The sequence below is a fragment of the Rhinatrema bivittatum genome, chromosome 3 (genome assembly GCF_901001135.1).
Source record: "Rhinatrema bivittatum chromosome 3, aRhiBiv1.1, whole genome shotgun sequence".
Taxonomy (NCBI): domain Eukaryota; kingdom Metazoa; phylum Chordata; class Amphibia; order Gymnophiona; family Rhinatrematidae; genus Rhinatrema; species Rhinatrema bivittatum.
In genome coordinates this window covers 17,103,120-17,247,298 of record NC_042617.1, presented here as the reverse complement: position 1 = coordinate 17,247,298, position 144,179 = coordinate 17,103,120, and the positions used below count along the sequence as shown (strand labels likewise).

Here is a 144,179-nt window from a genome sequence, read left to right as displayed (position 1 = left end):
CAATTACAAGTCTGCTTAGTGGGTAATGATGGACTGGAATAGTGTCAATCTGGCTTCCGGCCAAAATTCAGTACAAGAAATAGGGCTGAGAGCAATGTCTCCCTAGGTAAGGAGAAAGAACCACTTTTACTGGATTTAACAGGTGCCTTTGACACTGTAGACCTTTATGAGTGTGTATGGGGGGGGGGGGGGGGCTTGTGCTGCTGAAGGCTTGGTTCTGGTGTAGTCTGATTTATTTTTGTTTGTCCATTCTCAGAGCACGGTGTTTAACGGAGAGGTATTGTCTCCGTCGAAATTATCCTGTACGATGCCACTGGCTTCAGTCCCCTCCTAACCCATTCTATTTAATTTGTGTTTCAGAGCATGGGGGGGTGGGGTCCCTGATGAGGCCGGAAAGGACTACATATCGAAATGCAGATGACACACAGCTGTATGTGGAGCTGGGCCCTTCAAGAGAAGAAGAAGCCCCAGGGATATTAAATAGCTGCCTTCCAAAAACTACAGGAGGGATGCAAAGTGATAAACGAGCCCCAGTCCAACCAAAATGGAGCTTCTTTGGGTGAGAAGACATCTACAGTGAGCAGACAGCCCACTTCTGACCTTAGAGGGGCAGGGTTTACAAATCAGCCATCAGGTGCAAGATTTAGGAGTGGATTCAGAGCTCAAAATAGGATCCCATAAGCCTGAGGGGAGGGCAAAATAGGATCCCATAAGCCTGAGGGGAGGGCAAAAACCTGTTTTTTCCAATTAGGTCAATTAAACAGTTATGGTCATTCTTAGAGAAAAAGAGCTTAGCAACTCGTATCCACTTATTAGTTAAGAATAGATTGGATTATTGTAGTTCTTGTAAATAGGGTTAGCTAAAGGAGAGTTACAGAAATTAGTGAGATTTCACAATGTATCAGTCGGCTATTAGATTTACGACTTTGAGACCACATTTCCCCTGTCTTGAATGCCCTTCATCAACTCCCAGTGCAATACCGCTGTCAGTTATTTATTTATTTAGTGCTTTTTTTATACCGACTTTCATGATACAGATCATATCATATCGGTTTACAAGGAACAAGGGGGAAATAACATTAACATGAAACATGAAGATAGCGAAAGTTACAATAAAACAGGGATACTTGAACTGGGAAGAAGAGGAGCCAGTGGCGGAGGAAACTCGGAACTAAACAATATTAATACAACAATATTTACAATAGCGGTAATGGGGTGCGTTGTGACTGAAGCTGGGGAGGTCCCAGATTAAGGGAAGGCTTGTTGAAATAGCCAAGTCTTGAGTTTTTTTCTGAAAAAAAAACTTGTAAGCATTAAGGCACAGCAATAGGGGCCCTTGGTATGCGATATATGAACAGAACTGGACATTGTTGCTGTTACAGAGACATAGTTCACTGAGTCTCATGATTGGGATACGGCCATCCCAGGCTATAACTTGTCAAGGAAGGTCAGAGAGGACAGAAAAGGGGGAGGAGAAGCTCTCTATGTCAAAAACCATATCCAAGCAACTGAATTGCAAGGGATATGGGGTAAAGAAGAAGAAACCTAAAAAATCCTAAAAAGAGAAGATGGTGCTTCCATTTTTACTGGTGTGATCTACAGGCCTCCAACCCAAATGGATGAACTGGAGAGACACCTGCTCAAGGACATCCAAAAGGTGGGAAAGAAGGGAGAAGTGGTGCTCGTTGGAGATTTTAATCTGCCGGATGTGAATTGGAGCATCCCTTCTGCGAAATCTACAAAAAGTAGAGAGATAGTGGATGCCCTTCAAGGGGCTCTGCTCAAACAAATGGTAATGAAACTAATGGCGATAATGTCTCTGATGTTTGGGTAGGGGCTCACCTGAGCACCAGTGATCATCATACGGTATGGTTTGATATCGCGAATAGGATACAGAGAAGTCACACAAAGATCAGAGTTTTGAATTTCACAAATATTGACTTTGTCAAAATGGGGATGTATCTGGAGGATGAACTGGAAGACTGGGAGAAAATGGGTGAGGTGGAACAACAGTGGGCCAAATGAAAAGGAGTTATTACAAAGGCTTGGGAGTTATTACAAAGGCTTGGGAGAAGCTTGGGAGTGAGTGACAAGGTGGTGACCTGGATTGCAAATTGGTTGACGGACAGAAGACAATGTGTGACGGTAAACGGAACCTTCTCTGAAGAGAGAGCGGTTTTAAGTGGTGTACCGCAAGGATCGGTGTTGGGACCGGTCCTGTTCAATATCTTTGTGAGCGACATTGCGGACGGGATAGAAGGTAAGGTTTGTCTTTTTGCGGATGACACTAAGATCTGCAACAGAGTGGACACGCCGGAAGGAGTGGAGAGAATGAGACGGGATCTAAGGAAACTGGAAGAGTGGTCGAAGATATGGCAGCTGAGATTCAATGCCAAGAAGTGCAAAGTCATGCATATGGGGAGCGGAAATCCAAATGAACTGTATTCGATGGGGGGGGAAAGGCTGACGTGCACGGAGCAGGAGAGGGACCTTGGGGTGATAGTGTCTAATGATATGAAGTCTGCGAAACAATGCGACAAGGCGATAGCAAAAGCCAGAAGAATGCTGGGCTGCATAGAGAGAGGAATATCGAGTAAGAAAAGGGAAGTGATTATTCCCTTGTACAGGTCCTTGGTGAGGCCTCACCTGGAGTACTGTGTTCAGTTCTGGAGACCGTATCTACAAAAAGACAAAGACAAGATGGAAGCGGTACAGAGAAGGGCGACCAGGAAGGTGGAGGATCTTCATCGCATGACGTACGAGGAGAGATTGAAGAATCTAAATATGTACACCCTGGAGGAAAGGAGGAGCAGAGGTGATATGATACAGACTTTCAGATACTTGAAAGGTTTTAATGATCCAAAGGCAACGACAAACCTTTACCATAAGAAAAAAATCAGCAGAACCAGGGGTCACGATTTGAAGCTCCAGGGAGGAAGATTCAGAACCAATGTCAGGAAGTATTTCTTCACGGAGAGGGTGGTGGATGCCTGGAATGCCCTTCTGGAGGAAGTGGTGAAGACCAGAACTGTGAAGGACTTCAAAGGGGCGTGGGATAAACACTGTGGATCCATAAAGTCAAGAGGCCGCCAATGAAGAGTGGGTGACTCGCCAGAATGATGGCTACTGCCTGGAGACAATACCCTTATTCAATAAACATACACATGGTTACTGTGACTCCAACATCACTCTAAGCTTCAACAGCAAGAGGAAATGTGGAAAAAAGGATTTGCACTCACAAAGACGGGAGTAGCTGGCTTGTTACGGCGGTTACTACCCCAAACCAAATATCCAAATTACTACCTCCACCTTCCTCTATTCCTGATGCCTTTCAACTAGCTTGATCACTCCATTCTTATACTTCACTTCAATGCATATCCAGCATAGTTCTCTGCTTCAACAGCAGGGGAAAAGAAAAACTGTTACTTCACACATCCAGCAGAGCTCTCTGCTTAAACGGCAGGGGAGAAGAAAAAAAGGATTCACACTCACAAAGCGGGGAGTAGCTGGCTTGTTACGGCGGTTACTACCCCAAACCAAATGTGCCTGATACTTCACCTTCAATGCATATCCAGCATAGCTCTCTGCTTCAACGGCAGGGGAGAAGAAAAAAACTGATACCTCACGCATATCCAGCATAGCTCCCTGCTTCAACGGCAGGGGAGAAGATAAACAACCAATAAGGGCTGTATAACATAATCTGGGTAAAAACAAATAAGCATGGGTGTAGCTTGCTTATTGCGGCGGTTACTACCCCTACTACCTCTAACTACTCAAGCTAGATATTTCACTTGGATGCAGCTCCATCACCGCTCTCTACATTAATGGTGGGGGTGGAAGGGAATTAGAACCAAGAGCTAAGAGAAACAGGTAAGTATGAGAGAAGAAATGAGGGAAGCTTGCTGGGCAGACTGGATGGGCCATTTGGTCTTCTTCTGCCGTCATTTCTATGTTTCTATATGTTTCTATGTTTCTATATGTGAGGAAAGTAAAGAAGAGTAAGAGGAAAAAGAAACCAATCTGGATCTATAAGGAGGTGGCTGAAAAAAATTAAGGCAAAAAGAACAGCGTTCAAGAAGTATAAAGGATCCCAAAAAAAGGAACACAAGGAAGAATATCTGTTACAAATGAGGGAGATGAAGAAAGAAATCAGGAAAGCAAAAGATCAAGCGGAAGAAAGAATTTCCAAAGAGGTAAAGAGAGTAGACAAAACATTTTTCAGGTATATCAGACAAAGAAGGGAGGCCCAAAGTGGTATAGTGAAATTGAAAGGTGATGAGGAGCACTGTGTGGAGAGAGATGAAGAAATGTCGGATCGAGGCGTCTTATTTCCCTGCTCTTACTTCTCCCGGAAATTTTTTCCTGCCGAGAAGAATTATGGAATCGGCGATAAGGAGTTGTTGGCCATCAAGATGGCTTTCGAGGAATGGAGATAATGGTTGGAAGGGGCACAACACACCATTACTGTATACACTGACCATAAGAACTTAGAATAGCTCAACAGAGCCCAACGCCTCAACCCTCGCCAAGCCCGCTGGTCATTGTTCTTTTCGCGATTTGACTTTATACTACGATATCATCCGGCGGTCAAGAATAGCCGCGAGGACGCACTTTCCAGATCTTACGAGACAGAGGACACTCAAGAGACTCTTAACTATATTATAGACCCTGCCAAGCTGATGCTCGCTTCTACCGAGACCGTACCCCCCGGGAAGACTGTGGTACCACTCTGACTTCACCCCAAAGTGCTTTCCTGGGCGCATGACTCTCTCTCTGCAGGCCACCCTGGGAGAGCATATACCTTGGAGCTGCTATCTCGCTACTATTGGTGGCCGCAGATGAAGGGGGATGTGCGGGCCTACGTGACTTCATGCCCAAAATGTGCCCAGCAAAAACCATTACCTGGTTGACCCTGGGGCCTCCTCCAGCCCCTTCCGCCTCCTCAAGAACCCTGGACCCACATATCCATGGACTTCGTAGAAGATCTCCCTCTATCTGACGGAAATCATGTAATATGGGTTGTAGTCGATCGGTTCTCTAAAATGGTACACTTCGTGCCTTTGCCTAAGTTGCCATCTGCTTCTGAATTGGCTGAGGTATTCTCTCTACATATTTTTCGCCTCCATGGACTTCCTCTTCATATAACCTCTGATAGAGGCCCTCAATTCACGGCCAAATATTGGAACGTGCTTTGCAAGAAATTTGGCATACAATTAGATTTTACCATGGCATTTCACCCGCAAGGGAATGGTCAGGCGGAACGCGTCAATAGAGGGCTGAAAATGTTTTTACGTCTCTTTGTGAACCATCGCCAAGATGATTGGGCTTCCCTACTACCCTGGGCCGAGTTTTCACACAACTCCCATATACACTCGGCCACTGGATAATCTCCGTTTCAGATCATCTTTGGTAAACAACCACGGCCTCCACTACCTCTACCCCTTACTGTTGCTTCTCCAGCAGCCCAACTGTCGGCACAGCAGCTCCATGAACTCTGGGAGGTCACCAATGCTCGCCTTCGCCAGGCGGCCGAGACCGCGAAACGGATGTCTGACAAGCATCGTCGTCCCGCTCCGCAATTCAATGCGGGAGACCGGGTTTGGCTCTCCACCCGTCATTTACGCCTCCGGATCCCCTCCATGAGACTTGCTCCCAGGTACATCGGACCGTTCCTCGTCAGTAAATGGCTGGGTCCTGTAACTTATCGTCTGCGTCTTCCTACCAGTCTTCGGATCCACAATTCCTTTCACGTCTCATTGCTTAAACCTCTAATTTCTTTTTCGTTCTATGATACTCCACGTCAATCTCCTACCATCGAGTCTGATGAAGATCCCATCTATCAAGTATGGGAGATGCTGGATATTCGCCGTAATCATAGACGATGGGAGTATTTGATCGCTTAGGAGGGTTTTGGTCCAGAAGAAAACTCCTGGGAACCTGCGGCAAATATATTGGATAAATCGTTACTTCACCACTTTCATCTTCTACATCCCGACAAGCCGGGCCCGGCCTGGAGGAGGCGTAAGGGGGGGGGGGGTACTGTTGTGAGGCCCGGCCACGCTCACTCGCGGCCAAACCTCCCTACCCTCCTTCTCTCAGGCCGATCGTGATCCCCCTCGCGGCGGTCAGCAGCGCACGGGCCACAGCGCGACGGCAGTGGGACGTTGGGGAGCAGCGTCTGAGAAGCCGCGGCTGGCTCCGCCTCTTAAAGGGGCCGCGACGCTGAATCGAGGCCGGCCCCGGAAGATGACGTCATCGGCAAGGGAGATTTAAACTCCCTCAGTGAGGAGCAGGATGCCTTCGCAACAGGTTCCTGTGGTTTGGCTGTGTTCTGTGCTTCTCTGTGTTTCCTGGTTTGACTTCGGATTGCCTTGGACTTCGCTGCTTGCCGCCTGCCCCGACCCCTGCTTGGAATTTGGACTGTGCTCGATTGCTGCCTGCTGACCTTTGCCTGGTATCTGGACTGTGTTGCTTGCCGCCTGCCCTGACCGTTGCCTGGAATCTGGACTTTGTTGCTTGCCGCCTGCCTCGACCTTTGCCTGGAATCTGGACTGTGTCGCTTGCCGCCTGCCTCGACCTTTGCCTGGAATCTGGACTGTGTCGCTTGCCGCCTGCCTCGACCTTTGCCTGGAATCTGGACTGTGTCGCTTGCCACCTGCCTCGACCTGTGCCTGGAATCTGGACTGTGTCGCTTGCCGCCTGCCTCGACCCTTGATTGGAACGTGGACTGCGTACCAGTCGCCTCTCTGAGGACACCGTGTCAAGGCTGTTTGCGGAACTTCCACCTTCCGGAGACGAGTTCGCCTGAGTACTGCAGGTCCACTAGCATAACACCTGTATATATGTGTGTGAGAGAGGTTAAAGTCTGTTCACCCTCCTCCAATCTACAACAATCTCAGGAGGACTGGAAATCTGAAGTTCTCAGGTATGGAGAGCAGGAGTTTTGTTTTTTTATCCTTGTTAGGTTTAATTATTGGATGTTCTGTAACTGCTGTTTTGAAATATTTTATTAGTGTATAGTAATATTTTAAACATTTTTATACGTGCTTTTAATTGGCTGAATTTATCAGTGGATTTGACATTCTTTTTATTGGTATGTTTAATGTTTTATAATTCTTGTGTTTGCATTGCTTACAGAGTTTGGCTTCTTGTGATTTCCAGTTCAATTTTTGTCTGCATGTTTCAATTTATATTTTATGATCTCTTTATTCGGTATTTGGTGAGATTCTGTTTGTGTTCTGCTTGTGTGACTGAGGCTTTAGGTATTTTCCTAGCATGTAGTTTCTGTGCAGGGATTTACAACAATCTGGCTTTAATCTGTTTTCCTAATAGGAGGTGTATTGGTGTTTAGGGCCTGATGTAATATTTGCAGTATGGCTTTTTCATAGGTTGCGTGCTGGCAGTTATGATATGGAAGGATTACTATATTGGAATTGTAGTGCAGTTTATTCCTGGCCTTCTGTGGGCAGAGTCCACACCCAGTGCTCCTTACCATAGGCCTAATACCTTATGGGATTCAGTAACCGCCTTGATTACTATGAGAAAGGTCATTTATTAAGTCTATTAAACTATTATTATTGAAAGTGTGGTTTTTGCAGTGTATGCCTATATAATATATAAGTTGTTGTAAGTGATATTTCTACTTCAGAAGATTGTGCTTTGAATGTCTGTTTTCCATATGCAATCTGCATAGGTTGGGGAAGTTAATAAATGTTAAAACAGAAAAGAATGCATAAGGTTTAATTGTGTGGTGAGAGAAGGGGGAATGAAAGGCTGTAAGGTTTCTCTAGGGTATCTAATCCCTTGTACCAGCCCAGAGAGAGAGAGTGCGTCACACACACAGACTCCCACCATTCACCAACCTCTCACACCCCCGGGGGCAGATCCTGGAGAAGGGCAGGAGGCAGGCAATAGGGAATGGACGAGTCCTATTTCTAGATCCAGGAGGTGAGGCGGCCAAAGGCCTCCCCGCCCCATTAAACATTTCTCTGGCGCCCCCTAGTGCGGACCCCGAAGACTGAGAACAAAACAATAACAGGCCCAAAACCCTGAGTGGTTAGAGCAGTGAGCTACAAACAAGGGAAGCCAAGGTTCAGATCCTACTGCCACACCTTGTGACCTTGGGCAAGTTAATTCTCCCTCCATAGCCTTCCCCCTGCACCGGGCCATGGGGATAAGTGTGTGCCATTTCATCCTTCGCCTCAGGCAGCAGATTGCCTTGAGCTGCCTCTGATTGCAGCAGATTAATTCTTCCCGCCCACGAAATTGGCAAATCCCCCCCAATCCTTGTAACTTCCTCTTGATTTTTGCAATTCACCCACTATAATTTTTGGAAAACAAACAGCAGGCTTCTCGGAGGAAGTGAACCCCCAAATAAGTGAAGCCTTCCACCCCCACCCTGAACTCAGACAGGCAGCCAAGAATGGGTAATCCTCTATCGAGGGGGAAACTTTCAGATTTACTGAAGTTAATTTGTAACCTGAGAGAACCTCACATCTAGCAATGCCGGCCTTGAGATGGAGGAGTAGACACGTATACCAAGACATCATCTGCGTACAGTGAAATATTCCCTCCTGACCCCCGCAGTTGTAGAACTGCGGCAGCCAGATGCTCAGTAGCTAAATCGAAAAGGAAAGGGTGACGGTGGACAACCCTGACGCGAACCCCGCGCTATGGCGACAAATAGGGACAGGGAACCATTTAATAACAATTGGGCTCTGGGCTTCTTGTACATCGCCCGAACCTACCCTATAAACTTCTCAGGTATACAAGCCTGCGCCAGGACGTGAAAAAGAAAAGACCAAGCTAGCCTGTCAAAAGCCTTCTTGGCACAGAGAGAGCTCACCAGCGGGGGCTCACCCCCTACCCCTGCTAGCCAGGTGCAAGACACTGAAAAGCCTTCGAGTATTTGCCGTCGAGACCCTCCCCTTCACAAAACCAGTTTGATTCCTTTGAATGAGTTTTGGCAGCACCGACTCAAGTCTTTGTTGAAGTACCTTCGCCAATATTTTAATATCCATTCTCAGCAAGGAGATGGGTTGATATGAACCACAGTCATGGGGATCTCCTCCCTTCTTGTATATTAGAGGTAAGAACATAAAAAATTGCCATGCTGGGTCAGACCAAGGGTCCATCAAGCCCAGCATCCTGTTTCCAACAGAGGCCAAACCAGGCCACAAGAACCTGGCAATTACCCAAACACCAAGAAGAACCCATGCTACTGATGCAATTAATAGCAGTGACTATTCCCTAAGTAAACTTAATTAATAGCCGTTAATGGACTTCTCCTCCAAGAACTTATCCAAACCTTTTTTAAACCCAGCTACACTAACCACATCCTCTGGCAACAAATTCCAGAGCTTTATTGTGCGTTGAGTGAAAAAGAATTTTCTCCGATTAGTCTTAAATGTGCTACTTGCTAACTTCATGGAATGCCCCCTAGTCCTTCTATTATTTGAAAGTGTAAATAACCGAGTCACATCTACTCGTTCAAGACCTCTCATGATCTTAAAGACCTCTATCATATCCCCCCTCAGCCGTCTCTTCTCCAAGCTGAACATCCCTAACCTCTTCAGCCTTTCCTCATAGGGGAACTGTTCCATCCCCTTTATCATTTTGGTTGCCCTTCTCTGAACCTTCTCCATTGCAAATATATCTTTTTTGAGATGCGGCGACCAGAATTGTACACAGTATTCAAGGTAAGGTCTCACCATGGAGCGATATAGAGGCATTATGACATTTTCCGTTTTATTAACCATTCCCTTCCTAATAATTCCTAACATTCTGTTTGCTTTTTTGACTGCTGCAGCACACTGAGCTGACGATTTTAAAGTATTATAATATCCACTATGATGCCTAGATCTTTTTCCTGGGTGGTAGCTCCTAATATGGAACCTAACATTGTGTAACTACAGCAAGGGTTATTTTTCCCTATATGCAACATCTTGCACTTGTCCACATTAAATTTCATCTGCCATTTCGATGCCCAATCTTCCAGTCTTGCAAGGTCCTCCTGTAATGTATCACAGTCCGCTTGTGATTTAACTACTCTGAATAATTTTGTATCATCTGCAAATTTGATAACCTCACTCGTCGTATTCCTTTCCAGATCATTTATATATATATTGAAAAGCACTGGTCCAAGTACAGATCCCTGAGGCACTCCACTGTTTACCCTTTTCTACTGAGAAAATTAACCATTTAATCCTACTCTGTTTCCTGTCTTTTAACCAGTTTGTAATCCACGAAAGGACATCGCCTCCTATCCCATGACTTTTTAGTTTTCGTAGAAGCCTCTCATGCGGGACTTTGTCAAACGCCTTCTGAAAATCCAAATACACTACATCTACCGGTTCACCTTTATCCACATGTTTATTAACCCCTTCAAAAAAATGAAGCAGATTTGTTAGGCAAGACTTCCCTTGGGTAAATCCATGTTGACTGTGTTCCATTAAACCATGTCTTTCTATATGCTCTACGATTTTGATCTTGAGAATAGTTTTCACTATTTTTCCTGGCACTGAAGTCAGGCTCACTGGTCTATAGTTTCTTGGATTGCCCCTGGAGCCTTTTTTAAATATTGGGGTTACATTGGCCACTCTCCAGTCTTCAGGTACAATGGATGATTTTAATGATAGGTTACAAATTTTAACTAATACATTAGAAATTTAATTTTTTAGTTCCTTCAGTACCCTAGGATGCATACCAACCGGTCCAGGTGATTTGCTACTCTTTAGTTTGTGAGTCTGGCCTACTACATCTTCCAGGTTCACAGTGATTTCGTTCAGTTCGTCTGACTCATCACCCCTGAAAATCATCTTCGGAACTGGTATCTCCCCAACATCCTCATTAGTAAACACGGAAGCAAAGAATTCATTTAGTCTTTCTGCAATAGCCTTATCTTCCCTAAGAGCTCCTTTAACCCCTCAGTCATCTAATGGTCCAACCGACTCCCTCACAGGTTTCTTGCTTCGGATATATTTTAAAAAGTTTTTATTATGAGTTTTTGCCTCTGTGGCCAACTTCATTTCAAATTCTCTCTTCGCCTGCCTTATCAATGTTTTACACTTAACTTGACAATGCTTATGTTTTATCCTATTTTCTTCAGCTGGATCCTTCTTCCAATTTTTGAAGGATGGTTTTTTTTGGCTAAAATAGCTTCTTTCACCTCACCTTTTAACCATGATGGTAATCGTTTTTACCTTCTTTCACCTTTCTTAATGTGTGGAATACATATGGACTGCGCCTATAGGATTGTATTTTTAAACAATGTCCAAGCCTGTTGAACACTTAACTTTTGCAGCTGCACCTTTCAGTTTTTTTCTAACTATTTTTCTCATTTTATCAAAGTTTCCCTTTTGAAAGTTTAGTATTAGAGCTGCAGATTTACTTATTGTCCCCCTTCCAGTTATTAGTTTAAATTTGATCATGTTATGATCATTGTTGCCAAGTAGCCCCACCACCGTTACCTCTTTCACCAAATCCTGCATTCCACTAAGAATTAAATCTAAAATAACTCCCTCTCTTGTTGGTTCCAGAACCAATTGCTCCATGAAGCAGTCATATATTACATCCAGGAATATGTCTCTAGCAAGTCCTGATGTTACATTTACCCAGTCAATATTGGGGTAATTGAAATCTCCCATTATTATTGCACTGCCAAATTGGTTTGCTTCCCTGATTTCTCTTAGCATTTCTTCATCTGACTGATCATTTTGTCCAGGTGGACGGTAGTATACTCCTATCACTATACTCTCACCCAACACACATGGGATTTCTACCCATATAGATTCTACTGAGCATTTAGTCTCTTGTATGATCTTTATCCTGTTGGACTTTATACCCTCCTGGACATAAAGTGCCACACCCCCACCAAGTTGATCCTCCCTATCATTGCGATATAATTTGTACCCTGATAAAGCACTGTTCCATTGGTTATCCTCCTTCCACCAAGTTTCTGTGATGCCAATTATGTCAATCTCATCATTTGCTGCTATACACTCTTACTCTCCCATCTTACTTCTTAGACTTCTGGCATTTTTTTTTTATATTAACAACCTTCTTTTCAGTTGATGTGGATAATTTGGAATTCTTTAGCTTCAGTGCTTTTAATGGAACCTCTCTGTTGGGATGCCCTAACTCTCCTGTTTCATTAGTATCCTTCAAGAATTCATTTCTCCGAACCATGCACTGCTGAGTGACTGTCGGCTTTCCCCCTTGTTCTAGTTTAAAAACTGTTCTATCTCCTTTTTGAAAGTTAGTGCCAGCAGCCTGGTTCCACTCTGGTTAAGGTGGAGCCCATCCTTTCGGAAAAGTCTCCCCTTTCCCCAAAAGTTTTCCCCAATTCCTTACAAAGCTGAATCCCTCTTCCCTGCACCATCGTCTCATCCACACATTGAAACTCTGGAGCTCTGCCTGCCTCTGGGGACCTGCACGTGGAACAGGAAGCATTTCAAAGAATGCCACCCTGGAGGTTCTGGAGGCAGCTTCCTACCTAAAATCCTAAATTTGGCTTCTAGAACCTCTCTCCCACATTTTCCTATGTTGTTGGTTCCCACATGTGCCACGACAGCCGGCTCCTCCCCAGCACTGTCTATAATCCTATCTAGGTGACATGTGAGGTCTGCCACCTTCGCACCAGGCAGGCAAGTTACCAGGCGGTCCTCACGTCCACCAGCCACCCTGCTATCTACATTTCTAATAATCGAATCACCAATAATGATGGCCGGCCTAACCCTTCCCTCCTGGGCAGTAGCCCTGGGAGACTTGTCATCAGTGCGAGAGGACAATATATCACCTGGAGAGTAGGTCCTTGCTACAGGATCACTTCCTGCTACACCAGGGTGATGTTCTCCTACTGGGAGACCTTTCTGATCCAAGGCAGCATTGGGGCTGCTAGACTGGATTTGGGACTTGGCTACTATGTCCCTGAAGGTCTCATCAATGTACCTCTCTGTCTCCCTCAGCTCCTCCAAGTCTGGTACTCTAGCCTCCAGAGATCGGACTTGTTCCCTGAGAGCCAGGAGCTCTTTCCACCGAGTGTACACATACAATCTCTCACCAGCGGGTAAAAAATCATACATGTGACACTCAGTGCAAAAGACTGGAAAACCCCTCTCTTGCTGCTGGACTGCTGCCTTCATCTTAGTTTTATTGAGTTCCTAGTTAAGTTTAGGATACTAAGGGAGTTGGAATGAAAGTACTTTAAATTTACAGGTGAATTTACTAATTAATCAGCTAGTGTCCTACAAGATATCATAGAGTCAGCCATATCCCCCAGAGCTATATCAATCTCCCAAGCCTTTTGAAAAAGTGAGAGCAAGAAAGGGCAACATCAGGCAAGAATTGCTTGTAGAATTCCACATGGAACCCATCCGGGCCAGGGCACTTCCCACTTGACAAAGCTGTAACTGCAACCTGCACCTCTGTCAAAGTAATAGGGGCCCCCAGACTGTGTATCTGCTCTTCCTGCAAGTGAGGCAAATTCAAACTGCCTAAAAAAGTTTTAAGATGCTCTGTATTAGAGGACCTTGGGTCAGCATAGAGATTGGAAAAATACTGATGGGATAGCCACTCTAATTCTGAAGGATCAACAGCAATTTCCCCCAGTCATTTGCATATGGCTGTAACATGTGATCTACTCCCCCCCCCCCCTCCTCTTCTTAACTGCTCTAGCAAGCAGAGTCCCCAGCCTGTCTCCATGCTCATAGAATTTAAGCCTGGATTACTTCAAGGAACACCCAATTCTCTCAATCTCCAAGGCTTTAAGTTCCCTCCTGTCAGCCTCCAGCAGCTTGTAGATAGGATCAGAACATTCTTGTTTATGCCTCCCCACCAACTGCCTGATTTTATCCATCAAAGCCTCTGTTTTCTGCCTACGCACTTTCTGCAAGTAACTCGCCTAGCTAATAATTCTACCTCTCAGGAATACTTTGAAGACCCGGATCGTAGTCCTCCACTGGGCTGAATTAAACAAACTCAGTCACAGCTTGGGTGGTTAAGTCTGGGAAATGCCTGTCACTCAAGAGAGCAACATTAAGCCTCCATACAGAAGCATGAGGGTTAGGGATGGCCAAGCTGATAGTAATTTGGACTGGGCGGTGATCAGATAATGTGCAAGCCAAAATAGCACTACTAGGTATAGTAGACCTGGGGGATAGAATCAAAGATGAAGGGAGAAAGGATCAGAGCCGCAGTTTGGGGAAGGAGACAGGTGTCCCTACCATGCTCCAGTCCTGCTCCCATAAGAACATAAGAAATTGCCAGGCTGGCTCAGACAAAGGATCCATCAAACCCAGCATCCTGTTTCCAAAAGAGACCAATCCAGATCCCGAGTACCTGGCAGGATCCCAAACAGTAGATACATTCCATGGTATTAACACCCAGTAGTGGCTTTTCCTAAGTCTTTCTAATTAATAACAGTTTATGGACTTCTCTAAGAACTTGTTCACACCATTTTTAAACTCAGCATGCTGACTGCCTTTACTACTTCCTCCAGCAGTGAATTCCAGAGCTTAATTGTGCATTGAGTACAAAAAAAATAATTCTCTTTGTTTTAAATGTGCTACTTACTAACTTCATGGAATGGCCCCCAATTTTGTATTTTTTGAAAAAGTAAATAACCGAGTCACATCTACTCGTTCAAGACCTCTCATGATCTTAAAAACCTCTATCATATCCCCCCTCAGCCGTCTCTTCTCCAAGCTGAACAGCCCTAACCTCTTTAGTCTTTCCTCATAGAGGAGCTGTTCCATCCCCTTTATCATTTTTTGTTGCCCTTCTCTGTATCTTTTTCACTTCAACTATATCTTTTTTTTTTTAAATACTGTGACCAGAATTTCACACACTATTCCAGGTGCAGTCTCACCATGGAGCCATACAGAGGTATTATGATATTCTCTGTTTTATTCTCCCTTCCCTTCCTAATAATTCCTAACATTCTGTTTGCTTTTTTGACTGCCGCAGCACACTGGGCAGAGGATTTCCATGTGTTATCTATGGCGATACCTAGATCCTTTTCCTGGGTGGTGAATCCTAATATGGAACCTAACATCGTGTAACTACTGTTTGGATTTTTTTTTTTTTTGCACTTGTCCACATTAAATTTCATCTGCCACTTGGATGCCCAATCTTCCAGTCTTGCAAGGTCCTGCTGCAATCTCTCACAATCCGCTTGTGAATTAAGCACTTGGAATGATTGTGTGGCATTGTTTTGTGTATGTGGGGAATGTTTTCGGCAGCTCTTTATTTTGATTAGTGGTGGAAATAGAACAGTATTCTGGGTGTTTATTTGGCATGCATCTCAGGAAGAAAGGGCAGAGGACGCTGTATCAGTCAGATGACGCAGTAACCAGAAGGAAGGGACACTGAAGTCATGTGTGTGGGTTTTTCAATCCTAGGGATAAAGCAATGCAGGTTCACAAATACACTAAATTATTCTGAGCCTATGGGCAAACATTTGTAGAAGAGATTTTGGTGCTACCAGGGCTCTTTGCTTGAAGGGTTGCATCCTCTAATGAGCCTATTGGACAAATCCAGGCCTGGACTGCTGCCTGACCAACTAGGCCCACGGGACTCCTCCTAGAAAAGGAAGGGGCCTCTACACTGTTCCCAGAACGATCCCTTCTCGCCACCTACCAAAGGGGACTCCAGGACTAAATCCGCTTGCCCTATCTAAAAGGCATCACCTCTCAGGTCGGCATCTTCACGAGCACAGCAGGTTTTTCTTTTCTGTGCCTCCAACGCTCGGTCGACAAGAGCTCGAGGTTCCCCCGATTCTAGCTGTGAAGGGTTCTGTTTCCAGCACGTGCTCCACCTCCAGATGTCAGCAGCTGCTTCCCTGATCACTCTCTAGTCCTTTCTGTAGATTGCGTCCAGACTTGGGAGCTCTTCCAGGGGTTTACATCGGTGGCGTAGCCAGAACTGATTTTTGGGTGAGCACAAGGTTAACATGGGTGGGCTGTAGGCATGCAGGTCTGAGACCTCCTAGTTGTATTCTTATTGATAAATAATGCCACATACTGCACCCTACAATGGCTTTCTAAGTAGTTTGCAGCAGCCATTATGCATCAAGCATGAAACTTTAAAATGTTTTACCTTAATGATTTCGAGCACTTACCAGCATTAAAAATTCCTTATTCATCAGAATTTATTTTATATTTATTGCAGTTTATAAATGTACAAGTATATCATGTAAAAAGCAAAGAAAACAAACAAATCCAATCAATCATGTAATAAAAGACAAATTAATGTATTCTTTCATGAATCCTCTTTGCAGAAAGCCAGAAATCATCATAACTACAATCAAATAGCATTAATCATCAGAACAGGTGCAGAGCAGAGCTAGGACAATTCACATTACAACCAACAAGAAAATAAATATTCAAATTCTGGTGTCACCTCAGCAAAAAATATCCTTTCACTGCTAAACATTTTGTGAAGTAACACAAACTCCTGCAAAGAAAGAGGCATCTAGCACCTTGCCATATAATAGCAACCTTATGAAAAAGCAGCAATGCAAATACTACACCAGGCCCTAGAACATTAATACATCACCCACTGCAATAACAGAACAAGCTGGAATACTACAGAGAAACTACATGCGAGCAGAATTCAGTCACACACACACAGACAAAACAGAGACTGACCTTTACCTTTACGTGCGTTGAAAGAGCAGGCATCCAAAACGGACACATTTTTTTTTAATGCGTCCGTATTACAGCCTGATAGAAATAAGAGACTACAAATTAGAAACAGAAACATGCAGACAAAACCAAAATAGAAAGCCTGAGAAACTAGATTCTGAACAGTGGAATACTGAAGAAAGAGCAAAATACAAAAATAAAAGAAATGCACATTCCCAATCTCAATATATATATATTTTTTACCTTTGCTGTCTGATCTTTTTATTTTTCCAATCAGTTGGTCCTAGTCTCTTTTTCCCATTTTTCCCTTCTCGCTCATTTCCTAATTCCTTTTCAGTGTCTCTCTCCTACTGTCTTCTTCCCTTCCTCCCTCATACACATACACACACACACACACACTTGCTTTCTTTCATAGAGTCTCACACACACACACACACACGCTTTCTCTCAGACTCTCACACACACAAGCTCTCACTCTTATATGCTCTCTCCACCCCACAAGCTCATATTCTCTTTCTCCCCCCAGGCTCCCATTCTTATGCACACACACACAGACACACACCCAGGCACCCATTCTCACCCACATACACACATTCAAGCTCCCATTCTCACCCACGCACATGCAGGGCCTTTTTTGTAGGCACAGCCAAAGTCCTACTTCTGCTACCACAGGGATGGGATCCCGCGATGGCCTGTCTGGCCCCTTCCTGTCCACTTTGACTCTTTAATGTCCCAATCTCTCAATGAATAGATCTTTATTAACTTTAAAAAAAAAATGGTTCAGGTCCCTATTGAGCGTATGTTCTTAAACTAGGATACCTGATGGCCTCCTGCTATCTTCGGGCCGGACGGCCCACTGATCTTCCTGCTTGTGAGGGGGCGGGGAGGGAGCAGAAGCTGTGCACGGGCGTGCATGCACACATATTCATACCCGGAAGAGGGTGTGAGCATGCGCCAGCACTCTCTCCGTCTTCAGCCGCCGGCTGGTTAGGCTCCGCCAGTAGTCTGCCACCTCCCCGGGTGTGCCATGCACACCCTCTGGGCCTAGCCTTGCAGCTCCGGCCCTCCTCTTTGCCATTGCAGGGAAGGGATCCCTTGGTGGCTTTACAGCCCCAGCGTTCCTCTTTGCCAAGGCGAGGATGGGATCCCACAACGGCCTTGCAGCTCCGGAGCTCCTCTTTTCCCGTCGCGGGGATGGGATCCCGCAACTGCATTGCTCCAACAGGCCTCTGGTTTATATCTGCATCTTTAATTCTTACGTAACCCTCTCTCAGATCTCTGCTGAAGTTCTCCAGGCGAAAAGCCGTAGTTACAGGGAGGAGGGGAAACATAGCATCAGACAGAAATCTCCTCACTTTCATCAGGGCTCTGCTGAACAGGAGAACAAATCCAGTCTGTTTCCTGGGTGCTTGCTACTTCTGCGTATGCAATGATTAGAGCTCTGGGTAACAATACAAAATTTAAGTGATGAGGTTTTACTGAGGCTTTCCGATAATAAAAAGTAAATTTACATTAGTATGAATGTGCAGAAATTAATACAACTATTTTCTCAACATATAAGGGTAGATTTTAAAAAATTGCTCGATCGCGTACTTTTGTTTGCGCACCAGGCGCAAACAAAAGTACGCTGGATTTTATAAGATACGCACGTATCTTATAAAATCCGGGGTCGGCGCGTGCAAGGGGGTGCACATTTGTGCAACCTGCGCGCACTGAGCCCAGCGCGCGCTGCCTGTTCCCTCCGTGGCTGCTCCGATTTCGGAGCGGCCTCAGAGGGAACTTTCCTTCGCCCTCCCCCCACCTTCCCCTCCCTTCCCCTACCTAACCCACCCCCCCCGGCCCTATCTAAAACCCCCCCCCTTACCTTTATTCCACGATTTACGCCTGCGAAAAGCAGACGTAAATCTGCGCGCGTCGGCCGGCTGCCCTGTCCATGTTCAGGTCCCGGGGGCTGGTCCGGAGGCCGCAGCCACGCCCCCGGAACGCCCCTGGGCCGAAACCCACACCCGCGTCACCGCCCCCAAAACGCCGCGTCACGCCCCCGAAACGCTGCACCCTTCAGCCACGCCCCCGACACGTCCCCTCCCGACCCTTTTAAAAAACCCCGGGACTTACGCACGTCCCGGGGCTCTGCGCGCGCCGGCGGCCTATGCAAAATAGGCCGCCGGCGCGCGCAGGGGATTTAAAATCCACCCCATAATGTAGAGCACTCTGCTAGCATTGGATTAAGCTTGCAGTCTTATAGTGGTGCTGAGCTTAGTTCCCGGGCTGTGCAGGTGAATACCAGTTCAATGTGGTTTGGTATTTGTGCATCACTCTTTGGAAATGCAGTCCCACCCTCTCCACTTTTGTTGTAAGAGTCCACAGGTTTTTGCAAATGCAGTCCTATTCTCTGCACCTGGAAAATTCAAACAGTGGTTGCTTGCTTCTCCGCAGGATACCCCTTTTCTTCAAGCAAATAATAAGATTAAGGCGTTTTCATTCCTTCTGCCTGTCTGCTAGTTTAACTCTGCAAGTTAAATTATTGTACATTGCAGTGCAACACATTAAGGCATGTCCACCCATATTTTCTTACAAAAGACTTGACATAAAAGTTTCAAACTACGGTTTAACAACAGAGTCATGTTACTGTAACCGTCTCTTTTTAGTCAGTAAGGAGGTCCAGACAACTGATCCGTAAAGATAGACTTTTATTGCCAGCAAGATGCAGCTAAGACAAAGGCTCAGTACAACTGCATGCCACGCCCCCTTAGGAGCAAACTTTTATGCACTTTACAACTCTTATCTTTCACACATGCGTTCTGGTTTTTGCTGAACAAACATTTCACAAATTGCTGAACAAGCATTAGCTAGCGTGGTCCTCTAGTAGGTGTAGCTTAAGATCAGACTATTGTTTCGTCATTTAATTGACGTGTTAGACATTTTACATTGTCATTCGTATTAATACAATACAAAGTATTATTCCAAAATGGAGTTACGTTATGTTACGCTAAAAATTAGTATGTCACTGCGTCACTACGCATTACGTATCATTTGCGTTGCAAATATTAGTATGTTCAAGATGGCTGTGCGTTTCACTGCTGGCATGATTAGTCGGAAGATGTTCAGTTGCTCTTTCGTACTTCAGGGGGGGGTCCCGAAATTGAACCTCTTCATTCCCCCCTTTGATACTTCAACTTTGAAGAGAAGGCAGAAGTATCACTTTATATCTGAAGAGGAACTGAAACGACAATGAGAGTTAATACCAGTGACATTGAATGTGAGCCCTAATATGTTGTTAGGTCGTTGGTTTCTTCACGGGTTTGAGACGGGTGGACCATATTGGTGTCACCCCCCTTTGTAGCCCGACTTACCCCAACAACACGTTGGCTCCATTATGGCAATGCTTAGTGGTTAGAGTTTTTCAGACTTATAAGTTAGTAGTTAAGTACTCTTTATCAGAATCAGTATCTGAATCATTGGTAGTGTCGTAGTCAGAAGAATCAGATGAAGGAAATGTGGAGACAGACACATACTTATTAATCATCATGACGTGAGCAGCTGCTCGCCGATCAGCAATATGTTCAATCATGGATCGGAGATGCCTAAAAATAAGAGGGAGACAAATAGGAAACAGAATGCATGTAAAAACAAGAAGTATCAGAGGAAAGAGGAGTTCTTTAAGGCCAGGAATGGAAGTGAGCCAGTTGGGCAAAGACCCTGTCCAGTCAAGGATTCCAGTCCACGTCTGCACTGGTACATGGGCCAGGCGAATCATTCGATCAGTGATCTCCTCAATGATTTTACTCTTGTCATCTACCTGTAAACAACAGTTAGAAAGATTAAATTTGCCACATACACCACCTTCCTGGGCTAGGAGGTAGTCTAAAGCCAATCGGTTTTGGTAGACAGCTGTTAGAATTTTAGTGTTTTGCTTGGCTAAGATGTTGAGAGCCAAGGCAGAATCATTTGTCAGGAGTTCCAGTACTGCTTGGAGTCTTATAATTCGATTGAGCATATAGATAGGTGTTCTATATCCATAAGAACCATCCTCAGCCCAGGTGGCCGGACCATAGTATTGTACAATTCGTTCAGGAGGCCACTCTTGATCTTTCCAATCTCCTATGGATACTTTAGGAGTGCTGCGACGTTTGTTGGGTCTCATGGGACTGTATACTGGAACTCCTAAGGTTTCTCCAGCAGTAATGGGAAGTAGGAAGAAGCTTGGCCGAATTGTAGCCAAGAAGCAAGTTCCATACCAGTTTGTTGGTAACTGTTCATAAGCTCTTCGTCCACATACATAATAATAACCATCTGGAGCATTGAAAACGGTAGTAGCAACACCTGCAGCTGTCCATGTCTTGTTCAAAGTCGAGTCAGTCCAGATGGGAGTTGGCATGGTAGAATTTTCAGTCTGCCACCATGTCTGGGTGGTAAGGTTGGCAGTAAGAACTCCTGTGCATGGAGAATTTCCAACAGGCACGGTATAGATGCGTGAATGTTGTCGAGAGATACATAGTCTGCCAATAACATCAGTCTGTAGTGCCCACTCATATGGATGAGATTTACGGTTATAGGTTACAGTGGTATTCAAGGTGTTAAGATCGGATTGGAAGGTTTCCTTGGCTTCCCATGGCCATTGCTCTCCTGTATCTGTTCCTCCACATACAAAACAGTTCTTGACTTCGAGAGAGAGAGCTATGTTTTCCGCCAAATTGACAAACAGGTTTTTTACTTGTTGAGAAATTGTATGTTTCTTTAATCCCTCAGTGGCATGAGATATTTCATCGAAGAAGGATTGATAACCCACCACAGTAGTCTGGTGAATAATTGGACGAGGTTTGTCTTTTCGCTGAGTGATGGTAATGTAGGTCATGGGGTCTTTTCCAGTTCCGTCGATACCAAATCCCCAAGTATCTTGCCAAGGGATTCCTTCGCTTCTTAGAGGCCATTGTATCGATACTGTATTACCATTTACTGCAGTTAATCGTCCTATCCCGTGGCAGCCATGGTAACCTCCACCGGTGTAATCACAAACTAGAGCCCATCCTGACAATGTCAGGTCCCCTCCGCATGGCAGCCATCTGGATGGATTAGCTACCCGGTTGTATGGGCAGAGGTATTTGTGATTGTAGACATAGGAATTTCTCCAGGCTTGAGACCCACAGTGAAGTGCATTTGGGTGTTTATCAATGGCTTCGCAGGCATCGAACGTTATTGTGACAATCGTTTCACTTCCCATAAGAACCTTAGTGGAGTTGATGTAGTACAAGATGCCTTTTCCTTCTGGGACAATACTTGATGTGTAGCTCTTTGGTAGACCTACAGTGAGGGTGATGTTGTAGTACTTAGGAGTGGTTGGGGTATGACATATGACTTTGCCAGTTTCTAAACATCGATGGAAGGACTGATAGCCTTGAGTAGTATTCAGGGCGCAAGCAGGTAGTGTGGCACAGGAAGTTGGTGGTTGAGATTGGTGGATGATTGTTGAGACAACTTGAAATCCAGTTTGAGTGGTAGTACGAATTAGCTTGATACATTCAGTGCAATTCTTGCTCAAGGACAGGAAAACAGAGGTAGTCGGGTTACAGAAGAATATTAAGTGAATGCAGAAGATGGATGCAACGTAGATCTTGGAAGTCGTAATCTGTGACATTGCTTTATGACGTAGATGGTTGCATTCATAAGTAATGGATTCTGAAAGGAAGGAAAGAAATGGACACATTAATATTCAGTTGTAGTTACTGATACTTTTTTACTCAGGACTAGCACTGGGCCTGCCGCGGGTGAATCTTAATTTGTGGTCTCCAATCCTGGAAACCTGCCAGTTGGCTGAAGCTGGTTTGAGACGTGTCCAATGAATCCATGAAGAACATCCAAAAACTTTGACAGCTGTTGGAGTAGTTAGCAATACAGTGTACGGCCCTTTCCATCGGGGCTGGAGGGAATCAGACTCATCCCAGTCTTTTATCCACACCGAATTTCCTATCTGGTATGGATGAATCGGGTTTAGCAGGACCAATGGTTCAGTGTCACAGGTGTATTTTTGAATCGCAATAACTGTGTTATATAGTCCTTTGAGTTGGTTACTGAGAGACATTTCCCCTTGTATTTGCAGCGATTCAGGAAAAGATGGAAGAGGTGGAGGCCTTGCGTACATCATTTCATACGGAGTTAACCCCGACTTCCGTGGGGTACATCGGACGTGTAGTAGAGCTAATGGCAGGATGTCTGGCCATTTAGTCTTTGTTTCCTGACACAATTTAGCGAGCTGATTTTTTAGTGTCCTGTTAGCTCGTTCAACTGCTCCACTACTTTGAGGTCTCCAGGCGCAGTGCAGGTGCCATTGGATGCCCAGAATTTGACTTAGACGTCGCGTGACTTCACTGGTGAAGGCTGGTCCATTATCTGAATTTATCTGTCGAGGTAATCCGTATCGTGGTAAAATTTTGTGGAGAAGCAATGTTACTACTTCCTTGGCAGTCTCAGTTCGAGTGGGTATGGCTTCGATCCATCCGGTATAAGTACAGACAGCTACCAGCATTGCTTTGTATCTTTTTGAAGCAGTCATGTGGGTGAAGTCGATTTGGCAAACTTGAAACGGAGTTGTTCCTCGCAATATATGTCCAGGGGCTGGACCAGGTCCATTTCTGGGATTGTTCCTTGCACAGGTAACACATTGATTAACAGCATATTTAGTTAGTTGAAAGAGTCTATTAATGTAGTAAGTTTTTGCCAACAGTGTTGCTAATGCATCTCGGCCGAGATGGGTTTTATTATGGGCTTCCCTGACAACAGTCCATGCCAGGGCGTCGGGTATCCATACCCTATCTTCTTGTACAATCCACCACCCATCCTGCTGATGAAATTGTTCGGTTTGTGCCCAATCATTTTCTTCCGCTGAATAAATGGGGGTTTCATTCGTGAACTGTAGAAGTGGGCAAGTGGGAGTTGATGTATGTGGTGATTGCACACGTGCTGCTTCTTTCGCAGTCTTATCTGCCCATTGGTTTCCTTTGGCGATGGGATCAGTTCTCCCTGTATGGGCTTTACAATGCATGACAGCTACCTTCTTTGGTGCCCATACAGAGTCTAGCAATTGATGTATCTCCGATGCATTAGCTATTTGTTTCCCTTCCGCAGTTAGGAATCCTCGTTCCTTGTATAAAGCTCCATGCACTTGGATTGTAAGGAAAGCGTATTTTGAATCAGTATAAATATTTACAGTTTCTCCTTCTGCCAACTGCAGAGCCCTTGTGAGCGCAATTAGTTCAGCTTTTTGCGCTGATGTCCCTGGGGGCAGGGGTTCAGCTTCAACAATGTCGTCTTCGGAGACTACAGCATACCCAGCGACCCTGACTCCATTTATAACCTGGCTGCTTCCATCAGTGAATAAAGTCCATGCTCCTTGCCAGGGTTGGTCGCGTAAGTCGGGTCGGCTGGAATGTACTGTTGCCATAATTTCCCCACATTCATGAGAAACTGGAGTGGGGGTTGGGAGTAGAGTTGCAGGATTCAAGTTTTTACTGTCCTGTATTTGAATCTCTGGAGTTTCACATAATAACGCTTGGTACTTTACAAGACGTGAATTTGTCATCCATTTTGGCCCATGGGTCTCTAGCAGTCCTTGGATAGTATGAGGAGTTGTTACTTGTAAAATCTGTCCAAATGTTAGCTTAACTGCTTCGGGTATCAGTAGACATGCAGCAGCAATGCTTCGGAGGCATCCCGGCCATCCTTTTGACACATTGTCCATTCCTTTTGACAGATATGCAACAGGTCGTTCCCATGAGCCTAAGGTTTGAGTCAATACCCCTATGGCCATGCCTTTTTTCTCGTCGACGAATAGATGGAATGGTTTCATCACATCTGGCAACCCCAAGGCAGGTGGTTCAATTAAGGCTTCTTTTAGTTGTCGTAAGCTTGCCAGTTCGTTTCCTTCCCATTGGAAGGGTTGAGATTCTGCCTCTTTACCCCGCAGCTTGTCGTACAGGGGTTGAGCAATAACTGCATAGTTAGCAATCCACAGCCTACAGTATCCTGCAGCTCCCAGGAACGCCCGGAGCTCTTTCTTACAAGTGGGTACAGGTTGATCTCTTATAGAACTGGTGCGAGAAATCCCCAGACATCGGGTTCCTCCACGTATTTGGAAGCCTAAATACTCTACTTCCAATTCACAGATTTGCGCTTTCTTTTTACTTGCACGATACCCTTTTGAGTACAACGTCTTTAGCAGCTGAAGAGTGGATACCGCACATTCGAGGTACGTCTCTCGAAACAACAGAAGGTCATCCACGTATTGTATGACTGGCCCATACTTTACTTGATACATCTTTAAATCGTTTGCCAGTTGCTCACCGAACAGCGTAGGTGAGTGCCTATACCCTTGAGGCAACCTAGTCCATGTGTACTGCTGCTTTACTCCAGTATCTGCATTTTCCCATGTGAAAGCAAAAATCTTTTGACATTCCTCCGCCACCGGGACGGAGAAGAAGGCATCTTTGAGATCAATGACACTGTACCACTTTGATGCAGGAGAGACTTGAGCCAGGATTGAGTACGGATTTGGCACGAGGGCTACTAGATCTGCTACTTGACTATTCACTTTTCTTAAGTCTTGTACTGGTCGATAGTCATTTGATCCAGGCTTCTTTACTGGCAACAGAGGGGTGTTCCAAGCAGATCGGATTCGCCGGAGAATGCCCAAATCATACAATCTTTGCAGGTGTATCTGAATTCCTTGTCTGGCCATATAAGGAATGGGGTATTGAGATTGATTTATCACCTGTGCATTCTGTTTCATCTCGATCCAAATAGGGGTAGCGTTGATGGCTATTCCTCCTGGATTTTGTTCAGCCCATACTTTAGGTATACTGTCCATTAGCTGTCTGCGCTTTTCGTTGAGGACGGTGTTTTCTCCATATCGGTGCGTAGTGGTATGTTTGACTATGGGGAGATGTAATCTCCATTCTTCTTGGAGTGGACAGATGAGAGAGACTGGGTTATCAGCGAAGGATGCTCTTATTTCTCCTGTCGATTCGAATTGTAAGTTGGCTCTTAACTTACAAAGAAGGTCTCTCCCTATGAGGGGAACTGGGCATCCCGGGACGTAGAGAAACTGATGAGATACTAATTGTCCTCCCACCCAGACTTGTCGTTTCTGAAGAAAGGGAGCGATAAGTGGCTTTCCAGAGGCCCCTACAATAGAAATGTTTTTCGAAGTGGGTGTGGTAATAGCGGTAGTCATGACTGATCTTTGTGCCCCGGTATCTAACAATCCCTTAAATGTCTCAGTTCCTACTTTAATTTCTACTAAGGGATCGAATGGAAGAATTCCCTTCTCTAGTCATGCTTCACTGCTGTCTTCGCTAGAGGTTTCTCCGACAGTCATCTGCCATTCAGCTTCCTTTGGTTTGGACGGAGTATATCCTTCCTGCTTCATTTGCAGGGACTCTGGGCATTCAGACTTCCAGTGTCCTTCTTGTCTACAGAATGCACATTGATTGGCTCCCAACGGCACCCTTCCCCCCCTAAACGATCCTCCTCTGCTAGCTCGTCCTCTGGGCGGTCCCCTCGAGGGTGACCTGCCCCTTCCTCTCGGCCCAGGATATCCCTGATAGTGCCTAGCCGAGTTTCCGAAATTCGTTTCTTCCAGCGCTGCAGCTAACAAACTAACACTTTCTCTTAACTTTCTACTTTCTTTCTTTTCTTTCTTGTCTCCGTCCGGCTCTCGGTTTACATAAACTCTGTCAGCCATGGCTTTTAAGTGGCTAATAGTCATTCCCTCAAATCCTTCTGATTTCTGTAGCTTCCGGCGGATATCGGGACAGGATTGTCCGACAAAGCTCATTACTATGACGGACTGACTTTTGGGGTCCTCTGGGTCGAACGGACTGTATTGCCGATATGCATCCATCAATCTCTCCAAAAAGATTCCAGGAGTTTCGTCTTTTCCTTGCACCACGTCGCGGATCTTTCCCATATTCATGACTTTCTGCTTTCCTTTCTTTAAAGCTCCGAGAAAGGCGACTTGGTATGCAGCAATGCTGGCTCGCCCTGCAGCCGTCTGGAAATCCCAGTTGGGATCGGCGACAGGGGCATGCTCTCTCACTACTTCATCTGGATTACCGTCTGACCCGGCTCCCAGCCGAGCTGCTTCTTCCATGTTTAATTGTATTTGTCGGCGTTCTTCGGTGGTAAAAAGGATGGAGGCGAGGTGCCGAATGTCAGCCCAGTTGGGGTTATGGGCTGCAAAAATTCCTCGTAAAAAATCTAGCATCTGATCTGGATTATCAGCGTAAGAGGGGCCGAGCTGTTTCCAGTTAAAAAGATCGCTGGAAGTGAAAGGTATGTAAGTAAACAACTTTATAGTTTGCGTAGTATTATACTCGTTTTCTTCAGTAGGGACCACGGGAACTACGGTGGTTGTTTCTCTAATTGGTAGTTGTAAACTTGCGGCTTGGGTTTTACTGCGAGTGCCGCCGGATACGGACGACTCGCCGCCGTCCTCAAACTTTTGCCGCCGCCGCTTCCGCTTCAAGCCGTACTTCGGGAATCGGCATTATTTCATGATCAACTTGGGCAGCGGCGGGAGCTGGGGGATCTGGTGGCGCATTATACGATTGAGGGCAGCTAGGGGCATAGGGTGGCGGCAGAAGATCTTCTGCGTCAGGCAGTACTGCAGGCGGCAGGGGTTTTAACTTTTTTTCTTGAGTCCGTGTGTTCCCTTGCACTACAAACATGGCCGCCGCAGATGACGCATGGTCCTTTATTCCTAAGATGGCCGCCCTTCCCTTTCTTTTTCCGGTTTGAGGACTTCCGGTCACCCATTTTGTTTACTTGCGCCACCATTACGAGGGCGGCTCCCTCCACTAACTTCTTTGCCCACTTCGGAGGATTCTCGATAACTGCAATCCAAGCAGTTATGTATGGCTTATCCTCAGGGCAACCCGGATTTTCTTCTTTCTCAACTATTTTCAAGACCCTTGTGGCCGTTTGGAAATTGAAAGTTCCTTCCGGAGGCCAATTTACACACAAACCGGGCCACCTATGGGTGCATCGCTGAACCATTCCGGGCTTAGTACATTTACGTTTATCGAACACTTCACTATAGTGTTCTGTCATAACTTTTAGTGGAGTTGAATAGCCCCCTCCCATTAGGATAGAATTCACAGACAAAGGAGGGAAGGGAAGACGGATAGGTAAGGGGTCCGTACCCGTCAGACACAAAAGGGTCACAATCGCCTCGACTAGGACGCGGTCAGCCCGGCCTAGAACTGCGAGGCCATTCACTCTCTTTCACACAACAAGAAACCTATTCCCACTATCGTACGCGTTACTTCTTTTTCCTCTTTTTATGCGCGTGGTTTTCGGAATGCAATTCCTACCAAACCACCGCTTGGGGTGTGATCAAAGCCCCCTCGGTCCCCTCACGGATGGACCGGTTATTTGCTACTCTTTTAGCTATTCTTCTTTTTTTTCCATCATTCCCATAATACTCGCCTGCAGGATTCTTCCGATCGTCACGAAAGCCTTCTTTCCAGATCACCAGCCCAGAGGTCTCAGAAGAATTTCTGTGGAACGGTCCCCTCAGAAACCCGATCGCTGAACTCAGCGGTGGCCACTCACCAGGTGCGTCTGGGGGATCGCTCCGCCACCAAACTACCGGACCAACTGGGGGGCTAAAATAGCGTCCCCGGCACCTCCTGGCTGGCTCGCCAAATGTAACCGTCTCTTTTTAGTCAGTAAGGAGGTCCAGACAACTGATCCGTAAAGATAGACTTTTATTGCCAGCAAGATGCAGCTAAGACAAAGGCTCAGTACAACTGCATGCCACGCCCCCTTAGGAGCAAACTTTTATGCACTTTACAACTCTTATCTTTCACACATGCGTTCTGGTTTTTGCTGAACAAACATTTCACAAATTGCTGAACAAGCATTAGCTAGCGTGGTCCTCTAGTAGGTGTAGCTTAAGATCAGACTATTGTTTCGTCATTTAATTGACGTGTTAGACATTTTACATTGTCATTCGTATTAATACAATACAAAGTATTATTCCAAAATGGAGTTACGTTATGTTACGCTAAAAATTAGTATGTCACTGCGTCACTACGCATTACGTATCATTTGCGTTGCAAATATTAGTATGTTCAAGATGGCTGTGCGTTTCACTGCTGGCATGATTAGTCGGAAGATGTTCAGTTGCTCTTTCGTACTTCAGGGGGGGTCCCGAAATTGAACCTCTTCATTACTGCAATGAAAAGAAACTCTTCCAGTGAAAGCAGGTCACAATAAATGCATTTATCTCGCTGGAGCTCTTAATCTAAAGTACAATCTGTAGATACACTGCTCACCTTTTGTTTCCAACCAATAATAAGATTAAGGCCCTTCCAGGGTATTTCCGTCACCGCTTGCTGAGCTCTGGGAACGCCTCCCATCCCAGGCCCTTTGCTTGTCTGCTGTGCGCCTCACACCCAGGCTGACAGAAGACCCCCAGTGGGGTCCCCAATTTTATGAGGGCCTCAGCCTGGGAATTCACCGTCAGGGTCGCGCTTCGCTTCACCCCGTTTTTGGGCTTCATCTCCCTTTGTGCCGCTGAGATTCTAAGGCCCCCCCCCCCCCCCGATGACCATGACCTGTCCTAACAGAAAGGTCACTGGGGTCCCGTCCCCTCCTCAGTCCTTCTTGTAACCAACGCATCTGGCTCAAGCGCCTCTCTCTTCTCTAACCCAGATCAGAATTCCTCCGGGCGGGTTTGCCTGCCTTCTCCCTTCCTGCTTTCAGCAAAGCCTGGCTCGGGGCCCTCTTCCAGGAGAATCCTTCCTTCTTCCCTGGGAGCTGGTTATCAGCGCAGGCTCAGCCCGGGGCCTTGCCGCTCATCCCCAGCCTTCCCGCCTTGGCCCCACGCTCTCTCCGGAAGTTTCCCCGGAGTCTCTTTTCCAGCTTCGTGGGGTACGGGCCTGTAAGCTCACTCATCCCCACACTGAACATGTCTGCCTGTGCAGACAGGATAATTATTTGCCTGTAATTACTGTAGCATTTTTCTGGATTCGCACAACCCCGTCCTTCTCACCTTTCAGGCTTTGCCTGTGCCCCCCGGAGGAACCAATGGCGGAAGCTTCGGAAGGCCCTGGGCGCGCCGCCCCACGGAAATATCCCAACCCCATGGGCACGCAATGACTTTTATTGCCGCGTTCTCTCTATTCCAAAGTTCCCTTCCCCGAGACCCTCCCCCCACACACGTGGATTACCTTGGGAGGAGGGGGGTGTGCGGGGCCCCGAGACGAATCAGCAGTGTCGTGGCTCCGCCCCCAACCTGACCGCAAATTATAGTGCTGGGGTTGGGGGAGGGCAGGAGTGATCACCTCTTTTCACCCCTGCCCCTCATCATGAAAGTAAAGGGGGTGATGGGACAGAATTCGGGCCCTGGTCAGAGGCCCGTTACGCCAATGCAGCCCACCGGCATGCGTCTTGCAGTGAAGCCAGGGACCCTAGCACGGAGGCCTCTTCTCCCAGACAACAGACTCGGCCTGCCGGGGTTTTTGCCGTGAGGCGGGCTCGCTTCTCACACTGCCGCTCCACGTTCCCTAAGACAGCAGCTCTGGTGCTGTGACTGCCAGCATTTCCCCGTTATCTCCCTCTCATTAAGTCACTCACGCTCCTTTTTTCTTTTTCAGTTGTGTTTTATACCTGTGAAAATTAATGTTTAATGTTTCTGAAAACCCCATCTGCTTAGTCGTCCACTGCCAAAAATCTGAGCAAATCAGTGATGCTGCGGTGCTGATCTTCAACAGACTCCCATGCAGGTGTCACACACTGATATATGTAAAGCATGTATACAGCACGGACAGCTGAAAAGCAGATCTTCATCAGAGCCCCATGGAGGCATCATACTGATACATGTAAAGCATGAATACAGCACGGATAGCTGAAGAGCAGATCTTCATCAGAGCTCCATGCAGGTGTCACACTGAACACATAAAGCATGAATACAGCACGGACAGCTGAACCATGAACTCAGGAAGCAAGGGGCATGGTCATAATAAACGAGTCCATGCTTTCATTAGAAAAGCAATATCCCAAAAAATATACTGGGCCCTTTATTTTCAGTTTAAAGTGATATTTACCAAAAATAGCCAGGTTGTACAAAGCCTGCTATTCCAAACCTGCTGCTTTCATCCTCATTTTGCAGCCCTCGCCACACAGAATTTTGTTTTGCTCCTCAGAGTTCATGATTGGCCTGGGATTCCCCCCGAGTCATTCATGTCCACCCCCTCCTCAGAATGATGCCGGGTCCTCCTTCCTCTGCCCCTGCTTCATCCAGCCAGCCACCAAAATAAACTCTGATATTCACCCAGAAAAATGAGGCCTTGTGTTATTTTGAGTGTCTCCCAGCTTTGTTCTAAGGTCTAGGGGGAGGGGGGATTATTAAAACAGACAATGAGCCAAAGAAAGCTACCTAAAGCTACCTAAAAGGTTAACAGACAGGTCCGTTGGTATTTGGAGGAGTTTGCAGTGGCTGCCTGTCCTGGCACGACTTCGCTGGGGATCAAACTGCCCCGTGGGTTGGCGTCTCTCCTGCCGGAGTGAGCAGGCCCTAACGCCAGTACAGGAAGGTGCCCACCCTCCACCTGCCGTTACAGCAGAGAATCCCGGGCTGAGAGACGTGACTGCCAATGTACCAGGAAGCCATCGAGTTAACAGTTCCCCGTGCAAGCTCACGTGGCAGCAACGAGCGTGGACGCACGCACGCACGGGACTCCCGCGAGCTGGCAGACAAAGGCATCATCTCTGCCCAACTACTCTTGCTGGCTGTCTCCTGCCAGACGGATTTGATGAGCGTGGTCGGGAAACGCAGTTTGTGAAGTGACAAAACTGCTGGTGTAGAGACAGCGGCTATTTCAGCTCAATCCCCTAATGTTGGAATTTGCGAATCTAAGTGGAGTGGTGGTGATCCCATGCCTGTTGCGCAGGAGGTGGACCCTTGGGCCGAGGTGGGGTTGAAGCTACCTGTAGGAGAGGTCCTATGGGTCCCCCCCGTCGGCAGGCGGAGTGGGCTGACTAACGAGGCCGGCTGGAACTTCTCCAATACCAGCACTCGTTCCCCGCGGGCTGGGCCGGCTGGAGTTAGGGGGGCCTCAGTACGTCGTCGTCGAGAAGATGGAGAGGTCAGCCCGGAGACAGCAAGTGTAGAACTGAAGAGTCTGTACTGGACGAGGCGGAGTCCTGGAGACCCGGGCGCCAACAGGAACAAAAGTCAGGCAGGGGGCGCCCAAGCAAGAGCAGGCCGGAGCCTGAAAGGCCAAGTCCAGGACTAAGACTATGGAGGCGTCGTAGAGCAGGCTGAAGTCAGGGCAGGCGGCAATCAAGGAGCAGTGGCAAGGCAAAGCTGAAGTCAAGTCCAGGAGAGAATCAATGGCATGGTCAGACAAAGTAGAGGTCAGGACTAGGAGAAGATCAGTAGCGTGGTCAGACAAAGCAGAGGTCAGGACTAGGAAAAGATCAGTAGCGTGGTCAGACAAAGCAGAGGTCAGGACTAGGAGAAGATCAGTAGCGTGGTCAGACAAAGCAGAGGTCAGGACTAGGAGAAGATCAGTAGCATGGTCAGACAAAGCAGAGGTCAGGACTAGGAGAAGATCAGTAGCATGGTCAGACAAAGCAGAAGTCTGGACTAGGAGAAGATCAGTAGCATGGTCAGACAAAGCAGAGGTCAGGACTAGGAGAAGATCAGTAGCGTGGTCAGACAAAGCAGAGGTCAGGACTAGGAGAAGATCAGTAGCGTGGTCAGACAAAGCAGAGGTCAGGACTAGGAGAAGATCAGTAGCGTGGTCAGACAAAGCAGAGGTCAGGACTAGGAGAAGATCAGTAGCATGGTCGGACGAAGCAGAGGTCTGGACTAGGAGATGATCAGTAGCATGGTCAGACAAAGCAGAGGTCAGGACTAGGAGAAGATCAGTAGCGTGGTCAGACAAAGCAGAGGTCAGGACTAGGAGAAGATCAGTAGCGTGGTCAGACAAAGCAGAGGTCAGGACTAGGAGAAGATCAGTAGCGTGGTCAGACAAAGCAGAGGTCAGGACTAGGAGAAGATCAGTAGCGTGGTCAGACAAAGCAGAAGTCTGGACTAGGAGATGATCAGTAGCGTGGTCAGACAAAGCAGAGGTCAGGACTAGGAAAAGATCAGTAGCATGGTCGGACGAAGCAGAGGTCTGGACTAGGAGATGATCAGTAGCATGGTCAGACAAAGCAGAGGTCAGGACTAGGAAAAGATCAGTAGCATGGTCAGACAAAGCAGAGGTCAGGACTAGGAAAAGATCAGTAGCATGGTCAGACAAAGCAGAGGTCAGGACTAGGAAAAGATCAGTAGCGTGGTCAGACAAAGCAGAGGTCAGGACTAGGAAAAGATCAGTAGCGTGGTCAGACAAAGCAGAGGTCAGGACTAGGAAAAGATCAGTAGCGTGGTCAGACAAAGCAGAGGTCAGGACTAGGAAAAGATCAGTAGCGTGGTCAGACAAAGCAGAGGTCAGGACTAGGAAAAGATCAGTAGCGTGGTCAGACAAAGCAGAAGTCTGGACTAGGAGATGATCAGTAGCGTGGTCAGACAAAGCAGAGGTCAGGACTAGGAAAAGATCAGTAGCGTGGTCAGACAAAGCAAAAGTCTGGACTAGGAGATGATCAGTAGCATGGTCAGACAAAGCAGAGGTCAGGACTAGGAGATGATCAGTAGCGTGGTCAGACAAAGCAGAGGTCAGGACTAGGAGATGATCAGTAGCATGGTCAGACAAAGCAGAGGTCAGGACTAGGAGATGATCAGTAGCGTGGTCAGACAAAGCAGAGGTCAGGACTAGGAGATGATCAGTAGCGTGGTCAGACAAAGCAGAGGTCAGGACTAGGAGATGATCAGTAGCGTGGTCAGACAAAGCAGAGGTCAGGACTAGGAGATGATCAGTAGCGTGGTCAGACAAAGCAGAGGTCAGGACTAGGAGATGATCAGTAGCGTGGTCAGACAAAGCAGAGGTCAGGACTAGGAGATGATCAGTAGCGTGGTCAGACAAAGCAGAGGTCAGGACTAGGAGATGATCAGTAGCGTGGTCAGACAAAGCAGGGGTCAGGACTAGGAGATCAGTAGCATGGTCAGACAAAGCAGAAGTCTGGACTAGGAGATGATCAGTAGCGTGGTCAGACAAAGCAGAGGTCAGGACTAGGAGATGATCAGTAGCATGGTCAGACAAAGCAGAGGTCAGGACTAGGAGATGATCAGTAGCGTGGTCAGACAAAGCAGAGGTCAGGACTAGGAGATGATCAGTAGCGTGGTCAGACAAAGCAGAGGTCAGGACTAGGAGATGATCAGTAGCGTGGTCAGACAAAGCAGAGGTCAGGACTAGGAGATGATCAGTAGCGTGGTCAGACAAAGCAGAGGTCAGGACTAGGAAAAGATCAGTAGCGTGGTCAGACAAAGCAGAAGTCTGGACTAGGAGATGATCAGTAGCATGGTCAGACAAAGCAGAGGTCAGGACTAGGAAAAGATCAGTAACTTGGTCAGGCAAAGCAGAGGTTGGGTCCATGAGAAGATGAGTAGCGTAGTCAGACAAAGCAGTGCTCGGGTCCAGGAGATCAGTCCATAGGGATAAGCTGGAAACCACGAAGCTCAGGAATGGAGAAGATGAAACCAGGAACAGGAATTCGAAGGGAACAGGAACCAGGAACACGAGGGAATCACCAGGAGCCAATGAAGTACACGAGCAGAGTGGAGACCTGTTGCAAAGGCGACCAACAGGAGCTGAGCCCAGCCTCATACACCGGAGCTTCATTGATGTCATCATCTGGGGCCACGGCCAACTTCCTGCCAGGGGCCCTTAAGGAACTGAGATGCGTGCGCCTAGGGAGGGGCGCGGCGTGGGACGGCGGCGTCTCTCCGCAGGCCGCGCGGAGAGGCCTGCGCGGAACACAGGAGTCCGTCGTAGAAACAGGAGCGCCGGGGTCGGCCCGAGGACGGAGACGATGGCCCACAGCCACGAGGGACGTGGAGCCAGACGCTGGAGCAGGCAGCAGAGGGTAAGAGGGCCTGGCCGCGCCCGACACACGCAACAATGCCAGTTCTTTCACAGTGCGTGGATTTTGAAACTCCAGGAACGCAGGTACGGGGCCAGCCTGTAAGCTCTCTGCCAAAGCCAGGCAATCGGTGAGGCAATATTCAAATCCACCTCTGTTACAGTAAAACTGGTGTAACTCCCTGGAAAGGTTCACTCCTGCATTGTCGCTGAGAGGCGTTTTGGCCGGCTGACACCAGGAAACGGTGGTATTCTTGGCCACAGCCGGCATACGGAAGGGACTGTTTCTCACTATGTGCAGATTTGGCATTTTTAACACAGTAAAAGAAATAACAGCAGTCTGCCTGCCCAGCTTGGCTTCCTATTCTTGTTTGGCTATAAGCAGCCCCTGGAATTGGCTATTTTGGCCCAGGTCTCCATGATAAGGTCCTTGTTTCACCCGTCTCCCTGACCAAAGCACAAACAAGCTTCCCCAGCACAAAAGCATTAGCGGGCGTACCACCCTAGGGGTGGCTGCATTTACTCATTGCAAAGTGCTAGGAGCCCTGTGTCACGCCATCCGGAGACCCCACTGTTTCCAGCTTTTATACCGGACATGCTGGTATGGCAGGAAGCGTCTTTATAAATCCCAGGCGACCGGGGGCAGCTTTAAGGCAATGTAATCTGTAAACCATGGCCTGCTGCAGCGTAGACTGAATAAGAGAGAGGCCTTTTGCTCTTTGCATAAAGGTTGTCGCCTCACCCCAGTCCACCAGAGTGATCCAGTCCTGGCTTTGCCCCAAATGGCATGCAGGGGTGTGCAGGTTTGTTCTGGATAAGGGAACATCAGAACTGCAGGTCCCTGTGACGTGAACCCTCAGCTCACCAGAAAGTCACCAGCACAGGCCGGCGCGAGCCCGGTAAATGAGGAGATCTACTTAGCGTTTGCGTACACGCCAGGTACTGGTAATCTGGATTGGCCACGGTTGGACACAGGATGCTGGCCTTGCTGGACCCTTGCTCTGACCCAGCATGGCAACTTTCTATATTCTTACCTGAATGGCTGCCGATAAAACAAGAAAGCAAACGGGTGCCCTCGGCACCGGGCTCTCTCTCCTCTCACTGCTGTGCGCCTGCTGTCCAGATGCTAAAAGCTGCAAACCCTGCCAGCAGCGGACACGTTGCCTGCACCTTCCAACTGGTGCAAACCTCTGTTCTTTGTGCTCAGGAGCAGCGCGTCCCCCCAAAACTCAAGACGAGGAGCCGACGACATCTGCCAGAGCGTTCCAGGCTGATCCCGGGGAAGCAGGGTGCTTGGGTCTCTTCCCCCCCACCCCCTGCACAGGAGGCGTCGGCTGAAGCAGGCCTTGGGAAGACGGGCTTCCTGCAGACCTCCCGGCAGGGGCCGGGGGAGAGCCACGGCTGATCTTGTTCACGGCGAGGTCGCGGCGCGTGCCGGGCCGAGGGGACGTTCAACCTTCTGCTCACCCCGACACTTCTGCGCCAGCATTCCCTAGAACAGGGGAGAAGGAGACCCCCGACAATAAAAAAAAAACCACACAAGTGATGTTACACGCTGACCTCCAAATTTCCAGTTCCTGGATGCTTTAGCACAAAGGGGAGGCTAAAAGCCGAGCACAGGATAAGGAACCGTCAAGGAGGAATGATGGCAGCAAAATGCCAAGAGTAAGGCCCAGGGCAAACAAACCAGGACAATAAAATCCTTTAATGGAATCAAATCAAGCGTACACACAAAAAAATGAGCAAAAGAGCTGTAAGGTTCCAACGTGTGCAGGCTTCGGCGAGCTGCGTCTGCGTCAGGGGATGCTGCCGGAGACTACAGCAAGTCTCTGCCCTTCCAGGTTTATGGGGGAAAGGAAGCCAGACCCCGCCGTCTCTTACATCGCGTCGCGGATTCACAAAGTTCTTAATGACAAGGGGGCAATGACCCTTCCCCCCATGCCGATCCACGCACAGCGCCCTCCCCAGCGGAAGGAACCACCAGCGCCGCAAAACGCCAAGATGCTGGACGGTACCGAGAGGATGCCCGTACTCCGGGGGAGCGATGCCAGCATTGAATGGAATGATTCAGAAGAAGCTGCAGCGCTCAAAAACAGAGTCCCAGACGCAGTCAGCAATGCCGCGGGCTGCCAAGGCCTGTACAGTGTGAACTATGTGAGTACGCGGCACACGTGTGTGATTTTGGGCAGAAGCTCTACACCTGTTCATTTTGTTTGCGCTTTTTTCTGCACCTTAAAGGGCACCAGCCCGCAGCTGTCGAAAGGGCGCAGCTGAGTGAACAGAGAAGCCACACTCTCCCAGGGAGGGACGGCTCTCGACATCTCCAGCTCTGCAAGGTAATATTACTATGCATTCCCTCCCTGTCTCCGGCAGTCTCCTGAACACCCAAGTGCACATTTGGCTGCGGTCTCCTGCAATCTGCAGAAGTCTCTTACGAGTCCATCCGAGGCATCAGAGTCCCCAGCGGATTGGGAGAAAATGTCATCATAACCCAGAAAGCCTTTGGAGAGTAAGATGGATCACCGCAAGGAGAGGAGCGGGGTATATTATTTATCCTGACCCATGCTTTGTGTTAGGCCTGCTAGAAGCACAATTATTAGACTTATGCTGCATTTTTTTCACTTCTGCAACTTCCATCTGCTTAGGGCTTTCAGCTCAATCAGCTCTGGCCCCAGCTGGGGCTACGGAGCCGTGCGGCTTCACCTGCAGCTGCCCACTCTCTGGCTTACTCCTGCCAGGCCAGTTCAGCCTTCTGGCCCAGAGGCACCTCGGAAGAATATTAAGAGAACAGAGAAAATAAGGCATCCCAGTAGGGAGGTTGCAAATTACCCGATGATCAGGTTGTTAATACAAACAAGAAACGTACTTTGAAAATGTCTGGATACAAATGCTAGAGGTCTGGGAGAGTGAGAGTGCATAGCACTGGATGAAGAGGGAGACAGAATTGGCATCTCAGAGACCCGGTGGAAGGAGGATAACCAGTGGGACACTGTGATACCAGGGTACAAATTATATGGCAATGATAGGATGGATGCAGAGGCTCAGCGAGAGCCTCCAGCACCTCAGGCGTTTGTGTTGCCTCCCCCATGCGTTCCGCCCCTGGGCAAGAAAGTGACCCTAATGCAAAGCCCAGAAAAGAAATGAACTGACAGACTAATGTGAGCTGCCTAGCAGGCAAAAGACAGGCTGCCCAGAGAGGTTTCTTTCTCCCTTCCCTCTGTGGTACTGCAAGCAAACAAAAACAGCCTCTGATAAAGAAGGAGACCGAGAGCCAAGGACTGTGAGCTAACATTTCTAAATTCCTCCAAAATGTCCAATTTTTCCACTTCTGACCATCGGGAGAGAAACAAGGAAGGTTTGTCCTGTTCTCCTGACCTGCACACATCACTGCAGCCTCATTACAGCCCATGGCTTGTTCCCTCACCCAATACAGAATTACTGACTACAAATTAGAAAGAGAAACATGGAGACAAAAGCTGAACTGCAAAGCCCTGCATGGATATAGCACCCGACAACAAACAATTGCACTTTCCTGTAAAAACGGAGAAATATTCAAAGCACATTTCCCAAAAATTACCCAGAGAAAATCAAATTCTACCCTCGTCCTAACACTGAGAAACAGAAGCAATAGCAGTCTCGCTCACCTACCCTCCCAGTCCCCAGCAGTCTCACTCACCTACCCTCCCAGTCCCCAGCAGTCTCACACACCCTCCCAGTCCCCAGCAGTCTCAGTCACCCTTCCCAGTCCCCAGCAGTCTCACTCACCCTCCCAGTCCCCAGCAGTCTCACTCACCTACCCTCCCAGTCCCCAGCAATCTCATTCACCTACCCTCCCAGTCCCCAGCAGTCTCACTCACCCTCCCAGTCCCAGCAGTCTCACTCACCTACCCTCCCAGTCCCCAGCAGTCTCACTCACCCTCCCAGTCCCCAGCAATCTCATTCACCTACCCTCCCAGTCCCCAGCAATCTCATTCACCTACCCTCCCAGTCCCCAGCAGTCTCACTCACCCTCCCAGTCCCTAGCAATCTCATTTATCTACCCTCCCAGTCCCCAGCAGTCTCACACACCCTCCCAGTCCCCAGCAGTCTCACTCACCCTTCCAGTCCCTAGCAATCTCATTTATCTACCCTCCCAGTCCCCAGGAGTCTCACTCACTCACCCTCCCAGTCCCCAGCAGCCTCACTCACCCTCCCAGTCCCCAGCAGTCTCACTCACTCACCCCCCAGGCCCCAGCAGTCTCACTCACTCACCCCCCAGGCCCCAGCAATCTCACTCACCTACCCTCCCAGTCCCCAGAAGTCTCACTCACCTACTCTACCAACCCCAGCAGTCTCAATCACCTACTCTCCCAGACCCCAGCAGTCTCATTCACCTACCCTCCCAGACCCTAGCAGTCTCATTCACACTCCCAGTCCCTAGCAATCTCATTTATCTACCCTCCCAGTCCCCAGCAGTCTCAGTCACCCTCCCAGTCCCCAGCAGTCTCACACACCTACCCTCCCAGTCCCCAGAAGTCTCACTTACCTACCCCTCCCAGTCCCCAGCAGTCTCACTCACCTCCCAGTCCCAAGCAGTCTCACACACCTACCCTCCCAGTCCCCAGCAGTCTCACTCACCTCCCAGTCCCAAGCAGTCTCACACACCTACCCTCCCAGTCCCCAGCAGTCTCACTCACTTACCCTCCCAGTCCCCAGCAGTCTCACTCACTCACCCTCCCAGTCCCCAGCAGTCTCACTCACCTACCCTCCCAGTCCCCAGTCTCACACACCTACCCTCCCAGTCCCCAGCAATCTCACTCACCCTCCCAGTCCCCAGCAATCTCATTCACCTACCCTCCCCAGTCCCTAGCAGTCTCACTCACCTACTCTCCCAGTCCCCAGCAGTCTCATTCACCTACCCCGCCCAGTCCCCAGTCTCACACACCTACCCTCCCAGTCCTCAGCAGTCTCACTCACCCTCCCAGTCCCCGGCAGTCTCACACTCCTACCCTCCCAGTCCCCAGCAATCTCACTCACCCTCCCAGTCCCCAGCAATCTCATTCACCTACCCTCCCCAGTCCCCAGCAATCTCACTCACCTACTCTCCCAGTCCCCAGCAGTCTCATTCACCTACCCGCCCAGTCCCCAGTCTCACACACCTACCCTCCCAGTCCTCAGCAGTCTCACTCACCCTCCCAGTCCCCGGCAGTCTCACACTCCTACCCTCCCAGTCCCCAGCAGTCTCACTCAGCCTCCCATTTCCCAGCAGTCTCACTCACCCTCCCAGTCCCCAGCAGTCTCACTCACCCTCCCAGTCCCCAACAATCTCATTCACCTACCCTCCCAGTCCCCAGCAGTCTCATTCACCTACCCGCCCAGTCCCCAGTCTCACACACCTACGCTCCCAATCCCCAGCAGTCTCACTCACCTACCCTCCCAGTCCCCAGCAGTCTCACACACCTACCCTCCCAGTCCCAAGCAGTTTCACTCGCCTACCCTCCCAGTCCCCAGTCTCACACACCTACCCTCCCAGTCCCCAGCAGTCTCACTCACCCTCCCAGTCCCCAGCAATCTCTCTCACCTACCCTCCCCAGTCCCCAGCAGTCTCACTCACTCACCCTCCCAGACCCCAGCAATCTCATTCACCCTCCCAGTCCCCAGCAATCTCATTCACCTACCCTCCCCAGTCCCCAGCAGTCTCACTCACTCACCCTCCCAGACCCCAGCAGTCTCACTCACCTACCCTCCCAGTCCCCAGCAGTCTCATTCACCTACCCGCCCAGTCCCCAGTCTCACACACCTACCCTCCCAGTCCTCAGCACTCACTCAGCCTCCCAGTCCCCAGCAGTCTCACTCACCTACCCTCCCAGTTCCCAGCAGTCTCACTCACCCTCCCAGTCCCCAGCAGTCTCACTCACCTACCCTCCCAGTCCCCAGCAGTCTCACTCACTCACCCTCCCAGTCCCCAGCAGTCTCACTCACCCTCCCAGTCCCCAGCAGCCTCACTCACCCTCCCAGGCCCCAGCAATCTCATTCACCTACCCTCCCAGTCCCCAGCAGTCTCACTCACTCACCCTCCATGTCCCCAGGAGACTCACTCACTCACCTTCCCAGTCCCCAGCAGTCTCACTCACCTACTCTCCCAGACCCCAGCAGTCTCATTCACCTGCCCTCCCAGACCCTAGCAGTCTCATTCACCTACCCTCCCAGTCCCCAGTCTCACTCCCTACCCTCTCAGACCCCAGCAGTCTCACTCACCTACCCTCCCAGTCCCCAGCAGCCTCACTCACTCACCCAGTCCCTAGCAGCCTCACTCACCCCCCAGGCCCCAGCAATCTCGCTCACCTATCCTCCCAGACCCCAGCAGTCTCACTCACCTACCCTCCCAGTCCCCAGTCTCACTCCCTACCCTCTCAGACCCCAGCAGTCTCACTCCCCTACCCTCCCCGTCCCCAGCAATCTCACTCACCCTCCCAGTACCCAGCAGTCTCACTCACTCACCCAGTCCCCAGCAGCCTCACTCACCAACCCTCCCAGTCCCCAGCAGTCTCACTCACTCACCCAGTCCCCAGCAGCCTCACTCACCCCCCAGGCCCCAGCAATCTCACTCACCTACCCTCCCAGTCCCCAGTTTCACTCCCTACCCCTCTCAGACCCCAGCAGTCTCACTCACCTACTCTCCCAGTCCCCAGCAATCTCACTCACCCTCCCAGTATCCAGCAGTCTCACTCACTCACCCTCCCAGTCTCCAGCAGTCTCACTCATCTACCCTCCAGTCCTCAGCAGTCGCACTCACCTACCCTCCCAGTCCCAAGCAATCTCAATCAACCTCCTAGTTCCCAGTAGTCTAGCTCCTTCTCCCCTCCCAATCTACAGCAGTCTCGTTCCCCCTCCCCTCCCAGTCCCCAGCAGTCTCGTTCCCTCTCCCCTCCATTCCACAGCAGTCTCGTTCCCTCTCCCCTCCCAATCTCCAGCAGTCTCGCTCCCTCTCCCCTCCCAATCCCCAACAGTCTCGCTCCCTCTCCCAATCCCCAGCAGTCTCACCCTCCTAGTCCCCAGCAGTCTCACTCACCCTCCCAGTCCCCAGCAGTCTCACTCATCTACCCTCCAGTCCTCAGCAGTCTCACTCACCTACCCTCCCAGACCCCAGGAGTCTCACCCTCCTAGTCCCCAGCAGTCTCACTCACCCTCCTAGTCCCCAGCAGTCTCACTCCTGCCCCTCTGAATCTCCAGCAGTCTCGTTCCCTCTCCCTTCCCAGTCCCCAGCAGTCTCGTTCCATTCCCTCTCCCAATCCCCAGCAGTCTCGCTGACCTACCCTCCCAGACCCCAGCACTCTCACTCACCCTTCCAGTCCCCAGCAGTCTCACTCACCTACCCTCCCAGTTCCCAGCAGTCTCACTCACATACCCTCCCAGTCCCAAGCAGTCTCAATCAACCTCCTAGTCCCCAGCAGTCTCACTCCCTCTCCCCTCCCAATCTCCAGCAGTGTCGTTCCCTCTCCCCTCCCAGTCCCCAGCAGTCCTGTTCCCTCTCCCCTCCCAATCCCCAGCAGTCTCAATCAACCTCCTAGTCCCCAGCAGTCTCGCTCCCTCTCCCCTCCCAATCTCCAGCAGTGTCGTTCCCTCTCCCCTCCCAGTCCCCAGCAGTCCTATTCCCTCTCCCCTCCCAATCCCCAGCAGTCTTGCTCTCTCCCCTCCCAATCCCCAGCAGTCTCACACCCACTCCCCTCCCACTCCCCAGCAGTCTCATTCAACCTCCTAGTCCCCAGCAGTCTCACTCACCCTACTAGTCCCCAGCAGTCTCGCTCCCTCCCTTCCGAATCCCCAGTCTTGCTCCCTCTCCCCTCCCAATCCCTAGAAGTCTCGTTCCCTCTCCCCTCCCGGTCCCCAGTCTCGCTCCCTCTCCCTTCCCAGTCCCACCCCAGCTGTCTCGTTCCCGCTCTCTTCCCATTCCCCAGCAGTCTCGTTCCCTCTCCTCTCCCCAGCAGTCTCGCATCCTCTCCCCTCCCAGTCCCCAGCAATCTCGTTCCCTCTCCCCTCCCAGTCCTACCCCAGCAGTCTCGTTCCCGCTCTCTTTCCAGTTCCACCCCAGCAGTTTCACTCCCTCTCCCCTCCCAGTCCTCAGCAGTCTTGCATCCTCTCCCCTCCCAGTCCCCAGCAGTCTCGCTCCCTCTCCCCTCCCAGTCCCCAGCAGTCTTGCTCCCTCTCCCCTCCCAGTCCCCAGCAGTCTCGCTCCCTCTCCCCTCCCAGTCCCCAGCAGAGAGACGATGCACGCCACCACTGGAGGCCAGGCCAGCGGGGCCAAAGAATGAAGAGACGCTGCACGCTGCTGCCGGTGGCTGAAGAGTGGAGAGACCTGTGCACCGGAGGCCAGGCTGGCGGGGCCGAAGATCAGAGAGACCCTGCGCACCGCGGGAGGCGGCTGGAGAGATGTTGCACGACGCCGGAGGCCAGGCTTATTGGGCCAAACAATGAGAAGAGGCTCCATGTCAGCTCTGTGTGTGTGTGTGTGTTTGTGTGTGTGCGTTAGAATGGATGCCTGGGTGCATGAGTGGCAGCTTTGTGTGTGTGTGTGTGTGTGTGTGTTAGAATGGGTGCATGAGTGGCGGCTTTTGTGTGTGTGTGTGTTAGAATGGGTGCATGAGTGGCAGCTGTGTGTGTGTGTGTGTGTGTGTGTGTTAGAATGGGTGCCTGGGTGCATGATTGGCAGCTTTGTGTGTGTGTGTGTGTGTGTGTGTGTGTGTGTGTTAGAATGGGTGCCTGGGTGCATGAGTGGCAGCTTTGTGTGTGTGTGTGTTAGAATGGGTGGCTGTGTGCATGAGTGGCAGCTTTGTGTGTGTGTGTGCTAGAATGGGTGCCTGGGTGCATGAGTGGCAACTTTGTGTGTGTGTGTTAGAATGGGTGCCTGGGTGCATGAGTGGCGGCTTTGTGTGTGTGGTAGAATGGGTGCCTAGGTGTGTGAGTGGCAACTTTGTGTGTGTGTGTGTGTGGGGTAGAATGGGTGCCTGGGTGCGTGAGTGGCAGCTTTGTGTATGTGTTAGAATGGGTGCCTGGGTGCATGAGTGAGAGCTTGTGTGTGTGGTACAATGGGTGCATGAGTGGCAGTGTGTGTGTGGTTGTAAGTGACAGAGCATGTGTGTGATTGAGAGAGACTGGTCAGGGAGGTGACGGGTGTGTGTGTGTGTGTGTGTGTGTGTGAGAGAGAGAGAGAGAGAGAGAGACTGGTCATGGAGGTGACTGGTGTGTGTGTGTGTGGGATAGAGACAGGGACTGGTCAGGGAGGTGACTGGTCTGTGTGAGACAGAGACTGGTTGTGACTGGTTGTGGGCGCTAAGGAAGAGGACTGTGAGGACAGAGCTTCAGCAGCCACTTCTGCTTCTGGTGAGTGCTATTGGCCTGGAAGGGAAAGGAGTAGGAGAGTTGCTGGAGAGGGTAAGTTTATTTTTCTTGATTGACTGCCATTTTAATTATTGGGTATTATGTGATGTGTCTGCTGTTTTGAAATATTTTATTGATATTTGGACAATTTTTAATAATTTTTATGAGTTTTTAATTGTTGGATGTTATTCTGTTCATCAGTTGTTTTGTAACATTTATTAGTATAGTTTTACAATTATTTCTGTGTGGAGCTCTATAGCAGCTTGGCTAGTTCTGTTTTCCCAATAGGAGGTGTATTAGTGTTTAGGGCCTGGTTAAATATTTGTAGTGGTAAATTACTGTCTTTTCATAAGGAGGGGTATTGTGCTTGCCAGTAAAGAGAGTTTGTTTTGTTTTTACTGAGATGTCATCAGATCCAGAATATCTTTTTTTTGTATGGTGAGCTGTACGGGTAATGCCCTAGATCTCCTCTGCACCCATTTTTCGGGGGGCGAGGGGGTTCCTGAGGATGCAGAATGTATATTTACATTTTTGCCCTGTGACGGTCACATGGTCAGTGTGTCATGCATGTGAGAACCATCTGTCAAGTGTGTCCCGGCCAAAAAAAGGTTGAGAACCACTAGACTAGATAAATCTCACATCAGGTCATGCTAAAGGAGGTAAAATTTCTAGATGAACCGAATGACTGCTTCATGGAGCAGCTGGTATAATAACCTACAAAGAGGGAGCTATTTTAGACCTAATCTTTAGTGGAACACATGATTTGGTGCAAGAGCAAATGATAATAGGGCCATTTGGCAATAGTGATCATAACATGATCATATCTGACTTGATAAACTGGAAGGAGGACATTAAGGAAATCTGCAATAGCACTTAACTTTCAAAAGGGAGACTATGATAAAATGAGGAAAATGCTTAGGAAAACACTAAAAGGAGCAATTGCAAAGGTTAAGAATTTACATCAGGACACTGTTTAAAAATACCATCTTGGAAGCCCAGACTAGATGTATTCCACGTATTAAAAAAGGTAAAAAGAAGGCCAAACAACTATGGCATGGTTAGAAGATGAGGTGAGAGGGGCTATTCTTGCCAAAATAACAACTTTTGAAAAATGGAAAAGGGATCCATATGAAAAAAATAGGAAAAAGTATAAGCACTGGAAAGTTAGATGCAAAGCACTGATAAGGAAGGCAAAGACAGAATTTGAAAATAAGCTTGCTATGGAAGCCAAAATTCATTAATTAAAACTTTTTAAGGTACATTTAAAGCAAAAGGCCTAAGAGGGCATCAGTTGGACCATTAAACAATCAAAGGGCTAAAAGAGGACAAGATCATAGTGAAGATAATAAATGAATTCTTTGCTTCGGTCTTCACTGAGGAAAATGTAAAGAAAATACCTCTGCCAGAAGTGATATTTAAAGATGATGATTCAGAGGAACTGAAACAAATTTCAGTGAATCTGGTGAGATATTTATTTATTTATTTATTTATTTATTTATTTAACATCTCTTTTATACTGATATCCGTTCGCACATCGCATCGGTTCACAATAAACAAAAACTTTTGGGCAGGGCCCTTACATGTAACAGATACTACATGTAACATGTAACAGATACTAGGGAAAATTGCAAACTAAAGAATAGCAAATCACTTGGCCCAGATTGTAAACATCCCAGAGTGCTGAAAGAACAGAAAAATGAAACTGTAGACCTACTGTTGGTAATCTGTAAACTATCATTAAAATCAGCCACAGTACCTGAAGAATGGGGATGGCCAATGTAATGCCGGTTTTTAAAAAGGGTTCCACGGATGAAATTTTGTTATCTTCATTGATATTTATATACCGTGTCATACCGTAGGCTAAAGCAGTTCACATAATCAAACATACATAATAGAAAATATAATGAAACATACTTAATAAACCGCATAATACTACAGAAAGGAAGGCAGCTGAGGAAAATGAAGGGGGGGATTTGGTAGGTCTCCTTCCTCATTTCTTTTTATAAGTATCTACGTCCTAAGAAGGATGGCTAAGAAGCATCATATAAACAAATGATACCTCACAGGTATTACCGTGCCTCCTTTCAGACATATCCTGATCTGCAGCAAGGAACTGGTTCAGTCTCATATCGCTTGGGAAATAGATGGCAGAGCTGAGAGAGGATATGGTGAAGCTTAGAAGCATCTGCCGTAACGAGGACTTCTTGAGGTACCTAAGATAGAAAACTCCAGTAAAAGGGAAGGAGAAACTGAATAACAAGATAACAGATGGGAAACTATAGACTGGCGAGCCTGACGTTAGGGCTGGGGAAAATGGTTAAAACTATTCTAAAGATCTAAATTACTGAACATCTAGATAAACATAGTTTAATGGGACAAAGCTAACATAGATTTAGCCAAGGGACGTCTTGCCTCACCATCTGCTACATTTTTTGAAGGTGTGAATAAACATGTAGATAAGAGTGAGCCAGTAGATAGAGTGTATCTGGATTTCCAGAAAGCATGTGACAAAGTCCCTCATGAGAGACTCTCAAGGAAATTAAAATGTTATGGGTGCCTTTGGCCATCGGGGCCAAATATAGCCTCTCCTAAATTAAATTATGAATTTGAACAAAACATCTCACACCAGGCAACTGCACAAACATAAAACTAAGTTTAATGCATATTTTATACCAATTTAATCTACATAAAATACTGGTCAAAGAATTTTCCATACTTACTCGGAAGGCGTTATACACCATCAGAGCTTAATAGAAAACGCAACCCGAACAATAACAACTTCCCTCATTCAAAGATGCCGCGTCTGCGCATAACCCTTAACACGAATCAGTTTATATCCAATGAATGTGGCTTAATCAAACAATGACGTACAACCACCAAAGGGGTTTATTCAAATCAGATCACTGTGCTTCCTGTCCACTTAATGTGATCCTAGAAAATGTTTCTCCATCACAAATATGCAGTCCATTCAATGTCTTGATTCAATCTGAGTTTTTGTTTTTTTATTTCAGATAATGATATTATGATTGCTTGCCTTTCAGGCCCCTGAGGAAGGAACACTTCTGAAACACGAGCCGTGTTGGGCAGGAAAACATCATGTTATAAGTTGAGACAAGTGTCTTTGGCTTTTGTTGTTCTACATCTAGACTGATATATTCTTTACCATTGATTACAAAAGTTTATATGAGACCCGTGATTATAAAATTTAAATGGGCGTTTGATCACTCGAGGTGGTTTTTTAAATGTATTGTGAATCAAAAAAAGTATCCATTTCATTTATGAGGTCTCTGTAAGAACTAATAGATGAAGTTTCCTATGTATATGGCTTTCCATATTTTTTTTTTAATCAAACCTACCTGGCAAAAATGATATCTGTCCTGTGGAAGGAATTTGTAATGTGTCCGTCTCATAAACATACGGACAAATACTACATGAACCACATCGATGTTGTCCCAAACTTCCTCGTATCGACTTAGTCATCGGGAGGGTGGTGGAAATTAACATAATCATGTGAGCGATTCCTTTTAAAAGCAAAAGACCGGTGGCTCTTGAAAAGGTTTCTCATCCTGCACATGCATTCCCCTTGACATCTTCTCTTTAGAAACAGGGAGGTTGAGATGGCAGCTGGAGAGGGGCGGACAATAGGGGTAGTGTACAACCAGGCAAAGGCAGGCCAGAGCCACGGCCTGCTCACAAAAGGGTAGGGGGAGAGGGAAATCTTTTGTGAGGCAGCGGCACATAAAGTCAGGAGAGAGAGAGAGAGAGAGGATTCTGGATTAACTTAATAACATATTTATATTCCGCAATGTACTGGCACCAGCCTGAATCAAGCCGATCACAGCAGTGGCATAAAATAAGCTAATGGGCTTCAGTCTTCATTTCCCTGAAATCCCTGGCTGTAACGCTAATTATACCTTTACTTCAAAGAATATCATGTCTAAACTCTGCCTCTGTTCGATTCACTCTTTTAAGCTTTAGATCTCATTTCGGTTTCACAGGAGCAAGGCCCAGGGATTTCATCATCTTGGATTTTTTTTTTTTTTAACCGAGGCAACGTCTTCAATCCTTTCTTCCTCTCCTTCCCTAATCCTGCTTCCCCAGGCATTTCCCTGATACCAAAGGGTGAAAATCCACCCGCTAGTGCTAATAAAAAAACAAATCTTCCTTTTCCCCCCCCCCCCCCCCGAGAGTGAGAGAGATGGAACTTTGCCAGAACAGAACAGAGTGGCGGAGCCAGATCCTCCTCTGGTGTGGTTTCTGGGCAGGAACACAACCCAAATTGCATTTTTTTTAACCACTGGGCTTGGCGGTCACCACAAGGACATCGGAACTCCATTTCTTTCTGGTCTACGTTTCAATCCCAGGCAATGAGAGAAGTGCATTAAAAGCTGGCTGTGTCCCACCTGACCTTCCTGACGTTTCAAACGCTTCGCCGGTGGGCGTTCATCCGGAAACAGGACCCTGCGAGTTCCCAGAAGCTCGGGCACCGCCACTTTTTGTTTATTTTATTTTACTCGGTTCAATGAAAAGGAATCAGACATTCAAAACGTCGCCGAGACCAATATGGCTGCCAGGACCTCCATCTGCCTCAGTTAATGAGTCGCATTGTTAGAATATTCTGACATTTTTTAAGCCCCTTCGCTGCAAGAGCTGCTTATGAATTCCAAGTCCAAAGGAATTTTGTGATTTTCTTTTTTTTTGTTGCAATTCATTTTTCAAAAACAGAAGAACTTATTCGTTCTTCAAACGTACGTAGAGCCCTGCTGGGATCTCTATGAGGGATGTGCCCTAGTGGTGTAGACTAGGGATGTGAATCGTTTTTTAACAATTTAAATTATCGTCCGATAATTTTACAATCGTCATTAATCGGTAAGGGACTCGATACAATAGGAATTCCCTCGATTTATCGTGAAAAATCATTACATCGAGTACGGGAATTATTTGGGGGGGGGAGGGCGGGAAAACCGGCACACCAAAACAACCCCTAAACCCACCCCGTCCCTTTAAAACCAATCCTTTACCCTCCCGAACCCCCCCAAAATGTTAAATTACCTGGTGGTCCAGTGGGGGGGGGGGGGGGGTCCTGGCGCGATCTCCCGCTCTCGGGCCATCGGCGCCATTTTGGCTACCACTGATAAAAATGGCGCCGATGGCCCGAGAGCTCCCTGTGACATAGTGAGGGCAAAGGCGATCGGCGCCATTTTGAAACCAGTCCAGCACCGGCACCGAGGGTATGATTGAAGGGATGGTTCCCGGACCCCCCGCTAGACCACCAGGTACATGTAAAAGGTTTTTGGGGGGGTCGGGAGGGTGGGAGAAGCAAAGGGGTAATTTGTAAAGGGTCGGGGTGGGTTTTTTTTATCGGGCCATCGGCGCCATTTTTATCAGTGGTAGCCAAAATGGCGCCGATGGCCCGAGAGCGGGAGATTGCGCCAGGACCCCCCCTCCACTGGACCACCAGGTAATTTAACATTTTGGGGGGGGGGGGTTCGGGAGGGTGGAAGAGCAAAGGGGTCATTTGTAAAGGGTCGGGGTGGGGTTTTTTTTTTAACTGCTCAGGCCTCACTAAAAAATTAACGATGTGAATTGGAATCGGAACCGATTCCAATTCACATCTCTAACGATCCGATTTTTTTCTCCCTCCATCCGAACCTGATCGTTAAAACGATCGGGCACACGATTCACATCTCTAGTGTAGACTAGAGGAATGCACCATCTTGCCCCAGCAGTCGCTTCCTGTCCCCTAGTTTCAGTGGAGATATTTGTCCCAAAGTCGGGGATTAAAGGTGCTGATTTTGTGAGTAACCCCACCGGGTTGCCAGAGAGAGTTAGGGCGTACGGATGGCTTTATTTTCCTTACATTAAAAGAAAGAGGAAAGGCAAAAGAGCTATGTCCATGGAGGGAGTGGGAGGTGCCTGCTCCGAAGGGGCCGGGTCATATTGATGCTATAAGTACTGCTTCAGCACAAGGCAGGAGGCCTCTTCCTGAGGGGAGGTGGAAGGCAGAGGATGCGGAGGAGAGTCAGGGGATTCCTGTCTCAGGATCCCCCCCTGGGCAGACGAGTGACAAGGGAGTGAACCAGTTTTCGTTCCAGCTGCGTGCAGCCTCCCAGGTGTGAGGTGCCGGTGTGGCCAGGAACACTTTTGTCGAGATCACAGAAGGCCACGCAGAGGACCCAGGGCTCTCAGGGAAGCAGGGTTTTGATCTGTCTGGGGTAGAGTTAATCCTGAAAATTTGGGGGTTAAAGAATGAAGTTTTGAACGAACATCTGAAAGAAGATCTGCTTTTGGAACACCGGATTGTACACCTGTAAGTGACTTGTTTAAGATTTTTCTTCTTTTATTGCACCGTAACCTGAGAAGTTGTGTTCAGATATTGAGGTTTTCATAATACTTTTTTTTTTTTTTTTAACTTTTCAGTAAATTCCTTTTTCCTTTGGACTTACAGACGGAGGTGTGGACCCTTGCTTTGTGTAAGCCTTCCTTTGGGCCTGGGACGATTTCTGTCCACCAGTTGGAGGACGCGGGCCAGGCTTTACCTCATTCCGAGGCTGCAGCAGTGCTACTCACCACCTCTGCAGCTGCCAAAGCTGCCCCCCCCCCCCCCCAAAAAGGAGGAGATACGTGTGCTTTCCCTGTTCTTATTCAGTATCGCCTCAACTCCTTTTGCTGAAATGTGTGGAAAGAAAAAGCAGTCAATCTGCTGGCCCATCCTGCCGAGGCACGGCCTCTGTGATTTTTGTCTGTTTGGAGTACATTTGATTTTTATTGGAAGTTTTGTTGTCCTGCCTTGCTGCCCGAGAGGAGGAATGGGGAGAAGGATTTTACCCTTCGGGCAGTAATTTTGGATCCTTCAGACCACACCATTTTGGTTGCTTCCCCCTGTACAGTTTCCATCCTGTCTCTGTCCTTTTTGAGATTCGGGCTCCAGAACTGAACACGGTACTTCAGGTGAGGCCTCATCAAGGACCTGTACAAAGGCCGTTATCACTTCCCTTTTCCTGCTGCAGCCCAGCATCTGTCTGGCTTTAGCCACTGCCTTGTGAAACTGCTTCACTGCCTTCACCCCAAAGTCCCTCTCCTGGGCTGTGCACTTTATAGTCTTTCATCCCCCATCACGTACGGCTCTTTTGGATTTCCGCACCCCCTGGTGCACGACTCTGCACTTTTTGGCATTCAATCCCAGCTGCCAAATCTTCAACCACTCTTCAGTTTTTCTTAAATCACTTTTCATTCTCTCTACTCATTCCGGCGTGCCCACTCTGTTGCAGATCTTAGTATCATTCGCAAAAAGGCAAACTTTTCCTTCTATTCTCTCTGCAGTGTCGCTTGCGAAGATATTGAGCAGAACCAGTCCCAAAACTGATCCTTGAAGCTCTCATCAGAGCGGGTTCCATTTACCATTTCCTCTCGGTCAATCACTTAGTAATCCACTCCATTACCTGGGAGCTCACATCCAAGCTTCTTATTTTATTCACCAGCCTCCTACACGGGACTGTTTCGAAAGCTTTACCGAACTCCAAGTAAATCACATCGTGTGCTCTTCCTTGATCTAGTTCTCTAGTCACCAAATAAAAAAATCTATCAAATTTGTCTGACAGGACCTTCCCCCTGGCGAATCCATGCTGCCTTGGGTCCAGCAACCCACTGGATTGTAGATAGCTCACTATCCTTTCCTTCAGCAGCGTCTCTATTAATTTTCCCTGCCACCTGATGATTCCTGGTTCTCAGTTGAGTCCCTACCCGGACATTAGAGACATTATCCCCAGTTAGTGAGCACCAGGTCGAGTATCGCACCCTCCCCGTGGGTTCCCTTACCATTTGTTTGAGCAGAGCCCCTTGCACCGTATCCACTATCTCTCTACTTCTTGTAGATTCTCATTGGAATCCAAAGAGCAACACTTCTCTTTTTTTTCCCACCTTTTGTCTTCGATCAGATCTCTATTCAGTTTAGTCAAAGGCCTGTAGACCACATCAGTAAAAATGGAAGCACCATCTTCATTTCCCCAACCAGTCTCTCTCTCACACACCAGTCACCTCCCCAACCAGTCTCTCTCTCACACACCAGTCACCTCCCCAACCAACCAGTCTCTCTCTCACAGAGTCAACTCTGACCAGTCTCTCTCTCTTAGATACACACCAGTCACCTCCCCAACCAGTCTCTCTCTCACAGTCAACTCTGACCAGTCTCTTACATACACACCAGTCACCTCCCCAATCAGTCTCTCTCTCACACAGTCAACTCTGACCAGTCTCTCTTACATACACACCAGTCACCTCCCCAACCAGTCTCTCTCTCTCACACAGTCAACTCTGACCAGTCTCTCTTACATATACACCAGTCACCTCCCCAACCAGTCTCTCTCTCTTACATACACACCAGTCACCTCCTTTATCAGTCAGTATAGTTTCTCTCTCATGCACAAACATAGGCTTCCCACTCCCATGATTGCTTTCTCTCTCACATACAGAGCCTTGGCACGCCCCTGCTCTCTCTCACACATACAGGCTCCTCACTCCCATGCTCTGTATTTCTCTTTCACACACACCTGTCACATTCCCAGACCACTGTCTCTCTCACACACAGAACCCGTTACCTCCCTGACCAATCTCTCTCAATCACACACATGCTCACATATACACACGCTCACTTGCTCTCACTCACACCCCCCCCCCCCCAGCACAAATGGCAGCTGTAGCAGCCTCCTCCTCCAGCCTCCGGGCCCCAAGAAAATGCCATTGGCCGTGGGGGCGAATGCTGCTCCGTCTCCTGCTGCTGATCGCTGGCTGCTCCTCATTTTGGTCGGGGCCCATTCTGCTGCAGCTGCTACTTCTGAATGCATCATGGTCCTTTCTTCTTACCACGTGCCCTGCTGCACATCACTTTTATTTTCTAGACAGAAAGAAAGGGCCATGCCGCTAATGTTGCCAGCTTCCTCTAACCCTTCTGCTATTCTTGCCCAGGCGGGAATGGCAGCGGTGTTAATGGAAGAACGCGTCTTACTGCGGTGGAGGAGGGGGAGAGAAGAGCAACCGGGACAGCAGGAGACCGAGATGCCACAATGGGCCTTCCGATGCTCGCCGACACGCTGGTGTGTCACAGCACGTCGGCTTAGAATTGCTGAGCTAGACCAATAACGGGGTCATTACTTTTCAGTACGAGAAGTGGAGGGGGTGGCCTAGTGGTTAAAGCAGTGGGGATGATAACTGGCGAAACCAGGGTTCAAATCCTGTTCCTCCCATTGATGCTCTTTGTGACCCTGGGCAAGTAGCTTTGCCCTCCATTGCCCCAGGTACCACATAGATTGTGACCCTGCTTGGGCAGGGATATCCATTATCCTACCTTAATTGCAACAAACCATGAGCTTTGATTTGGAAAGATGAGTAACTAAATCCATTCCCATCCCATGGAGAAGGGCTTTCTTTCGATAAAAAGGTAGGTGCTGGGTAATTCATTATTTTGTTCTTCTCAGAGTAAGCCGAGGCACGGGGGAGATAAAGTGACAGATCCAGGGGAAGATAAAGTGACAGATCCAGGGGAAGATTTATTTATTTATTTATTTTTAATTTTTATATGCCGACATTCTTGTATAATATACAAATCATACCGGTTTACATTAAAACAGGAGATGCAGGAAAAAAGTTATGTTTGTCAAATACATTTAACATTAATAACAATGAAAATTGTTAACAAGGGATAACAACTATGAAAAAAGAGAAAGGTAAACAAAAGTGGAAGAAACATAGAAGTTAAAAAGAAAAGAAAAAAAAAAGAAAAACAAAAAAAAGGTAGTACCAAGGGTTGCACGAAGGGGTGCACAAAGGGGAGTGCCTCTTTGTCGCGCCCCTTCGGTGCGCGATGCCAGGTGGAAAGGCGCCGTTTACCGGTTTGACACTGGGTTGGATGACATCACAAGGGGGCGGGTCTCATGCTCACTGTTTTTCTTCATAGCGATCTCCATTCACATTTTAAAGCTGATTTTTTTTCTTTTTTTTTTTGAGCTTTTCTCTTCAGTGAAGCATCTCAAAAGTGCCCGGTGCTGGTGGGCAGCCCCCTCCACCTCGGTGCCAGGTGGAATGGCGCTGTTTACCGGCTCGACGCTGGGCTGGATGACATCACAAGGGGGCGGGTCTCATGCTCACTGTTTTTCTTCATAGCGATCCCCAGTCACAAGATAAAGAGACAGATCCAGGGGAAGATAAAGAGACAGATCTGGGGGTCACACTGACAGTTCGTGACAGAGCTGGGATTAGCACTGAGGCATGGGAAGATAAAGAGGCAGATCTGGGGTCACACCAACAGTCCGTGACAGAGCTGGGATTAGCACCGAGGCACAGGGGGTGACTAGACTACATCCAGACCAAATTACCCTGTAGGTCTTTCAGAGCAAACCTGGTCAAGAGAATGTTTTGGATGCATGTGAAGAATAAACCGTGTCCCACTTGATCACATAAGATGCAAACTGTGACATTGCTTAGAAATCTGCTGATCCCACTGGCCAGGAAGAGAGAAAATGCACTCAAGTTACAAAATAAACTGAAAAGGCAGAGGAAGGACAGACAAAATGCTAGGGACCACGTCTGAACAACTTCTGTGGCCGCATCTGCAGGGAGCAGTGCTGCCTTAACAATGCTTTCATCTCTTCTACATCACACAGTCCAGTCCCAAGAAAAGAATAGCTGGACCATTTCTTCGGGCACGCAGGATCTGTGTCTGTCCACTGACGGATTGCTGGAGCTCCTCACGATTCACGGTGACTTTCCAGAAGCGCGAGTACAGAAGCACAGCACCAGGACTGAAAGGCACATCTGGTCTGTCTGGCTTACTTCTTGGTGCAATGCCTCGGACCCCACTGAATCTCTGGCATTTTCTTTGCTTCAGGATACCCAAGCTGGCTCTGCACTCCAGAGATGATCCATATCAATTTACATTTTGGCAAATATGAAAGCAAAACTTGCCAGTGAGATGTTGCCCCCATGGTGGAGAATGTGGCATTGGTGGGAGACCAGTCTGATGGCAGCTGCCACTTTAGGAGTTTTGCCTCCTGCCCTCTGTGGAAACCTGTCAGAAAAGCCCTGTGTGCACCCCATCCTCTCACGAGGATGCCATCTACAGGCCATTGCTGGGCATTACAAGAGAAGCCACACTGACCACGCTGCTTATATATAATACAAGCCACGTCGACCACTCTGCTTAAAAATTATGAGCCACGCTGACCATGCTGCTTATATAGTACAAGCCATGCTGACCATGCTGCTTATATATAGAACAAGCCAGGTGGACCACTCTGCTTATATAGTATGAGCCACACCAACCACTCTGCTTATATATAGTATGAGCCGCGCCAACCATTCTGCTTATATGAGCCACGCTGACCATGCTGCTTATATAGTACAAGCCACGCTGACCACGCTTTTTATATATAGAAGCCATGCCCACGTTGCTTATATATAGAACAAGCCACTCCAACCACGTTGCTTATATACAGTACATGCCACGCGACCACGTGGCTTATATATTGTACGAACCGCGCCGACCATTCTGCTTATATAGTACAAGCTATGCTGACAACACTGCTTATTATAAGCAGTGGCGCGGCTCGTACTATATATAAGCAGAGTGGTCGGCGCGGCTCGTACTATATTTAAGCAGCGTGGCTGGAGTAGCTTGTTCTATATATAAACAGTGTGGTCAGTGTGGCTCATAATATATAAGTAGAATGGTCGGTGCGGCTCATACTATAAATAAGCAGAGTGGTTGGCGTGACTCTAACTATATAAGCAGAGTGGTTGGCGTGGCTTGTACTACATAAGCAGCATAACCAGGAGACCCAACAGAGAAGCACCAAAATGCAAAATGAGTTGCGAGGATGGGAAAGTGCAAGTGGATGACCCCCTCCGATGCAGGCCCGCGTCCCGCTGCACGGGAGGGAAGGTCTGCAGGTGGGAAGCAGAAGAGCTGCAGTGCCCAGGCAGCGACGTGCAAACTTCCAGACGCTGTAAAAGGCTTATCAAACCCTTTCGGAGAATTTAGTTTTGGGGTTTTTTTTGCTCCTGTTCTTTTGGGCTTACGGTTCGATCAGAACCAGGGCTGAAACCTGGCGCCAGGAGCCTTTACTTGCAGCTACCTGGGGATTATTCACATGGCATTGCGTCTCCTCTCCCAACTGTCGTGGCGACAGCTCTGGGCTGGTGGGGGGGGCATGCGCAGGGGCCCCGTCCGGAGCCCTGAACCCACCCACGAGGTGGCACCATTGCACCAGGACTCTGCCTTCCTCCCTCCGTGGGCCTGCTGGACGTTACAGCCGCGCGTCGCCCTCCTCTGAAAGAGGCTAGGGAGCGAGAATTTTCCAATATGGTGGAACTCCTTGCCACAAGAATTCAGACAAATGACTCGCTCGCAAACGCTTAAGGACCTTTTGATTCACATTTTTGTTCAGGCAAGCATTTTTATGCAGGGAAGCAGTGGGCCACTTTGAGAGGTATTTCTAAGCACGTTCTGGGTCACTTTTGTTGCCGACTACTCTTTTTGTTTGCATTGGACTTTATTATGAATGTTTGATTGTACGGCCACTAGGGCCTAGCTGCAGGTGGCCTATAAATACTCTTATGTAGAAATGCTTGGGGCTCCCTTCTCCCCAGCTACGCACGCTGCCGCCACAGCATCACCATCCGACCCGAGAAGCAAGCTCGAAGCCGGGGAGACGGACCCAGGTCTCCTGCGCGGTACCGCCTGCCGCTGAACCACCGAGCAAGGCCAAGAACGTGCATTTCTGAAAAAGACAAAGCAGACCTTGGCAGCGGGCCTGCGAAAAATCCAAAAACAACAGCGAGATTCGCCCACGAGTCATTCGCACGCCAGCACGTGCAGATTTAGGAGGGAGACGTCTGCAGAAGGAGACCCGCAAAAGGCAGGAGGTGGGGGGTAACAGCGACTTCACTCGCTGCCCAAAGCCGCTACATCTCATGAGGTCAGAACGGGCCATGGAGCCCAGCATCCTGTCTCCGAGCAGAACCCCAACAAGAATGTCCCATTCCCTCATTCTCAATCCCAGGAGTAAAAAAAAGGGGACACTCAAGTCTCTCCGGCTGACAACTGCTTCATGGGGCTCACCCTAGCTTGATGGTACCCTGTCATAGCGTCCATCAAGCTAGGGTGAGAGAACATAGTACAAATTTCACCTAAGACTTTCCTCACTCCAAATGAGGTGAAATCTTCAAGGTGTTCTGTGCTGTTCCTTCATCTCACTCTAAATGCGAAACTGGCCTCTAAATCCGAAAACAACACAATACTTAACTACTATGTGGGTTCTGTAGATCAGTGGTCCCCAACCCTGTCCTGGGGGCCCACCAGCCAGTCAGGTTTTCAGGATATCCACAATGAATATGCATGAGAGAAATGTGCATGCACTGCCTCCACAGCATGCAAATTTTCTCATGCATATTCATTGTGGATATCCTGAAAACCCGACTGGCTGGTGGGCCCCCAGGACAGGTTTGGGGACCACTGTTGTAGATAGTCTCTCCCTCTCTCCCCTTTTTGTTATCAATGCGTAGGTTTTGATGAAATCAATCTAGCTGTTAGCTTGTGAGCCCTCTGGGACAGGGAAATACCTACGGTACCTGAATGTAATCTGCTTTGCACTGCTGAAAAGTGGAATTTAAAACATAACGTGAATAAGATAACGTGCAATTTAAAAACAAAACAAAACAAAACAAACTCTGACTGCATGAACTGCTACAACCAGACTCCAGCGAGCAGAGCAGGAAAGGGAAAACAGCAGCAAAATACATTTCAGATCAACTTCTCCCAGGCAAAAAACGAAAAAGCCCCAGAAAAGAGTTCATCCGGTTGTGAAAGCGACAAGCTGGGCCCGCCCGGGTGAACGCGAGCCAGGCTGGGGTGGAGCTCCCTGCAGGGGCAGCTTGTTTCTGGAGATCCCCAGGCCCTGGGGGGGGGGTTGCAGGCAGGGCGGCGTTTAATCCAGTCCTCCTGACCCCGCAAACCTGTAAGACTGCGATGCCGGGGATGGCAGGGTTAAAGTGCAGAGAATGAACAAAGTCTGACAACGGGAGCAGGCTCCGCTTTCTCTCAGCGCCGCCGCAGCGCCTGAAAGGCGCGAGCCCCTGGCCGGGAAGCAGGCGCTGACGTCACCCTGCCCGGCGCTGACGTCATTGGGCTGACCTCAGAGCGGGCGAGGAATCCCCCCGAGGCTTCACGGGAACCCTGGAGCCAGGATCTCTCCCGCTCGCGCCCTGGAAAGCGGGTAGAGGGGGGGGGGGGGGGGTCCTCACCGTATCAGGTTGGGGAAGGGTCAGGGCAGACACATCCCAGCCCGACCCTGCTCCCCGGAGCTTACAATTGTCTCCCTCCGCTTCTTACACTGCAGCCTCCTCCCTCCCATTCAAGAGTCAGGGCAGCTGAATGAGCCTGGGAATTAGTTCTCTCTCTCTCTCTCCTCGTTTCGTCCTCGCAAAGATCCGATTGGAAACTTTGCACCTGGCCAGTGCGGGGGCTGCCACTCCCACCTCCTCCTCTCCGCCAGCCCGGGGGGGCGGATCTCTTGTCCCTCCCCCTCCTCTCCCCTTGGCCTCTTCCCCATTCACTACAAATATGTGCAGCCGGTGACTCGCTCAGCCTGACACGTGTCTGCCAGCCCGGGCCAGCACATGCCGGCCCCCCCCCCCCCCTTCCTCACCGCGCACCCCCACAAAGCGCAGCCCGCCCCGCAGCTGGAGGGGGCCCCACCTTCAGGCAGCTGTGCGGGCCGATCGCGGCGGCCCCCGCCCGCTAGAGAGCGAAGCCCCGCGGAGGGCGGGAGGCGCGCGCGGGAAATATGGTGGACAGGGGGCCCCTGCTGACCTCTGCCATCATCTTCTACCTGTCCATCGGGGCGGCGATCTTCCAGGTGCTGGAGGAGCCCAACTGGAAGGAGGCCAAGGACGTGTACAAGAGCAAGAAGGAGGAGATCCTGAGGAGGTACAGCTGCCTGAGCCAGAAGGACCTGGACACCATCCTGCAGGTAAAGGCAAGGCGAGCCCTCTCTCTCCTTCCAGCTGGCAACCTGCTTCTCACAGCAAGGACCTGCGTTTTAGCTGCCATCTGGGTTACTTTCTCTGGGTTTCCTCTTTTTTTTTTAAATTTCCTTCCCCCTGGGAAATTTTAGCTTTTAATGACTTCTGTGCTCGGAGAGAGAAATTGTGGCGGTAACTTTTCTGATTCCCCCCAAACACTTTTCACAGATGTAGATATGTTCTTTTTTTTTTCTCTCTCTTGCAAAGGTCGCGTTTAACCTGAAAATCGGCCTTCCCTGTTTTAGTAAGTGCGAGATCCTGGTTTATACAGGCAGTAAAAGTGTTTTGTTTTTTTTTGGTCTAACCGGGTTAGAAACTTGAATTGGCTGTAGTAAAACATTGCTGTGCACTGTGGAGGGGGAGGGGCGCGGTATAGGTCTTTATTGTGTTTAATCTGTGACTCGGACAGTGAAAATGTCCCATCTGAGTTTCAAATGCGTTTTACTGTTTCCAAATAAAAAGTGCCGTAAACCCCTTTGAAGTGACATCGAATTATATGTAAATATTACTTTGCTTTGTATTTCGCAACTTTTTTTTATATTTCTTATTTTCATCCTGTTACTTTTTTCACCCTGCTGCACATTGGCGCTGAAAAGTACATATCTACTATTTAAAAAAAAAAACTTATATATGTAGATAAACTGCATATCATCATTTCTGGCGAGCTAGTGGCCATTCAGCAGCGTTGTACAAATACTCACGAGACGGTCCCTGCTCCCCAGAGCTTACAGTCCCATCAGGGCTTCTTGTTGTTATTGCAAGCGCTTAAAGCCAGCACCTCCGAAAGTTATTGCACTTGTTTTAAACGGATTGTAATGTGCCTTGAGGCCAGACCTGGGAGAAGGCAGAATATGGACGGTCTGTAAACACACGTGGAGAGGTCACGGCAAGCCAAGGTTCAATGTGCATGGTCAGCCCTGTGTGTTTGACCGAGTCCCAGTGAGAGAGGGGGGATGGTAGGCCCCGCTCCCCTCCTCGGGCGCTGGAGTGCTCAGTAATTGAAAGACATGCGGCTCGCAGATCTGAAATGTAAATAGAGCCTGTGCCAAGAGGCTGCTGCAACCTTTTTTTTTCCTCCTCCTCCTCGCTCTCCCTTCCAGCTCTTGAGTGTTTTCTGGCAGCCTGCTTGCAGGTGGGAAGGGGCCTTGGAAATGCCCTCTCTCTCTCTCTCTCGGGCCCCATTAGTATGCGGATCCTGTCCTCGGCGCAGACAGAACGAAGCTCCCCCTCGCCCCCAGGCACTGTGCAGATTTTTTTTTTTGCCGCTTCAGTGCCCTCCCTGGTCTCCTGCAACTTTGCTTTTTGAAGCTGGCGCTTGGTAGAAAGCAATCCCCCGGATATTACCCTTTTTAAAGAGCTGTCACAACAATTTAAGCATTTCTAATATTCCCTGTCAAACCTTGCTGCCTGAAGTATGTGTGGCACTAGGCTATATAGTGCTGGAGAGCTTTCAGACCATATCTTCTGTAATGGGTGCCTCCTCCTGCCCCCTCCCTGCTGTGTGTCACTCCTTCAGCTGCCCTTTGACCTCCTGCAGTGCCCCCTGGGCTCCAGGGCCGGGGGCAGAAGGGGCTTCGCTGAGCCGCCTGGAGGGGATAGAAGCAAGCAGCTAACAAAGGCTTTCCTTGTTGGTGGCAAACCTAAATTTTGTCTGAAGCAATTAAACTTTTTTTTTTTTTTTTTTTGCCTCTTGAGGGTATTTTAGCACGCACGACCTCTGCTGCTATTTGCAGCCTGCCAGCTCTGGAGGCCGCTTCAGCCGAAATGCCCTTGACACGGCTCCAGCTGAACTTGTCTGCAGGCCCCCCCCTGCTTGAAAGAATGGCTCTTTTTGTGTTCCGCAAGCCTCTGTGGCAACTCTCCCTGCTACAAAATTTCCAAGCTCGGGCCCGGTACCAGGGCTCCAGCGAGGCCGCCCATCCCCAGATGACACGCGGAGCGAGTCCACGGCCGGTGCCGTCGGGCCCGCGGGGTGGAGGGAGATGATGCTCCCGGATCTGTGCCTGCGGTGGGAGAGGCAGGACTGCGGATGGGTGTCCTTCCTGCCGTGCAGAGTTTTTTTTCCTGCCAAAGATAGCAGACTTAATTTGGGCCTGGTAGTGTGGGCAAGGAAACAAAGGGAAGAAAAAGCAAATTACTTGTGGGCTGCTTTTTTATTTTTTTTTATGTCCGGTCTGCGTACAGAGAGCGGTCTGTGGAGCGCGGTGTCTTTACAGCGGATGTTTGGCGCATTAAAACAGTTTCAGCAAAAAAAAAAAGCGACATGACCTGGCAATGTCGGGGAATCTGAAACTCGTAGGGAAGAACCCCGGGTGGCGTTGTACGGAAGAACTGAGACACGACGCCCGCACGAGGCGAGAGGGATCTGGATCGTTCAGGGCCTCAGCAAGGCTTGAGTCTGGTTCGGGGTCGGGGAGTGGTCCCGGCTTTCTGAATGAAATCCATTTGATGACAGTTTTTTTTTTGCCCGCAGCAGGAAAGCCACCCTTGGACCACGCGCTGTGGCTGGCGATCTTAGACTGGTGGAACTGGCGGAGGGTTGACTGGGAGGTGTGGAAGGTGCTGGGGAGGGAGGGTTCTTACTGCAGGGCCATGCAGAGCCCACTCTGAATCCTATCTGGTGGCAGGTCCGCCCTGTTCACAGGGCATGGGAGTTGTTTGGTGTGAAACTGTGTGGTTTTTGCAATTGGTTGCGTAACCTGACACGTTGAGAGAGAAAAATCATCTGAGTCATGCCAAAATGAAACTTAAAACAAATAAATAAATAAATTGTAAAAACGCATCTCTCTTCTTTGCCTTGCCAGAGATTTCTAGTGTGTGTAAAGAGGGTGAATGCTTTATAGTGAAGGGACACGAGTGTGGTCAGGGTTTGCTTTGCTCCCCTCCAGGGATGCTGCAGGCCAGTTCTCGGCTATCGGAACCTGACTGCAGGTGACAAAAAAAAAAACAAACCCCGCACGGAACGGCTGTGGGAGATGGGCCAGTCGGGCAGTGGGGAAAATCTGGAGACGTAACCCCCGGCATAGCCAGTGGTTTCCTTACCACCTGCTGTGTGAGCCCAGGACCGAACGCCCCAGAGGTGGCTGTGCATTCGGGCACAGTGGAGTCCTGTCCGCATGGACGACGCCGGATGCACTGATCACTCGCTTGGAGGGGGTCGAAGAACCAATAACTGTTCAGACTGAGGATTAGCCCTGTAATAGGAAAATGCCGGGGCTAGGAGTCCTGCTAGCCCCCTCCCCCCTCCCCCTCATTGTGAGATCTGCTCAGACCTGACTTTCACCAACAGTTGTTGTGTAAGGGGGACGTGAAGCCTGCGTGTGCTGTGCATGCAGGTTCCCCGCTGCTCGACTGCAGCTCGGGCTCCAGCATGGCTTCCGCTCAAAACCTGCAGAGTGGGGGGGAAAAGTGCCACTTCCCCTTTCAAGTCTGGTGGGGTTTTTTTTGCTGTCTCTGTGTGAGGAAGGCCGCACCAGGCAGTTTTGGCCGAGAGGACGAGGCTTTCCTTGTTTTCATCTGTAGGGTGAGACACGCAGAGGGGCTCTCGCCCCCTTCCCCCGCCCTTGGTGCGCAGGCCAGAAAGCGGAGAAGCTGACGGCTCCTGACTTGGTTGCGCCTTTTTGCACGCTTGTACAAACTCGTTTTTTTTTTTTTTTTTCCCCTCGAGCGACAAAGTTTGCTCTGTTTTTGGTGAAAAGAAATGAGCGGCTTGCTGGCACCTGTCCAGGTTTTTTTGGCCGGCCTAAGGGTGGCTGTAACGGCTGATTGGACTCTGAAAGCGGGAGAGGGGGCATTTGGCCAGTTGAGATGCGGGTGGGCATTAGGGACGGGTCACTCTTCTGTTTGTTCCCCCTCCCCAAAGTGCAGGTGCATGATATTTTACAGCTTTACCTGTGCTGCTGCCGGAGGCGCCTCTCGTTGGCGCACCTCTGCCACGTCTCCTGATGTTCGTGCGCGAGCTTGTCCAGGGAACACCTTAATCCGACAGCAGGAATAATATCTCGAGGAGCACTGTTGCTGCTTTTCAAAAGTGAAGCCAGCATCTAGATGGCTGTCCAAATCCTAGCCTGTCACCACTGACACTGTGCACGGGAGCTGGTGGGCAAGGAACATAACGAATTGATCTGCTGGCTTATTTTACACTTCTAGCAGATCGGAAAAGACTTTTTTTTTGTGTCCTAGCTCCTGTAAGAAGATAGGACACATAGGTATAGCAGGGCTTCCCAATCCCCCAGCCCGTCAGGTTTCAGGATATCCTCCTGTAGCTCCTGCATATATAACCTTCCTATCTCTGGGGGGGGGGGGACGACTGCCCTGCCCCCCTCCCTCGTTTATGGGCAGCAGGTCTAAAAGCTTCAGGGGTTTGGGCGTGTCATATACTCACCATCGAGAGATAAAACAAGGCACAGCCTTGGGCGGGGGAAATCACTGGACGGGCACTTGTGGGTTAAGTTTCAGAGTTTAGGGCCTAAGTTTGGGATTAAGGCATCTACATTGGCCCCTGGAGACATGACTAGGGCTGAGTACTTACATCTGGGATCCTAAAAAGTGGGTGGCAGTGGGGGTAGCATTAGAATGAGGTGGAGGGCAGGAGGACATTCAGTGCTAACCTAGGTAGTCAAATTGCAGGGTCTGAACTTTTAGGCCCTTAAATTCAGCTGAATTTTCAGCCAAATACTGAAGCTTCTAACTCTGACATCCTCCCTGGATTTAGATGCTGAGTGAGTGCATCTTTTAGAATACAGACCTCCTTGAGTGCTGCTTCAGACCTTAAGTCCTGTTATAGAAGAGGGTGCAAAGCCCTACGAGCGAGTCCTGTTCGTTGCAAACCTGAACGAATGGCACCTGGCTTTTTACACAGATCCCACACAGGAAGCGACACAAATCTTCCCAAGCAGCTTCTATATGAATGTGACCAAAGTTTGAACTCAGGATCGTGCCAGTCAGAGATGGTGGCTAGTGGCCTATATCCATCCTGGGAAGGGCAGGGGCTCCACTCCAGACTGCAGCAAGACCTCTTTTTTTTTTTTTTTTCACATGGGAATCCTGGGTGGCACCCATTTTAACATGGTGGGTTACACACATTACTTGTAGGGATGTAAGGGCTACTGTTATCATTTTTTAAATTGCTACTCGACAAACGCAGTGTTGTACAGATAACACATGATAGACGGTCCCTGCACCATGGCACTTATTGTCCACGCAAGACAAATGCACACGACAACACACAAGTCCATAGGAAGTGTATTTATTGTAGAGAAGTGGTTAGGTGTTAAAAGCAACTTCAAAAGGGGGGAGTTTTTAAACTGGATGCAGCCGGAGAGAGCACGATGCACCGAATCGGGGAAGCTTTTATTCCAAACATGGCACAGCGAGGTGGGCGTCGGTGGTGGAAGAGCAGGGCACAGATGAGAGGAATCTGCTTAATGAATGGCGTTCTCGAGGAAGGGTGGAGGGGGGAGAGAAGGGGTGAGGAGCTGCAGCACGAGTGCATTTTTAGGCGAGTAAGAAGTCCTCACACGTAAAGACTGTTCAGTTCAGCTCCTTAAATGGATACTTGTGTTAATCTAACGGCTTCACTGCTGAGCGTGTAGCAGGAGTCTGGGGGGGGGGGAGCAGTGCCAGAGCCGGACACCTGAGTCCAGCGGCGAGGTGGAGGGGCAGAAGCAGGCCATTTGGAGCTTTGTCGGGCCTGGCAGAACTGTATTGGCGCCACGAGCCTGACGGCGGAAGCCCTTCGCCCTGCCCCTAGATTAGGTGCCAGAGCCAGCCTCCGTCACGCTCTTCCTCCCGGAGGCTCCGGGGCCCGGCTCCTGCTGTTGGAAGGGAGTTGGGACTTAGAGGAAGGGTAGAATTAGCTGGTAATGCTTTGCGTAGTTAATTGATGGTGGATGTGTGACTGTCGGGTCACCAGCACAGGTTTTTGGGAAGCCCTGGAATCGGTAACAATTCAGACTCTTTTTAGCTGTGTGACCTAAAGAAGACCTCGGTCCTCTTGTCAGTATTGCTGAGGGGGGAACCAGCCTTTGCATCCATCGTGTTTCTGTCTGTGCTCCTCCTCCTCCATAACTTCTGGAATGTTGACCCAGTTCTCATTCAGATTTGTGCTTTAGATGATGTGCTCCGTCCTTCCCCTGACTTCATGTTTTTCATGTGCCGGGGTTAGGGGTAAGTAGGGAGAATTGGAGCAATTGTCCCGGGCCCCTGTGGCAGTCCCACTCCTAAGCAGCAGTGTTGGGAGCAGGAGGCGTCAGGGCGGTTTCTTACCTGCTGCTGCCGTCGCTGCTGTCCGAATGCAGGAAGCCCGGCAGAGGAGGAGACAGAAGCAAAAGGGCTGCTGCCTGCAGGTGGTGGGGAGGGAGGAGATCATTGGAGAGAGGGAGACAAACACCGGTGTGTGGATGGTGGAATTGAGGGAGGGGCTCCGGTGGGATGGGGGTAAGGAGAGACTTTCAGATGCCACATTTTGAGGGGGAGCCCATCCTGTGTGGCAGCCAAGAAAGCAAATAGAAAGCTAGGAATGGAGAATAAAACTGAGAATATCCCGATGTGTGCAGTTCTGGTCACTCTGCCTCAAAACGGATGTAGCGGAGTTAGACAAGGGCAACCAAAAGGGTTAGAACAGCTCCCTCATGAAGAGAGGCTAAACAGCTTGGAGGTCTACAACCTCCTGAGTGGGAGGGAAGGACCATTCACCCTTTCAGATAACACTAGGGCTGAAGGACATCCTGGAAACTAACAGGTAGCAGATGTAAAATCAACTGGAGAAGGTATCTTTTTCACTCAGTGCAATTTAAGGTATGGAATTTGTCAGAGGTCCTGCTCAAGTCAACTAATGCATCTGGGTTTACAAAGGGTTTGGACAAGTTCCTGGAGGAAAAGTCATAAGAACATAAGATATGTCATTCTGGATCAGACCAAGGGTCCATCAGGCCCAATATTCCTGTTTCCAACAGTGGCCAATCCAAGTTGCAAGTACCTGGTAAATACCCAAACAGATCACAAGCTACTATTGCTTATTAATTACCATAATAGTTTATGGATGTTTCCTCTAGCAATGTATTCAAACCTTCTTTTAAACCCAGTTACACTAACTGCTGTAACCACATCCTCGGACAATGAATTCCAGAGCTTAACTATGCGCTGAGTGAAAGAATTTTCTTCGATTTGTTTTAAATGAGCTACTTGCTAACTTCATGGAGTGCCCCCTGGTCCTTCTATTATCTGAGAGAGTAAATAACAGATTCACATCTACTCGTTCAAGACCTCTCATGATCTTAAAGACCTCTATCATATCCCTCCTCAGTCATCTCCATATAAACAGCCCTAACTTCCTTAGCCTTTCCTCATAGGGCAGTGGTTCCATGCCCCTTATTTTGGTCATCCTTCTCTGCACTTTCTCCAGTGCAGCTATATCCTTTCTTTTGAGATGCCGCGATGAGAATTGCACATAGTATTCAAGATACAGTCTCACAGGCATTATGACATACTCCGTTTTATTCACCATTCCCTTCCTAATAATTCCTAACATTCTGTTTGCTTTTTTGATCACCACATCACACTGGACTGACTATTTCAATGTATTATCCACTATGACGCCTAGATCTTTCCTGGGTGGTAGGTTCCATATTAGGCGTTAACATCTCGTAACTATAGCAAGGGTTATTTTTCCCTATATGCATCACTTTGCACTTATCCACATTAAATTTCATCTGCCATTTTGAAGCCCAATCTTCCAGTCTTGCAAGGTCCTCCTGCAATTCATCACAATCTGCTTGTGATTTAACTACTCTGAATAATTGTCACCCGCAAATTTGATCACCTCACTCATACTCCCTTTCCAGATCACTTATGAATACATTAAAAAGCACCAGTCCAAGTACAGATCCCTGAGACACTCCACTGTTTACCCTTTTCCACTGAGAAAATTGACCATTTAATCCTACTCTCTGTTTCCTGTCTTTAACCAGCTTGCAATCCACAAAAGGACATCTCCTCCTGTCCCATGACTTTTTAGTATTCTTAGAAGCCTCTCATGCGGGACTTTGAACACCTTCTCAAAATCCAAATACACTGCATCTACCGTTTTCACCTCTCTCCCCATTTTTATTCACCCCTTCAAAAAAAAAAATGTAGGAGACTTGTGAGGCAAGACTTCCCTTGGGTAAGTCCATGCTGGCTGTGTCCCATCAAACCATGTCCATCTAAATGTTTTGTGATTTTATTCTTTATAACAGTTTCCACAATTTTTTCCTGGCATTGAAGTCTGGCTCACCAGCCTATAGTTTCATGGATCACCTCTGTATCCCTTTTTAAATATAGGGCTTACATTAGCCTTCTTCCAATCTTCAGATAAATTCAGATGATTTTAATGATAGGTTACAAATTTTTATTAACAGGTCTGAAATTTCATTTTTTAGTTCCTTCAGAACCCTGGGGTGTATACCATCCAGTCCAGGTGATTTACTACTCTTCAGTTTGACAATCAGGCCTACCACATCTTCCAGGTTCATCATGATTTGGTTCAGTTGATCTGAATCATCAACCATGAAAACCTTCACCAGAACGGGTATCTCCCCAACATCCTCTTCAGTAAACACCAAAGAAATTGTTTAATCTTTCCTCGATGGCCTTCTCTTCTCTAATTGCCCCTTTACCCTCCTCGATCATCCAACAGTCAAACTGACTCCGTTGCAGGCTTTCTGCTTTTGATAGATATAATATATATATATCTATATAATTTTTTTTTTTTATTGTGAGTTGTTGCCTCTATGGCCAACTTCTTTTCACATTCTCTCTTAGCCTATCTTATCAATGTCTTACATTTAACTTGCCAATGCTTATGCTTTATCCTATTTTTTTCTTCTGATGGATCCTTCTTTCAATATTTTCATGAAGATCTTTTGGCTAATATAGCCTCTTGCACTTCACCTTTTTAACCATGCCGGTAATCCATCAAGAGTTATTAATCTGGTGACTCAGGGAGATCCACTGCTCATCCCAGGGCGTGAGCAGCAAGAAATTGGATCTACTTTTAGGACAGGATACTGGGCTTGATGGGCCTTTGGGCTGACTCAGTGGACACATCTTATCTTCCTGAAGGCAGTGGGCCAGTTCAGCTCATCTTGGAGATGTGAGCACACGGTGAGGTCATCGAGTGTTTTGGAAGCCCCTCTGCCATTGGAGATTAGTCCATAATCGCAGGCACATCCCCCTGTAGATGTGGATGCCCTGCTGGCACATTTCTGGTGCTTGGACTGAATGAACCAATGTTTTCTGAAGGGATGAGCTAAAACAGTCCATGCCCTCGCTCCCAGCTGAAGTGACTGGCCCACTGCTTTACGCACTAGACCACACCTGCACCCTCCTCTCGGGACTGGATCGCTGCCATGCTCGTGCCCTCTCTTCTGTGTTCTGCTGGTTGCAAGGGAAGGATGAGACCGTCCCATGAAGAGACGGGGGTGCCGGCTGCTGTTCCCCAGGCAGCCCTTTCTCCAGAGGTTGGGGGCCCTGCAGTTTTCAGGCCTCTCCTTCCACGGCGTGAACTGCTCAGAGCGCCCATTTATCCAGATGGGGGTTGGCATAAAACTTCCCGTGCCAATATCTCAGGTGGCCTGAAATCTTAGACACAATCCAAGGGGCCGAGGCAATGTAAAGTGCGGAAAGCGGGCGCTGAAAGTCAGCGCCCAATTTCCTAACATGCGCATGGTGCCTGCAAGGGGGGGCGCCATGCAATTAGGGGGTTGCGGCTGCTGGTCATGAAGACCGCTGGTAAACTCTGTGTCTGTTTTCATAACCGGCCGTCTGCCAGTAATAAAAATGGCCGCCAATAAGAAAAGTACAGAAAAGCAGGTCTTTTTTTTTTTTTTTTTTTTCTGCTTTTCTGTACTTCTTTTCAGTGCGCTCGGCTATTAATGCCTGCTCCAGGCAGGCGTTAATAGGTGAGTGATTTAAATGCGCATCTGAGACGCACATTTATTTTTTTGCTTGCAGAGTGAATGAGTAATGGCCTCATTCGCATGCATTTGCATGTGATGAGCGCTATTGCATTCACCCTGCGTCCGCGGGTTAAATAGGCGCTAATCCCCTTATTGCATTAGGTGGTAGATTAGTGCCTATTTAACCTGCGTCGGGCGTGCGGCTGAGTGCACGGTATTGCATTGGCCACCAAATAGTAATCCCTTTCCCCTCCAAGGCTGACAGTAAACCAGAAGAAAAGTAGACGTAAATATTTTTGCTAGAAGCTTTGTTTGCTCTCTAGCTCGGTCTGAGTACACAGGATGCGTGGAGCGTACTCGACCTGTATTTGCAGTGCTGGCATTAATCCTACGCTTATCCATAACGCTCTTTGCATAAGAAAGGAGGCCTCGGGGTGCTGCCAGAGAAGGGGTGCAGAGCAGCACGGCCGTGGCTAGGGAAGGGGAAGGCCGGGAGTCGGCAGGGCAACTCTCTTCCCCCACCCCCGGCTTAGAAAGGGGTTGAAGTGCAGACTCTGCCAGTTCCTGATCTCGGGCCTGATTTACCAGAGCGTTGCTGGCGTTTTCCTCTTGTGACACTGAGCACTCTCCTCCTGTGTTGCACATTAACCCCTTATCCCCTGGTAACTTTATTTCTGGTCAGGTGTCCTTGTTCTGTTTCTGACCAGTGCTCTGGTTTCACCGAACGTCTCCGGTGGGCGCTGTGCTGCTGTTTCTTGCCCGTTTTTTTAAAATAAAAAGTTAGTGTTTCTTAGTCCTATTCTTTTGTGTGTTCGATAGGGCCATGCATGAAGGGCTTTGTACAAATAATGTGAAACGTGGTAATTGGAGGCTGGCGACAGGTTCCAGCTGTTTAATGCATGCTAACTGCATCCACCCCATGGACTGAAATCCCACGGTTCATGCCAGGTGACAGCTGAGGAGTGGCCTAAGCAGGGGACTACATCTCGTTCAAAGAAAAGCTGCCTGTCTCCCGTTCTCTCCTAGACATCTGGTAAAGCCTGATTTTAAAATGCCCAGCATAAATATTTATTCACGCTCTGACTAAAACATGTTCTGAATGGAATCCTTCATCCGTGGCTACGGTTTCACGTTCTCATCCGAGAAATCCATGAAGTTAGCAAGTGGCACATTTAAGACTAATCGGAGAAAGTTCTTTTTCACTCAACGCACAAATAATCTCTGGAATTTGTTGCCAGAGGATGTGGTTAGTGTAGCTGTGTTTAAAAAAAAAATAAAAAAAAAATTGGATAAGTTCTTGGAGGAGAAGTCCATTACCTGCTATTAATTAAGATGACTTAGAGCAGCAGTTCTCAACCAGTGTGTCGCCACACTTCCCGGTCCTCCGCTGACCCAGCTGCTCCTCCCTACCCAAGCGAAATAGGTCCTTAGCCCGGGCGGAACGTGGCAGGACAGCTGGAGTCAGCGGCACCGGCATGCTCTCTCCTCCTCCCCCCGCCCCCCCCGCGGCCCGGAAGAGGAACTGGTGAGTAGCAGGTGCGTGCGCGGGAAGAAGAGACCATGCTAGTGCGCTCGGCATCAGCCCGAAGGAAAGAAGAGAGGCGCGGCTCGGAGAAAAACAAGGAACATAGTCAACCCCCGCGGCCGATGGGACTCCTTTCTCTACGAAGGAGGAGGCTGCTGCTGCCACTAGTTCGGAGGAGGGGGGGGGTGAGTGAATGAGCAAGCATGCATATGTGTTTGAGAACCTGTGTGTGAGAACATGTATGTTAATTGAGGCCTGTATATGTGAAAGTGTGTGTGAGCATGAATGTAAGTTTGTGATTGAAAACCTGTTTGTGTGAAAAAGTATGTGTGGGATTGAGATCCTTTGTGTATGAGAGATCATGTGTATATTAAGAGCCTGTGTATAAATGAGAGAGCATGTATGTCTGTGTGATTGAGAACTGGTTTAGGTGAGGGAGCATGTGAGTATGTGAATGAGAGTCTGTGTGTGAGAGAAAAAGACAGCATGTATGTGTGTGATTGAAAGCCTGTGTGTGAAAGCCTGAAAAGATAGACAGCATATGTGTAATTAAGAGCCTATATAAGAGAGGGAGAAAAGGCATGTGTGTATAGGTGTGTGACAGAGCGCTAGAATGTGACTGAGAGAGGAGAAAGTTGCAAGCAAACCATCTCTCCTCCTGCTAATTCAAAACAATCTCAGGGCAACTGGATATCAAACGTTCCCAGGTATGCAGAGCAAAGCATTTTTTATCTTTATTTTTCATTACTGGGTGTTTGTGTCTGCTATTTTGAAATATTTTATGGTATCTAGACATTTTTGATATGAGTTTGTAATTATTGGATATTTCATTCACCGGCTATTTTGAAATCTGTTCTGTTCTTTTTATTATGATTTTACTGCTACTGATTTTATATTTCTTGATTTGTTTTATAAGGATGGGTGATGTTTCTTTTTTCCTTTATTACACTGCATACAGTGTAATAGAGAGCATACAGAGACTCTGGCTTGTTGCGGTTTCCAGTTCAGTTTTTGTCTGCATGCTTCTAGTTATGTGTTTTGGTCTCTTTATTCTTTGTTAGGTGAGGGTCAGCACATGTGATTCAGGTGAGGTTTTCTGCTGGCGTGTAGTTTCTGTGTAGGGCTCTATAGCAGCCTGGCTTGGTCCGTTTTCCTATTAGGAGGTGTATTGGTGTCTTAAGGCCTGGTGTAATATTTTCAGTGTTGCCTTTTCTCAGGTAAGGTGGTTACTGTTTAAGTGCTGTTTTGGTGTGGGCTGTTTACTATTTATGCAATTTCTGTTAAGACAGAATATGTATCTGTCCCTTGTGTCATTCTTAACAATAATAATAATAATACTGGGCCTTTATTTTTTTATTTCTGCCGTGAATTGTAATGAGCAGTGTGTCACACATGTGAGCGTGGTCTGTCAGGCGTGTCACGATGGGAAAAAGGTTGAGAACCACTGACTTAGAAAATACCGTTGCTAGTAATAGCAGTGGCTAACATGGAATAGACTTAGTTTTTGGGTACTTGCCAGGTTCTTATGGCCTGGATTGGCCACTGTTGGAAAACAGGATGCTGGGCTTGATGCACCCTTGGTCTGATCCAGGATGGCAATTTCTTATGTTCTCTGTGTATCCAGAACACTGCCCAGTCCTTCCTCGCTCTCTGGCTTTGAGAGTTAATGGCGTGGCGTCCGTTTTTTCTGCTGAAGGCCTTGTTGGTTACCATCGAGCAGTTGCCACTTGGCGTTTCCTTGCCAAATGACTCCCCTAGGAAGCCAGACTCGTGAAACAGGCTGCGGGTGACCGCGGAGGGCTGCCTTCTAACAGTTTGCCTTTGCGCCATGCGAGCTCGGCCCTCCCTTTCCTGCAGGATCGCAGGCGCAAACCAAACGTGCAGTTGCTAAAGCCCTAGGTCCAGTTGGTGGTTTTTTTTTGTAGTCCTGAATTTCTTTTGTTCAGCGCTTGGTCTCGTTTTTGGAGTGTGCACCTTGTTATAGAGGACTATGCGTGTTAAGTCTGGAGAAGACGAGACTTGCGCAGAGTTACCAGCGACTGGAATGGGAGTCGTCAGGTCCTGCACCTCCATTCTCTAATCTCTGATTCGTGTGACGGGGTCTTGCACTTAGAAGCTGAAACGCGGGGATGTTCTGGGATTCCCACTCTTACTTTTTCATGATTTAACTTACACATCAATGAGAGAAACTTAATACCAAAAAATCCAGATCAAGTCAAATATATCAACAAAACATGTAAAAACTTAAAATAGAGTAATTGGGCAGTGCCCCTTCCCCAGTAAATAAATTTGACTGGCAGCCAGTAACTCGTACAGAGAATTAAATTCAGTCATTGCCGCTCAGAGGGAAGGACAGGCCAGGAACCCTAAAAATCCAGCCAGATGTTCTAAGATGCAGAATTCAAAACTGAACTCTTTTTGTCGGCCTTCCAGACAAGTTCACTTTGGTTCTCTGAATCTGCAGCCGTGTTTCTTCCCGGCATTTCGCCCCTGGACGGCAGTCCTTGCACTGGCTCCCGATTTATCTATCTAGGATTCGTATCTTTGTAGGAAGCGGGAGGATGAAGAAGCTGCAGTGGTCGTCCGTTAATATAAATGACACACTAGAGACTGAGGAACTCCACGCTCACAGTTTTAGGACAAGCCATACATTGACCCAATCTAATCTAATCTTCAGCTTCTTTGTGCAGAACTGTGAGCCTGCTACAAGAAAATCAAATAAGCACTGTAATACAATAGAGATCATTATCAGATGCAGAACGAGTCTTTGGGTCAACATGGAGTGCCGAGAGAGGACTTTCATTCTCTTCCCCCCGAATATGAATGGCTTATGAGGCTCCTAAAATCTCACTTTCTTGGTGAACACTCTTGCAACCCACGGTGGGAGAGGAAGTGGCACACATGACACACACTCTCTCTCTTTTTGCTTAAACAAAAAAAAATAGAAAAGGAAACCTAAACGAATTTGCCAACAGCCGGTCTTCTGTGTGGGCAGCTGGTCACCCAGCCAGATGTGACTTCCTGAAGATGATGGATGGATTGAGGCATGACGAGGAGGAGGAAGATTTTTCCTTGTAGCACGTGCAAGGCAGGAGTGGTGGAAGAGCTCATGTTGCAGATGGGGTACCCAAAAGGAAAGCTTCCGTCCCTCGCAGAGAGCTGGCTAATTCCTGGGAAGCTTTTCCTGCTCCTTCTTCCTCCCCCTTCTGAGAATTGAGGCCAGGTGCTCCTGTGCTGTCTGTCATCAGCAGGCCAGCGCTCCACATCTGGAGCTGGCGGGGGTCAGCCCAGGCTGCTGATGAATGACCTCTGGGCCTGGCTGCACTGAAGGTTGGGATTAGACTGGAGAGACTGGTGCCATCCATCTTGCCGGATCGGTGCAATTAAACATTCAGAAGTGGGACCTTGGTGAGCAGGAGGAGCCGCTTGTGAACAGGAAATGTGTATGTGGGGAGGGGGCAGATTGCAAGATTCCCTGGTCCAGCAGCCGCTGAACTTTGTGATCAGATAAGGAGGTGGGTGAGAGAGGGGAAAAGTCTCTTGCCTCTGTGTGTTTTGTTTTTTCTCCCCTTCCCCAGCACTGCATTTGAGAGAAGGAGGATCTGCTTTTTTTGCTTCAGCTGTCGTGAGGCGAGCTCTGCTGCATCACCACCAGTTATCTGCACTTTACACAAGGGGGTTTGTAAAAGAAACATTTGTTGGGTCTTTTTTTTGTTTTTTTTCCTGCTTCCCTAACAGTAAGCGGGTTCAGAACCAGAACTGGAGGAAAGATGCAGGTTCCGGAGGCTCCGGCTGGGTTTGGCACTAGCACGTTTGCCGGGGATGCGGTGTTGGGTGCTGGAGGCGCGCTCCTTAAAGATAAGGGGATTTCTCATCCCGTCGCCTAAGAATATCGCCCTCCCCGGCACTCTGTGCTGCGGTGCTGACCCTGCTGTCCCTGTTTTTTTTATCTGATTTTTCAGGAGGTTAACCAGTACTCACTGCTCAGGATACAGGGGGCAGCAGAGACGCTGGAGGCATGGCTGAGTCCGAGAACTTTCATAGCATAAAGCTGCCAAGACGGCTATTTACTCTTTCGGATAATAGAAAGACTAGGGGGCACTCCATGAAGTTAGCATGGGGCACATTTAAAACTAATCGGAGAAAGTTCTTTTTCACTCAACGCACAATTAAACTCTGGAATTGGTTGCCAGAGGATGTGGTTAGTGCAGTTAGTGTAGCTGGGTTTAAAAAGGGATTGGATAAGTTCCTGGAGGAGAAGTCCATTACCTGCTATTAATTAAGTTGACTTAGAAAATAGCCACTGCTATTACTAGCAACGGTAACATGGAATAGACTTAGTTTTTGGATACTTGCCAGGTTTCTTATGGTCTGGATTGGCCACTGTTGGAAACAGGATGCTGGGCTTGATGGACCCTTGGTCTGACCCAGTATGGCATGTTCTTACTGTCAGATTGCTACTCTAACTGATCCTGCAGTATTTGTCCTCGGGAGTTTCTCAGGGCACTACTAGTAGCACAGATGTTTGACAGCACAGCGGCACCATAATTGCCTTCTAGATCTATAATGGTAGGAGGTGTTATAGTGTATGAGGACACGCCTGCTGTGTTAAAACCTTGTTCAGTCCCTGCTTCCTTTGACCTGGTGTATGAAGGATCTCCTTACACTGTTCTCTGTTTCCATTCAACAAAATACTTGAAGCTAAAAGCTTCCTCCTTGTACATTTGATACCTTTTTGAGTTGTTTGAATGTCTTGTCACGTTTCCTCATCTCTTTTTCTCTCCTCTCTGGTAAACATTAGCTCCTTTTGGTGAAGGCTGTGTTGCATTTTGGTGGCCCTTCTCCTGACCTGTCTGGATCCTTTTTGTGGATCCGTCCAGATCAGGTCTTGCTAACAACTTTACTCCTGGGGGAACCCTGCAGTTGTCCAGAATTCACCACGGGACAAAGGGAGAAGCATTGGTGTCCACGTCCGAGCAGAAGACTCAAGGAGGCTGTGGCTGTGGTTGCTGGCCTGATGAGAGGCTGCAGTGGTGGGGGCTCTGCCTCCATGGCTGATGGAGAAGGGACGGGTGGGGGTGAAGCCTATGAGATGGTTGGAGAGGGGTAGGCAAGAGAGGGAGAGAGCTGAGAAGGAGGGAGGGGGGGAGGTCGAGCCTGGTGAAGGGAGTGACAGGCGAGAAAGCTTTGAGGGTCTTGCTTTGGAGAGGGGAGAGCGAGAGAACTGCTGGGGGGGGGGGGAGAGCTGAGGGGTGATAAGTAATCTGGGAAAATCCAGCAAAAATATCTTTAAACAATTTTTCATCTTTGACGAATGTTTGGTTTTTCTGTATTGCATTAAAATTTTATTTAAAAACTGATTTATATCATGGTGTTTAACAAAACAAACTCTGCAGATTTTTTTTTTTTTTGTACAGAATTCCCCTAGGGTTACAAATTTATAGAGACCCCTTGATTGCCTCCCTTTCTCTGCTGCTTTAATAGCTCAGTTAGTACCCCTCTGGCCATGGCCTTGTTGCCAGATTGAGATCATCCGATCTGATCACCACTCCCCCCGTTGGATTTCCGCACTCGTTTTTTACATTTTTTTTTTTTTTGCACCGTCTTGGATGACGGTCCCTTGAGCTCTCTTAGCTCACACCTTTACCTTTTCTGCTTTTATCTGCGTGCTGTGGGGCCCTGCGTCTTCGCCACTGGATGATTGTGGGGAATGGGTGGCGAGACTGTCGGGGCCCGTGTTGGAGGTGAGCGCTCGTTCGCTCTCCCTATTTTTTTTTGGCTAGGGTTGTACGTCATGGAGAAATCTGAAGGTCTGGCATCTCGACAGCTTGACCTTCTCTTCTAATTGATGGAGCTTTTGATTTAGGCTGATAAAAATGTCCACCCCCTTACAAAACGGCCAAAGGCTTATAGGATAAGCAGTGGAAAAACACCACTTTGCCTAGTATTCTCTCATCCCCCTCCTGTGGCTTTTACGGCTTTTCGTTGCGGACAACTCCTCATCTGCATCAATATGTATATCTGAGTTGAAAACACTAAAACCCCATTTTTGTACCCTCGAGGAAGCCCCTAATTAGCTGCAAATTTTACCTAAAGTTGTCATTTATAACCACCTTTAAAGTAGAAGTCCTATTTATGCAGACATTTGAGTTTTTCACCTGGCTGGTGACATCCAAGGTCCTGGATGTGGAATTGGAACTCTCATCCCATACGTTCTTCTGACGGGCAGAGCTCGCTTTATTTTAATTTATTTTTTCTCCATTGAATGATTTGGCATGCGGTTTCCTGACTTCCCTGCCCCAGAAACACACAGAACTGGGCCTCTGAGTGCGCTTTCTCCTGGTATTTCCGTCTCCGCTCAGCACTGCTGTTTTTTATGTAACAGGTGCTTGGCCGTGCAATCCAAGAACAGCAGTCGGGACTGCTCCGATGAAATCAACAGCTTGAACTGCCTCCCTTCCCTGCCCCGCAGAAATGCCTCCAGGGGCTCCCTGACCCTGTACTGGCAGAAGGCTCATCTTTCGTGCCTCCGCGAGCAGTTGGCGAGAGCGCTGACGCAGTCACAGTACAGCAGTGAAGGCACAGGCTGTCTTGGGGTGCACACGCCTAGGGCAGAGGAGTTTTACAGGCGTAACAGCTTGCGTAAACTTTTTAAAAAATGTTTTCCTTTGGAATAAAGATTACTGCATCCATGAGTAAACTCTTCAGGGCCCAGTCTGATATTCTGCAAACTTTTTTTTTTTTTTTTACAGTGGATCTTGCTTGTACCAAGGGCTGTGGGGAGGGTTCCCGCCGGGAGAGCTGCGTGCTAATAAAAAGAAAAGGGGGTTGGGGGTGGGAGGGGGTTAGAAGAAAACTAAACATAAAAAAAAATAAAAAAAAATAGACAAGCAGAATAGCCCGGAAAAGACTGCCCCTCCCCCTCCAAAAGTGCCCTGCAGCACTCATCCGGGGTCCATGGCTGAAAAGGGAGCCCGGTGGGGCCTGAGCAGGAAGAGGGGGAGCTCGCCGGCGCTGATGGCAGGGAAGGGAGGGCTCTGTTCCTGCCAGAGAGGGGGGGAGAAGGCGGTTTCAGTGAGCCTCCTTCCGGCTGGCCCTAATCTTAGTGTTATTTATTTATTTTAAATTTGAGATTTGCTGATGGGGGGTGGCCGCAGGCCTGAAGAAAATCCACCCTGGGGCTGCCCTCCCACCCTGGGGCTGCTGTGCTATGTTCAGTGGATGGGGGGGAGAGGGCAGCTTGCCCTGCGGGTGCCGGTGCTGTACCCTCTTGCGCCGCTGCCCGTTCCCTTGCCCTCCAGGACACCACTTCTTCCATAGGAAGAAAACCTCTCCCTGCCGGCGAGACGAGCTGCCCCTCGTGGAGAGCACGGGGCAGCAGCCTGGCAGGACGTTGGGGCAAAACCAGCGCACAAACCCTTCCTGGCCAAATACTGCAGACACAGGCAGCCTCCTCGCCTTGGGGTTTTTCTTCTTTTTTTTTCCTGCGTGTTGACACCAAACATCTTTTTAAACTCTTTGCTTAGACCCTAAACACGGAGCACTTCTCCCTGTAGCTTAGGTAAGAGCGGACCTTCCGTTTTCTTCTCCTCCCGGTAACGCAGACTGCTCGGGGCGCCCTCTCTCTCTTCGGTGGGGGACTGTTGCCCTCCAGTGAGATGATGGCCAAATCTGCATGTAATTTGCTAATTATTATTATAGCTGCCAGCTTCTTTCCAAAAGCAGAGTATGCCGCGTGCAAGGTCCTCTTTCTCTGGCAAGCTAAGATGGATGCCGGACTCTTGTAAGACACATCCAGGCTTTCTCTGGTTCATTCAAGCCCCTTTCAGAGAGGATGGGGTCCCTGAGGCAAAGGAACTAAATCTCTGCAGTTTCTTAAAAACCCAACAACTCAGGGTTTGTACTTTCACCCGCGTTCACGGCCCGCGTCTTTCTTTGCTGCGAGACTTCAGGCATGGTCTCTTCCTCGGGACGGCGGAGAGATGCAGAGCTTGTAACCGGGGTCCGCTCCTCTTTCTCGCTTCCAGATGTGGGCGCCTCTAATCTGAGAGAGATTCTCGGATTTTGGAAGTCCAAACCCTAGCACTCCAGGCTTTTATTTAAAAGAAGGGGAGACCTGTTCGGCCAACGCTGCCTGCGCATGGCTGTTCTGAGAAGCTCGTAGGCCTGGCGCCTTCGTCACCTGCCCAGTGTTTGGTTTTTTTTCCCTGCTCTCCCTCTGCGGCGCTGCTCTGATTTGTCACCACAATGTCTGAAATGTGTGGCATCAATGAACAGGGGCAGTGGTTGTCCCACAGAGGCTCTGCAGCTGCCTCCTGCTACTCTTCAGGGCTGGTTTTCTCTTCCTCTACAGTCGTGTGCAAAGGTTGCAGGCACCATGGCCAAATTTAGGTTTCCATGAATCTCCTAGCGAACAGAGGCTGCCTCAGTAAACACCACAATATACTAAACTTAGTCCTCGGCTAGAGAAATCAAATACTAAATACGTGAAGATTCCTCTAAAACACATTTTCAGCTCTTCATAAACTTGCTGTATACTAAGGACCATCCTATACAGAATGTGGCTAGACTACAAACTCTGAAGAAGCCTCGCATGGTAGAATCATAGGTCCTATGTGAAGTTTGGAAAGGTTTTAATTGCAACTGAAAAATCCTGCGTCATATTGCACAATATCAAACTGTACTTGCAAGTCGCCACAAATCCCCGACCCGGTTCAGGGTTTCCAAATGTCCAGTATGTCTCTTCGGGTTCGCATTAGTTGTTCCATTCGTTTCGGTGGTGGACGGAAGGTAGGCAGGTAAAACTGATGGTTTGTGCGCACGTAGATGGCTGCCTAGGTACGCGCGTGCCAGCAGTTTTGTGCGTCAACTACATTGCGAATGGAAGGCCATCTTCAATAGCATCTTAAACAAATAAATGCAGTGGATTAAAGCGACTGAATGCAGATCTGATAATAAGCTGCCATATATCTTCCCTTTTGGTCGTCGCACTGAGTTTCTCCGTTGCAGCATAAACTCCCAAAGGACTCGCTGGGTACGTGAACATTGCACGTGCATTAGCTCTCTCTTTAAAAGGGAATACCATGCGAATCCCATATTGAATCCATGCAGGATGACTGACTTTAAGTTTTGATTGCATGTGAGGTGTGATTTTACGCAGCTCGTTTGGACTGTTGACTTTTAACGACTGTTTTATTCTAATCCGCTTGGTTTGATACCGTGGCATGTAACCTTTTTAAAATGGAGGCCTTGGAGCCCGTACCAGCACAGACAGTTTGGCCTTGGTGGCGCCCTCTCAGCTGAAGATCTCGTACCAGTTTTCTGCTGGAGCCTGGGTGAGATTGGGAGCTCGGTTGTGCTGCATATATTTGATGGTTTTCAACAGTTTAATGTAATTCCTAAGGCCGACGACCTGTGAGTTAGGGTTTGTTTCGTACAGTCAGTTCTTCACAGCTGGTTGATCTCCTCTTCTTTTCCCTTGGCTTGTCCTCCTTATGTAAAACTCTTCATGGTCTGTAACGTACTGGTCCCATCTTGAGAGGGAGGGGCTGCTTTCTTGTTTAATCCCCTTTTTCAATAAGACGTGTGCGCAGAGATGGTTCTCAGGGCCTTCTGGTTCTGAGTGTCAAGTAGCATGTTTGCAGCTGGAAGGGACGGGAAAGTGCCCCCTCCTGAGACCAGGAACATCTGTAGATAAGCCTGGTGTTGGCAGCAGGACGCCAGCAGCTGTGAGGGCGGGCCGGACTGCAAGCTACGGGGTCCCCCTGGCAGGAGGCAGCACTCCTTGTGGGCGAGACGCCGCTCGGTCCGAGTTGATCTGATGGGTACGACCTCGCTTTGCTTGGGACGATACAGGAGGCCGTTTTATTCTGTAGGTGGTTGGAACCCACCTGGGGAGCGGTGGAAGTTCCTGAACATCCCCTGTAAGACTCCTCGGGTCACTGCAGCCGCAGGACTAAATTTCGTCCGTGTGCTGAAGAAATGCTATTATAGTAAGAACTCGGTGTGCTGCTTAATTATTCTTTGTTGCACCTTCCGAAGCCAAACAAATCTCGAGTAATAGGATGTACAAGGAGTGAATTCTGACATCTTTAAGGCTGGGGCACTGGTTTAAGTGCCTCTCATCGGGAGGGGGATGTCAGAACAGGCTTTTTTTTTTTTCTCATCAGTGAAGTTCAGAAGTGGCTTCCCAAAGGTTTTACCCCATCCTCTCTCTTTTTTATATCAGCTTATTTTTTTGTTACAGACACACGTCAGGAGCGCTTTACCTGCTTCCGTAAACTTCACTGGTGCAATATCCTGAACTAATTTGCTGCCGCTGTGGACGGTGTCTGTTTCCCCCCCCCCCCCCCCCCCATAGTTAACCAATTTCAGGAAACCTCTTGTATCTTGTGTCCCAATATTTTTAGGGCTGCAGTCCAACAGAACTCTTATCTTGCTGCGTTCCCTGAACGTACGCTGCGGTGTCAGTCGGGGTGGTCACATTTTAGGGAAAAGCTGTCTGCCGAAACCCCATGTCCTTTCGGCCATATAACAACACATGGGGGGCAGCTGCGTGAACCGAACCTGCTCTGGATGGGAAGGCGCATCGCCATCAACTGCAGGCGCTGTTTTCCAGGGCTGGCGTGGGCGACCGGGCCCCCAGTCTACTGATGGCCAGCGCCCTCGAATGTGAGGCAGCTGAGAACAGCCGCACTCTTTACTGCTTCAGCCCCTCCCCTTGTGACTGCTGGAAAACTAAGAGTAATTTTTTCCCCCCCCTCCTGTTTTCAGCGGGCTGGAGCAGAAATGGCCACAACCTGTGATCATAGGACCCGCGTGAGGGCAAAAGAGGGAGACGCCCCAGAACACAAGTCAGGGAGATGAGACATGGAGAGGAAGGGAAAAGCATGCTAGGGGGTGAGCGTGAATCAGGGATATTGGGGGAGGGGGGGAATGCATGAAACAGGATAACTGGGTGGGGTTGAGGGAATTGGACTGAAGGGGATGAAAGAATGTGACATGAAACGTTTCGGGGAGGTGAGAATCCCATGTGAGGGTGAGAGAGGGGAGATGAATGGGGGGGGGGGGGGGTGGTTCGGATTTAGGGCACAGAGCAGGGGTAGGCAGGTCTGGTCTTCAGGAGATCCACAATGAATATGCTTAAGATGAGAGGCTTGCCGGCACTGCCTCCATGGTATGCAAATATCTCATGCATATTCATTGTGGATCAGCAGACCGGTTGGTGGCCATCCAGGACTGCACTTGCCCACCCCTGGGGTAGAGTGAAGTGATGGCGAGGAAAGGGAGAAGAAACGAAGGGAAGCTTTTGATGAAAGGGAAAGATGCTGAGAGAAGAAAAGTAAAATGGAAAGGAGAACCTGGAGAAGGAGTTAGAGGATGCGGTGGGGGGGAAGGAAATGCGTGTCAGACTGGAATACGTAGTGCAGTGATCCTAGAATAAATGGGATTGTCCGTATGCTTTGATGGCTCTGTGTATTAATGTATCCTGCAAAAATGTTGTAGCTGAGCTTGATCACATAGATCCCTCCTTCAGATGTGAATAGGGTCTCTGAGGAAAGCAGAGCTCATGTACAGTATTTCTAGATCCTGTCTGTGCCGATCAGAATTCCCCGACTGAAACTAAGAATTCGGTTTAAGTTGTTGTTGTATGTGCGATGTATTTCTTGTTACAGGGAGAGAGGTGGGTGGAGGGTTAAGTGAATTTTGTGAAAGCTAGCAGTGCCCCAGCTGGTGAGAGCTCCTTGGTAAGAAATTGGCGCACGCGGGCACGGATCCTACCATGCAGCCCATCTGAGCTTCCCTTGTATTGACTCTTCCTCTCGGCTTGCTGCTGACTGGATTGACTTTTTAAAAAATGTAATTATCAAAATACTGACGGTATGCAATCCGCTTTGACGTGCCTGAAAAGCAGAATATGCACCAAATCAATTGTCCAAAAACTTGGCAGGGGAGACTGTGTATGGGCTTGTACTTCAGTCATCACCTCAGACCCCTTCCACTGAAAATAAATGCAATCTGGCCCCGCACCTCTAGGTCACTTTTTGCCGTACTGAGGGAGGGCAGTTGTTGGTCACTTAAGGAAACATTGCCTTCTCCATGTAACCCGGTGAGAACTGTCATTCAGTATCTTGCACGGAGGTCGGTGAGGAGAGAGAGGGGCTCAGGCTCCAGGTTCTACGGAGGTCCCGCTCTCTGCTCCCATACAGTATCTTGCACGGAGGTCGGTGAGGAGAGAGAGGGGCTCTGGCTCCAGGTTCTACGGAAGTCGCGCTCTCTGCTCCCATACAGATCTCCCTCTCCCTCTCCCGGTGAGAGCTGTCATTCGGTATCTTGCACGGAGGTCGGTGAGGAGAGAGAGGGGCTCTGGCTCCAGGTTCTACGGAAGTCCCGCTCTCTGCTCCCATACAGTATCTTGCACGGAGGTCGGTGAGGAGAGAGAGGGGCTCTGGCTCCAGGTTCTACGGAAGTCCCGCTCTCTGCTCCCATACAGTATCTTGCACGGAGGTCGGTGAGGAGAGAGAGGGGCTCTGGCTCCAGGTTCTACGGAAGTCCTGCTCTCTGCTCCCATACAGTATCTTGCACGGAGGTCGGTGAGGAGAGAGAGGGGCTCTGGCTCCAGGTTCTACGGAAGTCCTGCTCTCTGCTCCCATACAGTATCTTGCACGGAGGTCGGTGAGGAGAGAGAGGGGCTCTGGCTCCAGGTTCTACGGAAGTCCTGCTCTCTGCTCCCATACAGTATCTTGCATGGAGGTCGGTGAGGAGAGAGAGGGGCTCTGGCTCCAGGTTCTACGGAAGTCCTGCTCTCTGCTCCCATACAGTATCTTGCATGGAGGTCGGTGAGGAGAGAGAGAGAGAGAGGGGCTCTGGCTCCAGGTTCTACGGATGTCCCGCTCTCTGCTCCCATACAGTATCTTGCATGGAGGTCGGTGAGGAGAGAGAGAGAGAGAGGGGCTCTGGCTCCAGGTTCTACGGATGTCCCGCTCTCTGCTCCCATACAGTATCTTGCACGGAGGTCGGTGAGGAGAGAGAGGGGCTCAGGCTCCAGGTTCTACGGAAGTCCTGCTCTCTGCTCCCATACAGTATCTTGCACGGAGGTCGGTGAGGAGAGAGAGGGGCTCTGGCTCCAGGTTCTACGGAAGTCCTGCTCTCTGCTCCCATACAGTATCTTGCATGGAGGTCGGTGAGGAGAGAGAGGGGCTCTGGCTCCAGGTTCTACGGAAGTCCTGCTCTCTGCTCCCATACAGTATCTTGCATGGAGGTCGGTGAGGAGAGAGAGAGAGAGAGGGGCTCTGGCTCCAGGTTCTACGGATGTCCCGCTCTCTGCTCCCATACAGTATCTTGCATGGAGGTCGGTGAGGAGAGAGAGAGAGAGAGGGGCTCTGGCTCCAGGTTCTACGGATGTCCCGCTCTCTGCTCCCATACAGTATCTTGCACGGAGGTCGGTGAGGAGAGAGAGGGGCTCAGGCTCCAGGTTCTACGGAAGTCCCGCTCTCTGCTCCCATACAGTATCTTGCACGGAGGTCGGTGAGGAGAGAGAGGGGCTCTGGCTCCAGGTTCTACGGAAGTCCTGCTCTCTGCTCCCATACAGTATCTTGCATGGAGGTCGGTGAGGAGAGAGAGAGAGAGAGGGGCTCTGGCTCCAGGTTCTACGGATGTCCCGCTCTCTGCTCCCATACAGTATCTTGCACGGAGGTCGGTGAGGAGAGAGAGGGGCTCTGGCTCCAGGTTCTACGGAAGTCCTGCTCTCTGCTCCCATACAGTATCTTGCACGGAGGTCGGTGAGGAGAGAGAGGGGCTCTGGCTCCAGGTTCTACGGAAGTCCTGCTCTCTGCTCCCATACAGTATCTTGCATGGAGGTCGGTGAGGAGAGAGAGAGAGAGAGGGGCTCTGGCTCCAGGTTCTACGGATGTCCCGCTCTCTGCTCCCATACAGTATCTTGCATGGAGGTCGGTGAGGAGAGAGAGAGAGAGAGGGGCTCTGGCTCCAGGTTCTACGGATGTCCCGCTCTCTGCTCCCATACAGTATCTTGCACGGAGGTCGGTGAGGAGAGAGAGGGGCTCAGGCTCCAGGTTCTACGGAAGTCCCGCTCTCTGCTCCCATACAGTATCTTGCACGGAGGTCGGTGAGGAGAGAGAGGGGCTCTGGCTCCAGGTTCTACGGAAGTCCTGCTCTCTGCTCCATACAGTATCTTGCATGGAGGTCGGTGAGGAGAGAGAGAGAGGAGAGAGGGGCTCTGGCTCCAGGTTTCTACGGATGTCCCGCTCTCTGCTCCCATACAGTATCTTGCACGGAGGTCGGTGAGGAGAGAGAGGGGCTCTGGCTCCAGGTTCTACGGAGTCCCGCTCTCTGCTCCCATACAGATCTCCCTCTCCCTTTTCAGATTCGCCTGCAGGAACATTTTGTTTTTAAATAAAAATCGGATCTACGCATGCTTCCCCCATCCTGTGCCCGGGAACGCCTCCCCTCGATCCGGCTAAAATTGTTGGGTGCTTTCAGCAGAGCGGAGGAGGGTAACGTTCAAAACGGGCCACTTCACCCAGGTAAAGGAGATTTGACATCTAGAAAGCAATTTTCAAAGTTTGGAACCCCCCGCGTCGTCCTTGGGAATAAAAAAAAAAAAAAAATAAAAATTTTGTGCGTTTAAAAGGTTCACATTTATCACTTTGAGAGAATTCCTCTCGTTTTTTGTTACATGTGGTTATCTTTAAACGGTTTTATGTATATAACTCCTATTGCTGAGAAGCAAATGTAACCTTCGACAAAACAAAGGCCGAGAAGTGATCGCCAAACCAATAGGGTCAGACGCTGAAGTGCTCCGTCTGGTCCTGAGAGCGCGGACAGTAAGAGGAAGCCCGAGTTTACCCCGCCGTAGATACGTTCTCTAGTGCAATGCCCTGCCGCCGCTGCACCTGCCTGGGGAACTCCTCTCCGTTCCCCAGGAGGCTCCCGGGGATGTGCACACGTATGTTTTAAGTGTCTCTCCCCGCACTCTGAGAGTTCAAGGCGGCTTACAATAAATTACAAATTTATACATAATAATAAAATTGCACATCCTCTGTACAGGCAAAAAGGGCTCTGAGGTATTACATGAAGGCTGTGGAAAGAGGGTGGTTTTGTTTTTTTTAAGTCCTTTTCAGAATCCACTGGAGGTGATACCGGGTAAAACATCTGGGATGGCATTCCAGAGGTGGGGGCCAGTCACGGAGAAGGCGTGGTGACTGGTGATGTCTAGGCTTGTAAGATTTGGACCAGGAATCGTTAGGAGACGTTTATTGGCTGATCGAAGTTGGCCTATAAAGGCATAAGACGGAGTTTAGCCAGATCGAGGATTCTCTTTGCAGTAAATTGTGGATCAACATAATTACTCCGTATTGTATTCTGAACACAACTGGAAGCCAATGGGTGATATGTGGTCGTGAGCCAGTTAACCGAGCTGCTGCAGGTTCGTAATTGATATGCCGGTAAGCCAAGGTGTAGGGAATTATAGTAATCAATGTTATGGAAGATCAAGGACAGCAAAACTAAACCGAAATCTTGGAATTCAAGTACTGGCTTCAGCCGTTTTTTTTAGCAGGTGCAGTTTGTAAAAGGAATTGTTTCACTGTGGTGTTGCATGGAAGATTGCTCCCCAGATGCTACCAAATGTTATCGGGTAGAGATGTCCATGTTTGTTTCAACTGAATGGCATGTTTTGGAATAAAATAGACCTTCATTTAATAGCTTTTATATTCAGCTTATTAGATACTCCATTCTTAAGTGGATAACCAGTATATGTACAATAATAAACAGCACTATACACATCAGGGAAAACAAACCAAAGCAATGCATTCAGAAACAATGAAAACATTTTTCATTTGTGTTCGTTCGTGGAAGATTTTGCGCACAGTTTGTAGTTTTATGCACAAAAAAGCGCTTTGCATTAACAAATCAGACATTGTCTGTCTGCACGGCTTCTGATGCATGTGAGAATGTGCTTTTCGTATGCGAAAACAAAACACGAAAGAAACTAAACAAAACACCCAAAATCTTTGGCCTGCATGACCCCCATTACTGGGCTACCCTTGTGGAAACTGAGCCCTATTCAGCCTGGCTGCCTAGATGGAACCGGCGCTGAATCCTACAGCCTCCAATCTCCAGCCAAACAGGAAGGAGCAAGCTTTCAAAAAGCCCTTGTTTCCTATTTTGCTAAGAAAGGTGATGTTTACTAAAGAGAGAGGTAATGGAAGCCTTTATCAGAAACAAGTGAATTCTTTCAAGGATGACCTGTAACTTATTAACCAGAAGTGTATTATATCCAGTTGAAGTAATTAATGATTCAGGCTTTATCAATTAATGATACTGGGACCTGCTGGAGGTGCTGCTGACTTTGCTGCTTTCCTCCTTCCTTTCTCAGGGGTCTCTGGCATGAAGCCTGGATTCTGCCAGCATCCAGAGGATGGTGGGTTATGACCTGAAGCTGGTTGGTTATGCTTTTTAAAGGAAACTCTTGTTTTGGAAGCCCATATGGATTGCTTTAGAGGCATTTTCTGAACATGTTTTGGACCTTGAATATTGTTGTGCTTGTTCTGGTTTCCGCATCTCAATAAAAAATATAGTATTGCACTGGAGAAAAGCGCAGAGGAAGGGCGACCAAATAAGGAGGCATGGAACGGCTCCCCTAAAAGAGGTTAGGGCTGCCCAGTTTGGAGAAGAGACTGTTATTTACTCTCTCAGATAAAAGGACTAGGGGGGCACTCCCTGAAGTTAGCACGTAGCTCATTTAAAACAAATCGAAGAGAATTATTTTTCACTCGGTGCATAATTAAGCTCTGGAATTCATTGTCAGAGGATGTGGTTATAGCAGTTAGTGTAAATGGGCTTAAAAAAGATTTGGATAAGTTCCTAGAGCAGAAGTCCATAAACTGCTATTAATCAATAAGGATTAGTAGCTTGGGATCTATTCATTTAATGTTTGGTTACTTGCCAGATACTTGTGACTTGGTTGGCCCTGTTGGACACGGGATACTAGACTTGATGGACTCTTGGGCTGAGCCAATATGACACATCTTTATGTTCTTATGACCATGTATGTGTTCTGCATCTTCACATGCCATACGCTATCTTATCTCTGATTGGCCACCCACAGGCACAGTAGGCGCAAATACGCATGGCCACTCTTGTACTCACCCATTTTTGTAAGCATATTCAAAGGAAAATACCTGAATAAGCAAAAGGCGCATACGATGTCTTGCAACACTGAGCACTATTCAGACCTGCTGCCTAATCGTAGGAGGTGAGAAGGCTTGCCATGATCTGGGGTAGGGGGCAAGAAACCTTGCAGACAGAAAACAGGCATGGCTCCGGGAAGATTGGGGGGTTGAAGAGGATGCTGATCCCTGGAAATGAGGAACTGGGGCAAGGAGGGTAAAACCCCAAGCTCTCCTCCTTGGGATCTGTATTTCTTGGTGTGGTGGTAGGTAAACCAACCTGAGGGTCAAAGGAGAGAGAGATTGTGGTTGCCATTGTTTGTGCACTTGATTACGTAGCAGTAAGGGTCAAAAGTTGTAGGTGAGGTGTTTTTTTAAGGGACTAACTCTTGACTAACTTTCAAGGGCTAAGCTTTCTTTATCAGGTCAGTTGAGAGGAGAACACAAAATGGATCTTTCATTTGGATCCCTCTGCACTGAACGCATCTCATCTTGTAGCAGGGTCATCCCACGGATCCAGGGAATGCTTGGACGCGTAGTCCCGGTCTTCGGCTTGTTGAGAAATCCTTTGGAAACTCGAGATCTGGATACCGTGAACCTAAAGGTTGAGATCACCTTGTCCTGAATAGGCCCAGGCTCAAGCACAGAAGGCACTGAGGCGAGACCGTTCCTGACGCGCTGAAACTTGTTAACAGGTTCCTTTGCCCCCAGATCTTGTAACTGCCCGGTCCTCTCTCTCTCCTTGCATGTGTGCCAGGATCCTCTGTGCTGTTTTTTCTTACTGCTCTGTAGGTTTTTCGATTTGAACTTCAGCCCTGTTTTTTCCTCTGACTTTCTTTTTTTTTTTTTTTTACGCTTGCCAACTTTGAGGAATCTGAGCAGGTTCAAAGTCCCTTGCTGGGCTAAGACGTTTCACTTTCCTTCAGTGCTGGACTGTGTCAATGAGAGGGAAAGTGAAGCGTGCGCAGTGCCATTTAGGGACAGAGCTGGCCGCTGGTTCTCATTTTGAAGCATTTTGGGATGTGTAATCCAATTTTTTTTTTTCTTAAGACTAAAACCCCCCCCCCCCCCCCAAAACTACCTTTTCAAGTTTTCATCTACTTTGCAGGATACAGTGAATCTGGAGCTCTGCTACTTTGTCTGCAGGGCGGTCTTATCTCTGTTGCCTGCTCATGAGTATTACTGATTAAGGAGCTCTTGAGTTTGTTGACCTCTGTTGGTCTTTTAGTCTGGATGGTGCACTCTTTGCCAGTGCCAGTACTGCCTGCAGAGTTAGGAAACCATCTGGTCCTATCGGTTTATGGATACAGGAAGGCGTTGCTAGGGAACTGAGTGGGAGGAGTTGCAGGAATTTTCTTGGCAGCTTCTACAAAGAATGGATCAAACTATTGACACTCGAAAATGGGAATCCCAAGAGGCAGCCAGTGCTTGAGCATAGGCGCATGAAGCCTCGAAAGTCAACCAAAGCCCAGGTTGGGCGGGTGATTCTCTTTAGCAGGCTGGTGGCTAGATGCAGGACCCAGGAGCTAGCTAATGCACGGGCATGCAAGGCAGGGGGGCAACGTGAGCCCGTGGCTGTGCCATCCATAACGAACCCGTTCTGCCAACAAAATTCTCTGAAGCGAAGTAAAAGACAGATGGAATATTGTCGCAGGGGCAGTGGATACCTGGAGAGCAAACCTAGGCACGTAGAGTTCCAGGAACTTTAGTTAACTTTGCAGGGACACCAACTGTAGAGATTGTCTGGCAAGACCAATGCAGAAAATGTTTAGGTCTTGCCTTGGAAGGCTGGCGGCATTTTAAGACTGTAGTTGGTAAGCTGCCTCCACGCCTAGAGAACGTATTTCTCGTTTATATAGTGCTGCAGGGTGCCTGCAGCGCTGTACGGAGTTAGATGCAGAAGAGACAGGGTACACCAAAGCAGAAATGCCCCTACACTGTGAACTTTGCCAAGGCACTCTGCCTCTGGAGCAGTGCTAACGTTTTTGTTCCTTTTCCCATCTGGAAGCAATCCTATAAATTGGAAACTCATGTAGATGAAAAGGCTGTCCAGGCTGGTGGAGAGCTATGAAGGAAAGGTGTTGGCTTCCCGCTTGGGTGAAAGGCAGCCGCAGACATGGTCTTGTTAACTGGCGTGAAAATCATCCTGTTACAATTGATCAGTCAGAGAACGTTTTTTCAGAGTTGGTTTTAGTTTCCTCAAGGGTCACAGATAACGGGATCCACTTAAGTGTTCAGGCACTCAAAAGCATTTTAAGCAGGTGGTACTACGTACAAACCAATAATCAAACGTGACATTTTAACATCCAGCTCTCCGATTTGGTTGGGACAGGGCTTTTTGGCTTCTGGTTCCTGAAGCCTGTAGACCGGTCTGGTTTTCAGGGGAGCTGAAATGTGCAATCTAACTTGGTTTTAAATCAAATGGATATACATTTATCAGACTACTCATTTTGGAGGTTTCAGAAACCAGATTGGTTTGCAGTTACCGACTAGACTAGGATCGAGAAGTGCTGAGAGAGGCAGGAAATGTCTCAAGTTTTTTGTCTGCCTTGGAGACCCAGCTGAAAACCAGGCTCTTATTTTCTTTCTGTCTTTCCCAATCAACAAATAGAACACCCCCTCCCCCCCCCCATCCCACAAATATCTGTTGGGTAGAAAGGTCAAATTTGAACTACCTTGGTCAAATTTCATAATTTCAGGGGAACTTTTTGTTATTAAAAGTGTCCAGATCTGCAGCTGAGATGGCATTAGGGCATTGCTGTGCTCGGGAGGTCCATCCATGGTAAAAGGCAGGGGGTTGGATGCACTTCCTACGCTTACTTTACAGCACCACTATTCTGCCAAGATGGGTGCAGGAGTGATTGAAGGATCAGATTCTGCCCTGCGTTTACCTCACCTTCCTTGTACAGTTCAGCCCAGATCACGATGTTAGGTTCCATATTAGGAGCTACCACCCAAGAAAGAGATCTGGGCGTCATAGTGGATTACACATTGAAATCATCGGCTCAGTGTGCTGCGGCAGTCAAAAAAGATATAGTTGTGATGGAGAAGGTACAGAGAAGGGCAACCAAAATGATAAAGGGGATGGAACAGCTCCCCTATGAGGAAAGGCTGAAGAGGTTAGGACTTTTTCAGCTTGGAGAAGAGACGGCTGAGGGGGGGGATATGATAGAGGTGTTTAAGATCGAGAGGTCTTGAATGAGTAGATGTGACTGTTATTTACACTTTCGAATAATAGAAGGACCAGGGGGCATTCCATGATGTTAGCAAGTAGCACATTTAAGACTAATCGGAGAAAATGATTTTTCATTCAACGCACAATAAAGCTCTGGAATTTGTTGCCAGAGGATGTGGTTAGTGCAGTTAGTGTAGCTGGGTTCAAAAAAGGTTTGGATAAGTTCTTGGAAGAGAAGTCCATTAACGGCTATTAATCAAGTTTACTTAGGGAATAGCCACTGCTAATTAATTGCATCAGTAGCTTGGGATCTTCTTGGAGTCTGGGTACTTGCCAGGTTCTTATGGCCTGGTTTGGCCTCTGTTGGAAACAGGAAGCTGGGCTTGATGGACCCTTGGTCTGACCCAGCATGGCAATTTCTTATGATCTTAATGCAACATGCATGGAAGAGCCCGGGCCCTTTTTGGCCATGTCTTGCTTGCAGACATCTCCCAGCGACCGGTGGTGGGAGTGGCCTGAGGTCTCCCAAGTCTTGCTCGTTGGGTCCTCTGCTCTGACCGTGACCTTTCCTAGCAAGTTGAAAAAGCCAGGGATAAGGAGGATGAGCTCGTCTGGTGAAACAAGAAATGTTGAGGGGAGGACTTCTTTTGCCCCTGTGGCAGCAGCAGTGCCTTCTAAAAAAAAAAAAATATATATGCAATAACAGTCAAGTTCCAGCGGTGAACTTGGCCTGCGCGATCGGCGCTGAAGCCCGTCTGGGTAAGGCCTCTTGTTCCGCTCACCCCGCTCGGGCTCCTGCGCCGTTCGCCGGCCCTTCCCTGCAGTAACTCTCCAGCTGCTTACCACCCGGTAAGGCCGCGAACATCCGCCCTCTTCGGCCTCGACCCGGGCCGCGAGCCCTCGCTTCCGCCGGCCTAGACCCGAGCCGTGAGCCCTCGCCCGGAACCGCCATCTCAGAAAACGAGATGCCCACGACAACGTCGCGGCGGTGACGTCAGAGGTGCGACCGACCGGCGGGGTATTTAAACCGCCGCTCTCCTCCCTGGCGTCGCGCGCCGGGCGTCGCGCGCACGAAGGAGTGCAACAAAGGGCCTGCCCCTTTGTTTCGCCCCTTCGTGTCGCCCCTCGCTCTCCCCGAGCATTACCCCACCAGCACCGTACCAGTGCTAACCCAGCGTTCATCATCCGCAACATTCATCCAGCGCGCATCCTGCAGCAACCATCCAGCGCGCATCCTGCAGCAACCATCCAGCGCTCATCCTGCAGCAACCCATCATCCTGCAGCACCATCCTGCAGCAACCATCCAGCGCTCATCCTGCAGCAAACCAGCGCTCATCCTGCAGCAACCATCCAGCGCTCATCCTGCAGCAACCATCCAGCTAACCATCCTGCAAGCAACCATCCTGCAGCAACCATCCAGCTAACCATCCAAAATGTTTCCAGCTCTTCCAATACCAATTTTGCAACACCACCTCCTACCTAAAAGACCATCTGCCAGACAAGCCCTTCACTACAACTTAAAAACACTCACCCCCATTCTGATTGCACCAATCACCCAGCTTTAGGCCTCACCCTCTTTTCACTCTCACTCTTCAATGCACAATCCCTAACAAAAAAATCCCTAATTTTCAATGATTACCTCACAGACGCCAAGCCAGATATTTGTGCAGTAACAAAACATGGCTCAAGCCCTCAGATACAGCTTGATAAACCAACTCCCTACGCTGACCTATGACTTCTTCTCACTCCCAAGACTGAAAAAAAGAGGAGGGGGAATCCTTCTGGCTACCAAAAAAAGCCTTAACTTCACCCAACACCCATTCAGTTCCAACACAAAACTGGAAGTCGGTTTCTTCACATCACAACATCTTCAAATCCTTCTTGTCTACGCCCCCCCAGGGCTCCTAGAATCCGATGTCTCCCCCATCCTTGAAATCACCACTACGCTTATCAACCTGGATTCTCCAGCAATCATCTTAGGAGATTTCAATCTGCACATAGACAATCCTTCACCATCTAACAGCTGCGTAACCCTCCTCACAGCCCTGTCAGCAATGGGATTCCAACAATTAGTCAACGAACCTACACACAAAGCGGGTCACACTCTGGACTTGATTTTCACAACAAAGGCATTACGACTACATCCAATTTGAAGAACATAAAGGTTCCATGGTCGGATCACACTCTCATCTCTACCTCTTTCGCCCTGAAAGAAACCAACACTCCTAATAACCCCTCACCGTTCATTCCAATACAGAGGCGATGCTCCCCAAAGACCTCCACAACCAGTGGATTCACAGCTCCCTCTATTAGATTTCACCGACCCGAACACTGCCATTCGTTCCTGGAACAACATAACAGAAAACATAGCTAACAAGCTCTGCCTTCAACTATAAAAAAATCTCACACCAACGCCTCCAACAGACAGCCTTGGTTCACCAATGAACTTAGAAAACTAAAACAAAGCTTAAGAAAGAAAGAAGCGACTTGGCGTAAAACCCCTGTGACATCACCATTTCTCATACAAATCCACACTATATCAGTACAAAGCCCTCACCTCAAAATCAAAAAAAGATTATTTTGCATCTAAGATTCACAACCTGGTCTTTGATGCTAAAGCTCTTTCGCTTATGTCTCCAGCCTCACTCAAACCATACCGCGAGAAATCCCCGCGACATGGCACAGTCTAAAGCGATGAACTCGCTCAGTTTTTCCAAAATAAAATCAACAATCTTTTAACTCAACTGCCTTCCAATACCGCTGACACCCTTCCATCATATCAACACCTGACCTTCAAAAACTCCAGCCTAAACACTTTTGAGCCCGTCTCTTCCACGGAGATACAAGCCATCTTGAGAAGAATGAAACCTCGTCTCATCCTGCAGACCACATCCCCACCAAACTACTTCTATCTATTCCAGACACAATAGCCACATCATTGACAAACATCATCAACTGCTCTCTAGCCCAAGGATCCTTCCCAGATGATCTCAAAATGGCTCAATCTCACCACCACTCCTAAAGAAACCCAACCTTGACCGAAGGACCCTAACAACTTCCGCCCCATAGCTAACCTTCCATTCATCGCCAAGATCATGGAAAAACTAGTCAACTCTCAACTTCAAACTACATCGAAGACAACAATCTTCTCTTCGCCCCACAACACGGATTCCGAAAAAACGAGGCACAGAATCCCTCCTTATCTCTTGACAGACCATATCCTACTGGGCCTTGACAAAGGAAATTCATACCTATTGATCTTGCTAGACCTTCCGCAGCGTTCGACACGGTCAACCACGCCATCCTAAACCAGTTGTCATCCATAGGAATCAGCGGCACCGTCCTTTCCTGGTTTAAAACCTTTCTCAACAATAGAGGTTACAAAGTTAAACTCCAAAACAAGGAATCTCAAGATTTAACTCTGCCATAGGAGTCCCACAAGGTTCGTCTTTATCTCCGACTCTATTCAATATTTACCTTCTTCCTCTCTGCCAACTTCTCACCGACCTCAATCTAAAGTTTTTCCTATACGCAGATGATATTCAAATCATCATCCCTATCAAAGACACATACTCTAATACTCTTGATACTGGGAATCATGCCACAAAAAATCAAACAACTACTAAACAGCCTACACCTCATCTTAAATTCCTCTAAACTGAAATCCTACTCATCTCTCCTGAGAACAACACTTCCAACAGTTCTCTTCCTACCAATCTGCCTACACACAAGCTAGAGACCTAGGAGTAATAATAGACAACCGGCTAAACTTCAAGGCACACATCAACAAAACAACCAAAGACTGCTTCTATAAACTCCAGGTCCTGAAAAGGATAAACCTCTTTTCCACGCTCAAGACTTCAGAACGATCATCCAAGCAGTCATTTTTTCGAAACTAGACTATTGCAATTCCCTATTGCTAGGTCTACCTCATCATACTCCAAACCCCTACAGATGGTTCAAAATTCAGCAGCCCGAATCTTGACAGGCGCAAGGAAAAGAGACCACATATCCCCCGTCTGAAAGAGCTTCACTGGTTACCAGTCTACTTCCGCATCATGTACAAAGCCATAACCATCACCTACAAAACTATACATCAACTCACCACTCTCGATCTTCAATTCCCTCTCCAGGCACATAATTCTACCAGACCCACTAGAGATGCTTACAGAGGCTCCCTCCAAGTTCCCCCAGCAAAACGACCAGACACATTACCATAAGAGATCGCGCCACCTCCACAGCTGGCCCTTCTGTGGAATTCCATACCTACAAACCTCAGACAGGAGCCCTGCCTCCTAACTTTTAGGAAAAAACTTAAGACTTGGTTATTCAAGCAAGCTTTCCGGACACAACCCAATGACACATTCCAATGACTCCTAAAAACACCATTCCTCTTGTTATAACTTTTATTTTGTATACTATATTTAAATTATATATTGTTTAACCTCTTCTCTTCTGTCCTCTCTTCTTCCTTCTCCAAGTTCGGCTACCCTTGTTAAATGTAACTGTACCTTCGATCACCTCAGTTCTAGTTTTTTGTTATAATGCACTCCTGTTCGATGTAAACCAGCAAGATATGTTCTCATGATTGCTGGTATATAAAAACTCTAAATAAATAATATATATATTTGAGACAGAAAGAAAGGTATGAAAGGGTTCTTAGCCTGTGCTACCTCTGTTTGGTCCAGGAAAAAAAAAAAGTTCTATGTGAGACGGAATTGTAGCTGTGCGGGTCCGTTCGGTGACAGTAAGGAGGGAGGGAACGGTGGTCATCTGAAGGAGAGGCCCGGCAGGTACAACTTACGTTCCTTCTTTTTGTTGCTCTGTTTAAAAATAAGGAAACACTTTCAAATGTTTGATTCTCTCTTTCCACAGAAACAAGCTTCCCATTCCTAGAGACTCCTTTTAGCATGTGACCACCTTCAGGAGGTGTAAAATCCCTTTGGTTTTCTTCAAAACATTATAAAGGGTTAACGCACCAGTTCCTCGCCAACTACGTAAACCATTCCCTTGAGGACTTTTGCAGAGTCTCCCCTGCTCCCTTCCACTCCAACAGATCAAAGGAGGCTCGGTGAAAATAATTCCCTTTATTCAGCAGACCCCAGTTTTAGCACAAAATATACCACATTGGATACTTCCGTGCACACAAGATTCCTCTCGACTCCCATCCAAGCAATAGCAAGGGATGTGCCCCGGCTCTCACTCTGAGACATCTTTGCATCATTTTCTTCCCACTGACTTGTGGTATCTCCAGGTTCTCCTCTGTCTCCAGGACTATTGAGGAGAAGCGCCTCTCTGCCTCGGGCCTTTCCCCTTAAGGGGGGAAATCCCCTGCAGGGCCCTTCCAGGGGAGGGGCAAACCCATTCCACCGATGGGTTCCTTCCAACTCTTCCCACCAAATCCCAAACCTAGCACTTTATACTGGAGGAAAACGTTCTACGTGGACCTCTCTTAAAGGAAGACATTACCTGCTCTTTCTCCCGTTATCCATAGTGTAATTTTAACAAACAAGAGGCCGTCTAGTACACTATGTACCATAAGTCCAACAGACTCCATCCTGCCCCTAAATAGTTGGAGTCGATGCTGAGGAGGTGTCCTTCGATGTGCAGGCGGCTGAGAGCACCTTCACGAGGGTGCAAAATGTGCCGCCATGGGGGGTCAATAACAGCAGGGGGCGGCAAAGCCCAACAGATGGGGAGCTCCCATTCTTGGTTTTTCAAGACTGCTTGATCCAGTCTTTGTCTTACCCATTGCCCGCCCCGGCTCTGTGTAGCTCAGAGCAGGAATATGTTTAGCTGTTCAGGGAATGGGGTAAACCAGGCCTGGATTAGCCTGCCCCCTAAGGGGGGGACCCACACAAACGGGAGCCGGCTCGTAATCGTAATTACAAGACTTCCAACTTGAAAGCTTCAACCCACAAAAGTGCTGTTCCGTTCTAAACTTAGCCCAGCGCGGTCTCTCAGCCCTACTGTGCAATTTTCCTGCTGGTGCTGGGAGTACTTTATTTACACGTTGCTGGAGTCCTGTCAGACTTCAGATGATTCTGTACCTTTTTTTTCTTCACCCTTCAGTTCTTTCAGGGCTTCTCTAAAGTTCACTGGTTTCGGAGTTTTGCTTTAACTTTCTCCAAACCAGATTTCGGGGCTGCTGCCAAGCCTCAGCTTTCCATTTTAAGCACGTCAAATAAATTGCAGACTAAGCGCGGACAGCTCTCACCTCTGACCCCCGGTTCTTCGTAAAGGAGCATCACTGTTGCCAACAACAAAAAAAAAAAAAGCCTTTGACAGCATTCCTGAGGCCAAAGCTCACCTGCCGGAGGTAGAACATGGCTGGTTAAAGTGCACGTCACGGGCCGTTTAATTCTCTACGGGCATCGTCTGGTGCTAGGCATGTTCCTAGTAACCCTTTGTGTGTCTCGCAACACTTCAGAGAAGCACAATCTGCAGTAGAGCCCTACCCGGGCTCTACTGTTCTTGTCGAGTCCTGCTTGCTCTGAGCCCCTGGAGATGGCCATTTTGGCAAGAGAAATTGGGGGAATGTGGCAATCTGTCTCCTGCTCCCTGATTGGTCCATGTTACCCACGATGTCACACGTCACACAGCACGCGCTGCATGAACCGGTCAGATCAGAAGGACTGTGAGCCTTGACCGCTCCTGAAGATGGCAGGAAAGGCCTTGAAGGGACTTGGTGGCACGGCGGTGAATGTTAACTGATCCAGGGTGGGGCACCGTCCGCCGTGTGTACTTTTAATGTAATCTAGAAGAGGTGAATTGTAAAAACTATGGAGCGAGGGACAACCAGTTGCCCCTCTGGGATGGGAGCCAGGGCAGTCCATAAAGGCGACGGCTCACCCTGCGCAGTAGGAGACCGCCTGCCTGGGTTTGCTCGGGGCTTCTTTCGGCAGATGGAGGCGCCTCGCGCACCTCGATTTGATTGCATAATTGTGTGTGCTTATTCCCAGCTAATTGCGAGCCCGTGATTAGATAAGGCATCTGAATGTTGCAGAGTGTCATGTTTATACTGTAATCACGGGGAGCGTGTTCCCTATTGACTCTCTGATCTAGCCGTGCTCGCTCCAGGGCCTGCCTATTGACGCCGGTGCTGATTGGTTGGAGGCAGTCTCTGTGGCCAGTCATGCTCATTTTATATTTTTACTTGATGTGGATAGTGAAATCTTGTCTACACGTAATATCAGTCTTTAATTTTAATCAATATCATGTAGGGTTTTTTTTTTTGGGTCCCATCAGATTTAGGAATATAACAGTGCGGTTTAATGCACTCTGCTGTCCTCTTAATTTTTTTTTTCCCCAGTGGTTTAGGCTCTACATGTTGCAGGATGAGCAGGTCTGCTTGCCGTGTGTAAATCTAATGCTTTAGTCTGTGACTTTTTTTAGTATTCAGCGGCACTAGAGGAGCATCCTGTGGTTGGCAGGCGCCGCCTATGACCTCGCTCGTGGACGCGGTGATGTCGCGGGCACTGGCAATAGACCTGGTAGACGGGTCTCCCTTCTGCCAGCTTGCGCTGGGGGGGGAGGGTTACCAGCGGACTCCATGTCGTCTGGCCGGGCCTGGTTCTGATCCATTGCACTTAAGCCATTCGGGCCCTACTGTTAGGATTTCTTTGGAGGATTTACAAGACCTCTCTAGATGTATTGAAGTGAACCCGCGAGTGGTTCAGCCTGTTGAGATAAGAGTCGGTAACCCAAGGCAGGCGAAGCGTTTTCAGGCACAGGTGGAGCGGTGGTGACCTTGGGTCAGCGTACGCACCTTCTGTACGTGTTTTGCTCTCCTGCACAAATTACAACTTATTTTTTTTTTTTCTAAAGTTGTTCCTTCAGATGATCTCGTGCTAGTTACAGCTGCAGGGTTTACAGTCCTAACTCTGCCCTCTGTGTACCGTGCGTGTGTTATGTATTCAGCCTTTGGATTTCACACTGTAACCATCGGGGCAGGTTACAATAAAATCTAACGGCAGATACACACAGTAAGACAAATCAGAAAACACGGAATCGGCAATCTTCCAAAGCCCATCCAGTTCACGGCTCTGTCCCGTACGCTAGAAGTGCTTGTGGATTCCTGACTGCAAACAGCCGTTTCCCCTCCGAGGGGCTTGCGGGGTAGCGGCTGCTCCGACCACGCAAGCAGGGCGAGGTCTGGGCCTTCAGCTGGAGCCCGTGGGATGGGTCCTCATTTGCAGCAGTTACAACCTTGTTGGGGGGGGGGGGGGGGAACTGCCAGTGGTGAACCTTTTGGGCCTGAAAGACTTATTTATTTATTTTTTGTCCACCTTAAAATCCTCTTTTGGAAGTGCAGGGGTGGGGGTTGGTGTCTCTCTCCTCTCTTGCTCTCCGGTCGTCACGCTGGTCGTATTTCTTTAACGGGGGTTTCCCCATTCTCTGCCTGTGTATAGATGTCAATGAGCTGCTAGAACAATAGTGGAAAAAGTTTGTTTTTTTGGTGGGGTTTTTTTTTTTTGCCCCTAGAAAACCACTGTAGTGGCTCTGGCACAGCAATGCTGCACCTGCACATCTGTTGCGGGGTCGCAGGATGTCGCATGGCCTAACGTGTACTCTGTTACGTGTGTGTGTGTTTCCGCCGTGGCTTTGCCCTCTCGGCCTGTGCTTGATCACCAGCTGCTGCTTTCTGTTTGTGTCGGGATAGAGAGCAGACCGAGAGGCAAAACCTCACAAAGGTATTTGTATTGGGTTTTGTGTTTAACTGTCTTTGGCGGGCTAATACCCTTCTACGTTTCGAAGTCAGACACTTCTGCTACCTGAACATTTTTTTAACGTAGATTCCAGCGCTCTTCATCTGGAAGCATTTTCGCTGTCTGAAGCCCTGCGCCTGCCCTGGAAGGACTTGCTCTGCGCCTGGGCTGGCGGAGGGGATAATCCGGCCTGTCCCACGTGGTGTGTGCTGCTCAGAGCTGGGCCTGCCCGTAGGGACCGGCTCTTCCAGCACAAAAGACATCTGAGAGCGGCTGAGACAAGGCCTGTGGCCTTCAGATAAGACAAAGCGGCTCCCACCCCCCCCCCCGGACAGGCAAAGACCACTGACGCTGCCGTTCGCTCGTTCCTTGGGTTCTGTGCGTTCTCTGCTTGTCTTCCGGGGGTACATGGGGGGGGGGGGAAGAGCTCTGTCATGCCCCTCTCATCTGTCCCATTTGTATTCTGGCGCACTGCTGTAGACCGGGGATCCTCTGGGCCTTTCTTGAAGTAAGTTGCTGCTCTTATAGTCTCCTCTACCGTACTCGGGAAGGCCATTTATGCATTCACCACACTTTCCATGAAGAAACATTTTTAGTTTATCTTTGTTACTCCTGAGCCTGCTCCCTTGGAGCCTCATCCTGTCATCTCTCTTCTTCTTTACTTTTGACAAAGATTGGCTTCTTGAGCACTACGTATATTTTTGAGGTATTTGAAGGTTTCAAGTCGTGTCCCCATTTCCACGCCCGCCTTCTCTCCTCTTCCCCTAGATATGCGGGTGAGATTTCAGAGGCGTTGCGTGCATAAATGTAACGACTATCGTGGCAACTTTAAAAAGCCACTTAAGGCGGGTAAATCCTAGGGACAATTCAATGCTATGTTGCAGCAGTTTTCAAGATCCCACTTACACGGGTAAAGTGCACGGGTGAATTCTTCTGAAAATCGGGCCCTTGGGCCCCCAAGCCTGATCTCGTGTGGCTTTTGTTGCGGGCCTTGCTCAGGACGGCCTCCAGAAGTGGAAGCGCTGTGCTGGGTGAGGTCCCACCGATGACCCGTGTCTGGCATCACCATCACATTTTTTGGGTTTTTCCCCCTCCTCCCTTTCCCTAAGCACTCTAGCATCCCTCCGGCTCCAACCATCACATTGCTCCGCTGCCGTGAGATCATCGGACACTGCCACCCCGAGCTCTCTTTCCTGGTTGGCGCGCCCTCTCCTCTGTACCCCCTTCCCCCCTCTCCACCGACGTCCTGCTCCCTCAGATTTCTACAGCAGGGGCAGGACTAGGCACCATCTTGCATTAAATCTTGAGTACCAAGCATTTGAGCACTCGGGCTCTCTTGCATTGTTTTCTCTACTCCCTCAGGGGTGTTCCACACCTTGCTGACTTTCTACCTACCATCGTCAAAGAGACAAACCCTTTATCTTTCTTAACTCCTCTGGAATATCGCTCACAAAAATTTTGAACAGCTGCGGGCACAGAGCGGATCCCTGAGGCACTCCACTGATCACCCTACTCTCCATGCCCCACTATCCTCCGTCACGCAGCTGTATCGACAGGTAGAAGGTAATGGGTTTCTGTTCCCTCTGTATAAGATGCCTCCCTCCTTCCCGGGTTCGAGCTGCAGGGCACTCGCTTTCCTTAAATGCCTGACGGGAGGCTGGGCGCTTCGGGGCCGGCACTCCCAGACCTGGCAGCCAGCTGTGAACCTCTGGGCAGTGCTGCGCCGCTTCTGCTCCTCAGGATCTGGGGCCAGCGGCACGAGAGAGAGTAAAACCGCAATCGAGAGCTTTTCTAAAAAAAAAAAATAGTGTGCAAAAAACACAACTAAGCTGGGGAGGTGCAGAGACTCAAAAAACTTAAGCAGCAAGAAAAAAGGGGCGTGTTTTTAGGAGCCTGGGACTTTTCGTTCACCTCTTCTGCTCTGTAGTTTAGTTATTGTTGTTTTTAGTGTGTTGGGGGTTTTTTTTTTTTGTTGTTTTTTCCTTTACCCCATTCTTCTCAGTCTCCTTTTTCCCCAGCAGGGAACCTTTATTTCTTTTCCTCCCTCCTTCCCTTGCTTCATGCATTGCCTTCACCTTCTCTTCCTTCCAGGCCGCTCCCCCTCCCCATGGACTGGCCGGGGAGCCACTGCGACTCCCTAGAGAGCAAAGCTCCCTCTAAGGATTGGGTTGTGTGTAGAAATGTCTTTTTGGTTTCGTTACCCAGTGAGAGCTGCTTTCTTTGATGCAAAAAGCCGATCAATCAGGCCGATACAGTAAAGTGCGGCCGCGGTTACCCTGCTTCTAACCCGCTTTCTACTCACAATTTGCCCACGTTAGTCCAACCCGCGATTCACTGTCCCTTTTAAACTCATCCTTACCGCCTCTTTAAATCTACGGGTAACCCTTTCCGCCCGCGGCATGTATATGAGATGTAAACGATCGGATTAGCTATTCCCTCCCATTCAGCAACGCGCGCCCCGATTATCGCTTTTTTAACCTGCAGTTTTGCCGCACGTTTAACCTGCTAACTTACCGCCTACCCTTACCCCTGCGTTAGTGTGGAGCGTCAGGTCAGAGAGACGAAATTTCACGGGCAAACGACCCCCTCACCCCCAGGGACAAGAGCCAGGATCGGGCAAATTTTTTTGCCCCCGCTCACCTGCCCTGGCTGCGTCCATGGGTGCCGGTCTCCGTGGCAGCCCCAGTCCTCTCTCCCCTCCTCCCGGGGGCAGCCCCCGCCGGCGAGGGTGCATGAACGCACGCACGCCTTGACCTGAGCGCCCGGCTGGAGGTCGGAGGTCACGGCGTGCGCCCATTCACCATTGCCGCGGGGGGCTGCCCCCGGGAGGAGGGGAGAGAGGACTGGGGCTGCCACGGAGACCGGCACCCATGGACGCGGCCAGGGCAGGTGAGCAGGGGCTGGGGGATGTATAGCGCCTATACAGTAAAATGGATTGCGCTTCATGGACGCGCGTTGGACGCGGCTTGCATTTGCATGCCATTTAAATACAGTATCGAGCGGTAGGTGATCCGAACTGTGCGTGAGGCAAACGCGGGTGCGCCCGGCACTAACGCACCTCTTTCTACCGCACCTTACTGTATCGGCCTGTGTGTTTTTATGCCCACAGCAGCCCAGTCCTTAGGGGAAATGGAGCAGGATGCACACTCGTCTGTTCACTCTCTCTCTCGCTCACACATCCGGGCAGGATGCTCGTGCAACGCTCTACTCGGGAGACGTCTCCAGCCCGCCCAAGGGGCTATTGGAGAGTGCTGGTGATAAGAGCTGCTGGAGAGTAGCACTTCAGGCACACGGAGCTGTCCGGAAGCTGCTCCTCTGATTCCAGTCCTGCTGTTGCTGCTTTATGTCCTGGCCGGAGGAGGACACGACACCACATTAAGCACTACCTGCCTCTTGCGCCGCTTTTTGATTTTCATTTTTTAATAAGAAGGTTTCTTTTTGCCTCCAAAGTGTTCTGTGCACAGACGTGTGTTGCAGAAGGTAGGCCTTTGGTAGGGTTTGTTGAAAAAAGTCTTTTTTTTTTTTTTATCGAAGTCTAAATATTGACTGTTTCCTACCCAGAGAAGTATAAATATCGCTTTCCAGGCCTGACACAGCAGGAATTGGCAAACCAGCAGGGAGAAGCAAGGTGGAGAGGGTGCAGCGGCTTGGCTGAGGGAGCCGCTGAGCGAGGCCGCTGGACCTCAGATAAACACCTGGAGGCAGTGCGATCACCTGCCACTGAGCTGGGCTTCTCCTTGTTGCCGCTTTTCTGCAACAGAGTTAAAGGGCCCAGCAAGAAACAGGGACACTAGGGTTTCAGTATTGAGGGGAGCAGAGCCCAGGAGGTTAGAGGGACATGGGGGGTGGGGGGGGACTGCAGATATTTTATCTATAAGCATTGTCTAAAGCTAGGCCCAACATGGATTCCATAAAGTAGCAAGGCACCGAGTACATAGGAGGCAGAACTGTGGTGATGTATGAGAAGTGGGTGCGTTAGCTCGAGATTGCATCTCTAGCTTTCAGAAATGAAATACCAGCGTCTTTTGATTAGGCCTTCCTAAAGGGGGCCTGACTAGCCCACTACTTAGTCATCCGTTGAAGGTTGGAAGAATCCCAGGAGCTCGGCATCTGGGAACCTACAATTTGGCCCTTGGTTCCTAACATTTAAAAGAGAAAAATTTTTAGAAATGAAGTCGATCAATACAGCAACAAAATAACAAAGCACCCCCCCCCCCCCCCCCTGTCTCTTTCATCGTCGTTGGCATGGGGTATGGCAGACTCTCCTTTCTAATTGAAGTCCTTTTAACGAGGAGATGTCTTGGTAAACTGTGGCTCAGTCTTTCTTTCCTCTTCTCCTAACCCTCGGGGAGGGGGTTGGCTTCATTCTCACCGTTTTTAAACACTGGATGCAGAATAAGAGGGGGACCCCCCCCCCCCCCCCCAATGTTTGGTCAGATTTCTGCTGATGAATTGTCCCTGAATGCAGAGGTCACTGCAGGGTGCACCTCCCGAGCTGAAAGCCTCTGTAGACAGATGAGACCGTGGTGGCTGGCTTGAGACTTTTCTGGGAGTTTTAGGATTGTACCTGTCGCCACCTCTTATTTCCGACCCTCACCTTCTCTCTCGCCCAGCGATTGCCGCGACCGTCCTTGGCGGGCGCCGCAGGCTGCAGCTCCTTCTGGAACCCAGAGCATGACCCCTGCACACCTGGCTAGGACGCTCTCTCTCTCTCCCGCCCTAGGGGGGCTGTAAACTCTGCCTCTGTAGCGTCCTCTGATCCGGGCTTAGGGATCCAACCCAGGTCTCCTGCGTGGCAGCACGTGGCACGGTGACTGAGCTGCCAGGATGCCCCAGCGGGTGCGGGTTATTGGTTGGAAAGTCCCTTGTGTTACTCACAGTAAAAAGGCATTGGGTTTCTGGGTTGACATCACTAAGCCACTGTTAGTTACTTTGGCTCCCCGAATAACGCTGAGCTTTTTAAGGGTCTTGTAGGCACGTTTCACGCCAGTGGGCCATTCTTAAGCTGGGCTGTTGGTGGACTCTGGCGTGAGAGCCAGGTCGGCCCCAGGTCACTCATTTCCTTGTTGCTCTTGTTTCCCTGCAGGTGGTGTCCGATGCTGCTGGGCAAGGAGTGACCATTACTGGCAACTCCACCTTCAACAACTGGAACTGGCCTAACGCGGTCATCTTCGCTGCAACGGTGATTACTACAATCGGTAAGCGATCCAACACATCAGGGGGGAAAGCTGCACGCGGAGGAACGAGTCCAGCAGCTTTCTCGCAGAGGAGGATCCCGCTGCTGGATCGTGCCACCCATGCAGTGGCTCAGACAGAGAAAATTGCAGTAACTATTCTTTCCCCCGTCGGCAGGATTTGTTGGCTGAGACTTTTGGGCATCTAAATTGGTGGCTTAGAGCAAAATGTCGTCATATTGTGTCCTTGTCGCAAGTCTGTGACGAGTTGTGCCGCAGAACTCTGATTCGTTGGAGCCTTGGCGGGAGCTGCGTTGCAAATGCCTGGGCTCGGACAGTGATCTGACGGAGGCTGCCGCCACTGGATCTCGCGTGCCGCCATTATTCAGTGGTGGAGGCGCTGGCCAGGTGAGGGCTAGCTCTCCAGTGCTCAAGGAGAATCAGACTTTGCCGCACAGTGAACTAGATGTAACTCTGGAAAGGGAGCAGGAAAGGAGACGGTAGAAACATTTTTTCAGCACTGACTTAATATCTGCACAGTCCATGTACGACGCCCTTCCCTTTTTCGGAGCTTTTATCTTGATAAAAAATCTTGTATTTCTGCTTTGCCTGCCTGTTCTGTGTGTGCATTATCTTATGAGAACAATTCAACCTACAGTAACCTAATGTTCAGGACTGGTATGACAAAATAAGCTAGGAACTAGAAGAATTATTTCCCCCCCCCAAAACTTAGAGATTTAGCTGAATACGGGGGTGGGCTGGGGGATGACATATTTTCGTACATACACATGGTTTCCCAAACTGTTGAACAGGCAGCATCCTGACTTTCAGGATAGATGTGTATAAAAACTAGAAAGCGAGCGAATTTCCCAGGACCCTCATGGCTCCAGCTGAAAGCTGAGGAAAATACTTTTTTTTTTTTCTCAGCTGCAGTACCAGTACTGGCCAAAAGGTGGCAGTGCCCTGTTCAGTAACAGATGATACTGATACCCTGTGGACACCGAGGACTGCGGCCTGCACAGGCCAACGGGAAACACAGTTTCCCAGAAATCAGTGTTGAGGAGAGGGGAAAAAAAAAGCACCTCCATGAGAATTGCCCTGCAATTCTTTTCCTTCCTGCTTTCATTAAAAATATAAAATCACTTGTGCATTTGGTTTGTCTGTGTGCACATTTATTTCCCGAGCCATTCAACCCACAGCAACTGAAATTTCAGGGCCATGTATCTGGATATAAAGGTTAGAAAACTGAAAGAACTTTCCCTCCATAACACTTATGAATCAAGACTGATTTATGCTTCCAGGTACGATCAGGATCATATAAAACTCTCCACCCTTAAAAAGATGGAAATAAGGAAAACACAGGCAAAAAAATAAAAATGGCAGGGGGTCTGCAGTGGCCACTGCTGGTACAAGGTGGCAGTATCGTATTATAAAAGGTAATGCTGCCACCTTGTGGCCACTGAGTGCACTGCAGCCTGCCCCACCAAGATATCGAAAAGCAGTGGGGCCCCGAAGATTGGAGAGAGAGAGGCGGGTACTGTACTCCTTCTTTTCTTGGATCCAGCACAGATGCCTTTGCACATGAGCCACAGCAGCTCCTGCTTCACCGGTGAGCCTGAAGAAGGGGAAATGTCAGACGTCGAGGGGCTGGGTACAGCAGCAGGAGCGTCTCAAGGCTCCAATTGGCCCCTCCACCCCCCCAACGTTGGCCCTGCTTAGGGGCAATAGTGGGGCTGGACTTAAATCAACGTAACGTGTTAAGTCGGGGAGGGGGAATAAAAGCAATCGCATGAATTTCTCTGCAGGTCTTTCCTTACTTGTTTTGCGTGTTCTGGTCTGATTCTGTAACTGGAAGGGAAGTACTTGGAGAAAAGGGCTTGCTTGCTGTCTCACGATGCGCTCCCTGTCCCGCTTCTAGGTTATGGGAACATCGCTCCAAAGACCTCGCCGGGTCGTGTGTTCTGCGTATTCTACGGGCTCTTCGGGGTCCCCCTCTGCCTGACGTGGATCAGCGCTCTGGGCAAGTTCTTCGGTGGCCGGGCCAAGAGCTGGGGCAGTTCCTGACCAAGAGAGGCGTGAGCTTGGTAAGCGAGCAGCTTGGAGGGTGTGCCCTGGGCAGGGCTGGAATCTGCTCTCTGTTGGAAACTGCAGGCTGCGCAGGGCGTGCAACTCTTCCACGGTCCTTTTTCTAGGTCTCCTAGCTCTTCCTCGCTTCATGGCCCGCCTTTCATGTGTAATGTCACGTCACAACACTTAGGATATATTTACCGTATGGACCATCAGGTTGGTCCCAGCCTCTGCTTCTTATTCACTGGAGAGTTTCCATTTTTCTAAAAACCCTTCCTGCTTTCCAGAGCTGAGGGTTGAGGACTCTGCCAAACTCCTAAAGGCCCTTGCATCCTGAAGATGAGGGGTCAGTTTTTTATCTCTGGCTCTTGGGCGCACATCATCCCAGTTTCTGGGAACGCGACACTTCTTCTTGAGGTGCTGCACTGGAGGAATCCTGGGCCGCTCCTTGCAGTTTGTAATCCATGCAGAAGAAAAAAAGCTGTGCCTTGCATCATCGCTTTCTGGTGACCCACCAAGCCATGCAGTCTGACCTGCTGAACCAGTTTGCCGTGATAGATGACGGAACAATCAGAATTCTAATTAGGGGAGCTGTGGGAACAAGAATTGAATAAGCAGTAGCAATTAATTCACACACAGCTCCCATCCGTCAACGAATTACCCGGCTTTACTAATTTATCACTTGAGAAAAAGGCACACAGCCTCATCAGATGAGGAATCTAGCTTACACCATTTGGTACCTGGTCTGCACAGCAGCTTCCAAAGGATAGGGGTAAGATTAATATTCCCCCAGCTGCGGTGCAGGTTGATGGTGACTCTCCCCGGTACTGCAGTCCGTGGACTCCAGAGCTCTCCTGCCACGTAGTTCTCTGCTCTGTCCTCTAGGCCGCACCGTCTCCCGTTACCGGTGGCTTCACTCAGTCGGAGGCTCACGTTAGCAGGAGAGATCAGTCGCACCAGTAACTGGCTTTGTTTTCCTAACCCTGTCCAGGAGGCCCACCGAGCCAGTTGGGAGTTTTAGGATGGCCCCAGTGGATACGCACGAGGTTCCCATCTCCTGGGTTTTCAGTTGTGAGCAAATCTCTTGTTGCCTATTCATTAAGGACATCCTGAGAGGTGGGGCCTCCGGGTCAGGAAACGCTGGTGCTGTTCTATCCTGCGAGGTGGGCCTCCGGGACAGGGTCGGGAAACGCCGGTGCTGTTCTAAGATCAGTTTGAAAATCATTTGCCGGGGAAAGCCCCTGCCAGGCTGAAAGAGCGTGCAGGCCTCCCTACCGTGCATGCTGTAGTTAGAGAAAACCATGGGAAAAGCCATTCTTTATGGGAAAACGGGGATTTTAGCTGGCTGGGGAAATATTTTCTGTCCCTCCTTATAGAGCTGATTTTTTTTTTTTTTTTAAAACCCTCCACTCGAGTTATGTTACTGTATTTCAGTTGACAGTAGTCCTGTGTTGGGCAAATGAGAGAGCAGCTTTATTTGAGACCTCCTGCCACTGACCACCTCCTCTGTCTCTACCAACCCTACAGAGAAAAGCTCAGATCATCTGCACGGCCATCTTCATTCTCTGGGGGCTGCTGGTCCACCTGCTCATCCCTCCGTTCATCTTCATGGTCACCGAGCAGTGGGACTACATCGAAGGCCTCTACTTCTCGTTTATCACCATCGCCACCATCGGATTTGGGGATTATGTTGCTGGTTAGTATACATTTTTCTTTCCTTCTCAGAAGCGGCAGTAGGAGAACTGTGTTCAGCGGGGGTGGCAGAGTACCGAGGAGCTGGGAAATCGAGAGACCCAAGTTTATAATCCTTCATTTTGCACCTTGCTGTTTCCTCATGAATCGGGCGTTTAGCCTTCCTTGGTTAGGTTGTCCGGGGTGGGGGGCTTCCCCCCCCCCCCCCCCCCCCGCAGTTTCCTCCTGCGCTTCTGTACTTCCAGGACTGGGATCTGCTGCCCAGACCCTTCATTAACAACTACCTGGGGATTCTCCCCCCCCCCCTCCTATTTTATATATCCCACAATGTACCTGATCTGGCGATTTTTAGATGTTGTTTGTTTTATATTCCGCTTTTCGCACTTTTTGGCACGTCAAAGCGGATTACATGAAGGTATTTCCCTATCCCCAGAGGGCTTACAATCTAAGTTTTGTACCCGAGGCAATGGAGGGCAAAGTGACTTGCCCATGGTCAAGTCCACAGAGCCACGAACCAGGGCTCCTTTCAGAAGCCTGCCCCCATGGGCCCTGAACCCAGGCATCCCACTCGAGCAATAGCCACAAATCCCTCCCCACCAGGGGGCTGGGAACGCTGCCTCTGCAGCATCCCTAACCTACCCGGGGAGCAGAAGACTCTATTCTGGAGATCGAACCAGGGACCTTCTGCTTGGCACTACCACAGGGCCAGCCAACTTTCTCAATGTGTTTGACACAGGGGCCTAAAACATGGGTTGTAATTTGTACAGTGGTCATTATAATATTGATGCTGATGATGGTATGCTTAGTGCTGGTCATTGAGAGGGAAAATGACCTTGGTGAAGGAATACACAAAACTTGATCTATAGACATGGAAGGATCATCTGTTTGAGTGGTCAAACAGGCAGGGCCATCCCGGGGTGGGGGAAGTGGAGAGAGGGACAAATCAGGGCCGTTGCTCTGGGCACCTTGCGTTGGGAGCCCTGTTCCATTGGAGTAGCTCTGTCTATTCCCCCCCCCCCTCACTCCCACTTGCCCCATTAGGTTGCGTCTACCCCTTCCTTGTGACCCAGGGCTGCTGCTATCACTGCTCTCTTTCCTGATGTAGCACTGTGAGACGAAGAATAGCTACTAGGGAACGCTTTACTGGAGCCAAGGAGGTGAGAGGCATCCCTCCCTCGCTGTAGCCTGGCTGCCACTGATTCCTCTGCCTCCCCCCATCAGTCAAACAGCAGGTTAGAAGCAGTAAACCCACCAACCCCCCCTTCTGCTGGCAGGAGTTTGGAAGTGAGAGAGAGAGACCCCTGGGAGGTGGGAGGAGCAGCCTTCAAGCCAGGGATACAGATATTAGGTGGATTTGGAGGTGAGGGGGGGGGGAGGGAGAGCTGGGTCTGAGGAATGATGTTGAGAAGCAGGACTGTCCATGTGGGGGGGGGTAAGGGTAGACATTGTTACAGCCACCTCTGATTTCAGATCTGGTGGGCTAGGAGGTGCCATAGGAATGGAGGCGCCTCCAGTGGGTCCAAGAGATGGGATGACTTCTTCCTCACCCTGCTTTCCAACCTTGTGGCAGGGGCAAAGTAGTGGGGCCCACACTCCTTAGAGCTAGTCTTGAAGATAAGGTAGGGCTGCATGTACTACATATAATGTCTATATCTAACTTTTCTGCTTGACAAGGATCTATGTATTTATATCTTAGGTTTTCTTAAACCATTATGCAATTCTTTCTTTTAGGTGTGAACCCAGCCATAAACTATAACGTGCTGTATAGATACTTTGTGGAAATCTGGATCTACCTGGGCCTTGCCTGGCTTTCCCTCTTTGTCAACTGGAAAGTCAGCATGTTTGTTGAGGTCCACAAAGCAATCAAGAAACGAAGGAAGAGAAGGAAGGAATCCTGTGACATGGATCCACGCTCCAAGAAAACAGAAGCCCTTCGCAGGACCAACCCCAAAGATGTGAACATCTTTCGCTTCTTATCCAAGAAGGAAGAGACCTACAATGATCTTATCAAGCAGATTGGCAAGAAGGCTCTAAAAACTAGTGGTGAGAAAACGATCACTGGGGAAGGGACTACAAAGCCAAAGGCAGAAAAGACGAACAAAGACCTCCTGGTGATGTACACCAAGAACAATGGGTATAGTTACGATGAGGTGAGGTTCTCCAGTGGGTTTGCACAACAAAATGATATGAGACCCCTCAATAGCAAAGAAATATTTATAAACCAGCTGGACCGTATTAGTGAAGAAGAGGGGGAGGTCTGGGACTCCAGGGACAACAAACCTTTGATCTTTGAGACCACCAACATACATTTTGTAAATGAGGAAGGAGATTTATCGGAAGATGAGGAGAAATCCAAGTCCTCCAATGAGGAGAATGGGGAGGAATCCAAGGCTCCTCAAAACATGGACACTTGTACAGACGAATCCTCTTTTTCCAGCAACGAGACGGAGCTGTCTGTGTCATACGAGCAGCTCATGAACGAGTATAACAATGTGAACAATGCCAATGCCGAGACGTGAAACGCGCTGCCCAGGAGGCAGCTTGGGAACTGCTCCCTGGGATGATGGGTTAGTGCTAAAAAGTGTTCTGGGAATGAGCCGATATAAAGAGAAACGGGGTGACTTTTCTTCCCGAAGAGAAATGAAACTCCATCCAGCTGAGCTTCGTAGGATCGCATTCCATCCCGTAGACATGCCGTTTACTCTGCCCGAAGACTTGCTTGGGTTCGGCCTGCTTTTCAGGACCCGTTACAAGACTCCATGTTAAGACTGAAGGCTCCGCAAGATTTCTTCAGGAAATCTGGAGTTCATGAAGCAGAAACTGCTTACACTGGAACGATTTGTACTTTTATCCTTTTCAATGGGAAATTTTTGTGAGATTTGAATGAGTACGCACAGTCCGAGAGGACATGGGTTTAAAATAAGATGCGGTTTGTTTTGTTTTTTTTTTTTGTTGCTGAATGCTTTTCATTGCCTTCATTTTGAGATTCATCTGTCAAAACAAATTTTTTGTTCATGGCCATCTTCAGAGGCCAAAATTCAGCTCTGGGAGTTTGGAAAGAGAACGGGAAAAGGGTGGTGGAGGGAAGCAGGGGGACCCTCTTGTGATCAAATTGCAAACAGAGTGAATGCATGCGACAGGAAAAATCCTCTCCTCTTTACACACAAGAAGTTAGGAACTGTTCACTGTCCTGTCTGTGAAAGCAGAGCGGCGGGTGCGTGATGGGCTTTGTCTGCATCCTGTGGTTGAGATCCACAGTGGAGACGGCCGTATTGTGGTGGATCTCTGGGTGCGAGTCCCGTTTTTCAGAGGACGTGGTAACACGAAGGCGCTTTCCACGGGTCTGCCTGGGTGCGTTCCCATCCCACTGCAGAGACTTCAGCCGGGGCCTGCTTGGTACGAAGAGTTCAAATTGAGCTTCAGAAAAAATGTTAAAAAGATTTTATTTGATTTGGCAAAGAAAGTTGTGGTCTGTTTCATCCTGCTGGACCAGCGAAGGAGCTGGTTGGAAGCTGGAACATGTTTCAGTTTCCATGACTTAACTGTAACTCCAGAATGATGTAGCCAATTTATTTTTTTTTTATTTTTTTTAAATGTTAAACTGAACTTTTTGGTGATGTTTAGGACTGCACAGAGGCAAATCCAGAGAGCTCTGGATTTCTATTGTTTTTAGAAAGGAATTCACTTGTCTTAATGCGTGCATTTTTTTTTTTTACCCTTTTTGTTGATTGTCAAACTAAGAAGATGTTGTGTTTTGTTTTCTGTTGCTCTGGTAACCTTACTGTATCTTGAGCTTCCACTGTAATTCTGAACCCATTGAGGAGAACTGTAAAGCTTGGGGAGTAGGCCCGAGCCTGTCTTGAGTGAGATGAGTTTATGGTGGCAGCCTGAGCACATAAATCTTTTTAGGATGGCGAGTATGGGCTGATCCAGGGCACGGACAGTGCGGAGCATGCTGGACTCTCTCTCTCGCCCTGTGGACCTGGTTGTGCTCCACACATTTAGAAGGGAGGGACAGAGGATCACTATTCCAGTTGTGCGGTTGGAGGCGTTGAGGACCCGTCCACTGTGAAAGCCGTAAAATATGGAAGGGGACCTGATCAGCCCTGGATTGCCATTGTGCGGACTTTCCTTGGCTAATTGGATTCCCCCTTCAGGGCACCTAATTTATCCCGGAAAATGTGGTGTCCCCTAATTCAGGGGTATAACTTCTTTCCACCACGGTGTGGGGCATTCTTTGGAAAACATTCACCCGTCTGCAGGCGTGCTGGAGTGATTTATTACATTTAAAGGGGATTTATTAACAGTCCCCTCCACGGAGATGTGCTTATGCTAAACTCGAGTAGGACTTTGTTCTGGGCCAGTGTTCTGACTTTCTGTTCACTCCAGAAGGAACATGTGTGTTTTTTGTTTGGTTTGGATTATATAACTTCTAATGCTGCTGCTGTTGTACTTACATGTTTACAGTGGTAAATAGGCATAATTTCAGAAAAAAAACAAATATTCTTAATTATCTAACAAAAAAGGGAGAACAAAGCCATACTATTTTTTTTTTTTTTTGGGCTCACCTCGAGCAAAGTTGCCTGTTTAGTCTCTCTGACTGTGGAAATAAGGAACAAGAAGCAAGTTGTGGGGGGGGGGGGAAATCATGGACTAACTCCATTACATCTGTATCTGCTTTGGCATGTTTCACCCTACTTCCTATAGATTGGGGACAGAAGAAAACACTTAACCTGTTTTGTCCCGCCACCATCTGCACCTCTTACAATTATTGTAATCCAACCGCAGCTATGGTAACACTCAACGTGAAGGAGGATAGTTCAGATTATCTGCAAAAGTGGTACTGTGCTTTGCTGACTGGGATCGCTGCTCCGGGACCAAAATGATTTAATTCTTCCTGCTGGAATTTAGGATTCAACTTTTGGTTGTCGCTGGCTTTAAATTCCTGCAGTGAGGGAGTAGCGTAGTTGGCTCTGCAGAGGTTGTGGTGGCCTCGGGTTGCCTCTCGTTATGACTCCAGGTGCCTGAAAGCTGGGCCTTCCTGCACTGAAGGCTTTGCCTAGTATCTGAGGTCTCTGTGTATTTGTTAGAGGCTAGGGACGGGTTGGCGATAGGTAACTCATAACAAAGCAGCAGGTCGACGTGCAGCTACGCTGCTGTTGTCTGTCCAAGTGCAGCAGTTTTACAAGTAACAAAACACTCCATATAATAGTGTGTCCAGTCTTCATTATTAAAATGAAAGCCAAGGCCACTCTCTTTACATGTTTACTGAAATAATTTAAAATATTTCAATACATCTGTTGACCTAACATTTTTGTTACTTTGTTTAAATACAGCATCATAGTTAATAGGAGTCTTCCTTCCTACGGTGGCCTGCGAAGGTCTTGGAGGTGGTGAGGCCTTGTGTTTTGACAACTTCGTGCTCTTGGTAGTAAGCGGCAGTGCTCGGGACTCAAAGCTGTGCTGCTCTGTAGGAGAAGACCGTATTCGGTGACTGTTCGAGTTTTTTAGTTGAAAGAGTTGCTATTCTGCGGGGGAAATATCGACATTTGGTTTTGTTAAATCATTTGTCGTTAACCTGCCAAAAGTTAGTACTTCACTACTTAAAGATCAAAGACACGTTAAATATGAAGGCAGATAAATACCATATGGCTGTCCAGTCTGCCCCATCCACATGTCTGGCTCAGCCCCTTCCTCTCCCTCAGCAGTCCTCTTGTCATTGTCCAGGTTTTCTTGAATTTCGAAGATGCTCCTCCTCATCTCCAGCACCTCCACGTGGCTGCTGTTCCATACAACCACCTCTTTCTATAAAGAAATTTCCTTAGATTACTCCACTTTCACCCTGTTTTTGCCCTGGTTTCAGAATCTCACGAGTATGCATCATCAGTTGAGAGAATGAACACAAATGGTACATTTGTTCATTTATTTTGCTGGCTAACGTCAACATTAATGTGTAAATCGTGTTTTGTCTTAAAGTTGGCTTCCTATACAAGTAAATGGGAGTTCTGCTCCCATTCAAGGCCATGCAGAAAGGCTTATTAGACCAGAAAGCGAATGGATATCCTAGTAAGATATTTAATGTGTGGGGATTAGTGTTCCTCCCAGGATCGAGGATAATCTTGGCCTCATTAATCAAGAGGTCATAGCCAACAGTATCAGATGTTCCATTCCTGCTACTGTGCTTTCTTGACCCTGTAGGGCAAGGTGTGCTAGTGCCCTTGAAGTAGTGGCGGATGGTACGCATTCTAAATTGGTTTATGGGTGTGTTCGTTCATACATTTCAAGACGTTATTACCTTATTACCCCCACTCGCTTCAGCTTTCCTTGGTGCTCACTACTAGATGCATCTTTAGGGACGGGACACCAGCTGTCCTGCTGCTTCATGTTTGAACCTGATTAATTACAGCCCCGTTTAGATGGCTTCTCAGTTCCACCTATTTATCGAGCAATAATGTCAGCAGATCCTGGCTTTGCTGGTGCATAAGGATCCCATCTGTGGGTGATAGGCAACTGAGCAAAAGGTCTGAATCTGATCCTTCCAACTGTAACCACAAGCCTGTCCTTGCCGGATGAGACACAATTTCTCGTGTACCTGATGCCCAATTTTTAAAATTCTCTTCTGCATTCGCAGCCCTGGCCATCTGCTCACCACATGCGCGTGATTTTGTAGCTGCTGCCGTTTCCCTGTTTGGCACTTGAGGCATAATGTGAAATGCAGCAAGGGAGGAGCTGTGAAGCTGAGGATCTGCAAACTGATTTATTCTCTGACCTTCGCTGTCTTGTGGAAATTTCGGGGGAGGGGATGAAAGTTTAGTTTTCCGAGAATCCTGCATTCATCTGCTGAGGGTGAGGAGGCTCCTTCATGACCTGTAGCTGTTTGTATAGCGGTTTGAAAGTAAAAACGCTTCCAGCTGGCCACTGGCCATGAATCTCTTCCAGGACCTTTCTGGACCACGACCTCTTCAATCCGTGGCCTTCACCTGACACTCTCTGAGCCACGTATTTCAGCAGGTAGCCCACTCTTGATGGTGTATCACCAGCGTGAAAAAGATCACCCATGCGGTTTTTTTTTTTTTTTGGTTTTTTTGTATACGTATTCCTGACAACTTAGTTGGTAACTTTTCAGATTTACTACTGGTGGGGAGCAGCTCTGTGGGTTCTTGACAGATTTGGCAGCGGTTTTGCACATTTTGCACACTAAAATCGGTACGAAACGGCTGCATTTGTACATTAAGGCAGTGTTCCCGGCCCTCTTGTGGATGTCACCTAACTAGTCTGGTTTTCAGGCTATGCATTAGATTTGTAGACATTGAGGTGCGGTGTAGGCAAATTTTTCATGCATCTTCATTGTGGCAGCCCTGAAACCTGCCCAGGGTTGGGAAACGCTGTGCTAGAGAACTCCTGAACACAGTTACACTAAGGGGCCATGACACTGGACTTGGGATGTCACTTTTTTTTTGTTTAGCTTTTTACATTTTTTTTTTAAACTTCCTCCTGAGGGTGTGGGATGGACGTAAGTGGTCTTCCTGTTAGAAAGTGGTAAAGACTGTTTGTTTGTGAAAACTCATCCCATGCCCTTACATTCTTTGTTTTGGCTGTGACCTCGGCTGGGAGCCTTGCAGTCAGAAGTGCCCAGGTACGCTGGGCCTGTGTCACTCCGCAGAGGGCCCTTGGCCTGTATCTCTGTTCTTTTGTGGTGACTTTAGTGTCACTGGAATCACACTGTATGTAAATGGTCGTTATTTGTAAAATGCTGTAATTTATTTTAATATTTTTCAATAAAGTGTAAAAGATTTTGTTTATCCCGGTCACTGGGGCAGATGCATAAAAAATGCAATGGCAAATGAACCTGTTACTGTATGCACCTGCTGGGCCCTAGTGCTCTTCAAATACAGAACCGGGAACCCACCATGCATACGCTCAATGTCTTGTCTGTGCAAAGGAAACTCTCACTCTGGGGATTGTGGAGATCCCCGACACTTACAGCTGAGCTGATCTTTTGGAATGGTATTGTATACACGTTACTGCCTCTGGCCAGTGGAGATATCTCAGCTTGGTCTAATCTCCCCTCCTAGGACAATGTCCAACCTGCCGAGCGGGAGAAGCTGAGGGTGGTTCTGAATGCCAGGGGGAGACCTGAGCGGCGGTGAGCCAGAAGCTGTGCTGTGTGCACGTACAGACCCAGCACCGGGCAGTGATGCATGCAACAGCGCCAACATGGCTGCTGCTGCTTTCAAAAGAGGAAACGGTGCTGCCCGTAGGAAGCATCGCAAGAAGGGAGTATGTCTCTAAAAACAAAACAACCACTCCTCAAAAATGCATGGCTGTACTCCAGGCTCCTGCTGCTGGTTGGACCCCTTGACTCAGTTTGCTGTTCTGGGCCCAGGTATGGGATTCGTTAAAGGCAGGGCCAGCCATGCTTGCCCTCTTAAGCGTCAGTCTGGTTACTGCTGAGTGGGACGAGACGCACGAGCACTGTGCATGAAGGGGCGTGCGCAGCAGTCTGCAGCCCCAGCCTGCGTGATTCGTCCCCGATTTTTGCTTTACAAGGCCATTCTAGCCAGGCAGGGAGTTGCTAGGGGCTTTGTACCAGTTAGGAGTTGGGCGATGGGGGGTCCTGCTGAAAAGGGGACCTCACTTTTCAACAAGGGCCGGGAGTGGATCCGCCCCTCCTCACTATTCTTTCACATTGAACGGGGGCCTGCACAAACTTGGGAAGAGTGGTGCAGTGATGGGGTAAGACTGGTTTGGGTGGGGGGTGCTAGACCGGCAGCAGCACAGTTGGTTCTGATCCTGGTCTGTTAGGGCTGGGGTGGAGCCTGATCGTGGTTACAAATTCAGTGAGTCAGGACAAGGGGAGGGGAGGTCAGAAGTTGTACTGGGCAAGGATCACAACTACAGTAACTTAAAATATTTTTGGATTCTCCTGTGCTTCTCAAGCTGACAGTAAAGTACCCCTAGCCAGTCTGCTTTTCAGAATCTGCATACTCATCTGCCCAATTAACTTAGCCTTATACTTCTCATCATTTCCTTACAGATCCCAGGCTTTCTTGAAGTCAGATGCTGTTTGTCTCCACCACTTCCAGTGGGAAGCTGTTCTACACATCCTCCACCCTCTCTGTAAAGAAATATTTCCTAAGATTGCGCCCGAGTCTTCCCCCTTTCACTCTCAACGCATGACCCCTAATTCCAGAGCCTCCTTTCCACTGAAAAAGGCTCCCGTCCTGTGCATGGAAACCTGAGAGATACTGGAATGTCTCCATCATATCGCCCATGTTTCACCTTCCCTGCAGAGTGCACATGTTTAGATCTTTAAATCTGTTTCCGTATACTTTAGAAGGAAGACCACTGCCCATGTTAGTAACGACCCTATGGACTGACTCCATCCTGTTTATATCCTTTTGAAGGTGAGGTCTCCAGAATTGTACTCAGTATTGCAAGTGAGGTCTCACCAGGGTCCTATACAGGGGCAATATCACCTCCCTTTTACTGCTGACCATTCCTCTCCCTATGCAGCCAAGCATCTCTCTGGCTTTTACCATCGCTTTATCCACTTTAATATCATCAGATACAGTCACCCCCACATCCTGCTCTTCCTTTGTACTTAGAAGAATTTCACCTCTGATACTTTACCTCTCCCTTGGGTTTTTGCAACCTAAATGCATTACTCGGCAGGTGGTAGCATTAAATCTTAGCGGCCTGACCTCGGATCATTCCTTGAGCTTCACTAGATCCCTTCTCATGTTTTCCATTCCTTCCTGGCTGATAATGACAAAAAAGACCAACCTTTCCTGACAATCCTTGGCCTTGCGTCGGCAAGTGAAAGGCTGAACAGAAGCAGTCTCAGGCCTGAGCGCTGAGGAACATTACTGCTAACACCCCCTCAGTGAAAACGCCATGTACTGCTAGCCGTTGTACCTCTAACCCAGTCAGTCACACGAGGTTCTATAGCAAGGGCATTCAATTTATTTATAAGTCTATGTGAGACTCTGGCAAAGGCCTTCCTGAAAGCCAAGGACGTTACATGGAGTGCTCTCCCTTGATCCAGCTCTCTGGTCACCCAATCAAAGAAATTGATCAGACGTGTCAGGCAAGAGTTACTTGTGGTGAAACCCTGCTGCCTCAGCTCTCGCAGTCCCTTGGCTTCCATAAACGGCACTAAGCTTTGTTTTAGCAGCGAGTCTGTTAGTTCCCAGGCTCTTCCTCGCTTTCACTTTTATGACTAGGAACCACATCTGCCCAACTCCAGAACTACTCCCACATTGAAAAGGTCCCCAGCGGAGCTGCCAGGACCTCTCTAAGTTCCTTTGGTGCCCTGTGATTTATCCCATCCGGCCCCATTGCCTTATCTTACTTTCAGGCCGATAGAGTACAGCGCGCTCGGCCGCGTGCAGCGTTTAGCACACGTTTTGGCCATACGCGTTTGACATGCGTCTATTGTCCCTTATACAGCATGGGGTTTAGGGCATCAAAGGTGGGGCCAACCCCCCCCCCCCCCGAAAACTAATAGCGCTCATCACATGCATGAGCTTATTAGTTACTCGTCTGGGATACTCTCAGAAATTAACGCCTGCCCAAGGGCAGGTGTTGAAACTTAAGTAACCCGGAAAAGTGTACACAAAAGCAAAAAATAGTGCTTTTCTGTAAATCTGTGCTATTAAGTGGGAGGAACCAAAAATTAAAATAAAAAAAAAAAATCTTCCCGCCAGTCAGCAGGTTAGAAAAACGACGCTCAGTTTTACCGCAGTCCTAAGCTGTGGCTAGCGGTGGGTTTGAAAACTGACGCTGGTAAAACTGAGCGTTGGTTGTCGGAACTTGCTGACATCAGGAGGGGCTCGGGATGCGCTCTTGTCCCTAGGCCTCCTTTTATTAGCGCGACGCCTCCATTTAAATCGAGAATTGTGCGCCCAGGACAGGTCCTCGCCTGGGAGCGCTGGCTCTCCCCCCGCTTTTTACAGTTTCGGCCTGTTTTAGTTGAGTTAGCTCCTCACGAACGCACTGTTCTGAAAAACAATTGAGGGTTACCTCGCTTCCGGTCTTCGTTGTTTTGTTTTAGGTGGTCCTGCCCCCTGCTCTTCCGCCGTGAACACCGCACGGAAATATTTCTTAAGCAATCTTGCTATTTCCTCATCAGCCTCTTCACCTCTGCGCCTCACAATGCCACTTTTACACTTCCTTCCATCACGAACATATCTATAAAAAAAAAATCTTATTCCTCCCTTTTACCCTATTTGCTATATTTTCTTCCTTTTGAATTTTTATCTGCATGACTGCTTTGCCAGATCTTGTCTCCTGTCTTCCTCTATCTGTGATCACGTGTGGGTGATGAACGCTAACCTTTTCTCCCTTACCTAAGCACATAAGAAATTGCCATGCTGGGTCAGACCAAGGGTCCATCAAGCCCAGCATCCTGTTTCCAACAGTGGCCAATCCAGGCCATAAGAACCTGGCAAGTACCCAAAAATTAAGTCGACTGTGGGTTGTTGGTTTTTTTTTTAATAGAACCACAGTTGTCTTCTTCCTTTTTCCCTTTATTTACTTTTCTTAGGACAGAGTAGTGGCCCTTCTGCTCTGCCTTTTTAAGTTTTGCCCATTGCCCTGCCTTTCCCAGCCCGCTGCTGCCTCCTTGAGATCCTCCCCCATTTTTTAGAAAGTGAGTTAGTTTTCCTGATGTTTCTGATTCACTCTAGTTCTGCATCACTGGAGCTCAGGTACTTGTCCACTAAAAGGCCAGCGATGCTGTCATGGTTGGCAAGCGGCAGCTTCTGGGTGGGCTCGCCGGATCCAGCATGTACCTGCTCCTTGCAATACCGCAGCGGGGATATCCCCCATTACCAGCCCGCACCTCTCCTGTCCCAGCAAGCCTGAGCCCATTCTCCCTTCCCTCTGTCTGTAGATTACACCAAGCTAAAGGGATGTTCCTCTTTCCAAATCAACCCAGAGTGCCTTCTCCTTACCTTGTAAGCCCAGGAATGCTGTTGCTTTACTTTTTTTTTTTTTTTAATACCATGCCTCCTACCTTTTTTGTTTTATGCACATTTCTCTCATGCATATTTATTGTGGATTTCCTGAAAATCAGACTTGGCTAGGGCTTGCAGCAGCAACAGTGTGGGAGCTGGGGCAGCACTGGGCCGTTGCTGGGAGGCCTGCCTTTTCCATAAGCTGCAAGATGGGAAAAGTCCTTTGCTAGATCAAGCAAACATAACAGCAGCCCCTGCAGCAGAAGTAGCTACACCCTGCTGTCCTTACTGCTTTCCCTGCCCCCTGGGCTGCTGTCCTTGCCTGCTTGATGATACCATTAGCAGGACCTGAGGCCTTGTGTGAAAACTCAAACGCAGCCTCATTCAGCCTAGACTTCCATGAATGTGTAGGACGCGCATGAGCCAAAAAGGAGCCTGCGGGTCCCAAGCGTGAAACCTTACTGCATGTGCTTTCAGAGAGAGCCTTCATCCTTTTTCACCAATCCTTCCCTAGAGGCAGGGGAAGAAAATAATTCTCCGTCCTGCTGCTCTACCTCAGAAAGAGGCTCTGTCTAAGCCTGAGCCTCTTCTCTTCCCCACCCAAGAAGCTACCCACGGCTTCTCCCTGCTCGCCAGGCCCAGCAGACCAAGCTTTATGGCCCTCTCCAGGCAGATTTAAGGAAAGGTTTAATAAGCTGGGCAGGAGTTACCGCACCGCTAGAAGATGAAAACCAGCTCATTGTTTGGAAGGGAGAGAGGCCGAGGCATGGTTGTGCCATATTATTCTCCGGTACACAGGGGAGGGGGATCTGAGATCTACAATTTGACATTATTTACTTAAAAAAAATTTGTATTCCACTCAGTGCAACAATTTGTTCTAGGTGCATCACTGCCAAAGCACAAAATGTCACCATGCACACGTTTCCAGAGCTACACAACCTCCCTCAGCAAGAAACATTACAAAAGTGAATGTGAAATAACAACATTCAGGCTCGCAGCAGGGGATCACTAACTGAATCTAGAAGCTACAGCACAGGTCTGCACATAATTTATTAAAAACTTTATAGGCAGCCGTTTCACGGGGATGGCTTCATCTGTGTCCTACGCCACTGCTGCCCTGTCAGCAAGGATGGTAGGCTGGTACTAGTCTCTACAGCAATCTTTTTAATTGTAATACTATTTATTTTTATAATGTGATGGGCTGTATGCAACCGGGATAAGTATTAAGGTGCAGTAAGTTCCTCCCCTAAATGGATAACTGAGCTAATGTCGGATAAAAGTGATTTGCCAAGGGTCACAAGGCAGGATTTGAACCTTGGCTTCCCTGGTTCATGGCCCAGTACTCTGACCACATGCTCACTCATCCTCCAAGGATTTGAAGGCATATTCTGCAGTAAGCGGTGAGAGAGGCAGCCATATACTTAGGCAATTCACCTAGACAGGATTTTAGACAGTGCTGGGGAGGAGCCGGCTGTCGTGGTACATGTGGGCACCAATGACATAGGAAAATGTGGGAGGGAGGTTCTGGAAGCCAAATTTAGGCTCTTAGGTAGAAAGATTAAATCCAGAACCTCCAGGGTAGCATTCTCTGAAATGCTCCCTGTTCCACGCGCAGGTCACCAGAGGCAGGCAGAGCTCCGGAGTCTCAATGTGTGGTTGAGACGATGGTGCAAGGAAGAGGGATTCAGTTTTGTAAGGAACTGGGGAATCTTTTGGGGAAGGGGGAGTCTCTTCCGAAGGGATGGGCTCCAACTTAACCAGAGTGGAACCAGACTGCTGGCGCTAACCTTTAAAAAGGAGATAGAGCAGCTTTTAAACTAGAACAAAGGGGAGAGCAACAGCGCATGGTTTGGACGGTGATATCTTCAAACACTGCTAATGAAACAGGAAAGTTAGGGCATCCCAACAGAGCTCTATGTGCTTTAGTGTAAACTGGTGTTACTACAAAGTCTAAGGATGTTAATAATTTTCATGTTAAGTTTGAACTATAGGAACCTTTGGACTGAGAAGCTATAATGCAAGTCATGAGAGTTGTGCCACGGAGGGGAAAGGACTGGGGAGAAGGGATAATGGGAAATGAGGAGTTTGTTTCTTGCACAATGGTGTTTGTATGTATAGTTGAAGAAATACTGAAAATGAAAAATAAAGATGATTTTTAAAAAAGTAGTCCACTTGCCTATAAGTAAAAAAACAGCTGTGTTAAAAGATTCCAAATTATCCCTAGCAACTGATAAGCACGCTGTTAATATGAACAAAAAAACACACTTTGAAATGTCTGTATGCCAATGCCAGAAGTCTGAGAAGTAAGATGGGAGAGTTAGAGCCAATAGCAGTGAATGAAGAGGTAGAAATATTTGGGATCGCAAAGATGTGATGGAAAGAAGATAAACAATGTGATAGTGCTACACCATGGTACAAATTATATTGCAATGATAGGAGCAACTGGATGCAGGGTGGCACTTTATGTCTGGGAGGGTATAGAGTCCAACAGGATAAGGATCCTTCGAGAGACTAAATGCTCAGTAGAATCTTAATGGGTAGAAATCCCATGTGTGTTGGAGAAAGGTATAGTGATAGGAGTATACTACCATCCACCTGGCCAAAATGATTAGACAGACAATGAAATGCTAAGAGAAATAAGGGAAGCTAATCAATTATCCCAGTGGTGAATGGGTAAATGTAACATCAGCACATGCTAGGGAGATAAATTTCCTGGATAGAATAAATGAGAACTTCATGGAATGATTGGTTCAGGAACTGATGAGAGAAGGAGCTATTTTAGATCTAATTCTTAGTGGAATGCAGGATTTGGTGAGAGAGGTGTAGTGGAGGGGCCACTTGGCAATAGTGATCATAACATACATTTATTGAAAACATTAACATTCCACAGCCAGGCTAAGCAGATCACAATAAAATATTGACAAAAAAATGGAGCACAACTCAAAAACATAACAGTCCCTCACTCTCCGAGTCAGCATATGCTGAAAGGCTTCATAAAATAGAAAACGTTCCACTGCCTTCCGGAATAGTTTACAATCAGGTACTCTAAAATCTAACTATTCCAGAGCAGCACTCTGCCGATCAAAATAGAATGCTGTCTAGCTTCCTGGAAATGCACCGTCTTGGGTGATGGAATTTCCAAATAACGCATATCAGCAGATTATAAAGATCTTTTTGGAATATAGGCCTTAAAGAGATGAGACAAGAAGGATGGAGCTTATCCCTGAAGTGACTTGTGAATCAACATTAAAAAATTAACTCTTTGCTCCACTGAAGCCGACAGAGCAAAGGAGTCACCTGGTCTCATTAAGAGGTCCTCTATCCTTGCTGCAGTATTCTGCAGGCGCTGTAATGCATGCACTCTGACATTTGGTAATCCCAGGTAAACAGAATTCCCATAATCAAACGTGGTCAAAATGAATGCTTGAACGATAGTCCTATAATCAGATTGTTCAACTAACGGTCAAAGATAGCGTAACTATTTGAGCTTAAAATAACCCACTGATAATATAGATTTTAACTGTTGCCTACATGACAAAGAAGAATCAAAATAAAAGCCTAGATCATGAACGTAATCCTGGAACATAATCCAATTTGACTTAATGACTGGAAGGGGAACAATAAGTAAATCTATAGCTCTAGCACTAAACTTTCAAAAGGGAGACTTTGATAAAATGTGGAAGATAGAAAGAAAACTCAAAGGTGCAGTTATAAAGGTTAAGAGGATACAACAGGTATGGACATTATTTAAAAGTACTATTTTAGAAGTGCAGTACAGATATATTCTATGCAATAAGAAAGGTGAAAGGGAGGCCAGCTTGGTTAAAAGGTGAGGTGAAAGAGGCTATTTTAGCCAAAAAAAACTTCCTTCAAAAATTGGAAGAAGGATCCATCTGAAGAAAATAGGAAAAGGCATAAGCATTGGCAAGTTAAATGTAAAACCGATGACAAGCTAAGAGAGAATTTGAAAAGAAATTGGCTGTAGAGGTAAAAACTCACAATAAAACGTTTTAAAATATATCCGAAGCAGGAAGCCTGTGAGGGAATCGGTTGGACCATTAGATGATCAAAGGGTTAAAGGGGCACTTAGAGAAGAAAAGGGATTGTGGAAATACAATGAATTCTTTGTGGCTGAATGAAGATGTTTGGGAGATACCCATTCCGGAGACGCCAAGCGTGCACTGTATCAAATCATGCTGAACCTGGAAGATGTAGTAGGCCAGATTGACAAATTGAAGAGTAAAAAATCTCCTGGACCAGATGGTATACACGCCAGGGTTCTGAAAGAACTCAAAAATTAAATTTCACATCTGTTTCTAGTAATTTGTAACCCATCATTAAAATCATCCATTGCACCTGAAGACTGGAAGGTGGCCAATATAAAAAAGGCTCCAGGGTAATCTGGGAAACTACAGACCAGTGAGCCTGATTCAATGTCAGGTAAAATCATGGAAACTATTCTAAAGATCAAAATCACAGAGCATCGGCCGCTGCAAGGGTATTAGGCACCCTAGGCAAACCTTACAGCCTGGCGCCCCCTCCCCCCACATCTCCATACACAATTTTAAATTATGCATTTTTAACATATTTTACATGAAAAATGACATGCTGAGGTAAAATTAATATACACGTTGTGATAACTTCATGCTCTGTTGTGATGCCAACAAGAAAACTTTGCATCTTGGAATTCATATGGCATCATACCTATTATGATATGTTTCGGCATGGTCCTCCCATATCAACACAGTACTCAAAGAATAACAACCCTACCTATGAAAAAGAATACCACAAATATTACACCAGAATCTAAAATATCACTACACCTCCTATCTGGAAAACAGAACAGGCCAAGCTACTACAGATCCCTACAGAGAAACCACATGCTAAAAGAATGCTTCCTCTCAGTCTTTGCATGCAGAACACAAACTCTCACCAAACACAGAATAAAGCCACATAAAGTATAAATAGAAATGTGCAGACAAAAACTAAACTGTAAAACATATCATGCCAGACTCTATAAAGTGCAACAATGAAAAAACAAAAATGTCACCATTCCTCATGAAACAATAAAATCAAGATATATAAATCATTAATCATAAAAGTAAAATCATATTAATAAAATAATTTCAAAACAGCTGATGAATAGAATATCCAAACATTAAAGACTCATGCAAAATTTGAAAGATTTACCAAACACCAATAAAAATATTTAAAAAAGCAAACACATAAACACTACTCAATAATTAAAATAAGGATAAAAAATATCCCACAATCCATAGCTTGGAACTTTTGATTTTCAGTCTGAGCTTGTCATGGATTAATGAGAGGAGGTGGTGGCTGTGATACAAAGACTTTCTGCTCTCTCTCACATACACACGCTCCAACACAGGCATACTCGCTTGCTCAAACATATTCATACAAACACTCACTTTCTCCCCCACATGCTCTGTCACACACACACACACACACACACATATGCTCTCTCCTCCATATGCTTTCACATACACATACACTTGTTCTCTCTCTCCCCTACATGCTCTCTCTCCCCCCACAGGCTCTCACCCCACACTCACTCTTCCTCACATGCTCTCTCTCACAAACATATATTTTTTTTCCCCCCACATGCTCTCTCTTCCCATATACTCTCATATACACATGCGCTCACACATGCTCACAAGCATATATATTTTTTACTCTCCATCCTAGGTGTAGGTAGCAGCAGCAGCTTTCTTCTTGGACTTCCATGGCATCAGGAAGCCTCCACTGTCTTCCTCGTTCAGCAGAGATGCTCCTCTTTTCTGCAGCACGCCCAGTCAATCCTGCCTTTCTCCTGCCACGTAGCCTGGCTGACTGGTGCCTCTCTCCTGCTGCGTGGCCTGGCCAATCTGTGCCTCTCTCCTGCTGTGTGGCCCGGCCGATCTGTGCCTCTCTCCTGCTGTGTGGCCCGGCCGATCGCTGCCTCTCTCCTTCTGCGCAGCCCGGTCGATCGCTGCCTCTCTCCTGCTGCGTGGCCCGGCCGATCTGTGCCTCTCTCCTTCTGCGCGGCCCGGTCGATCGCTGCCTCTCTCCTTCTGCGTGGCCCGGCCGATCGCTGCCTCTCTCCTTCTGCGCGGCCCGGCTGATCGCTGCCTCTCTCCTTCTGCGTGGCCCGGTCGATCGCTGCCTCTCTCCTTCTGCGTGGCCCGGCTGATCGCTGTCTCTCTCCTTCTGCGTGGCCCGGTCGATCGCTGCCTCTCTTCAGCTGCACAGCCCGACCGATCCTGCCTCTCTCCTATCGTGCAGATGGCTGCTGCTGCAATTGACCCTCTCAGTCTTTTCTTCTGGCCACTCCTTCCAGCTACGACAATTGGGCATCCTTCTTCCTGCCCATGCAGGCCCATAACACATTTCCTCTTCAGGTCCTCGAGGGCTAGAAGAAGGAGGTCCAATTGCTTAGGTCAGTGGTTCTCCACCTTTTTCTCTGTCAGGACACACCTGATAGATGGTCCTCACATGCGTGACACACTGACCACATGACAGTCACAGGGCTAACCCCACCCCGACCCTCAGTAATGGCTATAAAGCAGAGCTAGAACATTCCCCGTACAACTCACCATACAATAATGATATTCTGGTGTTATCTCTAACAGCAACACAAACTCCCTCTACTACCAGGTGCAATAACCCTACTTATAAAAAGACAGCAGTTCTCCACCAATGCATGTCCTCTTGAGAAAACACAACAAATAAAATGAGGTATTTTATGTGCCTACGTGCCAGTTAAATATCTCATCTCGGTCATACACACAAGATCGACCTTCACCAAGTACAGAAAGACCACAAATTACAAATATGGAGACAAACTGGAATGAAAACCCAAAAAATGCCACTCTGTGTGCAGAGCAAACCTGGAGAAATGGAAACAGAAATATAGCACCTAACAAGTCCCAGGATCTGCAATAATGCACACAAACTAATCCGCACAAAGTTATACCTGCGTTATGGCATGCACTCCAACAGTAACAATCCTGCCTATGAAAAAGCACCACTACAAATATTTATCCAAGCCCTAAACACTAATACACCTCTTATTAGGAAAACAGAGCATGCCAAGCTGTTATCGATCCCCACACAGAAATAATTGTAAAACTATATGAAAAAATGTTTCAAAACAGCCGATGAACAGAACATCATCTAACAATTAAAAACTCTTAAAAATTATTAAAAATTTTTCAAACACCAATAAAATATTTCAAAACAGCAGACACATCACATAATACCCAATAATTAAAATGGTAGTCAATCAAGAAAAATGAACTTAAAAAGCCACCTTTACTTACCCTCTCCAGCAGTTCTCCTACTCCTTTCCCTTGCAGGCCACACAAGAAGCAGCAGTAGCTGCTCAAGCTGTCTTCACAGTCCTCTTCCTCAGGGACCACAACCAGTCTCTTTCTCTCACACACACACCAGTCACACCCTCAGGACCAGTTTCTGTTTCTTATACACCAATCATCTCCCCAACCAGTGTCTCTCTCTCTCTCACACACATACTAGTCATCTCCCTGATCGGTCTTTCTCACGCATACACACGTCACTTCTCTGGCCAGTCTCTCTCAATCACACAATGCTCTCGCTCTCTTTTACTTACATACAGGCTTTCAATCACACACTTGCTCTCTCTGTTTCACTTTACACACAAGCTCTCAATCACACACATGTTCTATCTCACTTGCAAACAGGCTCAATCACACACATGCCCCCTCTCTCACAGCCACAGCCAGCCAAAAACATACTCCATCTCTCGCGCACACACACACAAGCAACCTCCCTGACTCACATATACACCACACACATACATGAAGCAGCTTCCCTGTCTCACATACACATTACACTCTCACAGAAGCACCTTCCCTGTCTCACACAAAAGCAGCATTCCTTTCTCACATACACACCACACACACACACAGAAGCACCATTCCTTTCTCACATACACACACACACACACACACAGAAGCACCATTCCTTTCTCACATACACACACACACAAGCACCATTCCTCTCAGACACACACCATTCCTTACGCACACGCACCATTCCTCACACACACACACACGCACCATTCCTCACACACACACACACACACGCACCATTCCTCACACACACACACACACACGCACCATTCCTTACACACATACACACACACGCACATGCACCATTCCTTACACACACATGCACACGCACCATTCCTCACACACACACGCACACACGCACCATTCCTCACACACACACACGCACACACGCACCATTCCTTACACACGCACCATTCCTTACATGCACCATTCCTCACACACGCACACACACACGCCCCATTCCTTACACGCACCATTCCTCGCACACGCACACACACAGGCACCATTCCTTACACACACGCACACGCACCATTCCTTACACACACACACCATTCCTTTCACACACACACATGCACAATTCCTTACACACACACACACACACACACACACACCACAAGCACCATTCCTTTCTCTCTCACTCTCACACACACACAGCCCCCCAGCTGAACAGTTTGTCTTTGGCCCGTCAACCTGGTCTCCGGTGGTGGCGCCAGGTCGAGAAGCGCTGGCCTGGTCTCCGGTGGTGGCGCCAGGTCGAGAAGCGCTGGCCTAGGTCCTGCAGCTGCCACCAGTGTCTGGAATCGGGACAACATTTTTTCACAATTCTGAGCAGGTCTGATGGAAGCAGTAGGTGGCTGCTGGGTTGCCCCTAACCCTGTGGCACCCTAGGCGATCGCCTAGTGCTTCCACCGGCCCTGCAGATCATAAAGAAAGACATGGTTTAATGGAACACAATCAACATGGATTTACCCAAAGGAAGTCTTGCCTCACAAATCTGCTTCATTTTTATTAATGGGTTAATAAACATGTGGTTAAAAGTGAACCGGTAGATGTGGTGTATTTGGATTTTCAGAAGGCGTTTGACAAAGTCCCACATGAGAGGCTTCTAAGAAAATTAAAAACTCATGGGATAGGAGGCGATGTCCTTTCATAGACTGCAGTAACAGGAAACAGAGCATGGGATTAAATGGTCAATTTTCTCAGTGGAGAGAGGTAAACTGTGGATTGCCTCAGAGATCTGTACTTGGACCGGTGCTTTTCAATATATTTATAAATGATCTGGAAAGGAATACGACGAGTGAGGTTATCAAATTTGCAGATGACCCAAAATTATTCAGAGTAGTTAAATCATAAGCAGACTGTGATACATTACAGGAGGACCTTGCAAGACTGGAAGATTGGGCATCCAAATGGCAGATGAAATTCAATGTGGACAAGTGCAAGATGTTGCACATAGGGAAAAATAACCCTTGCTGTAGTTACACGAGGTTAGGTTTCATGTTAGGATTTACCACCCAGGAAGAAGATCTAGGTTTCATAGTGGACAATACATTGAACTTGTTGGCCCACTGTGCTGTGGCGGTTAAAAAAGGAAACAGCATATTAGGAAAGTGTCTAATTTTGGGACTCATAGCTTAGGGCACAAGAACACTGCAATTCAGCAAGAGGTTTTAAAATTTAGTTTATTTGGCTTTTTCAAAAGACAGACAAAGACAAGTGTTCTTGTGAGATGCAATCTGCCCTCTATCTGTAATAAGTAGCATCTCAATGAATTTTTGCCCTGCTCTGACTTATATAATTAAATACAACCTTCCCGAAGCTTCCAGAAAAGTGTAACCGCCCACAAACACATGATACTGTTTGTCATGACATTCTATCCTGTATAGGAAATGCTTGTGAGGACCTCCCTCAACTAAGAATTCTTCTAACCCTGTTCCTCCTCCCAATGTAAACAAGTTCCTGTATCATACTGGCTTTGATGCAAGTATTCTCTTCTTGTCTTCTGTTGTTCTTCTTTGTTTATTGTAAACACCTCCCAGTCTGGGTCTTGAATAGAGCTTGGCACCAGGATTCATTCAAAGTGGTTTCAGGTCATTGAAACCAATATCTGCAAGATAAAGGCTTGCATCCTGTTTTCCTGCAGAACGAGTATCCCTGCATTGTGAAGTAAATGTGGCCATTAAAATAGGCCTCTCTCCTTTTGTTGCCAGCAAATCTGTCTCAGAGATTCTCTGCAAGTCATTGATGCCTTCCTGGCCTGTAATTATAAGCTTTGCAGGATTTACCAGTTTCCCAACTCTTCTGCATCCTTTGAATCTGTGATAGTCAGAAAGTCTCTCAAAGTTCATTCACCTCTGACAGGCTAGTACAGCAGAGGAGTCTGGGTATTCTTGGTTATCTTACTCAGACATATTCTTCATTTCCCTCTATGGGACACCTTAAAATGGATAGGTGTCACATCAATCAGTCTTCGATGAAAAGCCATGACAGAGGAACTTAAAAATGTAGCCTAACCACTAACCTTGGTATTTATCAGGTGTAGTGCATAGGTGTATGTCCCTCTAGATTCCCAATTAATATGAAGGATGCTCCCACAAGCATTCACTAGTTAATCAAAAAATAACATCAAAACTAATTTTCACTAGGTAACTATTAGCTCTATAATGGAGCTATACAGATACCTACATTATAAAAAGGACCTACTTCATAATAACATGATCACATATGTTATCTTTCAGAATCAAGTAAGTACATAATAGTGGTATAACATGTAAAAATAAGTACACAGAGAGACCAGTATGAAAATACTGTGTTTTTCATATAATACTAGGTATTCTGGGCAAATCTTTTCAATGAATACTGTTGTTGTGAACAACTACCCAGGATAATATTCATTAAAATGGCAACTAGGGATATAATCAATGCACCTTACCAGAAAAGTAAAGAAACCAATAACATAGAAGAAAACCAAGAATCTATAGAAAAACTCATACTGTGTTGTGCATACATGATGTAAAAGTGTTGCAAAGCATAAGACATATTCTAGTCATATGCTGTAGTGATGGAAGATCAAATACAAAACATATGCATGATAGACAAAGGCATAGCAAAAGTCTGAAACATCATACTAATTCTGTAGGGTATGTATAGTACTATCCAGTATTATGACAATAAACTGTAGCAGTGAAAGCACTCACTGTATGGACTGTCCTAATTCACTTGTAGCAGTCATATATCCAAGAGATAATACAGCTGTGTAGGGCAAGTATTAATTATTAAGGTAGATGATGGCTAGTAATACTGCTTCGTCTTCAGATACTTCTTGGGGAAATGGGGCTAATACCCTTCTCAAATGATGGTAAGTCTAAATATATTGGGGATAATCATAACAATAAATGAAAGTTAACTCTGTGAGAAAGTCTTTAACATATTATGTGAACTACTTTACAGAATTGATAAACCATCAGTGTAAGATTTTACACAGGGAAGGAAGGAATGTCATATAAATAAAAGACAGAAATAAGGAAAATTATATCTTCCCCTTTGGAATCCTAAATAGAAACCCACTAACTTATAAGTCACAGATAGAGTTTATAGTGAAAGGACCAAAATAAAAAGAAAAGAACAATGAGCAATTAATATGCCGAAAGATATAGTAATAGAATGTTGCAAATCCCTATAGCAGAGCTCCTCATGTGTAAGGTATGTATTTGTTTCAAGGAGAAAAGAAATCTTTGTGAAAGAGAGTGAAACAGTCATTAGGTAAAATCTAGTAAATAGTGTCATAGGAAACGATATTCAAAAAAGGGTTCAGCAAAAACATTAGAATAAGAGATAGAATATTGAGATATTAAAGATCAACAAAGTGATTATCCTAAGTGCAAGCTGCAAAACCAAAGAATAGGAATAGCTTATAACTTAGGCTGGTGTGGAAGAGAAATATAAAGAGATCTCCCTCTTGAACCCTGAATTATCATATTTGAATCACAATGAAACACATCACCCTCTATGTGATCAAAGCAGCTTCCATAGATAAAGATAGGAAAACCTAGTACATATGCATTTAACTGAGTCTGCATATAAGTATTATAAAGTCTAAGACTGGAAATTATTACTTAACTTGGAACATACAAACTAATAAAAACAGCATCACTTCAAATAATATTATTAACTTAAACACCTAAGTGCTGACAGAGAATGAAAAAACCTAAACTCTGCATAAAGTCATTCCCACAAAACATAGAAAAAAGCAAATATCAGGTATAAATTGTAAGCCTTGCAGTCCATATAATAGTCTGTGACCATAATTTCTGCATTCAGGGCGTATATAGTTCTTTTAGTAGGATTCAGTGATGATGTCAAGGCAGAATCTCTTAGCTCCTTAGATTAGATGCATGTGTATGAATTCAAACCTAAATAAAAGTGCAACAAATCCGATTAAGTAGTAAGAAAATACTTTTATGTCACGTACTCCCTATATTTAATTCGCCAAATAATCCCCACATTATTTCAAAACATCATGCAATGGTCCAAACCACAAACATAAATACGCAAACTGTACATTAAAACATATATGTCACAGCACTGACCACATAATACATTCATTCATTCATTCCTCCTTGTACACATGTAACATAGAACAGACAACATGTCAAACGTTTGAGCTCAAAAAAGAAAAACGTATTTTAAAAATATAAAAGAATTGGATCGATCCACAAAAGAAAACAAAAACTCAAGATGAAAATTAAAATAGATCTATTCAAAAATTGAAAAGGAATCAAACTGGAAAAAAACTGATCTTCATCTCCCATAGCATAGAGACAGATGCGCTTTGTGCTTTAGTACCCTGGAAAGAAATCTAATATATGACAGTTAATATAAGGATTAAAATGAAAATTAAAAATGACATTACAAATTCTTTAAAAGTCAAACTACTGTTATACCTTAATTCAGCAAAAAACAGTCATAAAGCTACTTTCCTTTCTCTGATGGTCCACCCCTAGGAGGCGCTGTCCCCTGTGATAAGAGCTACTTCCTTTTACAAATCTAAAATCTCTTTTTGTTTTCCTATGCTTGTAAACTCCTAACTCGCCTTCTAAAAGAAAAACTTAAAACAAACAACTTTGCACTTAATTAGAAGTCATTTATTTCCATCCAATATGCATATGTTCCACAAAGTTCTTACTACCAAATCCTGTAAATACCCTAAATAGAAATACGAATCATTTCCAAAAGCACAGACATATCAGCTAGGAGTCCAGAAGTCTGCAAAATAAAAGGATGGCACAGACTAATATGCATTAACCAAAAGTTTTTCTTACTGGCACATAACTGAATAATAGACATTGCTGCTTATTTCTCTGCTGTTCACCGTCTCACAATCTTTCTCCTTTACATATCATCTAACCAGTCCACAATACAAACATGTAATACCTGAACTCCCATCAAAATAAACCACCTAATTCATTCCCTTACGTCTAAAAGTTAGCAGCTAGTGAGATATAATCAAAACTAAGAACTAACGTACTTAACACATATTGCCGCAGAAAGGTCATGCATATTAGTGCCGTCCGTTTATTTCTGACCTGTGTTTAATTTAAATTAAATCATATCTTCACACAATTTTAATGCAACTTACTTATATCTTTTCTCTCCTTTTACCCAAAACAGTCTAAATTTCTCAGCACACAGCCTTCTGCATCTGCATAGATCTTTTCCCTCTTTAACATTACGTCATCTCTCATCCCTAATATTCACTTTCCCCATACTTTCAACACAAATTTCTGTTTTCACATTAAACAGATCAATTCATTAGTCCCTCTTCTATCACCTGTGCACTCTGTCCTATAACATACTTAAACCTCAAACCTTTCAGCAGAACTATAAAATCCATTTTAAAAGTGACTCATTCCCAGGTGTTTTTTTTTTTTTTCCTTTCTTCTCAACCACATTCCTAAGGGGGGGGGGGTTCACCTCCTTTCCCGCCAAACAACTGTTACCCTCAATGCATAGGTTTGTTAAGTGATAAAACCCTTAAACAAATCATTTCATTAAAATAAAGTTACTCTCTTATAGTATATCTATAGATTGTTTTCCTTTCTATCTCTCTGCCTATACCCCTGACCAAAGAAAAAACCATACATCCCTCTCCAATGATAAATCAAATCTAATTATGAATGGCTTTAAATAAACACAGGTTCATGCTTTCGTTCTTACCAAATGAAATGAAACACAATGCACAATAAACTCTCGGTAATCACACAATTCTAAAAACTTAGATGCAAATATGAGCATCTCTGCATTAATGGTAGGAAATAAAACCAAAAACTAAAAAGCTTACTGAGCTGGTTATTCTTTTTCTACGTTTACAGTGAACATAAGAGTCCTTGTGGCCAGCCATGGCTACATCAGTCAGCTCTGTACCTTGAGGGGGAGGGGGGAGAAGCAAAACACCAAAAAACTGAAAAACTTCATTTCTCTGGTTAATGATACCCTAACAGCAATCACGCATTAACTCCAAAGCAAACTTAAATATGAACTGATAACAATAAATCTCATAGACTAAAATAAACTGGAGACATTTATGTACCTCTAATCACAGACAGCTGTAAACTATAATATCCAGCCATGCAGTTTCTAGTTTTAAAAGCACCGCATTTGTTTTTGTTTAACAACTAAACTTTGGTAAAAATCCACTAAACGAAAAACACCTTATCATACTAATTATAAAACTTTCAACGTACCAATTGTATCTTATTCCCTCTTTCTCCTTCTGAATCTACACACTTACAACAGCCGCTCCCCCCGATGTAAAGTAAAAGTGAAAGTGAAACTGCTTGAGCGCAAGCCATGCGGTCTAAGAACAAAAGACCCCAGACTGACTAGTGCTGGCTACCCCTCTGTTTTTCAACTGTTCAATCTGAAAATACCAGAACTTAAGTTAGATTTTAATCAAATCATCAACTCATGTCCTGTCTCCCTAACATATATTAAAGAACATTGTGCAAAAAGTATTCTAAACCTGATATAACACACAAGCTATATACACTGTACAACAAATAAAATAAAAACATTGCTACTTACAGATTTTTCCTTTTTTTTTTTTTTTTTTCTTGTTACATACTCACAAAATAGATCCAACTTCATTCCACATCTGCTCTGAACTCATAATTCTCCGGGATAAACCTCCAGTGTACCTGGGTAACTCAATCTTTGAACGGCAAGCCAATTTTTACCCTTCAAGAACCTAGTATTACCTTCGTCCGCCAAAAGCAATACTACAGCTTATTAATAATTAATAATTAATAATAACAACAGTTATTAGAGTCCCATCTGGGGTGCCAAAATGTCTAATTTTGGGACTCATAGCTTAGGGCACAAGAACACTGCAATTCAGCAAGAGGTTTTAAAATTTAGTTTATTTGGCTTTTTCAAAAGACAGACAAAGACAAGTGTTCTTGTGAGATGCAATCTGCCCTCTATCTGTAATAAGTAGCATCTCAATGAATTTTTGCCCTGCTCTGACTTATATAATTAAATACAACCTTCCCGAAGCTTCCAGAAAAGTGTAACCGCCCACAAACACATGATACTGTTTGTCATGACATTCTATCCTGTATAGGAAATGCTTGTGAGGACCTCCCTCAACTAAGAATTCTTCTAACCCTGTTCCTCCTCCCAATGTAAACAAGTTCCTGTATCATACTGGCTTTGATGCAAGTATTCTCTTCTTGTCTTCTGTTGTTCTTCTTTGTTTATTGTAAACACCTCCCAGTCTGGGTCTTGAATAGAGCTTGGCACCAGGATTCATTCAAAGTGGTTTCAGGTCATTGAAACCAATATCTGCAAGATAAAGGCTTGCATCCTGTTTTCCTGCAGAACGAGTATCCCTGCATTGTGAAGTAAATGTGGCCATTAAAATAGGCCTCTCTCCTTTTGTTGCCAGCAAATCTGTCTCAGAGATTCTCTGCAAGTCATTGATGCCTTCCTGGCCTGTAATTATAAGCTTTGCAGGATTTACCAGTTTCCCAACTCTTCTGCATCCTTTGAATCTGTGATAGTCAGAAAGTCTCTCAAAGTTCATTCACCTCTGACAGGCTAGTACAGCAGAGGAGTCTGGGTATTCTTGGTTATCTTACTCAGACATATTCTTCAAAAGGAATGGTGAATAAAATGGAGAATATCATAACGCCTCTGTATCGCTCCATGGTGAGACCGCACCTTGAATACTGTGTACAATTCTGGTCGCCGCATCTCAAAAAGAATACAGAAACATTGGGGAAGATACAGAGAATGATGACCAAAATGATAAAGTAGATGGAACCATTCTCCTATGAGGAAAATCTACAGAGATTAGGAGTCTTCAGTGTGGAGAAGAGATGGCTGAAGGGAGATGATGGGGTTCCTGCCCCGCAGCCGTAGGAGGAAGCAAGCCAGCAGCATGGAGCGTCTCCTGCAGTTTGGGGAGGAGCCAGAAGGCAGCCAGGGCTGCGGTGATGAGAGAGGAGGATCCCGGGTGAATTGTGCCAGGGCCGGGCCACTTTAATTTAATTTAGCAGCGGCAGCACTGGAGCCACTGCTGCTGCCCAGTGGAAGCCATGGTTCAGCGCCGGTAACACATGGGAAGGTCCCCAGTGTCATCAGGAGGCGGGCTGCAAGCGGAAGTGAACCCCGAGGTCACTTCCAGCTGATGGCTGAATTGAGGCAATTTTCAAACAGAAAAAAAAATAGAGCAGCAAAAAAATCTAAAACTGGCAGCTTCTGGGTGAGGGGAGCCAGGGTTTGGCACCCACGTGAGTCTGAAGGGTCTGGGTGAACATCACCTGACCCAAGTTATAAAGGGTCCCAAGTCTTAGTTTAAACTGCAAAATGTGGGAAAATAAATATTGGGAACAGGTCAGTGGGACCTCTCCAGGTGGCCACATGTGTTTGGGCACTGATTACCCCGGTTTCCAACGGTTGTCCATACTTCTTAAACAGCCCGAATTGGACCTAAGTGAGAGCGCTGATCAGGTGAGAGAGGACTCAATATCTCCACGCTGCCCTTCACCAGCTTTTGGAGGGGTTTATCTGGACTCAGGATCTGATAGTTTGGGAATAATGTGAGAAGTGATTCAAAACAGTTATAACAACAGGCAGATCCTGTTCCAAAGCCCAGGGCATTCAAATAAGAAGTTAGAAGAATTCTTAAATAACTTTCATTTGGGAAAAATCTGTTGGGGAAGAGTTAATTTTATTAGGATACTGTATAACCTATTTTACACCAAAAGTCGGAGTCTGTGACATTGGGAAATACCGTGAATCACTTGAAATTGGAGGGAAAATATGATTTATTGCTGAAAATTCTTATCAGTCTATATGCAAATTAGTTAACATCCACCATTTTGTGAGAAGAGGGCGAGGACCTGTGAGAAGGCAGGTGGAAGCATAGGCCTGAGACCACAGCAAGTTAATTAATCTGGCCCTGGTATAGATTCTTTAAGGTCTTCAAAAATTCCTAAAAGACTATCCCAATAAGTTAATATAAAGGAGGGGGATGTTCCTGTACTAAAACATATTAAAACGTTTCTCCAGAGCATCATCAGGGATTATTTAAATTCATGGCATCATCAGTATCCTGATCACACTGAAAGGCGCCAGTTTAGAATCCATTGTGGTGTTTAAAGCAGTCTCTGAGGAGATAAGGTAAAAGTGTCAGAAAACTCAAAAAAATAGGAGCAGAGCGAGGTCAGGCCTACTACTCTGTGTGAGAGTATAGTGTGAAGGTGAGTGTTTTAGTGAAAGTGTATCTGTTTGGCTTGAAAGAAACGTAAGGAAGTCCAGCATAGCCAACGTAAATATTAAAGTGTGGCTGACACGCAGGTTTTAAAAGTTAGCCTTGGCAGAACAGAGAGTGAATGAGTGTAAGTGAGAGCGATAGGAAAGAAACTTATGAAATAGATTCTCATAAATGAGGGAAATTAAGCTGTTAACTTCTGCCTAAACCTTTCACAACAGTGATAGCCGAAGTATAATCTTCCCTGCTTCAAAAGGGAGAATATTCAGAAAACTCATTATCTGTGAAGAGAATCACAGTTCTTGTATGATTACTTCCTCAACTCTCATGATCATAGAATCAGGATAATACAGTAACTGAAGAAGAAGCAGGCTATCCTGTTAAGGTATAAGAGCCTTGGTTTAAAACCTAGTGCCTGACTTTGTAGCAGGAGTGTGTGAAGACTTTCAAATTTATCTGGACATGAAATGGTACAAACTCAAAGGTTTATCTGACGTGGGAAATAATTGAATAAATAAGGCTGTTGAGAATTTAAGGCTAATCCTCAATAAAGAGAGGGAGAGAACACACAGTTTTTGGGAAAAAAAAATACTGAGATCGCTTCACACACGGGTATCGAGCCGCTGAAAAGTGTGAGCCAACCCAGGAGAAGGAGAGCTGACAACCTGTGAACAATAGTTCACAGGTTGTCACTGTATGTCAGACTCCCGCTATTAATATAAAGTGAGCGATTGTGTCCGATGCAGTGACCAGAGAGAGAGGCTGTGTGAGAGAGGTTTTTTTTTCTTTCCTCACATCCATTTGTCAGATTCCTCTGTGCTCTAGTTAGGATAGGGAAGTTGAATTATTATTTTGTTTTCCACAATTAGCCAGCAGAATTGCAGGAAGAACTCGTGGACATACACGACGGGGACACATATTTAGTACGCCCTTGGAAGAGAAGCGTGGAGGAATATTCTATTATTTTCAAGCATAGTTAGGAAGTCATCTGTGCCAGAAGACAATGGCTCTCAATCCAAAGCAGAGGCCCGGAGCCAGCAACGCACACAAAGCGAGGTAGAGGGGAACAGAGATTTCTTTCTGCAGACTGGATTCAGCCACGTGCACACTCACCTCCAAGTCTAGGTAGCCTTCAGGAACTGACATCATCACAGAAAGCACAGAGAAAAAGAAAGCGAGTGAGACATTAAAGGCAGAGACATAGTGTTAATGAAATAAGAAAAGAGCATACACTCCAGAAAAAAACCAGGACTAACAGGGACTGGAAAACACAGAGAAAGAGCATGTGAGAAAAAGAAAAGGATAACAGAAAACATAGAGACAGACAAGCAAGGAGCTACATATTTTTTCTTCTTACCTGCACTTCTGGTTGGTATCCATCCTCGGCTGTGTGAAGGTTAGCGGCTGAATGAGCCCTTTTTGTGCTGCAGCGTAGTTGATGCTGCCTCGGGGGCAAACTCATGAGGCCTATGCCGGCAGCTGGCGAATGCACCCTGTAATGGGGACAGCGTGGAGCTTCACCGCTGCCAGCCGCCTTTCCTGCAGCTTGAGCCCTTGGGTTCTGACAGGACTTAGGCAGGTCCCTAAGGTGGTGAAGATAACTAAAATCCAAAAGCTTACCGGGCTCAGGGCAGGCAGCAGATTAATGGAGTTAGTGACAGGCCAAGGTTGGGGGCAGGCAGCTAAAAAGCCTGGTCAGGGGCAGGTGGCAGGCAATCGTGGTCAGGTCCAAGCAAGAGGTCCAGATCCAGAGAGTCTGGCCAAGGGTAGTCAAAGACCCACTGAAGACACTGGACAAGACGCATAAGATAAGGTGAAGCCGGACAAGGTGGGCTGGACGAGGAAGGCTGGAGAAGACAAGGCAGGAAGGCAAGGCTGGATGAGAAACAAACCCAGGAATCAGGAACACTAGGCAACACGCACTGCAAGGCAGGAGACCCATTACTAAGGCAAGGTAACGCTACAAGGTCCTTGCTTAAATAGGCCGGTCTGCCTGACATCATCGGAGGGAGCCGCTCAGCGTTACCTGCCACGGGGCCCATATAATGCGCACATATGCACGCATGCCTAAGGAGGTTCCAGGACAGGAGCAGCATGGCGGCATGTGGTGGCGCGTTCGGCAGTGCTGAGGAGACAGTGGCGTCCCAGCTGCAGGAGCGTGCCAATGGCGTCAGGGTGAGTACAGTGGCTCGCTGAGCCATGTTCCTAACAGGCTGCATCTGAAAGATAAAATTTTAACACAAAGGCTCACATGCTTTAAAGTAACATCAGTTAGTATATCTTAGAGAAAGTGCAACAGGTTATATTAAATATACTTATTTGATTGTTTTAGTAGATGGTTGGGAGAGCCAGTTCTCTTCAGGGTTCAGGATAACTGTAACTGACAAAGAGATTCAGGCCGATGCAATACGGTGCGCTCAGCTGAGCACAGGACTTTACTGGCGCTTGGACGCGTGTTTTGGACGCACGTCCAAAATCTCTCATGCAATGAGGGGATTAGCGCGTCCAAAACATGCGTCCAAACCAGCGCAAAGCTAATAGTGCTCATCACATGCAAATTCGTATTGATGACGCTATTAGCTATTACCCCTCCCAAATAAAAAAAAAAGAGTTCCCAACGCGCACATTTTTACTCTCAATAATTAATGCCTGCCCTGGAGGAGGCCTTAATTCTTGAGGAGCCCCAAAAGTTTACAGAAAAGCAGAAAATATTGTTTTTCTGTAGGTCCTCTGATTTAATATTGTGGCGATTTAATTGTATTTATTTAGGAGTTTTATATACCGTCGTTCCAAGATTGGATCACAACGGTTTACAAAGTCATCTTTGGGTTTCTGGGTCAACATTCCCATTTTAGGTCAGCATCCATTCTCTGGGTTAATGCAAACCCCATAATCCATAGTCGAGTTCATATTCATGCCTTATCTAGTTTCTTTCAATTCTGAATACTAATTCTAGGTCAAAACAACATCGTCAAGTATGCGATAATTAAGCTGCTATTTCATTTCATTATCCTATGTGCCATACTCATAATGTAGTCTTTTACCTTTTATTAGTCGGAGGAACCTAAAAAAGAACAGAAAAAAAAAATGTCGCCGGCGGACAAGTTAGGAAAACGGACGCTCAATTAACGAGCGTCCATTTTCCTGACCCATGGCTGTGCACAGGTTAGGAAAAAGGACCCTCGTAAAATTGAGCGTCCGTTTTCTTAACCAGTTGACACCCACCTCTCCTGGGTGCCCAACGCCGAGGAGGCGCTAGGGATGCAAAATTATCCCTAGCGCCTCCTTTCTACCACGGCAGCCCCTTTAAATATTAGATCAGGTGCCCAGGAGAGGTGGATCGGCGCGTATTAAGAGAGCGGGCCCTCAGTCACGAGCGCCCGTTTAACTTGCGCCAATACTGCATCAGCCTGATTGGTTTAATGGTGAAAAGGTTCACAGCGTACCTACAATGTATTCAGAATTTGCTATTAACTATTCCATCTTGTTTTAATAAATTGGCATTTAAGTTATAGTACTTGTATTGCTTCCATCTGGTTCTGTTTCTCTTCGAGTCTGTCTTTCCTCTCTACCCCTGGGAGACTGTGTGGGTGGGTTTCATTCCTGTTTATTTTAAAAAGACCCACCAGGATGAAGAGCAAACTTTTTCTCTATTTTGGGGATCACCTGATGATGACCTACTCATTAACATCAGAAACCCCCCCAAATTACCATAGACACTGAATCGGGAGAGTCCTCACTCCAAAGTGATAGGTTTCACAGATAATAGGAAAAGAGTGATGTTTGCAGAATGATGAAACAAGTTTGAAATAAATGTGAAAAATACCAAGCACGTTCTCTCTTGATAAACAGTAGTTGCAGGATAGCACATTGTGCTCAGAATCCCACCAGTGTCACCACGGGTGGGTAAGAGAGGAAAGGTTGTGTCCGGCAATATCACATACTGCCACCAGAGGGAGCCGGTATGACTATCAGAGCATGGCACAGGAGATAGAAAGTACCAACATCTATTACCGTAGACTGATAAGAAGAAGGCTGGACTCATTCATGGAGTTTTCTGGACTAGTAAAGTACCCCCACCCTACAAAATCCAGGGATTATAACCAAAACATTTCCTTCCCTTTTTAATTTTACCATGCTAAACACCACCATATTTGAGAGGGAAATAAGTAGGCAGGCCAAAATGACTCGTCACTGCAGTTGCTTAGTAACAGAGAAGCGAGCAGAGTGCAAGTGTAAAATGTGAGATCACAAGTCTGAAAAGCAGGTTGTGGCACTGGGAATCATAGAACCTCACACACGGCTATACCACTAGGGAGCACTGCAGGGAGTGTGGGACCCTCACATGGGGCTGTACCACTAGGGAGCACTGTAGAGAGAGTGGGACCCTCACATGGGGCTGTACCACTAGGGAGCACTGTAGAGAGAGTGGGACCCTCACATGGGGCTGTACCACTAGGGAGCACTGCAGGGAGAGTGGGACCCTCACATGGGGCTGTACCACTAGGGAGCACTGCAGGGAGTGTGGGACCCTCACATGGGGCTGTACCACTAGGGAGCACTGCAGGGAGTGTGGGACCCTCACATGGGGCTGTACCACTAGGGAGCACTGTAGAGAGAGTGGGACCCTCACATGGGGCTGTACCACTAGGGAGCACTGTAGAGAGAGTGGGACCCTCACATGGGGCTGTACCACTAGGGAGCACTGCAGGGAGAGTGGGACCCTCACATGGGGCTGTACCACTAGGGAGCACTGCAGGGAGTGTGGGACCCTCACATGGGGCTGTACCACTAGGGAGCACTGCAGGGAGTGTGGGACCCTCACATGGGGCTGTACCACTAGGGAGCACTGTAGAGAGAGTGGGACCCTCACATGGGGCTGTACCACTAGGGAGCACTGCAGGGAGAGTGGGACCCTCACATGGGGCTGTACCACTAGGGAGCTCTGCAGGGAGTGTGGGACCCTCACATGGGGCTGTACCACTAGGGAGCACTGTAGAGAGAGTGGGACCCTCACATGGGGCTGTACCACTAGGGAGCACTGCAGGGAGAGTGGGACCCTCACATGGGGCTATACCACTAGGGAGCACTGCAGGGAGTGTGGGACCCTCACATGGGGCTGTACCACTAGGGAGCACTGTAGAGAGAGTGGGACCCTCACATAGGGCTGTACCACTAGGGAGCACTGAAGGGAGTGTGGGACCCTCACATGGGGCTGTACCACTAGGGAGCACTGTAGAGAGAGTGGGACCCTCACATGGGGCTGTACCACTAGGGAGCACTGTAGAGAGAGTGGGACCCTCACATAGGGCTGTACCACTAGGGAGCACTGAAGGGAGTGTGGGACCCTCACATGGGGCTGTACCACTAGGGAGCACTGTAGAGAGAGTGGGACCCTCACATAGGGCTATACCACTAGGGAGCACTTAAGGGAGTGTGGGACCCTCACATGGGGCTGTACCACTAGGGAGCACTGTAGAGAGAGTGGGACCCTCACATAGGGCTGTACCACTAGGGAGCACTGAAGGGAGTGTGGGACCCTCACATGGGGCTGTACCACTAGGGAGCACTGTAGAGAGAGTGGGACCCTCACATAGGGCTGTACCACTAGGGAGCACTGTAGAGAGAGTGGGATTCTCACATAGGGCTGTACCACTAGGGAGCACTGTAGAGAGAGTGGGACCCTCACATGGGGCTGTACCACTAGGGAGCACTGTAGAAAGAGTGGGACCCTCACATAGGGCTGTACCACTAGGGAGAAATGCAGGGAGTGTGGGACCCTCACATGGGGCTGTACCACTAGGGAGCACTGCAGGGAGTGTGGGACCCTCACATGGGGCTGTACCACTAGGGAGCACTGCAGGGAGAGTGGGACCCTCACATGGGGCTGTACCACTAGGGAGCACTGCAGGGAGTGTGGGACCCTCACATGGGGCTGTACCACTAGGGAGCACTGCAGGGAGTGTGGGACCCTCACATGGGGCT

At 47.7% G+C, this 144,179-nt stretch overlaps 1 protein-coding gene across 1 annotated transcript; it reads left to right on the top strand.

Moving 5' to 3' along the window:
• Positions 1–58,710: 58,710 nt before the first annotated feature.
• KCNK5 (potassium two pore domain channel subfamily K member 5) lies at positions 58,711–111,210 on the top strand. Its single transcript, XM_029592926.1, is given in 6 exon segments — positions 58,711–59,049; positions 104,724–104,835; positions 106,730–106,855; positions 106,858–106,895; positions 108,406–108,574; positions 110,302–111,210. Coding segments are annotated over 6 exon segments (1,419 nt in total). The 5' UTR covers positions 58,711–58,863; the 3' UTR covers positions 111,090–111,210.
• The last annotated feature ends 32,969 nt before the right edge of the window (positions 111,211–144,179 follow it).